This window comes from Pipistrellus kuhlii, unplaced genomic scaffold (assembly GCF_014108245.1).
Source record: "Pipistrellus kuhlii isolate mPipKuh1 unplaced genomic scaffold, mPipKuh1.p scaffold_m20_p_89, whole genome shotgun sequence".
NCBI classification, from domain to species: domain Eukaryota; kingdom Metazoa; phylum Chordata; class Mammalia; order Chiroptera; family Vespertilionidae; genus Pipistrellus; species Pipistrellus kuhlii.
This window is the reverse complement of record NW_023425594.1, coordinates 128,081-269,505: the sequence shown is the minus strand read 5'-3', so window position 1 is coordinate 269,505 and position 141,425 is coordinate 128,081. Positions and strand designations below refer to the sequence as shown.

At 48.6% G+C, this 141,425-nt stretch overlaps 7 protein-coding genes, 1 long non-coding RNA gene and 2 pseudogenes across 14 annotated transcripts in view; 2 read left to right on the top strand and 8 right to left on the bottom strand.

Moving 5' to 3' along the window:
* Positions 1–5,481, bottom strand: part of LOC123651840 (zinc finger protein 551-like) — a 7,912-nt gene extending 2,431 nt beyond the window's left edge. The window contains exons 1-4 of the mRNA XM_045577370.1: positions 5,460–5,481; positions 4,375–4,514; positions 1,706–1,829; positions 1–191 (exon numbers count right to left, since the gene is read on the bottom strand). The exon at positions 1–191 is cut by the window's left edge and continues 781 nt beyond it. Of these exons, the coding sequence (XP_045433326.1) occupies positions 1–191; positions 1,706–1,829; positions 4,375–4,514; positions 5,460–5,481 (477 nt within the window). The remainder of the gene's footprint in view (positions 192–1,705; positions 1,830–4,374; positions 4,515–5,459) is intronic.
* Positions 5,482–10,324: 4,843 nt separating this feature from the next.
* LOC123651829 (zinc finger protein 211-like) lies at positions 10,325–13,956 on the bottom strand. Its single transcript, XM_045577361.1, is given in 5 exon segments — positions 10,325–10,680; positions 11,016–12,011; positions 12,014–12,130; positions 13,619–13,758; positions 13,836–13,956. Coding segments are annotated over 5 exon segments (1,401 nt in total). The 3' UTR covers positions 10,325–10,653.
* Positions 13,957–21,307: 7,351 nt separating this feature from the next.
* On the bottom strand, positions 21,308–28,481 carry LOC123651827 (annotated as a pseudogene).
* Positions 28,482–29,445: 964 nt separating this feature from the next.
* LOC118712410 lies at positions 29,446–29,939 on the top strand (annotated as a pseudogene).
* Positions 29,940–31,735: 1,796 nt separating this feature from the next.
* LOC123651826 (zinc finger protein 551-like) lies at positions 31,736–102,178 on the bottom strand. Its single transcript, XM_045577345.1, has 8 exons — positions 102,095–102,178; positions 88,474–88,481; positions 76,646–76,909; positions 76,153–76,399; positions 74,151–74,274; positions 51,628–51,751; positions 49,417–50,098; positions 31,736–33,588 (listed from the first exon to the last, which is right to left on the bottom strand). The coding sequence occupies exons 6-8, from the start codon at positions 51,746–51,748 to the stop codon at positions 33,120–33,122; spliced, it is 1,272 nt and encodes a 423-aa protein (XP_045433301.1). The 5' UTR covers positions 51,749–51,751; positions 74,151–74,274; positions 76,153–76,399; positions 76,646–76,909; positions 88,474–88,481; positions 102,095–102,178; the 3' UTR covers positions 31,736–33,119.
* LOC123651837 lies at positions 49,362–59,764 on the top strand. The gene is made up of 2 exons (XR_006740794.1): positions 49,362–49,397; positions 59,654–59,764. It is a non-coding gene; the product is annotated as an uncharacterized LOC123651837 (long non-coding RNA).
* LOC123651831 (zinc finger protein 501-like) lies at positions 59,048–67,094 on the bottom strand. The gene is made up of 3 exons (XM_045577365.1): positions 66,960–67,094; positions 62,933–63,056; positions 59,048–60,942 (listed from the first exon to the last, which is right to left on the bottom strand). Exons 2-3 carry the CDS (start codon positions 63,051–63,053, stop codon positions 59,624–59,626), a joined length of 1,440 nt encoding a protein of 479 aa, XP_045433321.1. The 5' UTR covers positions 63,054–63,056; positions 66,960–67,094; the 3' UTR covers positions 59,048–59,623.
* Positions 71,299–117,099, bottom strand: LOC118712403 (zinc finger protein 551). 7 transcript variants are annotated; one of them, XM_045577342.1, is made up of 7 exons: positions 116,739–117,085; positions 112,992–113,115; positions 108,881–110,316; positions 104,755–104,763; positions 98,407–98,417; positions 83,889–83,893; positions 79,798–80,173 (listed from the first exon to the last, which is right to left on the bottom strand). In XM_045577342.1, coding segments are annotated over exons 1-7 (1,827 nt in total). In that variant the 5' UTR covers positions 116,979–117,085; the 3' UTR covers positions 79,798–80,171. The 7 variants fall into 7 exon arrangements, with proteins under 7 accessions (XP_045433295.1, XP_045433298.1, XP_045433296.1 ...); XM_045577340.1 differs by lacking the exons at positions 98,407–98,417; positions 104,755–104,763 and adding exons at positions 90,466–90,475; positions 100,274–100,284 and having other exon boundaries at positions 79,800–80,173; positions 116,739–117,083; XM_045577344.1 differs by lacking the exons at positions 79,798–80,173; positions 83,889–83,893; positions 98,407–98,417; ... (1 more) ...; positions 108,881–110,316; positions 112,992–113,115 and adding exons at positions 91,343–91,824; positions 97,204–97,274; positions 99,881–100,004 and having other exon boundaries at positions 116,739–117,099.
* Positions 117,100–120,280: 3,181 nt separating this feature from the next.
* Positions 120,281–129,994, bottom strand: LOC118712362 (zinc finger protein 883). Its single transcript, XM_036426014.2, has 3 exons — positions 129,742–129,994; positions 124,960–125,083; positions 120,281–123,930 (listed from the first exon to the last, which is right to left on the bottom strand). The coding sequence occupies exons 1-3, from the start codon at positions 129,898–129,900 to the stop codon at positions 122,111–122,113; spliced, it is 2,103 nt and encodes a 700-aa protein (XP_036281907.2). The 5' UTR covers positions 129,901–129,994; the 3' UTR covers positions 120,281–122,110.
* An 8,069-nt stretch (positions 129,995–138,063) lies between these two features.
* LOC123651832 (zinc finger protein 135-like) lies at positions 138,064–139,872 on the bottom strand. Its single transcript, XM_045577366.1, has 3 exons — positions 139,761–139,872; positions 138,673–139,592; positions 138,064–138,227 (listed from the first exon to the last, which is right to left on the bottom strand). The coding sequence occupies exons 1-3, from the start codon at positions 139,796–139,798 to the stop codon at positions 138,220–138,222; spliced, it is 966 nt and encodes a 321-aa protein (XP_045433322.1). The 5' UTR covers positions 139,799–139,872; the 3' UTR covers positions 138,064–138,219.
* Between the last annotated feature and the right edge of the window lie 1,553 nt (positions 139,873–141,425).

The following is a 141,425-nucleotide window of genomic DNA, read 5'->3' as shown; positions in this document are numbered from 1 at the left end:
CTGCTCAAAGTCTGCTGCTTGTGACACAGTCAGGTGTAGAATATCTTTGTATACAGAGAAACATCTCCTACAGAGATGGTTCCTCTGGGTTGCTGGAGCTGTCTTTGAAGCCCTGCTCTGTGACTCTACTTGAACAGATATGCTTTGCTCAAGACAGACCTCCTCCTCATCATCCATTTTATGCCAACAACCTGAAAAGAGAGAATTGAGGAAGAACTGAATGTTGACTGTGGTGACAGAAGTGCTATTGCTAAAGTACTTTGGACATAATACATGGGTTCAATGCAACTGTCTGAAAATAAGAGATGTGCAGGAAGGATTAACAAGAAACTGTTGTGAATGTCTGGGCTTCTGAAGGTCACAAAACAGGGAAGACCTCACCTGAAACATGACACACACATGGTAAGGACCACATGAAAGAGAAGATGTATTTCCAGATTATTCTTCTGCTAAGAGTGCTCAGCAGGGTTGGTCTGCTCATGACAGGGGCAAGCAGGGCAAGCTGTGAAGAAGGTTGGTTATGTCTTATTCCAAGTAAAATTCAGCTGAAACCAGTTTGGCTCAGTGGATAGAGCATCAGCCTGCGGACTGAAAGGTCCTGGGTTCGATTCCGGTCAAGAGCATGTACCTTGGTTATGGGCACATCCCCAGTAGGGAGTGTGCAAGAGGCAGCTGATCGATGATACTCTCTCATTGATATTTCTAATTTCTATCCCTCTCTCTTCCTCTCTGTAAAAAAATCAATAAAAAATATACTAAAAAAAAAAAAAAAAAAAAAAAAAAAAGTAAAATTCAATAATTGAGTAGCAGGCAATCAGGATGACTTAAGCATATATGTGCAACTCATAACACATGTGCAGGTCCATGTAGGAAAATACTGCAGAGGAAGCAGTATAGAGGGACAGGTGACGCAAAATGATAAAGGTGAAGGTGGCCAAATGCCAGGAAGTCACAGATGAAATGCAAATCAGCAATGTGTCAACTATGGGAAAGAAAAGGTAGAAATGGGGTGTAGCCAGTGGCACCTGCCCCTAAACAATGTTGAAAATTAGCCGGTTCCTAGTACCATCTGACCACCATCATTATGTCATACTTTCCCACAAGTTGTCACTCAGCATGGCCATACCTCCTCTGACACCATCTTCCATGTTCACCTGTGAGTAAACCAGATTCTCCCAGAATCTTCTACTCTACCAATGCATAAAGCCTAAATATTCCGAGTATGAATGAAAGACTATGGAAAAGAGCAGCCAGCTCTGGCCAAGTGCAATTTGGTCCGCAACAGTACTCAGTTAAGGTAATATTACAAACAACAATTGAAGAGAGGTCTTACAAGAATAGTCCAAGGTTCATGTCAGTGAAGAACATAAAGCACCTTTCCCTACAGGAAGAGGGAAGAAGTGAATAAACGTGGGTATTGTCACCCTCCCAGGGAGAGGTGAGTAACATGAGACCCATTAAGCTGCCTGTAAGATTCCCGATTCCCAGACACTTTCTGACTTTTTCAGGCAATGGATGCCAGGGATGTTCCTGGAGTCCACTGGTCAGGGCTCTCCACACAGCTCAGCAATGGCAGCCACAGCACATTTGACAAGACAGGCGCAGAAATGAGCAGAGCCCGGGGTATGGCTGTGGAAGAGAGAAAGCCATGTTTTGAGAATAAAGGAAGAGAGGGCATCACCTCAGGACAATGTGAAGCTCTTACCTACAGACGAGACCAGTGCAAACACTTCCAGCATCACATCACAGTACAGGAGTCTCTGAGCCTCATCAAGGAGTCCCCATTCCTCCTGAGAGAAGGCGATGGCCACGTCCTCAAAGTTCATCTCCTGTTGTAATGGGGACAAATCAGTCCATGATCAGCTTCTCTCCTAGGATTTAACTTTCATCTTATGTCCCATTCTCTATAACCATTTGCTCCTTCAAATCCCACATCACAGAAAATAGCAGACCTTGCATCCACCAGAGTCACTCTCTCTTTATATTTCTACTGATATTGAGTCTTCCCCCAGCAATAAAGAAGATGCCCAGATTGATCATTCCTGACCTCAGGCCTCACATTTAGAGTCAACACAATGGTTGTCACCAACATAGGGGACAGATAAATGTTGGCCAGAAAGAGAAATGTGAGTAATTTGCCACTGGTCTAGTGGGGCAATATCCAACACATTCTTCTTCCCAAGACCTCGAAAAACATGACAACACATTGCACCCTTTCGATTCCAATCCTAGGGTGCTGAGGCCAACACTTTGTGCTACCTGTTCCACATAATTCTTTATATCACACTTCTCTCAGCCAGCTTCATTCCCAGAGTCACAGCTTCAAAGACAAAACGTATACGCCATGGAGAGAAAGGGGATGTTTTCTAATCGCCCTCTTTTCCACATTCTAACTCACCTCCTCTGTAATGTATTTCTCTTACCCTTTACCCTTCCCCAAGCCTGTAGAGATTTTCAAGCCCAGCAGTATGCTATCCCATTCCTATTGATTACTGTATCAGTCCAACAATAACAGGAAGCTGTGCACCCATATGACACCTAAATTCTGGACCTGGCATGTAGTGCCACAACACCTGTCTGTTTAGGAATTATCCTAAAATTCCCCATGTTGTATCATCCAGTATCACCAGAAATGGACTCAACCTAATTCCCTCTATAGCAACATCAGGGAGCTGTGGCCATGAATTCACACTCCCTCTCCGAGAGCACATCACTCCTTCTCCCACACCTCTCCCACACCTGTGCTCCTGTAGCTCAGCTCCCATAGACATCTCCTTGGTCTTAGTCATTACTCAGCATGTGTGTTCACTCAGAGAATGCATGACAAATTTAAATAGTATCAAGGACTAACCTGAGTCTGATTGCCCACACACACACAATACAGAGCCTTCAGTTCTACTATGAAGGCATCCCACCCAACTTGTTTTTCCTTCAACCTCCCCTACTGAGAACCACATCAGATCTCAGTTACCCAGAGCCCACGTCTACAGCTGCTGCACTTGATGTCCCTTTTCCACTCACAGCCCTCAGGACTCAAGTCCCACCGCCTATGGCCCTCTGCCCCATCCCCAGTGAGTCTCACAGATGCCCACTCAAGCCCATAGCAACTTAACCAAACTGGATGCAACACACCACGCCACACAAAGGTCACAAGAAATCCTGGTGAGTGTTTACGAAGTAAATATGCACCAGCCACAGGCTCACCGTTTTTGAATTACTCTTCTACCTCCAATGAAATAAAATAAAAAGGTGATCTACAACTCCTCCCATTTCCATAGTCTTTACTATTTTTAAAAATATATTTTATTGATTTTTTTACAGAGAGGAAAGGAGAGGGACAGAGAACCAGAAACATCAATGAGAGAGAATCATTGACCAGCCGCTTCTTGCACACCACCCACTGGGGATGCGCCCGCAACCCAGGCACATGCCCTTGTCCGGAATCGAACCTAGGACCCCTCAGTCCCCAGGCCGACGCTCTATTCACTGAGCCAAACTGGTTTTGGCAGTCTTTACTATTTTTTTAAAAACTCTTCATCTTGACTTACTCCTCAGAGTTCCAGATAGTCATACACCGGCCTCTGAAATATCTCATACCCTAATAGGAAAGAATAAAAGATTTCATATCCCTAACGAATATTACTTTTCCCACCATGAATTTCTCCATGTCAGGTGATGGTGCTTTTATACCTTCAGGTGCTAAATCCAAACCTTTACATCATCTCTGATTCTTACCTCTCTCCCCAATCCTCAAAATTAGAAAATCCAGGTGGCCACACCTAAATCACTGATCCCTAAGGCAACTGCTTCTTCCACATCCACAACCACCACTGTGCTCCCGTCACCATCCCCCTCACCAAGGCCATCACAGCAGCTTCCATTGTAGTCTTCCTACCCGCGTCCTCACACCCATGCTGTGCCTCATGCTGCAGTCACAAGAGTCTAATGAGACCTGGGACACCTCACCTGCTCTACTGCTCCAATGACCCCAATGACCCCACCGCCAGCAGAACAGAAACCCCAGTTGTCACAAAGCTTCTCTGGACTGGATTCCTGTCCCACTGTTGACTTCCGATTTTTAAAAAAATTAACACCTGCTTATCCCTCAAACAGCTTGGTCTTCAAGCCTTCGCACATTCTGGAATCTATGCATGGAAGGGCCTATCACCCACAATTCCACTGGTGGCCCAAATCAGGTGCCACTCACACGACCCTTACCCTATAGTGAAGGTTCTTGGCTTGGTGCCCATTCAAGGTTCAAGGTCCCCCGAGGAGAGAGGCTGGACAGCCCAGGCCCCACAGCCTGAGGCCCCCGCAGTGGGAGGCCCTGACCTCAGCCCACAGCCCGCCCCTGCGGCCCCCACGGGCACTCACTGCTCCGGGCGGCGGCCTGGGCTGCGGCCTGAGCGGCGCCGCCCCGAGGCGGGAGGGCCGCCGGGGCTGCTGAGGGCGCTGTGTCCGCGGGAGGAGGCGGGGGCCCGGGGACCCAGTCCCGCCGGGTGGGGGTGCCCCGCCTCAGACACCCTGTCCGGCGGGACGACGACTCCTACTCGCCGCCTGAGCGCTGCCGCTGAGTCTGTGAACACGCGAAACACGCCAAAATGGCCGCCAGGAGGAGGACGCAGGAAGTCCCGCCCCAACCGGATGTGCAGGCGCCAAGATGCTCTTTACCTCTCACTCTGGTGCAGTGCCTTCTGGGTAATGTAGTTTTTCCTATCCGAGAGGGGGACTCATCCCAGACAAGGAACTTGGAGTAAAAGTGTGGAGGCCCCACAAGCGGTGCCGGAGGTCTGCTTACCTGGTCCACAGGGACAGATCCACCAAAGAATACATATAAGGGGGAAATGGGAGACATCGGTAATACTATCAATAATAAAACATACACCCCTGACCAGTTTGGCTCAGTGGATATAGTGTCGCCCTGCAGACTGAAAGGTCCCAGGTTCATTTACAGTCAAGGGTCTGTACCTGGATTGCAGGCACATCCCCAGTGTGGGTTGTGCAGGAAGCAGCTGATTGATGTTTCTCTCTCATAAATGTTTCAGACTCTCTATCCCTCTCTTCCTCTTTGTAAAACTACAATAAAATTTGTTTAAAAAGAAAAAAATACAAATATTAATTCTTTAAAAAATACTATAGCCCAGCTGGTGTGATTCATTGGTTGACCGTAGACCTAAGGACCTCTTGGTCCTTTATGATCAGGAAACTACATGGGTTGCAGGTTCAATTCCCAGGGAGAGGGGAGGTACAGGAAGCAGCCTACGAGTGATTATCTCTTCATCATTGATGTTTCTATCTCCTTCTCCCTTCCTCTCTGAACTCAATAAAAGATATTTTTTTATTGTTTTAAATCAATTGTACTTAAATCAAAGTTTTAAATAACGTTTAAAACTTACCCCTTTACAATTGTTTTACTATTTTATTATGAGCGTTCTTGATCATATTTGTTCCTACTTTACCGGTATGTTGGAAATAAAGCATGATGAGCTACTGAAGTATCTTACCATGCCCCTGTTCAGTGCCATAATTTTGGAAGTATGAAGCCGACAATGATGAGAGTATTCACAACAGGGAAATTGAAAAATACTACAAACCTTGACTTCACTTATTATACTATTGAATGCTTACTGGTAAACTAACACACACACACACCCTGGACTGGAACCAGAGAGGGCCTCAGAGCCACACACATGGCCCAGCACCAACTCTCCTTGGGAACTTCCTGAGTTTTTCTGCCCACACCCACCTGCCCAGATGCCACTGCTGCTCCCAGCATTGACACCTGAGAGGAACCTAAGCTCTTCAACCCCCTGAAGGTGCAGTAGCCCAGGTTCAACCCCCGCCTGGCAGGCGCAGAGACCACAAGGGGCACATCCAGGCCCAGAGCGTGTCCCGGCTGCTTTGGCATTAGTCCAGGGAGAACACAGATGTCACTGCCCCTGTGGGTGCTTGTGCAGCTCAGCCCTGGCACCGCCCATCCTGGTCCTGGGGTCATTGCCTGCTCTGCCCTCATGGGAACCCCGGCTGCTGGTCACCACGGGGCCCTGGGCGGCTCTGGTGTTCACACGTGTGTGAACTGACTGGGCGGTTAAAGCATATATATTGATTTTGAGAGATAAAAACAGGGATATTTAGAGAGAAACAAGCATTTTTTTTTGTTCCATTACTGTGATACCTTCTTTGGCTGATGCTTGGAATGGTCTTGATCTGGAATGAAACTTGCAACCTTCACATTATTGATATGATTCTCTGACCCACTGAGCTATTGGATTTTTTTTAAATTTGTTTTGTTTTTTTTAATACATTTATGTTGGTTTAAAAAATATATCTTTATTGACTTCAGAGAGGAAGGGAGGATGAAAGAGCAATAGAAATGTTGATGATGAGAGAGAATCACCAGTCAGTTGCCTCCTGCACACCCCCTACTGGGGATCGAGTTCGCAACCCAAGCATGTGCCCTTGGCCGGAATCGAACCTGCGACACTTCTGACCAAAGGCTGATGTTCTATCTACTGAGCCAAACTGGCTAGGGCCCACTGAGCTATTTGGTGACAGCCAGACGTATGTGCCTGTTTAGGTAAAATAACCCAACAATATGCCTGAGAATAGATACACATAAATACCATCATGATGACAGGTAGTGGTGGAAAGCTAGAATGGGATTCATAGGATTTCATACGTCATTTTTAGTCATTTTTACGTGGATAGATTTCATAAGCTACTTCAAAGGCAGACTATATTTTTCTGCAGTTATTTTAAATGCCAGAATTGAAGCATTGATAAGGGCAGGAGGGACTTGGTTTCAGCTATGCTGGAATACATGGAAACACCAAAAGCGTACAATATGTATTTGATCCTCACAGCTGAAAGAATGGTCGCTATGATGTGCACTGACCACCAGGGGGCAGACTTTCAGCGCAGAAGCTGCCCCCAGGTGGTCAGTGAGCTCCACTCAGACACAAGCTAGGCTCACAGCTTGGAGCACTGGCAGGTGGACATTCCTACTTGTGGGGTCCCGGGCTGCCGGAGGGATGTCTGACTGCTAGCTTAGGTTCGATTCCTCAGGGAACAGGCAAAAGCTGGCAGGTGGACATCCATCAAGGGGTCCCAGAATTGGAGAGGGTGGAGGGCAGGCTGAGAGACCCCCTCCTCCAAGTGCAAGAATTTTCATGCACTGAGCCTCTAGTGCGTGTGTGCGTGTGCATGTGTGTGTGTGTGTGTAAAATCAATTATACTTAAATCAAACTTTTAAAAAGGTTTAAAACTTGAGGCTTCCCAATTATTTTACTGTGTTATTATATAAAAGTTCTGGAGCATATTTGTTGCTACTGTATCAGTTTGTGAGAAATACAATGACATGCTTCCGGAAGATCTTATCATGTCCATGTTCAATGCCATGGTTGTGGTAGTTTAAAATTGGCCATGATGAGAGTATTTACACCAGGGAAACTGACAAATGCTACAAACCTAGACTTCACTTAATGTATTATTGAATGCTTAGACTTAAATAAGCATGGCTCTAAACTTTAACAATGCAGATTAAATTTATAAGAATATGGTATAATTTTGCCTCAGTTGTACTTATGATTGAAAATTAGAACAACAGCCGAGACCGGGTTGGCTCAGTGGATAGAGCATCGGTCTCCGGACTGGGGGGTCCCGGGTTCGATTCCGTTCAAGGGCATGTGCATTGGTTGCGGGCACATCCCCAGTGGGGGGTGTGCAGGAGGTGGCTGGTCGATGTATCTCTCTCATCGGTTTCTGGCTCTCCATCCCTCTCTTTTCCTCTCTGTGAAAAATCAATAAAATTAAAAGAAAGAAAGAAAGAAAGAAATAAAATTAGTACAACAATTTCCTTCAGGATTCCGAACCAATGGTTCCATACGGGAAAGGTGTCACCCGAGTCCCTGAGGAATGAGGGAAATTTAAGCAGATGTCTTAAATGTGGCACAGTCCTCTTTCAGTTAAAAGGATAAATTTATTTAAACAATTTGAAAAAGATTCTCAGCATACATTTTAAAAAAGGCAGACAAATACAGTGCAAAAATGTATAAAAAATGTTCACCATAAAGTATTCCTGGGTAGATGGAATTAAGTTAACATTATATGCATTTCCAGGCTTCCTATTTAAAATGGTTAACCATTGTATGCCCTTGCAGGGTAGCAGAAAAGTTGGAGTTTTTATGTGTGGTTAGTGGTAAGCCAAAGGGAATGACCATTTTGGCTCAAAGTTCTGCATATCTTAAATGTAAAACATTCACCTACACAACAGTTTGATAAGTAAAACATATGTCTATACAGAGAACTGAATGCAAATATTCCCAGAAGAGTTATGTATAATACCCTAAACCTGGAAATAACAAAATACATAGATAAATTAATAAACTGGTTTGTTATTCACAGAATCCAGTACTACTCATTAATTTAAAAAAATGAACTCTTCTCACAATCATTTGTACTAAATCTTAAAATGATTCTGTGGCATGGGGGAAACCAGTATATGTTTAAAAAAAATACACATTAAGTAGTATAAAATTATATACATTGTTAACTGTTCTATTGTAAAGAATGGAGAATCCCTGAGTGTATGGAGGGCAGAGAAAGTCAGAAAGAGGATTGTAACAGGGCGGTAGGAAAACAGAGGGTATGGTAAAAGAAGGTACAAAGTTGTTGGTATGTAAAGTGATACATTAAATAATAATAATAATAAATAGGAATAAACTATGCCCATGCCAGTGTCCTCAGTTGGTTGGGTGTCATCCCATTCACTGAAAGGTCTCTGGTTTAATTCCTGGTCAGTGAACAACCCCAAATGGATTTCCAGTTGCAGAAGGCAGCCAATCTATGATCACCTCTCTCTTCCAGTCTCTTACTCTTTCTCTTTCAAAAAGTGAATAGAATCATTTTCTAAAATATTTTTTCAAAAAGAATAATCTGTGTTTTCCAAACATACTATTGTAAGCACATTGTTTCTGCACACTGTGTATGAGCTACAGATGGGTTTATGTCACATGTGACAGTTTCACAGCTTTATCTCTAGGTCAGAGCTCACCAAATAGCACACAGGAGAAAAGTGCTCCCTGTTGCATTTCAGTTCTCATTTTCTGGGAAGACCAGCCTTGCCTCAGTGGCAGCAAATGTTGTCAAGTAGGGAAAGTTATTGCCATTGGAACCAACAGGAACGCTGAGTGGTTACAAAAGACGCGTCCTGGGAATTATTACAGCATTATCCTTCCTTTGATTTGAGATCTTGCTTGCTGAGCAACAACCTTGCGGTGAACACACTAAAGGGCCAGGGAAATGCACAAAACCATGAGATTATTTTATCTACTAGTGCTTCCAACTACAGGAAATAGTGATGGAGATGCTCAGAAAGTTCTCAAAGATCATACAAACCACAGGACATGAAATAATTTGGGTTTAAGTCCAAGAGAGACACTTTTTATCCAGTTTAACTGAAGTGTCTTCCATGAATAAGAAAAAGTAATTATGTCCCAAAATAATTCCACCTCAGAGTCTTAGAACAAATGACACCACCCTATGAAATCTCACACATCCTGACACATTGCCTCTTTGGAGCACGTGGAGAGTAGTTCCCCTAAACATTGCTGGCACTTATGTAACACATCCTGTGAACAGAGAATATGATTTATATTGTTCACAGGAGCACAATAAAGTTTGCCTGTTCAGGGTGACCATTGACCTCTACAATATAAGAGGCACCAGAAAGCACATTAGAACCACAAAGTCATGCACACTTTCTCTCAAGGCCTTCATTGGCAATACGAAATCAGCCAAGATTGAGCAAAGAGTGATTTTCTGCCATCAAGCTGTGCCTTACAAAGCACAGAAAGTTTGAGATCACACCATATTGTTCACCTCTCCAGGCTGACAGAACACAAGTTTCATTTCAATCATCCCAGGGAGAGAATAGAACCAACAGAATTAAAGTACCAAAGAAAAAACACCTTTAAATAAAGATCATAAACCAGTGTAGAGGGCAGCAAGAGGTTTGAAGGTTGATGAACTGGAACCTGAAACACTTCATCACAGCATAATGTGAGTCCCACAATGTCTCTGAAACAGATAGCACTTCTTGGTGGAAGAAGTGGGCTCTGGACAAAACCTGGTACAGGTAAATTCTCTGGTAATAAATAAAGGAATAAAGATTCATCCAGGAGCTCAGAATATTCATAATTTTCTCAAGCACAACCCCATGTGATGGATGCATACTCTTAAGGTGATCCAGGTGGTAGAGCTGAAATATCTTCCAGACAAACTCTCCAGCAACATCAGTCAGTATGTAGACCTAACTAGATTACAAAGTACGATGAAGTTCCTGAAAGTGTTATTTATACCTGAAACTTAGGAGGCATCTGGCAGAGTGTATGTTCTGATTAAGGGGTTTGCATTCAAGTAAATGGGGATAAAAGTTTCTCCTCTGGTGGTGGTGTTCTACATGAGAAAGTAAAACATACCCTGCACATTTAAAGCTTTTCTGAAGTGTGTTCTCTTAAGTGTTGGACAAGTAAACATTTGTAGTGAAAAGATTTCCCACATTCACTGCTATGATGAGACCCTTTTCCAGTGTGAACTCTGTGGTGTCGAATGAGACTATAGCTTTTGCTGAAGGACTTCCCACATTCACTACACTCATATGGCTTTTCTCCAGTGTGAACTCTTTTATGTACAGCGAGGGTAGAACTTTGATTAAAAGACTTCCCACATTCCCTGCACTCATATGGTTTTTCTCCAGTGTGGATCCTGTAGTGTTTAATGAGGTTAGATTTTTGACTGAAGCATTTTCCACAATCACTACATTGATATGGTTTTTCTCCAGTGTGAACTCTCTGGTGGAGAAGGAGGTGATAGTTCCGCCTAAAATATTTCCCACATTCACTACATTTGTAAGGTTTTCCTTCAGTGTGTACTCTGTAGTGTTTAATGAGGCTAGAGTTCTCATGGAAGCACTTCCCACAATTACTACACTCATAAGGTTTTTCACGAGAGTGAACTCTCTTGTGTATAAAGAGGTCATGATTGGACTTAAATGAATTTCCACATTCACTACATTTGTAAGGTTTTTCTCCAGTGTGAATTCTGTAGTGTTTAATGAGGCTAGAGTTCATATGGAAGCACTTCCCACAATCACTACATTGATATGGCTTTTCTCCAGTGTGAACTCTCTGATGGAAAAGGAGGTGACATTTCTGCCTAAAAGATTTCCCACATTCACTACACTCATAAGGTTTTTCTCCAGTGTGAACTCTCTTGTATCTAAAAAGGTTATAATTGCTCCTAAATGATTTTCCACATTCACTACATTTGTAAGATTTTTCTCCAGTGTGAATTTTCTTGTGTCTAAAGAGGTCACAATTGCGCTTAAATGATTTTCCACATTCGCTACATTTGTAATGTTTTTCTTCAGTGTGAACTCTGTAATGTGTAGAGAGGGAAGACCTTTGATTGAACAGCTTCCCACAGTCAGTACACTGATTGGACTTTTCTCCAGTGTGAACTCTTCTATGTCTATTGTGGTTAAATATAAATGAAAATGCTTTCCCACATGTATTACACTTATCATTGACTTCTCCAGAGCCGATGCCCTGATGTTGCATAAGGTTCTGGTTGTGGCTGGAAGGTTTTTTACAATCATCCCAATGGTGATGCCTTTTTCTATTGAGAAATTCCTCTGAAATCTCAGTATGACTGTGTGGTTGCTCAGTGTCAAGAGGGGCCTGCTTGTGGAGAAACTGTGAGATGGCTGGGAAGTCTTCCACAGCCTCCCTTCTGGTTGAAGGCAGCCCTGATAAGTATAAACTGAACCTGGTCACAAATGAGTCTCTGTCCACAGCTTTTCTCCAGGGCTTCTCTCCACTGGCTTCCCTCTGAGGCTCCTGAGGGTTTGCACTGAAACAGAAGTCTCTCACACATGTGGCCCTGAAGAAGGCTTTCTGCTCTAAGTCTGCTGCTTGTGACTCAGTCAGGTGCAGAATAGCTTTGAACACTGAGAAACACCTCCTGCAGAGATGGGTCCTCTGGGTTGCTGGAGCTGTCTGAGAAGCACTGACCTGTGACTCTGCGAGTACAGGTACACTCTCCTCCGCATCATGCGTTTTATGACAACAACCTGAAAACAGAAAAATGGTGGTGAAATGAATATCGACTGTGCTGAAAGGGAGAAGTCTCATTACAAAAGGGTGTTGCCAATAACACATTGGTTCCGTGCAATTGTCTGACCGTAAAACATCTGAAGAAAATACTGATAGAATGCTGCTGTGAAGATCTGAGCCGCTGATGATTATTATATCGGGAATATAGGAATCACTTCCACGATCTGTGTGGGAAGAGTTTCGATTCAGGGTTTGGGTCCTGGAGAAGGACAGCACACAATGAAGAGACTTGACACTTTAAGAAATTCAACTTGGTGATATGGGGGGCCAGGCAGTAGTCCAACTCTAGTGGGAGAACTACTCCTGCTCTGGCCCTGCCATCCCCTTTAATTGAGGCTTTGGGGAAAACATCTTAGGCAACATAAACAGGAATTTACATGTAGCCCTTAGGCAGGAAATAACAGAAACTTTCACAGGACCAACAAGGTGGAGGCTGCTTCAGCTAACAATGTCTCAACAAAAGGGTGAGTGGGTTAGAGCAATTAAGGTTGTTGACCAGCCTTCCTGGCTTCCTGTCAACATCACTTTTTAATGAAAGTGATTTGTTTTCCAGCAATGGAAGATCTCATGCAAAATATAAAACAAACATGGCAAGCACCACATGGAACAGAAGCTGAAACATCTGCCCATTCTTCTGCTAACAGTGTTCAACAGGGCTTGTCTGCTGGTTACATGCGCCAGTTGTGCAGAAGGTAGCTGACATCTTATTCCAGGTAAAATTGAAGAAATGAGAAGCTTGTGTAGACCTCTAGTGAAGCACATTTGTGCACCTTATAACACATGAACAGGTCAATATTTGAGAACACTGCAGATAGAACACTTAGAGAAACAGGTGATGGAAAAGTGTAAAAAGGTGAATGTAGGTAGCCAGAAACCAGAAAAGCACAGATTAAAAGATCAGACAGGGAAGTGTCAATATGGGAATGAAAAGGTAGAAATCAGGTGTTGCCAATGTCACCTCAATCTAAACTTGTTGGACATGATTACATTCCTTGTATTATCTAAACACCATCGTTAAGTCATAACTCCCCCCAGTTGTAACTCAGGAAGGCCAGGCAACCCTTTAGATCATGATTATCATGCATGTTCACCCTGTGGGGGGAAAAAGGGTTCTCCTTGAACATTCTACTGTACCAGCACATAGAACACAAATATTCTGAGTTTCATGGAAAGACAACAGAATTGAGCAGCCAGCACTGACCCAGAGCAAGACAGCATGCAGTAGTGTTCAGGGACCAGAATATTACAGACAGTGAAAGAAGGTCATTCAACAACTGCCCATGATTTATGCAAGTAAAGGCCAGGCACAGTCAGTCACAAAGAGCCATCAGCTGGAGGAATAGTACCAAAGTGGAAGCCATGGATGTGGACATAGACACCCTCCTAGAAATATAAAATGCAAGCTGGGCCCATTAAGTTGTTTTTAATAATCCTGACTCCAAGACACTTCCTGCCCTATTTGACTCAATGAGTGTGAGGGATATTCATGCAGTCCTTTGATAAGGTCTCTCCAAATTATTGAGCACTCTAATACACAGCACATTTGACAGGACAATGGAAAAAACAAGTACAGCCCTTGGTCTGGCTGTGAGAGCCCCATCAGGAGAAGAAAGGAAGGAAAGACATCACCTCAGGACACTAGGAGAGATGGGAAGGTCTTACCTACTGATGAGACCAGTGCAAAAGCTTCTACCATCATCTTGCAGTACAGGAGTCTCTGATCCTCATCAAGGAGCCCCCACTCCTCATCAGAGAAAGTGATGGCCACATCCTCAAAGTTCATCACCTGTCACAATTGGTACAGTTCAGACCATCACGAGTTCCTCTCCTGAGATTTTATCTTCATCACCCTCCCCAACATCCACATCCATGTGCTCCCTCGACTCCCCACATCAGAGAAGATACCAAGCCTTGGCCCAATCAAAGTCATTCTTTCCCTCTGTTCTAGTTGATGCTGTGTATGCCCCCAACAATAAGAGCAATTAATCTTGTAGATGATACCTCTGCTCTGGAACTCACAAGTAGACCACAACCCTTTTCAATACAGTGGATTTCATGAACATAGAGTAGGGAGAGATGGTGTCCATCAGGAGAATGTGAGTGATTTCACGGTGTGCTCGCCAAGCAATCACCGTGTTGTCCCCTGATTCAGGGAATCACAAGGTTATGGTGTCATTTTTCAACCTTTTGAACCCAATCCCAGGGTGCTGAAGCCATCACTTTGCAATACATGCTTCATATAGTTCCTAGAACCACACTTTTCTCACACAGCTGCATTCCCAGAGGCACAACTTAAAATATAACACAAATGAGCCATAATAAGCAGTTTATTTCCTAATCACCTTCTTTTCCAAATTAAAATCCACCACCTCTGTAATGTATTTCTCTCTTACCCTTCACACCTCTCCATGCCCATGGATATTTTCAAGCCCAGAAGACACTGATGTATGCTGTCTCATTCCATTTGATCACTGTAACTGCCTTCAATAACAAAAAGCAGGTGTGCACATACATTTCACTGAAGCTCTGAACCACGAACCACGAATGTACCACCAAAGACACCATCTTTTCAGAAGAGAATCTGACATTCACTATACCATATTTCCAGACTTCTCCAGAAATGGACTCAAACTTCAAGTCCCTACATTACCAACTACACTTTACAGAAGTTTTTATGGCAATGTCAGGACCCTTTAACTATGAAGGCACATGTCTATTCCAAGGGCCCATCACTCTTTCTCCCACAACTCTCTCACACTCCTACATCCACAGCCCCTAGAGCGATCTCCTTGACGTCCTACTCATTATGTAGCATGTGTAAATTAGTGTCTGCTTGGCAAAATCGAACAGGATTAAGTTCTACACCAACTCTGAGAGTCCACACTCATTGAAGCAGCCTTGAGTTCTGTTGAGGAGGCCTTCCTCCCTGATTGTGTTTTCCTTCAACCTCAATCACTGAGAACCACATCAGATCTCAGATATCCACTCACCGCCTCCACTGGAGCTGCACCTGATGTCCCTTCACCAATCATAGCCTTCAGCCCTTAAGTACCATCATCTAAGGCCCCATAGCCCATGCCCAGCGAGTCTCACAGATGCCCACTCGTGCCACCCAGCAAATCAACCAGACTGACGACAACACCCAAGACTAAGGCTCAATCAAAATCCTGGTGTGCGTTTAACAAGTGAATATGCAACAGCCGCAGTCTCATCCTGTATAACCCACTCTTTGGTCTCCGATTAAAAAGAAAGAAAATGATCTACAACTCCAATCTGGTCCTTATATTCCCACCTACATTTTAGAGAAGTTTTCATTCTGAACTGCTCCTCAGAGTTCCAGACGCTCATGAACTGCTCCCTGAAACATCAGAAAATCTAACAGGTAAAATATAGACGTTTTGGCATCCCCAGATAACATTACATTTCCTAATATGAATATCTGCATCTCAGCTGATAGCCCTTCCATACCACCAGTTGCCAAATGCAATCTTTCAAATTTTTCACTCTTACCTCTCTCTCCACCTCCAAATTAGAAAATCCTGGTGGCCACACCTAAAACACCAATCCAGAATCTAAAAGTTATTTCACCACTCCAGCCACCATCATGGGCCAGTTACCATCACATTCACCGAGGCTATCACAGGGGCTTCCATCCTAGTCTTTCACTGCCTCCATCCCATCTATATGATTCATCGTGCTGCAGCCATGGAGAGTCCAATGTGACCTCGGTCACATGACTTGCCCTTACTGCTCCAAACCTCCCATTGCTCCAATCACCTGCAGAGCACACTTCCAACATATCACAATTTCTGTCCCATTGTTACCAGTTATTAATTTTTACCCTATGCCTGCAAAACCTCCCACATCCCATTCCACTGGTTGCCAAAACCAAAAACCATTCATATGACACTAGATCTGGACTTAGACTTCTGAACTTGGTGTCTCGTCAAGGTCCCCAGGTCAAAGACATGGAAGAGTGGCTGGACATTCCCAGGACACAACTATCTCAAATGCCACAAGACTAGGAGGCCCTGAAATAAGCTCTACCACCCAGTCCCCTTATCGGTTCTGCACCTGCAGGGAACTGTAAAAAGTAACGGTCTATTGAGAGCCTAGCACCCATGGGCTCAGGCTGCTCAGGGCCCTGGCCCAGCCCAGAGCTGGGTGATGCCTGCATCCCTCAGGGCTTTCACAGGATTTCTCCTTCCCGTCCCTCACTGCTGTCCTTTATCTTTTAACATGTTATGCCAATGAGAAGTTTTGAGAAAAGTTTAGAACCCTCATTCACACTTTGTGCTGCCTTTATTCACAGCCATTAATGGCAGCAGCTTCCTGCAAATGAAAGCAAAACTCCTCACACAAAACTATGCTTCATCTTCTTTGTTGCCTTTAGGCATAAAATCGGGCAAGATTTGCCCAATCCTCCCTCCTCAGTCACACCACCATGGCCTTACATGGTGTCTTTTCAGCCTGTCACCTTCTCCCACCCAGTCACACCATATTGCACCCTCAAGCAACTCACTGTTCTGGCACTGAGACCTGGATTGCAGGACCGGAACAGGCACCCACACCCGAGGCTGGAGGGTGAATGAGGTGAGGCCGGGTTGAACTCTGGAAGCAGAAAGTAGTTTGGGAGGCACAGAGAAATCAGTCTCGGCCTGTTGTGACTCAACCAGCCTCAGAAACACAGCTGCACTGCGGGACCTAGTCCTGGGGCCTCATATTCTGTGAACACACCACCACCAAGAGAAAGACTCTGGAAGTCAAACTCAAACCAATGAGCACAGGGATAATGTGCCTCTCCTGGGCTTCATTGACTAAACCCAGCCCTCCTTAGTGCATGGCCCTTTGGGTAATGTAGCAATCCAGCCTCATATGGGGCACTAGGATCCCGTCGCTCACTGCCCATTGTGAATATTGTTCCGGGGCGTTCCAGTGACACTGGGAAGTGACTTTAGCTTTTAGGGGCTGGTCACAGGTTTCTAGGGAGTGTTATCTACATAACTGAAATCCTGTTTAGAAACATTATTTCAGATTCCCTGGCTCTTAGAATGCTCCCTCAGGTGAAAAGTATTATTTCAATTATTCCTTAAGACTACAAAAGTAATTGACTTTTACAGAGAGAAGAAGGAAAGGATGGCTGCCTCCTACATGACCCCCTAATGGGATGCAGCTCTAGATTTATCACCTGGATTTCTAATTTGGATGCAGGTGCCCTCAAATACGAACTGAACCAGCAATCTTTCTGTGCATGGGACTCCACTCTACAAACTGAACCAGTCCAGCCTGGATTTTTTTTAACGTCAAAATGTGAAATTATTAAGATAAAAAGTAGGCTATCAGAGAACATACGTAATTCTATTCTATTTGTTTAAAAAGAACATTTGAACCGGGACCGGTTTGGCTCAATGGATAGAGCATTGGCCTGTGAATTCAAGGGTCCCGGGTTGGATTCTGGGCAAGGGCATGTGCCTTGGTTGCTGGCACATCCCCAGTGGGGGTGTGCAGTGGGCAGCTGATTGATGATTCTCTCCCATCGATGTTTCTAACTCCCTATCCCTCTCTCTTCCTCTCTGTGAAAAATCAATAAAATATATATTTTTTAAATGTTTAAAAAGAACATTTGAAAGAATACATAGGCCAACACAAGGACATTTCCCACATTGTCTGTATGTCTGTGCTCAGTACACATTGTGACGGTAAGGAGCTAACACTTACTGAGTGTTCACTGCAGGTGCCAGGCCCTGGTTTCATGCTTTACTTAAATTATGTCACTTAATCCTCTCTTCAACCTGAGATGGTTCAAACATCTATTTAATGGGGAGGAAATCCAGGCTGAGAGAGTCAATATAAATTGACTGACTGTAGAGTTAATAAAGGCAGAGCTTGAGGGGCATTGTTAAAATATGTACACAGATAATAATTTAATAAAAAAATAAAAAAAGGCAGAGCTTGAAATCAAACCCATGTGTCTCTAACAACAGAACTCCGGCTTCTGATGTTAGGCTCTGCTGCCTTCTAGAGGGTAGAACAGGGGATGGGTTCCCATTCGGACAGGCTAGATGTTATTGAGGGTTGAGCAGCCCCAAAGCTTTAGTGGCTTAGAGTAAAGAAGGTATCTTTCTTGTTCATAGCACATGAACACCCTGGTTCTTCTGGAATCAGGATAAAGGAGCAGCCAACATGTAGGTTCCTGCTGGGTGTTATCAGAGATGGTTAGAGGATGGCCATCTCACTCATTCCAGACTCTTGTTAGAGGTGACAGGCTGGACTCCCACCTCATTTCCTTGGTCAAAGCTTATCACTGGAGGCAGCCAACATCAGGGTCAGTAGCAGAACTTGACCTACTTGATGGGCCCCAGTAAGACGACCCCATGGTGCCAGCCTCCCTTGGGGCTGCTCAGGGACAAAGGAGAGGCATGGAGGTCAGTAGGAAATGACAGTGGCAGTCAGTCAGGATGGTTTGCTTTCTCCTCCTCCGCCAATATTTTGTCCATGAGCTGCCCAAAACCCAATGTTCATCGGAGTTAACTTCAGAAAATGGCGTTTGGTCAGATATCATTGGCAGAAAACTCGAACCCCACTTTTGAGGGTGAATCTTGGTACTAGTAAATCCTACTGCCTTGGCTCCCATACTGTGAGGGGCGTGAAGAACACACGTTAAAGAGTTGACTGGGAAGGTTACTGGGCCACAAGCATTCCAGCATCCATGTTCCCTTATATTCACCGCAGTCACTACCCTGCCTCCAAGCCTCAGTGCTCCATCAGGTGGGGCTGATTGGGAAAACGCCGACATTAACTTCCATGGTGATCCTGTGGTTTCCCTTCATTCTGTGCAGGAACCTGTGCTAAATGTGGTCCCTTCATGTTTTTTCCATCCCCACTGCAGGCAGCACTGAGCCCATTCTGCCTCCTGGCCTCCGTGTTGCCAGATGAACATGCACACTCAGTAGGTGACCAGAGATTGGAGGTCCAGGAGTGATGCTCAGAGAAGCCCAGGCACCTCCCTCTATTAGGTAGGTGTCAGCCAGGATTTCCTATTGGTAACGGGGTGAGCTGCTCTCTAGGGATTAGGAACCCAAAGGACCCCCAGCCCTCTTCAGGGGTATCCTTCGCATCACCCCTCGGGAGACTGCCTATGCAGCTGCCTGTTGCCGGTGTGCGCAGCCACAGACTCACGGGGAAACACACAGACAACAGAAGCAGAGACACACTCAGGTACAGAGCACTCACAGCCTACAGTGGGCACTCACATGCAGAGCTTATGGCCAGGCTCACAGGGACCCACAGTGTAGACACCAGTAACACCTTGTTGGGAACATACAACACAGAGATGAGAAAACACAGGGTCACTCAGCATGCACCACAGGGCACATCCATATGCAACAGACACATGCACACATCTGGGAAGACTTATACGGACAACAGACACACACATGCACACATCTGGGAAGACTTATACAGACACAGCACACAGACACAAAGAGGACACAGACAGACACAGACACAAGTAGGAAAACTCAAAGGGAAAGCAAATTCACACATACCATGAGCACGCACTCATGCAAAGAAACCCCTCCAAATGCTGAGTCATACTAACTCACTGTTTTTGAAGGATTTAGTAAGGATTGAGGTGCTGCCCTGGCCATGTGGCTCAGTTGCTCAGAGCTTCCTTTTATACGCCCATTCAAATAAAAGTACAAGTTTGATTACTGGTGAGGGCACTTACCTACATTGCATATTCCATCCCTGGCCGGGTCACTTATGGGAGGCAACCAATCCTGGTTTCTTTTGTCCTGTTGCTCCCTTCCTCTCTCAAATCACTGAACCTATCCTCCGGTGGGAATTTAAAGAGGTGGGGGATTAAAGAGTTAAGGTTTTGAGTTTCAAGAACATAGTGTTAACTCTAAATCCGTCTCTTTAGAACAGTTATCAGAATACTCTGAACTCAGAAGTCTGTCTTCTTCCCCACAAGAGACTAAGAGAATCAGTAGAAGGGATCTCAGAAAACCTCAAACTCTCAGTGTCCTAGTCAGGATCCCACTTTGCATTTATTTAAGCACTAAAATCTGTTGATTCCTGAATAAAGTCATCTGTTTCTTTTTTGCACGTTGAGTGATCCCGTCTTTGAGTGGCAAACATAACTTTCCCATGGCGGCAGCTGTTGTTGAGGGATTCCAGTGCAGCTTGGGATACTGGAGTGGGCACAGTGGGTGAACTAGGAACTGTGCATTCCCGGGAGAAACCACGTTTCCAATGTCTAAAACCATGGCCAAGGAAGCGGGGAGCATGAGTCAGCCACCTTGCAGTCCTTCCTAAAGCAGAGATCCCCTTCGAGCCCCCGAGACTGATGTAGGATTTGTAAGGATGGTTTTTGGAGACAGATGTATTGCAAATGTCTAAGGCTCCTCATCTCAAATATTTAATCTATTGCATATTCTGCCCTGGTAATGTCATCTTTGGCAAGATTTAAAAAAAAATTTTTTTTTATTGATTTCATACAAGAAGGGAGATAGCAAAATCAATGAGAATCATTGACTGCTTCCTGTAAACCCTCGATGGAGGATTGAGCCAAAAATCCAGGTATGTGCTCTTGACTGGAATCAAACCCAGGCCCCTTCAGTCTCCAGGCTGACAGATATATCCACTGAGCCATAACAGCTAGTGCTGGTAGATTTTTGAAGTTCTGTGGAAGTTTACCATCATTAACGGCCTCTTGTAAATTTCCGTATTTCTCATTTTCCTTCTGGTGAGTATACTAAAGTACCTTACAGATACGCTTTTTATTTGCATTCAGCACTGTCACTTTCCTGCTGAACAGTGATTTTGCTGAAGGTTCCCAACATCAGCTCTTGCAAAGGCATCTGGGACTCAAGGCAAACCATGAGGCCTCCTGAGAGGAAGGCCAAGACCTTCACAGAGCCCACTGCCCAGCCATTACCCCACTTTCTGATCCTGGTTGTGCTTTCAAAGGAGTGAGTAGGACCAACAAATTAAAGGGACAAAAGCAAAATCACAATTACAGAAACATTATACCAGAGCAGTGTAAAGCAATCAGCTTAGAACAATTCATCACAGCAACAGGTGAGACCCACAATGTCCCTTAAAGAGGAAGCACTTCCTCATGATTTGGGCAAATCCTGCATCAGGTCCATTTCCTAGTCAGAGAATAAGGAATGAGATCCTGCGAAGAGCTCAGAGTATTCATAATTCATTTAAGCAGAAGGGAGAACACAGAATTCCTTTTCCCTGAGCACAGAGGGGTGGTGACTGATACACACTGTTCAGCTGAGCCAGGTGGTAGAGGTCACTTCAGCCACAAATTATCGCAGTGACACCAATGACGTGGAGTTCTCAGCAAGTCAGCAAGTGCAATGCAGCTCCTTTCAAGCCTCACTTGTACCTCGTACTTAGGAGGAATTTCGCATAGTGTATGTTCACATAAAAGGGATTTATACTCAGGTAAGTGGATTTAAGTCTCCTTCAGTGTTGTAGAAAGATAAAACATCCCCTGCACAGTTAAGGCTTTTCGCCAGTGTGAACTCTCATATGTCTGACAAGGCTAAGTTTGCAGCTAAAACATTTCCCACATTTACTACATGCATATGGCTTTTCTCCTGTATGAACTCTGAGGTGTTGAGTGAGGGTAGACTTCTGCCTAAAGAACTTCCCACAATCACTACATTCAAAAGGTTTCTCGCCAGTGTGAATTTTCTTATGTTCAGAGAGGTGACAGCTTTTCCTGAAGGACTTCCCACAATCAGTACACTCATATGGTTTTTCTCCAGTATGAACTCTCTTGTGGTCAAGGAGGTTAATATTGTAGCTAAAAGACTTCCCACCATCAATACACTCATAGGGTTTTGCTTCACTGTGAACTCTCTTGTGGATAATGTGGTGATTATTGGTCCTAAAAGTTTTCCCACATTCACTACACTCATAAGGTTTTCCACCCGTGTGAAATCTGTGGTGTAGAATAAGTGAATTCCTTTGCTGGAATGACTTTCCACAATCACTACACTCATACGGCTTTTCTCCAGTATGAACTCTGTAGTGTTTAGTGAGGTTCCCTTTTAGTCTAAACAACTTCCCACAATCACTACATTCAAAAGGTTTTTCTCCAGTGTGAACTCTCTTATGGTTAAGGAGTGAATTATTGATCCTAAAAGATTTGCCACAATTAGTACACTCATAGGGTTTTTCTCCAGTGTGAACCCTCTTATGGTTAAGGAGGTTAATGTTGCTGCTAAAACATTTTCCACAATCAGTACACTCATAGGGTTTTTCTCCAGTGTGAACACGGTGGTGTTCAGTGAGTTGGGAGCTTTGCCTGAAGGACTTTCCACAATCACAACACTGATATGGCTTTTCTCCAGTGTGAACTCTCTTGTGGTTAAGGAGGTTACTATTGTTCCTAAAAGATTTCCCACAATCAGTACACTCATAGGGTTTTTCTCCAGTGTGAACACGGCGGTGTACAGTCAGTTGCGACCTTTGCCTGAAGGACTTTCCACAATCACAACACTGATATGGCTTTTCTCCAGTGTGAACTTTCTTGTGGTTAAGGAGTACATTATTGCTCCTAAAAGATTTCCCACAATTAGTACACTCATAGGGCTTTTCTCCAGTGTGAACACGGTAGTGTTCAGTGAGGTGAGACCTTTGCTTGTAAGACTTCCCACAAACAGTACACTCATAGGGCTTTTCTCTAGAGTGAATTCTTCCAGATTGAATGAGGTTAAAGCTTCCTGTAAAATCTTGGCCACATTTGTTACTTCCATAGTTCACTTCTCCAGAGCAGGCACCCTGATGCTGAACAACTTTATGGTTGTGGCTGCCACATTTTCCACAGTTACGAGTCTGCTGAAGACTTTTTCCACCAAGATATTCCTGTGGAATCTCACTGCCACTGTGTGGCTCCTCAGTGATGAGAGGGGCCTGGTGCTGGAGAAGGTCTGAGATGGCTGGGAAGTCTTCCCCAACCTGCCCACTGGTTGAAGGCAGCCCTGCTAAGGAGAAGCTGAAGCTGGTCACAAACAAGGCCCCGTCCACATCTTCTTTCCAGGGCTTCTCTCTACTGGCTTCCCTCTGTTGCTGGGCAGGGTTTTCACTGAAAGAGAAGTCTCTCACACGTGCATCACTGCAGAAGCCTCTTTGCTCAGAGTCTGCTGCTTGTGACTCAGTCAGGTGCAGAATATACTCTAATACTGACACACACCGCTTACACAGATGGGTCCTCTGGGTTGCTGGAGCTGTCTTAGAAGCCCTGACCAGTGATTCTTCTTGAACAGATATACTCTGCTCAGGACAGACCTCCTCATCATCCATTTTATGCCAGCAACCTGAAATCAGAGAAAAAGGGGGGAACTCATTGTTGATTGTTGTGAAAGGGGAAGTCCCATTGCTACAGCATTTTGCACAAAATACATGGGTTCTATGCAACTGTCTGAAAGTAAGAGATGTGCAGAAAGGATTAATAAGAAGCTGCTGTGAAGGTCTGGGCCTCGGAAGGTTACAAACCAGGGAAGACCTCACCAGAAACATGACATACACAGCAAAGACCATGAAAGAGAAAATGCACCTCCAGCTTAGTCTTCTGCTAACAGTGCTCAGCAGGGCTGGTATGCTGTAGAGAGGGGAAAGCTGTGTAGGTTGGTTATGTCTTATTCCAAGTAAAATTCAATAAATGAGTAGCAGGGGTTCGAGGACTACTTAATTATGTATGTGCACCCCATAACACATGTGCAGGTCATGTAGGAGAATACTGCAAAGGGAGAAGTACAGAGGGGCCGTTGATGCAAAAAGGTGACAAAGGTGAAGGTAGCCTAACGCCAAAAAGTGACAGATGAAATGCAAGTCAGCAAATGTCAAGTATGGGAAAGAGAAGGCAGAAATGTCTTCGTGGGAAAAGTCTTCAACTAGAAAAAGTCACTGGCTACACCTGCCCCTAAACACTGTTGGAAATTAGCTGGTTCCTGGTACCATCTAACCATCACCATTATGTCATACCTTCTGCCAGGTGTCACTCAGCATGGCCAGACCTCCTCTGAGAACATCTTACATGTTCACCCTATGAGCAAACCAGGTTTCTCCCTGAATCTTCTACTCTACCGATGTGTAAACCCTAAATATTCCAAGTATTAATGAAAGACAATGGAGGAGAGCAGCCAGCTCTGGACCAGAGCAATTTGGCCTGCAATAGTCCTCAGCTAAGGTAATATTACAAACAATAACTGAAGAAGAGTCTTACAAGCATAGCCCACAATTTATGTAAGTGAAGAACATAACCTAGCACAGGCTGTCATAAAGCACCTTTCCCTAGAGGAAGAGGGAAGAAGGAAATAAACATGGGTATTGTCACCCTCCCAGGTGGAGGAAGAGGAAGATGGGACCCATTAAGTTGCCAGTAAAACTCCCAGTTCCCAGACACTTTCTGCACTTTTTGAGCCAATGGGTGTTATGGATCTTTCTAGAGTCCATTGGTCAGGGCTCTCCACACAGCTCAGCTCCGGCAGCCACAGCACATTTGACAAGACAGGGGCAGAAATCAGCAGAACACTCACCTCAGAACACAGGGACAATGTGAAGCTCTTACCTGCAGATGAGACCAATGCAAACACTTCCAGCATCACGTCGCAGTACAGGAGTCTCTGAGCCTCATCAAGGAGCCCCCACTCCTCCTGAGAGAAGGCGATGGCCACGTCCTCAAAGTCCATATCCTGTTGTAATGGGGACAGTTCAGTCATTGATCAGCTTCTCCCCTAGGCTTTTCTTTCATCATACTTCACACTCTCCATATCCATCTGCTCCCTCCACTCCCCACATCACAGAAAATAGCAGACCTTGCTTCCACCGGTCACTCTCTGCTTATATTCCTATTGATACTGTGTCTTCCCACAGAAATAAAGAAGATGCCCAGATTGATTATACCTGACCTCAGGGCCTCATATTTAGGCTTAACACAAAGGGTGTCACTAACATAGGATACAGATAAATGTTGGTCATAAGGAGAGATGTGAGTGATTTGACATTGGTCTTGTGGGGCAACATTCTTGTTGTCCAACACATTCTCCCTCCACGACACCAAAAATATGGCATCACTCGTCATACTTCTGATTCCAATCCTAGAGTCCTGAGGGCAACACTCTGTGCTACCTGTTCCACATAATTCTTTGTATCCCACTTCTCTCACACAGTTTCATTCCCAGAGTCACAGCTTCAAACACAACACATATACGCCATGAAGAAGTGGAGGGGATGTTTTCTAATCACCCTCTTTTCAACATTCTCACTCACCTCCTCTGTAATGTATTTCTCTCTTACCCTTCTCACTTCCCCAAGCCAGTAGAGATTTTCCTTTTTTTTTTTTTAACTGTTCAACAAGTCTTTATTAACAAAGTCAAACGAACAGAAAATGCAGTGTCTGAAAGCTGTGATACGTGTGTGTGTGTGTGTGTGTGTGTGTGCACACGCGCTCGTGCGTGTGGATGCAAAAAAGGCCTTGTCTCTAGGCCAGGGATGATCCCTTGGAACTAGGCTCACATCTTCAGATCTTATCAGGGCAGGCCCTAGGCAGAGGTCAGCCTCCCCACCACACTCCAGACGGAAGAATGGTGGTCTTTCTGGATAGAAGGGGCTGGGACCTCAGCATTCTCCATTTTTCTGACTCCCCAACTGGCTTGGTTGCTGAGAGAGTGGGGAACAGGCCATGAGGAGACTTGCATAGGAGGGGAATAAAACAGGCATAAGGTATATGGTGAGGACAGGGAGATCTAGGGAAAGCGCATCATAGCTGCATGTGAAGGGGACCTCCAAAGGCAACTCCTCTTCCTCATCCTTTCCCCAACTGCGGCTGGCTTGAGAGGTAAAATCCAGGCAGAGTATAATACCCCACCAGCCCTAACTCCAGAACTCTGACTAGGTATAGGGAAGTTCTATAAAGGCCCGAGTTAATGAGTCAAGCTTGTGTTATACTGGAACATGACTGGAACCCCTGGTATATATGGGAATTCATGATCTGAATGTGTGTCCCATATGTTCCCATAAGTCTCTGTGTTTGGTAGTATAAGCAGGTATGTCCCTACTTGTATACCAGGAAGTCAGTATCCACATATGTTGTACATCCATCTTTTCACATGAGCTCCAACAAGTGGATGTGTGCGGGCCTGTCTGCTCCTGTCCACCCACAGGTCCTCCTTCGGGCCTGGTTTCTCAGGGGTCCCGGCCAAAGAGGTAGAAAGAGAGCTCAAGTCGGAGTCTCCAGGCGTAGGCGCGAAGAGCGTAGAAGAGGGTGAGGAAGTCCTGGGTGCTGAAGATCGTGTCACCCAGCACAAAGGTCAAGGTAGATGGGATGACTTCCCAGCCATACTCCACCATCCAAGTGTTTGGCCCCCACTCCACAGCCTTTGCCTCACCAGGCCTGTGCACTACTGTCTTCCCTGGTAGAAGACCTCGCTTTTGGTAGTGCCCTCTCTGCACTGGTGGAAGGTGCCAGGGATTATGGTATTCTAGATCTCAGCCCAACAGCGTCCAGAGTGGCCGCTAGAGGCAAGGGCGGTGCCGAACAGGAGCACGCACTGGGACAGCGAGGCATGCAGAAGGCACAGGGTGCCCATTCAGCCAACAGCGTTCACAAATACCCACTGGAGCTGGGCCTGAGGCTATGCTTCCCACTGCCTCGAGCCAGCAGCCAGCCGGCCCCAGTCAAGTCTTTCACGCCCAGGACACTGACAAATGCTATCCTATTCCTATTGATCACTGTAACAGCCCAACAACAGGCAGGTGTGCACCTGTGTGACACCTAAATTCTGGACCTGGCATGGAGCGCCACAACACCGGTCTTTCAGAAATTACCCTAAAATTCTCCATGTTTTATCATCCATGTATCACAAAAAATGGACTCAACCCCAGTCCCTCTATGACATCAGGGATCTGTGGCCATGCATTCACACTCCCTCTTCAAAAGCACATCACTCCTTCTCCCACACCCTCCCACACACCTGCACTCCCATAGCCCAGCTCCCACAGACATCTCCTTGGTCTTAGTCATTACTCAGCATGTGTGTTCCAGAGGATGCATGACAAGTTCAAACAGTATGAAGTACTACCCTGACTATACTTACCTCGCCTACTGAGAACCAATCAACTCAGTTATCCAGAGCCCACGTCTACTGCTGCTGCACTTGATGTCCCTTCTCCACTCACAGCCCTCAGTACTCAAGTCCCACCGCCTATGGCCCTCTGTCCCATGCCCAGTGAGTCCCACAGATGTCCATTCAGGCCCATAAGCAAATCAATCAAACTGGATGCAACACACCAGGTCACACAAACGGTCACAAAAAATCCTGGTGAGTGATTAAGAACCAAAATGCACCAGCCACATCTCACCTTTTTTGAATTACTTTTCTACCTCCAATAAATATAAAATAAAATAAAATAAAATAAATATATAAAATAAAATAAAAAGGTGATCTACAACTCCTCCCTGCTCCATACTCTTTACTACTTTTTTAAGTAGTCTTCATCTTGAACTACTCCTCAGAGTTTAGTCATTCACTGTACTCTGAAATATCTAATAGGAAAAAACAAAAGATTTTATGTTCCTCATGGACATTACTTTTCCCACTATGAATTTCTCCATGTCAGTTGACAGTGCTTTTATACCTTCAGGTGCTAAATCAAACCTTTACATCATCTCTAATTCTTACCCCTCTCCCCAATCCTCAAAATTAGAAAATCCAGGTGGCCACACCTAAATCACTGATCCCTAAGACAACTGCTTCTTCCACATCCACAACCTCCACTGTGCTCCCGTCACCATCCCCCTCACCAAGGCCATCACAGCAGCTTCCATTGTAGTCTTCCTACCCGCGTCCTCACACCCATGCTGTGCCTCATGCTGCAGTCACAGGAGTCTAATGAGACCTGGGACACATCCCCTGCTCTTCTGCTCCAACGAGCCCAATGACCCCACCGCCAGCAGAACAGAAATTCATGTTGTCACAAAGCTTCTCTGGACTGGATTCCTGTCTCACTGTTTCCAGTTCCAATTTTTAAACAGTGGACACCTGCTGGTCCCTCAATCAGCTTAGTGTTCACTTCAAGCCTTGGCACATTCTGGAATCAATGCATGGAAGGCCCCATCACCCACAATTCCACTGGCTGACACAATCAGGTCCCAATCACATGACCCTTGACCTGGGCTTAGCATTCTGGGCTTGGTGTCCCTTCCAGGTCCCCAGGTCCAAGGTCCCCCGAGGAGAGCGGCTGGACAGCCCAGGCCCCACAGCCTGAGGCCCCCGCAGTGGGAGGCCCTGACCTCAGCCCACAGCCCGGCCCTGAGGAGGACAGGCTCCTCCCGGAAGCCCCTGTCCCTTTAGACACCCAGGCCGGCCGCCCCCCTCCGCCCCGGCCTCCCGGGCCCCGCCCGCCCCTGCGGCCCCCACGGGCACTCACTGCTCCGGGCGGCGGCCTGGGCTGCGGCCTGAGCGGCGCCGCCCCGAGGCGGGAGGGCCGCCGGGGCCGCTGAGGGCGCTCTGTCCGCGGGAGGAGGCGGGGCCCGGGGACCCAGTCCCGCCGGGTGGGGGCCCCCCGCCTCAGACACCTGCCCGGCGGGACGCCGCCCCCCACGCCTCCTCCTTCTGGCGATCGGCGCGGTGAAGCCCCTGAGCCAGTGAACAGATTGAGGAAGTCAAAATGTCCGCCAGGAAGAAGACAGCGGAAGTCCCGCCCTAACCGGATGCACTGGCTCCAAAGGCCCTGCACAGTCGCATTGCTTTCTGGGAAATGTAGTTCTCTCAGCCGCCCAGGAGCGGGCTGGCTTTCCAGCCCAGGAACTTGAGGACCAAGGAGTTGTGGGGCTGCCAGTGGGGCTGGGGAGGGAGGAGAGGGGCCCAGAGGCCTGGTGACCTGGGACAGACCGACGGACCTCCCAGGGGAGGGGAGAGGACTGGGAAAGATCCTCCAAAGAACATACACATGGGGGAAATCTGAGACATTTGTAACATTATCAACAATAAAAAATACGTATTAAAAATATATATTTTGCCGAAACCAGTTTGGCCCAGTGGATTGAGCATCAGCCTGTGGACTGAAGGGTCCCAGGTTTGATTCTCATCAAGAGCATGTACGTTGGTTGCGGGCACATCCCCAGTAGTGGGGTGTGCAGGAGGCAGCTGATCTGTTTCTCTCTCATTGATTTTTCTCTTTGATGTTTCTAGCTCTCTATCCCTCTCCCTTCTTCTCCGTAAAAAAATCAATAAAATGGGCAGCTCAGCCACCGACATGCCATCCAGACTCAGGAAGACCCGAAAACTTCGGGGCCACGTGAGCCACGGCCACGGCCGCATCGGCAAGCACAGAAAGCACCCCGGGGCCGCGGTAATGCTGGTGGCTTGCATCATCACAGGATCAACTTCGACAAATATCACCCAGGTTACTTTGGGAAAGCTGGTATGAGGCATTTCCACTTAAAGAGGAACCAGCGCTTCTGCCCAACTGTCAACCTTGATAAACTGTGGACCCTGGTCAGTGAGCAGACGCGGGTAAATGCTGCCAAAAGCAAGACTGGAGTTGCTCCCATCATTGATGTGGTGCGATCGGGCTACTACAAAGTTCTGGGGAAGGGAAAGCTCCCAAAGCAGCCTATCATTGTGAAGGCCAAGTTCTTCAGCAGAAGAGCCGAGGAGATTAAGGGTGTTGGTGGGGCCTGTGTCCTGGTAGCTTGAAGCTACGTGGAGGGAAGTTCCATTAAAATGTCCAAGTATTATACAAAAAAGAAAAAAAAATCTATAAAATGTATTTTTTTTTAAGATAACCACTGTATGTGCTGGCAAGATAGCAAAAATCTGGAATTTTTATTTACTGAGAATTAGTAGGAAGACAAAGAGAATGACCCTCTTGGGTCACAGTTCTGTATAAACATTCACATACATGGCAACAGTTTGAGAAGTAAGACATACATCTATATAGAGAACAAAAAGCAATATTACCAACACATCTATTTATAATAGCCCAAATCTGGAAATAACCAATGCCATAAATAGACCAAAATATAAAGTCAATATCCGTACAACACAGTACTACTCAGCAATAAAAAATTTAACTACCCACATAAACATTAGTATTTTATCACAAAATAACTGTGGAGCAAGGAGGAAATCAGTATTTGTTAAAGACTACACAACTTATGCTTATAAACAATATGAACTATTTTACTGTAAGGAAAATCCATGACTGCATGGAGGGCCAAGAAAGAGATTATAATAGGGCAGTAGGAAAATACAGAATGTGGTAAAAGTAGGTGGAGTTGTTGGTGTGGCAATTAATACAATAATTAATAAATACAAGAAGGAACACTTCCCTGCCAGTGTGCTTCAGTTGGTTTGGCACCATCCCTTGCCCTAAAACTCACAGGTTCCACTCCTGCCTGCATGCCCTGTAGGTGGTATATAGGAGGCAGTAGTTAGCTGCATCTTTTCCATATCCCAATTCCTTCCCTCTGTCTCTAAAAAGTCAATAAATTTAAAAAATATATACTTATTTTTATAAATGAGAATAAACTCTTTAGTTTTGCAGAGTCACATCTCTAAGCCTACTTTTGCCATAACCTGTATGTGGATGAGAGATATCTTTATTTCACAAGTGATGGATTTACAGCTTGATCCCTATGTGCAAGCTCACAAAATTGTACATATGAAAAAAGTGCATTTTGTTACATTCGGTTATAGCGGCACTGGAATAAAGCCTTAAATGTACTTTCAAATAAAGACCTAGACCCAAAACCGGTTTGACTCAGTGGATAGAGCATCAGCTTGCGACTGAAGGGTCCGGGGTACGATTGCGGTCAAGGGGATGTACCTTGGTTGTGGGCACATTCCCAGTAGGGGGTGTGCAAGAGGCAGCTGATCAATGATTCTTTCCCATTGATGCTTCTAACTCTCTATCCCTCTCGTCCTCTCTGTAAAAAATCAATAAAATATATATATATTTAAAGACCTAGATATTGCAGAAACCGGTTTGGCTCAGTGGTAGAGCGTCGGTCTGCGGACTGAAAGGTCCCGGGTTCGATTCCGGTCAAGGGTATGTACGTTGGTTGCGGGCACATCCCCAGTAGGGGGTGTGCAAGAGGCAGCTGATCGATGATTCTCTATCATTGATGTTTCTAGCTCTCTATTCCTTTCTCTTCCTCTCTGTAAAAAATCAATAAAATATATTTTAAAAATAAATAAATGAAAAATAAAGACCTAGATATTTCCTCTTAATAGGAAATTAAAATATCAACCCTATATGGCCTCTACCACCTCTTTCCTAACTTTCTAAGAGGACTAGCCTTGCCTCAGTAGCAGAAAATATTGTCAAGCAGTCAAGTCTATTACCATCAGAATCAACAGGCATGTTGACTCAGTTAAAAAAGATACATCCTGCCGAAACCAGTTTGGCTCAATGGATAGAGCGTCGGCTTGGGGACTGAAAGGTCCCGGGTTCGATTCCGGTGAAGGGCATGTACCTTGGTTGCGGACATATCCCCAGTAGGGGGTGTGCAAGAGGCAGCTGATCGATGACTCTCTCTCATCGATGTTTCTAACTCTATCTCTCTCCCTTCCTCTCTGTACAAAATCAATAAAATATATATTTTTAAAAATACATCCTGGAGTGATTAATTTTCCTTCCTCTAGCTTTCAGGTCTTGCCTGCTGAGCAAATCCTGTGGTGAACACACTAGATAGGCGAAGGAAATCCAAAAAACTGTTCCATTATTTTTTTCTGGCAATTATTTCAGCCACAAGCAGCAGTGATGGAGGTCCTGAGAACATCATTCACAAAAATCGCAAAGCCCTAGCCCCAAACCATTTCTGGATAAGGTTGAGAAGAGGCACTCTTTATCAGATTTACTCGTCTTTCCCAAGCACTATGAACAGTGTTTCTTACTAATTGTAGTTCAATATAAACCTCAGTGTCTTAAAACAAAAGGCACCAGCCTATGAAATCTTATACATTATGGCACATGCTGCTTTACACTATGTGGAACGAAGCCCCCTAAACATTGCTGAGAATTGTGAAATCCATACTGTGAACAGAGAATATAATTCGTGTTGTTCACAGAAGCACTACAAAAGCCTCCTTTTCTAGGTGACCACTGACAGCACCAATAATAGAGGCACCAGGCTCAAAATTAGAGCCATAAAGTCAGGCAGTCTTTCTCTCAATATTTTGGAATGTAGATTGATTAAAAGCCAATATTGAACAAGAAATGGTTTTCTGTCAGTATGGTGTGTCTTCAAATGCAGAGAATTTGGGACCCCACCATATCTGTTTACATCTCCATCGAGAAAGATCACAACTTTCCTTTCAAATTACCCCAGGGAGTCTACAGAAAGATCAAAATTATAGATACAAACACACATACACACAAGTATCATAAACCAGAAGAGAGGATTGCAGTAGAGTGACTTAGAGGCTGAAGCAATTCATCACAGCATAATGTGAGAACCATGTTCCTGAAAGAGATGACACTTCGTAGCTGAGAATGGGTGCTCTGGATGACCCCTGGGTCAGTTTCATTCTCTAGTCCGAGATATAGGAATGAAGATGCTGTCAAGAGCTCAGAGTAATCATACTTTTCTCAAGGACAGGAGAAACATAGAAGACATTTCCCCTGAGCACTCCCGGTGGTGATGGGTGCACACTTCTCAGGTGAACCAGGTGTCAGAGGTGAAATCTCTTCAGCCACAAACACTCACAGTGATATCAAGGGGGTAGGTCTGGGCATGTTAGCTAGTGCAATGGAGGTCCTTCAAGCCTCACTTACACATGAAACTTATGAAGAATCTACAATAGCATGGTGTTTGTTCTCTTAAAAGGGGATTATATTCATATAAATAGGTCCCAAGGAATCACCTTCGGTGATGTTATTCTAAGTGAGAAAAATAACACATTTCATGCACATTTAAGGCTTCTCTCCACTGTGAACTCTTTGGTGTTGAGTAAGGGTAGAGCTTTGACTGAATGACTTCCCACAGTTACTATACTCATATGGCTTTTCTCCAGTGTGAACTCGCTGATGTTTAATGAGGGTAGAGCTTCGACTGAATGACTTGCCACAATCTGTACAATCATATGGCTTTTCTCCAGTGTGAATTCTGTGGTGCTTATTTAAGCCAGATCTTTCACTGAAGGACTTACCACATTCACTACACTCATAAGGCTTGTCTCCACTGTGAACTCTGTGGTGGCGAATGAGGATAGATCTATCAATGAAAGCTTTCCCACAATCACCACACTCAAATGGCCTCTCTCCAGTATGAACTCTCTTGTGGATATGAAGGTAACTATTGAATCTAAAAGATTTCCCACAATCACTACACTCATATGGCTTTTCTCCAGTGTGAACTCTGTGGTGTTTTAGGAGGTTAGAGCTATGACTGAAGGACTTCCCACAATCTGTACACTCATATGGCTTTTCTCCAGTATGAACTCTCTTGTGGATATGAAGGTGAGTATTGGACCTAAAAGATTTCCCACAATCACTACACTCATATGGCTTTTCTCCAGTGTGAATTCTGTGGTGCTTATTTAAGCCAGATCTTTCACTGAAGGACTTACCACATTCACTACATTTATAAGGTTTGTCTCCACTGTGAACTCTGTGGTGGAGAATGAGGGCAGACTTATCAATGAAAGCCTTCCCACAATAATCACATTCATATGGCCTCTCACCAGTATGAACTCTCTTGTGGATATAAAGGTAACTAATGAACCTAAAAGATTTCCCACAATCACCACACTCATAGGGCTTTTCTCCAGAATGAACTCTCTGATGTTGAATGAGGCTTGAGCTACGACGGAAGGACTTCCCACAATCTGTACACTCATATGGCTTCTCTCCAGTATGAACTCTCTTGTGGTTAAGGAGGTGAGCATTTCGCGTAAAAGATTTTCCACAGTAACTACATTCATAGGGCTTTTCTCCAGTGTGAATTTTCTTATGTTGAACTAGGTTAAAGCTACACCTAAATGACTTCCCACAATCTGTACACTCATATGGCTTCTCTCCAGTATGAACTCTCTTGTGCTTATGAAGTTGACTATTGGACCTAAAAGACTTCCCACAGTCACTACACTCAGCTGGATTTTCTCCAGTATGAACTCTCTGGTGTGTAACCAAGCTAGTTTTGCAGCTAGAAGATTTCTCACATTCACTGCACTCACACGATTTTTCTTCAGTGTCAACTCTGTGGTGTTGAATGAGGATAGAGCTTTGTCTGAAGAACTTCCCATAATCAGTAAATTCATAGGGATTTTCTCCAGTGTAAATTTCCCTTTTTTGATTGAGGTTCATGATGCATCGAAAACATTTTCCACATTTGTTACCCTCAAAATTCACTTCTCCAGAGCAGACGCCCTGATGTTGAACAACTTTCTGGTTGCTACTGGCAGCTTTTTCACATACACCCCAATGATGGTGACATTTTCCACTGAGAAATTCCTGTGCAATCTCACTGCTACTCTGTAGCTCCTCAGTCTTGAGAGTTGCTGGGATCTGTGGAAGATCTGAGATGGCAGGAAAGACTTTCCCAACCTCCCTACTCATTGAAGGCACCCATGTTAAGTGCAAGCTGAACCTGTTCACAAACGAGGGCCTGTCCATAGCTCCTTTCCAAGGCTTCTCTCCACCAGAAACCCTCTGCTGCTCATGAGGGTTTGCACTGAAACAGAAGCCTCTCACACATGCATCACTGAAGAAGGCTTTCTGCTCAAAGTCTGCTGCTTGTGACTCAGTCGAGTGCAGAATGTCTTTCAACACTGAGAAACAATTCTTACAGAGATGGGTCGTCTGAGTAGCAGGAGCTGTCTCAGAAGACCTGACTTGTGACTCTTCTTGTAGAGATACACTCTGCTCAGAATGTTTCACCTTATCTTCCATTTTATGCCAACAACCTAAAAACAGAGAATGGTAAGAAAAAAAAAAAAGAAAAAAAAAGAAAGAAGGGAAGAAAGAAAGAAAGAATATTCACTGTGGTATCAGGGGAAAGTTATAATACAAAAATGTTTTCCCCATACTACACTGTTTCCTTGCAATTGTCTCAAAATAAGAGATCTGCAGGAAAGCTTAATAAGAGGTCGCTGTAAAATTATGGGCTTCTGAAGCTAACAAACTAGAAAAGACTTCACCAGAAATATGACAAAAAGATGGCAAACATCACATGGAAGAGAAGCAGAATCTCCTGCTCGTTGTTCTGCTAAGAGTGTCCACCTGTGCTTCTCTGCTGGTGCCATGGGATGGCTGTGCAGGAGGATAATTATGTCTGTTTCCAAGTTAAATTGGAAATTAGCATCTGGTGTTGGAGGACTAGTTACGCATACACACTGAATGGCCAGATTATTATGATCTCTGAATTCATAACAACTGGCCACTCAGTGTACTTCTCTTGAGTACCTCATTTATTTGATATCAAAGATACTATAAATTGTGCATCTGATCAGTTTTGCACTTTGCACTGGCTGATAGAAAGCTCAGGGCAAATAGGTGGTTCATCTCCAGCAAAAGTCTAGAATACTTTTGGTACCCATTTGAGATACAAATCCACTGAGTGGCCAGATTATGCATTCAGAGATCATAATAACCTGGCCACTCAGTGTGTTTGCCCCTCACAACATAAGTGCAGGACAGTGTTTGTGAACACTGCACAGACAGCAGTGTAGAGGAACAGGTGATGTAAAAAGGTAACAAAAGGTGAAGGTAGCCAACAGTCTGATGAAATGACAAGTCAGCAAACTGTCAAGACTGAGAAATAAAAGGAAGAAATGAGTAGTGGCCAGTGGCACCTACGCCTGCACTTAAACAGTGTTGCCAGGAGAGACTTGAGGTATGATCTGAGCACAGCACTGGTACCATACCTTCCCCCAGTTGCCACTCAGAAGTGCCCAGCCTTCTCTGAGTCCATTGTGCATATTCATCAGGAGAAAACACCATGTTCTCATAGTACCTTCTATCATACAAATACCTGGAATCTAAATATTCTGAATATTCATGAAGGACAACAGAAGTGAGCAGCAAGCCCTGGCCCAGAGCTTGGCATGCAATAGTATTTGATGAAAGAATATTACAGATAATAATTGACGGAGGGCCTTAGAAGAACTGTTCATGGTTCATGTATTATAAGAAAAGACCAAAACCTGGCTCAGGCAGTCACCAAGGACCCTAACCTTGAGGGAAGGGACAAAAGTGAAAGCCATGGATGTGGACATAGTAAACCTCCCAGGAAAAGGAAGAGCAAGGTGAACCTATTGATCTGTCTGTAGAACTCCTGATTCCCAGACACTTTCTGCACTTTGGGAGACGATGGGTTCTAGGGATGCTTGTGAAGTCCATTCCTCAGGGCTCTCCACACAGCTCAGCACTGGCAGCTGCAGCTCAGTTGACAAGAAAGTGGGGGGTAGCAGAGTCCATGGACTGGCTACGTGGGAGAGAGAGAGTGACGGGTAGAGAATACAGGAAGAGAGGATGTCACCTCAGGGCACGAGGAGAGATGTGAAGGGCTTACCGACAGATGAGACCAGTGCAAACACTTCCAGCATCACATCGCAGTACAGGAGTCTCTGAGCCTCATCCAGGAGCTCCCACTCCTCCAGAGAGAAGGCGATGGCCACGTCCGCAAAGTTCATGTTCTGGCATATTGGAGACAATTCAGTCCATGGTCAGCTTATCTCCTAGGAGTTCACAGTCATCATCCTCCCAATTTAGCGCACCCCTCTACTCCCAACATCCGAAAATATACCAGGTCTTCCAAGTCAGTCTCTCTTTGTATTCCTACAGATACTGTGCTTTCCCATGACCATAAGGTAGATAAGCTGATTGATGATACCTGTGCTCTGGGCCTCACATTGGGTCTGGTCAATAAGTGCTTGTCAGGAACATAGGGAGGGAGAGTTGTGGGCCATCAAGAGAGTGTGAGTGGTTTGACACTGGTCTTATCAGGCATCCCCCTGGCAGTGCCCTGGACTGTCCCTCTAAGACACAAAAAAACATGGCTTTACACTTTACACTTCCAATCTCAATCCAGGGTGCTGAGGCCATCACTTTTCACTACCTGCTCCATATAATTCTTTGAAGCACACTTTCTCTCACATATCGTCATTGCCAGAGGCACAACTTCAAAGATAATACAAATAGTGAAACCGGTTTGGCTCAGTGGACAGAGCGTCGGCCTGCGAACTGAAGGGTCCCAGGTTGGATTCCGGTCAAGGGCATGTACCTTGGTTTCGGGCACATCTCCAGTGGGGAGTGTACAGGAGGCAACTTTCTATCCCTCTACCTTCCTCTCTGTAAAAAATCAACAAAATATATTAAAAAAAAAAAAAATTTCAGACCCTTTCCCACAGTGTTCCCAGGCTTGTTTGGAAGATGCATTACAACACTTTTTAGAAGCATTAAAGCTTCTTGGCAAGAAGAAGAGATGCCGTAGGGGCAGTCCCCGCCGTTCCCCGCTGCCTCGGGCAGCACCAGCTCCACTTTCCCCTCTCCAGATGGCTCTGCAGGAGGCACGAAAAAGTGGTGAGGAATTGGGCCTTCATGCCTTTCCCGTTAAGGAACAGGTGAACCCTAACAAGGGACAGCGTGAGCGTACTTATGACCCCTTTCCTTTAAAACCCTGAAGGAACCGAAACCGGTGTGACTCAGTGGATAGAGCGTCGGCTTATTGAAGGGTCCTGGGTTCAATTCCAGTCAAGGGCATGGACATTGGTTGCGGGCACATCCCCAGTGGGGGGTGTGCAGGAGGTGGCTGATGAATGTTTCTCTCTCATCGTTGTTTCTAGCTCTCTGTCCCTCTCCCTCCCTCTGGAAAAAAATCAATAAAATATATTTTAAAAAAAGAAAAAAAAAAAGGAACTCTCTCAGATTATATCCGCATTTGCGCAGACACTGGCCCCTCATATATGCAAGGAGCCGCTATTGCGGCCGCATTGAAGAGAACCACCATTGAAGGAATTCTTCAGCAACAGCTTAGCAAAGGGAAAGTCAAACTCACAGGAGTTTCACTGTGGAGGGACAGGGCACGTGGCAAGGCAGTGCCCCTCTAACAAAGGGATTAATAAAGGAAATGGCAGAGGTCCCAAACAACCTGGACTATGCCCGAACTGTAAGAGAGAAAGACATGGGCAAATGAGTGTAGGTCCAAGGAAGATGTCCGGGGAAATTCCTTGCCTCAACAGCAGTTGAGAAACTCCCGAAGGAGGCCTTCCCAGCTCGGGCAAACAATCAGGGCACTATCCATTTAGCCTCCTGTCCCTGCACCATCCCAGCTGGCTGCACAGCACCCAGCCTGCCCCAGGGGGCAAAATGGATATGACAGTTATTCCGAGCAATCCCCGGAAGTGCCGGATTGGACTTTTGAGTCCACAGGGCAATATGTATTTAATCCAGAATTGGGACCACAGGCCATCCCTACAGGAGTATACGGACCTACTCCTAAAGGGATGTTTGGCCTTTAACTAGGAAGCAGCAGCTTAACTGTGAAAGGGTTACAAGTTTTTCCAGGAGTAATTGATGCAGATTATAATGGGGAAAGCAAAATTATGGCCTTTGCCCCCAGGGATATCATCACCATCACCTCTGTAACTATTTACTGAGATTTATGGTACTGAGAATCTGTCCTTCTGCTCTATCTCACCTTTATTAAGAGGAACAAAGAGTACATTCCTGTTAACTGACCTCCCATTCAGTGCTTGTGTATAAAAGACATTACGCAATTAATAAAGCTGCTGCAGTCTGTCAATGGCTTGCAGCCCTCCTGATCCGCTTTCTTGTCTTTCTTTTCTTAATTCCCACCTCCCTACCTCAGCCTGGTTCACCTGTCAGGCTAGCCATGGCATATAGACCAAAAAATTGACATTTCCTACATTGTCTGGATGTCTTATGATCAGTCCCCATTGTGAAGCTAAGGAGGTAAGAGTTACCAAATGTTTAGTACAGGTACCAGGTCGGACTCGATGCTTTACCTGCCTTATTATGTCATTTAATCCTCTCCACAACAGAGATGATTTAACCGACTATTTTATGGGTAGGAAACCCGGGCTCAGAGACTCAACGTAAATTGCCTGATTGTAGAGTTAATAAAGGCAGGGCTGGAAATCAAACCCCCCCAAGTGTCTCCAACAACAAAGCTATGACTTCTAATGTTAGACTCTGGTGCCTCCTAGAGAGTAAAATAGGGGATGAATACCCACTAAAATGGGCTAGATGTTATCGTGGGTAACGAAAAGGCCCAAACTTTAGTGGCTTATACTAAAGAAGGTATCTTTCTAGTTCATACCACATGAGCACCCTGGTTTCCCTGGGACTGGGATAAAGTAGAAGCACCATGTTGGTACCTACTACGTATTATTAGAAATGGAAATAGAGGATGGCTTGTCTTAGTGTTTCTAGACACTTCTTCTAGAGGTAACGGACTTCACTCCCACCACATTTCATTGGTCAAAATACATCACAGGGCTGCCGCAAACACCAAGGGCTCATTAGGAGAACCTGACATGCTTGATGGGCCCCATGAAGGCCACTGCATGGAACCAGCCTCTTTTGGGGCTGTGAAGGGTCCAAGAGTGATGCTCTGAGAAGACGCAGGAACCCTCCTGTACTTATTCTTGTCCTGTGTATTCATTTGCACGTCAGCCTTTCTCCAAGCCTTTGAACCCGAAAACCACGTCGGCCGTGGCTTTTCACACACATGGTCCTCTCCATCACCCCGGAAGAGCATGCCTATGCAGTTGCTTTTTTCTAGGGTGCAGAGACACACAAACGCACAGGAAACATAGACTCCACAAGCACAGAAACACACAGGTACAGAACACCCCAGCATCACATCACAGTTCAGAAGTCTGAGCCTCATCAAGCATCCCCCACCCCTCCTGAGAGAAGACAATGGCCGCAACCTCAAAGTTCATATCCTGTCATGAAGGGGAAAGCTCAGTCCATGATCAGCTTCTTTCCTAAGATCCCAAGTGTGTAATATCTCTGGCCCTCCACATCCGTCTACTGCCTCTGCTCCCGCATTGGAGAAGATAGCGGGCCGTGTTCCCATGAAAGTCACTTGCATCTTTAATTCCTACTGATATTTTGTCTCCCCACAACAATAAAGACAGTTGAGCAGAGAGATTACCTGAGCTCTGGGCCTCACATGTAGGCCACAGTGCCTCTTGTCAGTAGAGTGGGTGTCAAGAACATAGGGTAAGGAGAGATATTGGCCATAAAGGGACTGTGAGTGATTGACACTAGTTATGTCAGGCAATCCCCCAGAAGATCCCTCCAAAGACACCAAAAACATGGCATCACACTTCACTCTTACAATCCCAAACCCAGGATGCTGAGGCCATCACTCTGCACTATCTGATGCACATAGTTCTTTGAACAATACTTCTCTCATACAGCTTCATTCCCACAGGGACAACTTATACACACACACACACACACACACACACACACCTGTGTGTGTATGCGTGTATATACGTGTCACATATACATATATGTATGTGTATATGTACACATATATACATATGTATATATGCATACACATATATATGTACACACACACACACATATTTTTAAGTACTAGTGCACCTGCCAGTTGCTAAGCCAGCTCAGTCTTCACTCCCAGCCTTTGCACATCCCGGTCCCTGTGCCTGGGAGGCCCTCCCACATCTCACCCACCCGGTGCCCAAACCAGGGTCCACTCCCTCCAGCCCCAGCCGTGGCCTCAGGACCCTGGGCTGAGGGTCTGCAGGTCCCGGGGCAGGAGGAGCGGCTGGACAGCCCAGGCCCCACAGCCTGAGGCCCCCGCAGTGGGAGGCCCTGACCTCAGCCCACAGCCCGGCCCCTGAGCGGCTCTGACCGCAGGGCCTGTGGGAGCTGAAGGCGCTGAGGGCCCGGCTCCGCCGCCAGGACCCGGGGCCCAGGCTGCTCGGGGCCTGGCCCAGCCCCCGGGCCGGGGCCGCCGCCCCCTCGGGCTCCGTCCCTCTGTGCGCACAGCCAGCCCGGCCCTGAGGAGGACAGGCTCCTCCGGAAGCCCCGGTCCCTTTAGACACACAGGCCGGCCGCCCCCCTCCGCCCCGGCCTCCCGGGCCCCGCCCGCCCCTGCGGCCCCCACGGGCACTCACTGCTCCGGGCGGCGGCCTGGGCTGCGGCCTGAGCGGCGCCGCCCCGAGGCGGGAGGGCCGCCGGGGCCGCTGAGGGCGCTGTGTCCGCGGGAGGAGGCGGGGGCCCGGGGACCCAGTCCCGCCGGGTGGGGGTGCCCCCGCCTCAGACACCCTGCCCGGCGGGACGCCGCCCCCCACGGCCCCTCCTTCTGGCGACGGACGCGGTGAAGCCTGTGAGGCGAGAACAGTTCCAAAAAGTTAAAACGTCAGAAACGAGGAAGACGCCAGAAGTCCCGCCCTAACCGGAAGTGCAGGCTCCAAAGGCCCTGCGTAGCCGCGTTGCCTTCTGGGAAATGTAGTTCTCTCAGCCGCCCAGGAGAGGGCTGGCTTTCCAGCCCAGGAACCTGAGGAACAAGGTGTTGTGGGGCTGCCAGGGGGGCTGGGGAGGGAGGGAGATGGGCCCAGAGGCCTGGTGACCTGGGACAGACTGACAGACCTCCCCCCGGAGAAGGGGGAGAACTGGGAAAGTTCATCCAAAGAACATATATCGGATCTAGTAATAATTAATGTCGTTTTTTAACATTCATTTAAAATCTTGCTTGGCATTGACTTGTATTGACATAACCTTCAAACACGTGGTATCTACAGAACGTGTGAAGTGCAATTAACAAGTTTTGCTTGAAAAAGTTTGTGTTTGGCTTGGTTTTTGTTGCAAAACTAGGGCTAAGAAGATGGCGGATGAAGAGCATATTCGGCACTGCATGCTTTACGAGTTCCAATTAGGAAGAAAAGCAAGTGAGGCTGCAAAAAACATCTGTAGTGCTCTTGGTCAAGATGCAGTTAGCGCCAGAAAATGCCAGCGTTGGTCTGAGAAATTTCGCGAGGGAAATTTTTTGTTAGATGACAAGAGTGGTCGAGGACGTGTGTCCAATTTTGATCAAGAAGCTCTTCAAGCTCTTTTGGTGTAAATCCTCAAATTACCCAACAAGAGCTTGCAACAACTTTAAATTGTTCACAAAAAAAACAATTTCCAATCAATTGCGTGCACTTGGCAAAGTCCTAAAGTTTGTAAAATGGGTTCCTCATGAGTTGACCGACAACAACCGTAATCAAAGAGTCACAATTTGCAGTTCGCTCCTCTCTCGTCAAAACCATTTGCCATTTTTAGAGCAAATTGTTACCGGAGATGAGCAATGGGTGCTGTATGTTAATTTGAAAAGGCGGCCTCAATGGTTGGACAAAAATGAGGCTCCGCAGCCCACGCCAAAACCTGACTTGCATGCGAAAAAAGTGATGTTGTGAGTTTGGTGGAATTTTAAAGGAATTCTTCATTATGAACTTTTACCATCTAACCAAACCATTACAAGTGCAGTGTATAGTGCCCAATTGGAAAGGTTAGCCCAAGCTTTAAGAGAAAAAGAACCCGCGCTGATTAATCGGAAGGGTGTAATTCTTCACCACAATAATGCACGACCGCATACTGCAAGAATCACTGCTGAAAAACTGCGCCAGTTGGAATGGGAAGTTCTCCCTCAACCTGCATATTCTCCTGATATTGCCCCTTCCGATTACCATTTGTTTCGTTCTTTGCAAAACTTTCTTCTTGGAAAAAAATTTAATAATGAAGAATGCCTCAAAAATGCATTGACCGAATTTTTTGCATCAAAATCACAAGAATTTTACAACAGAGGGATTAAAATGCTTCCTGAGCGTTGGGCACAAGTAGTAGAAAACAACGGCAACTATATTGTTGATTAAATTTTGTTGTATTGTTTAAATAAATTCGATTTAAAGTATTAGAAAACAACATTAATTATTACTAGACCTAATACATGGGGAAATGGGAGACATGTATACTATTATCAACAATAAAGCCAAAGCCGGTTTGGCTCAGTGGATAGAGCCTCGGCCTGCAGACTGAAGGATCCCGGGTTTGATTCCGGTCAAGGGCATGTACCTTGGTTGCAGGCACATCCCTAGTAGGGAGTGTGCAGGAGGCAGCTGATTGATGTCTCTCTCTCATCAATGTTTCTGTCTATCCCTCTCCCTTCCTCTCTGTGAAAAATCAATAAAAATATATTTTTAAAAACAAACAAACAGATTTAGCCCTGATATGTTTGGCCCAGTGGATAGAATGTCAATCTGTGGATTGAAAGGTCCCAGGTTCAATTCCATTCAAGGGCATGTACCTTGGTTACGGGCACATCTCCAGTGGGGAGTGTGCAGGAGGCAGCTGATCGATGTTTCTCTCTCATAGATGTTTCTAGCTCTCTATCCCTTTCCCTTCCTCTCTGTAAAAAATCAATAAAATATATATTTTTAAATACACATTTAAAATATTTCTAAAGAAGATAGCCCAGCTGGTACTGCTGAGTGGCTGAGCATCAACCTATTACCCAGGAGGTTACAATTCTATTGCTGGTCATAGCGCACAAGTGCATTTGGGTTCAATTCCCAGTGTGGAGTGGATGCAAATCCACTCTTATTGATGTTTCTCTTTTTCTTTCTCGGTCTAAAATATATATACTATAGCCGAAACCAGTTTGGCTCAGTGGATAGAATGTCGGCCTGCGGACTCTGAACTATTTTATCATATTACGAACTAGAGGCCAGGTGCAGGAAATTCGTGCGCTGAGGGAAGTGTCCCTCAGCCCTTCCTGAACACTCACACAACCTGGGACCCCTTGTGGGATGTCCAGATGCCCATCGGCAGAGATCCCTCTCATAGTCCAGGACCCCTCACCACTTACCGCCTGCCAGCTTGCTGCTCCTTACCGTTTGGCTGTTGCTCCTCAGTGCTGCTTCTGGTTTGCCAGCTGAATCCTCAGGGTGGGGGGTTCAGGGCATCCAGAATGCAGCTAGCCCGTGACTCTCTCCCACCATTGATGTTTCTATCTCTCCTTTTCTCTTTTTCTCTCAAAAGCCATATATATATATATATATATATATATATATATATATATATATATATTAAATAATATCTATAATAATAAAAGCATTATGTCCTAATTAGACCAGACATCCTTCCAAAAAAAAAAAAATAGGGGCTTTGAGGGAAGCCTGGGTCCAGGGTGCCAGAGGGAAGCTGGTACTAGCAGCCAGGGGAAAGGAGGACTATTCTTTTTCTTTTTTTTCTTTTTAATATATTGTATTGATTTTTTTACAGAAAGGAAGAAAGAGGGACAGAGAGAAACATTGATGAGAGAGAATCATCCATCAGCTGCCTCCTGCACACCCCCTACTGGGGATGGGCCCGTAACCAAGGTACATGCCCTTGACCAGAATCGAACCTGGGACCCTTCAGTCCGCAAGCCTATGCTCTATCCACTGAGCCAATGTATTAGATGCTGCAATAAATTCCTATTGGTTAAAATAATAAATACATTTTAAAAATTGGATATAGATTCTGTCCAGACATTTCACCAAAGGAGATAAAGACAGTGTAAATAAACACATGAAAAAACACTTGCCATAAAATATTCTTAGGGAAATGGAATTAAAACAAAGCAAGTTAACACTATACTCATTTCTCAGCCTTCTATTTAAAAATATTACACACCACATGTGCTGGCAGGTTGTGGAAAAAGTAGAATTTTCATTACCATTAATGGATGGGATGGCAAAGGGAATGACTATTTTAGATCACAGTTCCAGATATATTTACAGGGAAAACATTCACCTACACTGCGTCAGTTTGATATATACCTCTATAGAAAGAACTGAAGGTAAACATCCCCAGCAGATTTGTTTATATTACTCCAAACCTGAAAATAACCAAAACCATAGACAGACCAAAAGATAAATTTATTACCCAACATACTACTACTCACCAATAAAATATAACTTTTCACATGAGCATCAGTGTTGAACCTCAAAATAACTGTGTAGCATGAAGGAGACCAGTCTTTGTTAAAGAGCACACATACCTTTTAGTGACAAATTATGAAAATATAAACTAATCTTGTAAAGGAAGATCAATGACAGCATGGAGGGCTGGGGAAGGCAGAGAGATTATGAAAGGGCAGGGGGATGTCAATACAGGGTCTGGCAAAAGTAGAACTGTTGGCATGAAAATTATACAATTTAAAAACCCAATCTAATAAATGAGTAATATACAAATTGACCATCAGTCCAACATACAAAATGGCCACCCCTATGTGGTGAAAGATGGCTGCCACAAGAAGGCCAGCAGGGGAGGGCAGTTGAGGGTTATCAGACCAGCAGGGGAGGGCAGTTGTGAGAAACCAGGCCTCAGGGGAGGGCAGTTAGGGGTGACCAGGGCAGCAGGGGAGGGCAGTTGGGAGGGATTAGGTCTGCAAGGGAGGACAGTTGGAAGGACCCAGGCCTGCAGGGGAAGGCATCAGGGGGGGAGAGGGGGAGAGAACCAGCCCTGTAGGGGAGGGCAGTTGTAGGTGATCAGGCCTGCAGGGGAGGGCAGTTGGGGGCGACCAGGCCAGCAGGGGAGGGCAGCTAGGGAGGACAAGGCCTGCAGGGAAGGGCAATTGGGGGGAGGGGATTGGGCCTGCAGGGGAGGGTAGTTGGGGGGAACCAGGCCTGCAGGGGAGGGCAGTTGTAGGTGATCAGGCCTGCAGGGGAGGGCAATTGGGAGAGGACTGGGCCTGAAGGGGAGGGCGGTTGGGAACAACTAGGCCTGTATGGGAGGGCGGTTGTAGGTGATCAGGCCAGCAGGGGAGACAAGGCCTACGGGGAAGCACAACTGGGGGGAGGGGACTGGGCCTGCAGGGGAGGGCAGTTGGGGGCAACCAGGCCTGCGGGGGAGGGTAGTTGGAGGCGACCAGGCTTGCTGGGAAGGCAGCTAGAGGCAACTGGGCCAGCAGGGGAGCGGTTAGGCATCAAGCGGTTGGGAGCCAGCAGTCCTGGATTGTGAGAGGGTTGTCTGACTGTCCAGTTAGGCCCAATCTCTGTGGGCAGTTGGACATCCCTCTAAGTGTCCCAGGTTGGAGAGGGTGCAGCCTGGGCTGAGGGATACCCCCTCCCCGGCCCATGCACAAATTTTGTGCACCCAGCCTCTAGTAAAAATATAAGAAACTGTTCCCTGCCAGTGTGCCTCAGTTGGTTGGGCACCATCACTGATTCCATTCCACATGCCTGCCTGGATGCACTGTTAGTGGCATGCGGGAGGCAGCTGTTTGATGGTTCTTTCTAATGTCACCATTTGCCCTGTCTCTACCTTCCTCTTTGTGAAGTCCATAAAAATGTTTTAAAATATATAAAATACTTATTTAGAAAAATAGAGTAAACGCTGTGTTTTGCATATTCACATCTACATGCCTGGTTTTGCCCTAACCTGTCTATGGGTGAGAGAGTTTATTTCACGTAACTATTTTAGAGCTTGATCCAGATGTCCCAGCTCACCAAATAGTACACAAGAGAAAAGTACATCTGGTTACAATTCAGTTATAAACATATCAAAATAAAGCCTTACAAAGTACTTCCAAATAAAGGTCTTGTTGTAAAATTAAAATGGCAACCCTATGTGGGCTCTACCATCTCTCTCTTACTTTCCCGGGAGAACTGGGCTTTGTTCAGTGGAAGCAAATCAGTGAAGACTATTGCCATCAGAATTTAAAAAAATGATGAGCTGAAACCGGTTTGGCTCAGTGGATAGAGCGTCAGCCTGCAGACTGAAAGGTACCAGGTTCTATTCTGGTCAAGGGCATGTACCTTGGTTGCGGGCATATCCCCAGTGGGGTGTGTGCAAAAGGCAGCTGATCAATGATTCTCTCTCATCCATGTTTCTAACTCTCTATCCCTCTCTCTTCCTCTCTGTAAAAAAAATCAATAAAATATATATTTTTTTAAAATGATGAATTGTTACAAAAGACACAGCCTGGGATTCATTATAGGATTAGCTTTGAGTTCTTCCCTGCTGAGCACACCTTGAGGTGAATACCCTAGAGCAGCCACAAAAGTGTTAGTTTCCTCTGCCAATGACTTCAGACACAGGGAATAGCGATGGAGGTCAGAGAATATCTGTGCACAGAGATCACAGGATCCAATGACCCTGACCATTTGTGGATAACGTTCAGAAGAGGCTCTTTTCACCGAATTTATTGCAGTCTTTCCCACTCACTATGAACACAGTGTTTCTGTCCTAACTGTGTTTCAATCTAAACCTCAGTGTCTTATAGCAAATGACACCAGCCTATGAAATTTTATTCATTATGGCACATGGCTGCTTTAAAGTGGGTAGGATCCCCTGAAACATTCCTGAGCGTTGTGTAATAAATGCTGTGAACAGAGAGAAGTTCATATTGTTCACAGAAGCACTACAATGTGACCATGAGTGTCCTCCTTTTTCTGGGTGACCATGACATCACCAATAATAGAGGTGACAGACTGAAAACTAGAACCACAAAGTCATGCAGACTTTCTCTCTCAGAGCCAATAGTGCTGATCTGAAATCATGCTGTGCTTTGCAAAGCACAAAATGTTTGGGACCCCACCATATCTGTTCACCTCTTCATTCTGACAGAGCACTACTCCTTTCAATCATCCCATGGAAATTAAAAAAAAAAAAAAGGTAGAAAAGATAAAAACCCTTCACAAAAAGATCATAAACCAGAGCAGAGGACAACAAGAGGTTTGCAGGCTGGTGAACTGGAACCTGAAACACTTCAACACAGCATGATGTGAGACCCACAGTGTCCCTGAAAGAGGCTGCACTTCTTCGCTGAGGATGGGAGCTCCGGGTGAAACCTGGGTCAGAGAATAAGGAATGAAGATCCCGCCAAGAGCTCAGCGTGTTCATAAATTTCTCAAGCACCAGGGAGAACACAGAATTCCTTTCCCCGAGCACCAGGGGTGGTGACTGATGCACACTGTTCAGCTGAGCCAGGTGGTGGAGGAGGTCACTTCAGCCACAAACACTTCACAGTGACACCAATGAGGTGGAGTCCATGGAAGATATAGCAAGTGCAATGCAGCTCCTTCAAGCCTCACTTGTACCTCACAATTATGAGAAATTCCCCACAGTGTATGTTCAGATAAGAGTCGTTTAAACTCAGGTAACTGGATTTAAGTCTCCTTCAGTGTTGTCGAGAGAGAAAGATAAACCATCCCCTGCACAGTTAAGGTTTTTCTCCAGGGTGAGCTCTCAGATGCCTAAGGCGGCTAGGTTTGCTGCTAAAACTTTGCCCACATTTAGTACATTCATAAAGCCTTTCTGCAGTGTGACTTCTGTGGTGGTCCAGGAGCAAATGTCCTTGTCAAAATGACTTTCCCGATCACTTCACTCCTACGGCTTTTCTCTGGTATGAATTCTGTGGCGTTGAATAAGATTACAGTCCCATCTAAAGAACTTCCCACAATCACGACGACTTTTCTCCAGTATGAACTGTGTCTAAAGAACGTCCCACAATCACTGCATTCAGAAGGTCTTTCACCACTGTGAATTCTCCTGTGTACAGAAAGGTGAGAGCTTTGCCTGAAGGACTTTCCACAATCACTACACTCATATTGGGTTTTCTCCAGTGTGAACTATGTGGTTTGAAATGAGGTCGGAACTAGGTTCAAAGGCCTTCCAACAACCAGTACACTCATAGGGCTTTTCTCTCGTGTGAGTTCTGTGGTGGTCCATGAGTGTAGGTCTATGTCTAAAGGACTTCCCACAATCACTACACTCATACGGCTTTTCTCCAGTATGAACTCTGAAGTGTCGAGAGAGGGTAGACTTTCGTCTGAAAAACTTCCCACAATCACTACATTCAAAAGGTTTTTCTCCAGTGTGAATTCTCTTGTGTTCAGAGAGGTCGCTGCTTCTCGTGAAAGACTTCCCACAATTAGTGCACTCATAAGGTTTCTCTCCAGTGTGAAGTCTCTTGTGGTTAAGGAGTGTATTATTGCTCCTAAAAGATTTCCCACAATCAGCACACTCAAAGGGTTTTTCTCCAGTGTGAATTCTTTTGTGGTTAAGGAGCTTATTCTTTCTCCTAAAAGATTTCCCACAATCAGCACACTCATAGGGTTTTTCTCCAGTGTGAATACGTTGATGTTCAATGAGCTGAGAGCTTTGCCTGAAGGACTTCCTGCAATAACGACACTCATAGGGCTTTTCTCCAGTGTGAACTCTGAGGTGTAAAATGAGGTCGGACCTTTGCCCAAAGGACTTCCCACAATCAGTACACTCATAGGGCTTCTCTCCAGTGTGAATTCTCCCATGTCGAATGAGATGAAAGATTCGTTTAAAAACTTTCCCACAGTTGTCACACTCATATTTCCCTTCTCCAGAGCAGGCACCCTGATGCTGAACGACTTTCCGGTTGTGGCTGCCTGAATTTTCACAGTTCCAAGTCTGGCGAAGACTTTTTCCACCAAGATATTCCTGTGGAATCTCACTGCCACTGTGCAGGTCCTCAGTGATGAGAGGGGCCTGGTGCTGGAGAAGGCCTGAGATGGCTGGGAAGTCTTCCCCAACCTGCCCACTGGTTGAAGGCAGCCCTGATAAGGAGAAGCTGAAGTTGGTCACAAACGAGGCCCCGTCCACAGCTTCTTTCCAGGGCTTCTCTCCACTGGCTTCCGTCTGCTGCTGGTGAAGGTTTGCACTGAAACAGAAGTCTCTCACACGTGCATCACGGAAGAAGCCTTTCTGCTCAAAGTCTGCCCCTGGTGACTCAGTCAGGTGCAGAATATCTTTGAACACCGAGACACACTGCTTACACAGATGGGTCCTCTGAGTTGCAGGAGTTGTCTCATAAGCCCTGAACTGTAACTCTCCTTGTATAGATATGGTCTTCTCGGGACAGACCTCCTCATCATCTGTTTTATGCCAACAACCTGAAAAGAGAGAAATGAGGAGGGAAATGAATGTTGACTGTGGTGACAGGGGAAGTCCCACTGCTAAAGTGTTTTGCACATAATACATGGGTTCTATGTAACTGTCTGAAAATAAGAAATGTGCAAAGAAGGATATAAGAAGATCCTGTGAAAGTCTAATCTCTGAAGGGCAAAAAATAGAGAACACCTCACCAGACACATGACACACACATGACAAGGACCGTGGAAAAGAAGTTACATCTCCAACTCAGTCTTCTGCTAACAGTGCTCAGCAGGGCTGGTCTGCTGATGACATAGGCAAGCTGTGAGGAAAGTTGGCTATATCTTATTCCAAGTAAAATTCAATAAACGAGTAGCAGGTGTTCCAGGACTACTTAACCATGAATGTGCACCTCAACACACATGTGCAGGTCCATGTAGGAGAATTCTGCACAGGGAGCAGTGTAGAGGGACAGGTGATGCAAAAGGGTGACAAAGTTGAAGGTAATCAAATGCCAAGAAATCAGAGATGAAATGCAAGTCAGAAAAGTGTCAAGTATGGGAAAGAGAAGGCAGAAATGGGGTGTAGCCAGTGGCACCTGCCCAGAAACACTGTCGAAAATTAGTTGGTTCCTTGTACCATCTGACCACGACCATTATGGCATACCTTCCCCCAGTTGTCACTTAGCGTGGCCAGACCTCCTTTCAGACCATCTTGCATGTTCACTCTATAAGAAAAACAGGTTTTGTGGAAACCGGTTTGGCTCAGTGGATAGAGCGTCAGCCTGCGGACTGAAGGGTCCCAGGTTCGATTCCGGTCAAGGGCATGTACATTGGTTGAGGGCACATCCCCAGTGGGGGGCGTGCAGGAGGCAGCTGATCGGTGTTTCTCTCTCATCAACATTTCTAGCTCTCTATCTCTCTCCCATCTTCTCTGTAAAAAAATCAATAAAATATATTTTTTTAAAAGAAAAAAAAAAGAAAAACAGGTTTTCCCTGAATCTTCTATTCTACCGATGCATAAACCCTAAATATTCCAATTATTAATGAAAGACAACGGAGGAGAGCAGCCAGCTGTGTCTCAGAGCAATTTAGAACACAACAGTACTAAGCAAAGGTAATATTACAAACAACTGAAGAAGGATCTTGCAAGAATAGCCCAAGATTCATGTAAGTGAAGAACATAGCCTGGCAGAGGCTGTCATAAAGCACTTTTCCCTAGAGGAAGAGGGAAGAAGGGAATAAATGTGGGTATTGTCACCCTCCCAGGGGGAGGAAGAGGAAGATGGGACCCATTAAGCTGCTGTAAGACTCCCGATTCCCGATACTTTCTGCCCTTTTTGAGGCAATGGATGCCAGGGATGTTCCTAGAGTTCATTGGTCAGGGCTCTCCACACAGCTCAGCAATGGCAGCCACAGCACATTTGACAAGACAGGGGCAGAAATCAGCAGAAGCCATGGCCTGGCTGTGGGAGAGAGAAAGCTACACTTGGAGAATAAAGGAAGAGAGGCCATCACCTCAGGACACGGGGACAATGTCAAGCTCTTACCTACAGATGAGACCAGTGCAAACACTTCCAGCATCACGTCGCAGTACAGAAGTCTCTGAGCCTCATCCAGGAGCCGCCACTCCTCCTGAGAGAAGGCGATGGCCACGTCCTCAAAGTTCATCTCCTGTCATAAGGGAGAAGTTTGGTCAATGATCAGCTTGTCTCTTAGGCTTTACTTTCATCATACTTCCCACTCTCCCTCTCCACCTGCTTCCTCCACTCACCACATCACAGAAGATAACAGACCTTGTATGAACCAAAGTCACTCTCTCCTTATATTCCTACCGATACTGTGTCTTATCACAGGAATAGAGCAGATGCCCACATTGATTATACCTGACTTCAGGGCCTCACCTTATGGTTAATGCTATGGGTGTCACCAACATAGGGTACAGATAAATGTTGGCCATGAAGACAGAAGTGAGGGATTTGACACTGGTCTTATGGTGCAATATTCTTGTTGTCCAACATATTCTCCCTCCAAGACCCAAAAAAACAGGCATCACTCTTCATCCTTTCCATTCCTATCCGAGGGTGCTCAGGCCAAAGCTTTGTGCTACCTGTTCCACTTAATTGTTTGTATCCCCTTCTCAGAAAGCTTCATTCCCAGAGTCACAGCTTCAAACACAACACATACACTCCATGTAGAGGAGGGGATGTTCCTAATCACCCTCTTTTCAACATTCTAACTCACCAACTCTGTAATGTATTTCTCTCTTACCCTTTACCCTTCCCCAAGCCCATAGAAATGTTCAAGCCCAGGTGACACTGATGTATGCTATCCCATTCCTATAGATCACTGTATCAGCCCAACAACAACAGGCAGCTGTGCATCCATCTGACACCTAAATTCTGGACCTGGCATGTAGCGCCACAACGCCCATCTTTTCAGGAATTATCCTAAAATTCTCCATGTTTTATCATCCAGTATCACCAGAAATGGACTCAATTTTCATTCCCTCTATAGCAACATCAGGGATCTGTGGCCATGAATTCACACCCCCTCTCCGAGAGCACATCACTCTTTCTCCCACACCCTCCCACACCTGTGCTCCTGTAGCCCAGCTCCCATAGACATCTCCTTGGTCTTAGTCATTACTCAGCATGTGTGTTCCAGAGAAGGCATGACAAGTTCAAACAGTATCAAGCACTAACCTGACTCTGATTGCCCACACACCCCCAAACGGAGCCTTCAGTTTTGCAATGAAGACCTCAAAAATAGTTTTTCCTTCCACCTCACCTTTTGAGAACCACATCAGATCTCAGTTATCCAGAGCCCACGTCTACTGCTGCTGCACTTGATGTCCCTTCTCACCTCACAGCCCTCAGTACTCAAGTACCACCGCCTATGGCCCTCTGCCCCATGCCCAGTGAGTCTCACAGATGCCCACTCAGGCCCATAAGCAAGTCAACCAAACTGCATGCAACACACCAGGCCACACAAAGGGTCACAAGAAATCCTGGTGAGTGATTGAGAAGTAAATATGCTCCAGCCACATCTTATCTTTTTTTTTTTTTTTTTTTTAAAAAACAAAACATCATATACAGTATATATATATATATATATATATATATATATATATATATATATATATATACTTTTTTTTACAGAGAGGATGAGGGATAGTTAGAAACATCGATGAGAGAGAAACATCAATCAGCTGTCTCCTGTACACCTACTACTGGGGATGTGCCCACAACCAATGTACATGCCCTTGACCGGAATCGAAGCCAGGACTTCTCAGTCTGCAGGCCAATGCTCTATCCACTGAGCCAAACCAGTTTCGGCTCAACTTTTTTTTTTCTTTTTAATATATTTTATTGATTTTTTTACAGAGAGGAAGGGAGAGAGATAGCTAGAAACGTTGATGAGAGAGAAACATCGACCAGCTGCCTCTTGCGCACCCCCTACCGAGGATGTGCTTGCAACCAATGTACATGCCCTTGATCGGAATCGAACCCGGGACCTTTCAGTCCGCAGACCGACGCTCTACCACTGAGCCAAACCGGCTTCGGCTCGGCTCACCTTTTTTAAATTACTCTTCTACCTTCAATAAAATAAATAAGTGATCTAAAACTCCTCCCTGGTCCATACCCTTTACTATTTTTTTAAGTAGTCTTCATTTTGAACTACTCCTCACAGGTCCAGTTATGCACTGATCTCTGAAATATCTCATACCCTAATAGAAAAAATATATGATTTTATATTCCTCATGAACTTAACTTTTCCTTCTATGAATTTCTGTCAGCTGATGGTGCTTTCATAACAGCAAGTGCTTAATCCAAACCTTTACTTCATCTCTGATTCTTTTTTTTTTTAAACAACATATTTTATTGATTTTTTACAGAGGGGAAAGGAGAGGGATAGAGAGTTAGAAACATCGATAAGAGAGAAACATCAACCAGCTGCCCCCTGCACACTCCGCACTGGGATGTGCCCGCAACCAAGGTACATGCCCTTGACTGGAATCGAACCTGGGACCATTCAGTCCGCAGGCCGACGCTCACTGAGCCAAACCGGTTTCGGCTTAGTCTTCATTTCAAGACTTTGCACATCCTGGAACCTATGCATGGAAGAACCTATCACCCACAATTCAACTGGATGCCAAAACCAGGTGCCACTCATATGAACCTTGACCTAGACCAGTGGTCGGCAAACTCTTTAGTCAACAGAGCCCAATATCAACAGCACAACGATTGAAATTTCTTTGGAGAGCCACATTTTTAAAACTTAAACTTCTTCTAACACCACTTCTTCAACACAGACTCGCCCAGGCCGTGGTATTTTGTGGAAGAGCCACATGTGGCTCGAGAGCCACAGTTTGCCAACCACGGACCTAGACTTAGGGTTCTGGGCTTGGTGTCTCTTCAAGGTCCCCAGGTCCAAGGTCCCCCGAGGAGAGCGGCTGGACAGCCCAGGCCCCACAGCCTGAGGCCCCCGCAGTGGGAGGCCCTGACCTCAGCCCACAGCCCGGCCCCTGAGCGGCTCTGACCGCAGAGCCTGTGGGAGCGGAAGGCGCTGAGGGCCCGGCTCCGCCGCCAGGACCCGGGGCCCAGGCTGCTCGGGGCCTGGCCCAGCCCCGGGGCCGGGGCCGGGGCCGCCGCCCTCTCGGGCTCCGTCCCTCTGTGCGCACAGCCAGCCCGGCCCTGAGGAGGACAGGCTCCTCCCGGAAGCCCCGGTCCCTTTAGACACACAGGCCGGCCGCCGCCCTCCGCCCCGGCCTCCCGGGCCCCGCCCGCCCCTGCGGCCCCCACGGGCACTCACTGCTCCGGGCGGCGGCCTGGGCTGCGGCCTGAGCGGCGCCGCCCCGAGGCGGGAGGGCCGCCGGGGCCGCTGAGGGCGCTCTGTCCGCGGGAGGAGGCGGGGGCCCGGGGACCCAGTCCCGCCGGGTGGGGGTGCCCCGCCTCAGACACCTGCCCGGCGGGACGCCGCCTCCCACGCCTCCTCCTACTCGCCAACAAGACCGCGGCCGCTGGTCAGTCTGTTAACAAAAGACGGAAAAATGTCCGCAGGAAGTCCCGCCCTAACAGGATGTGCAAGCACCAAAATGCTCCTAACCCTGCGTGCTCTGGCGCAGTGCTTTCTGGGTAATGTAGTTTTTGCAACGGCTCATAGGAAGGCTCATCCAGACCATAGTTCCTGGTGAGAATTTGTGTTGAGGCCCCACAAGTGGTACTGGAAATGGGACTGGAGGTTTGCTTACCTGGTCCACACGGACAGATGTCTCAGGGGAAGCGGATGGGAAGCCTGAAACCAATCCACCAAGCAATATACACGGAGTGGCCAGGTTTTTATGATATTTGAAGGCATAATAATCTGGCCATTTAGTGTTTATGTACTTATATATTAGAGGCCCGGTGCATGAATTCGTGCATGGGTGGGGTCCAGCCAGTTTGTCCTTGGGGAGGGGTCATGGGCGGTTGGCTGAACTCCTGATGAAGGGGACAATTTACATATTAGTCTTTTATTATATAGGATATACACTGAGTGGCCAGATTATTATGCCTTCAGAGATCATAATAATCTGGCCACTCAGTGTATATACAGGGGGAAATGGGAGACATCTGGAATATTACCAATGACAAAAAATACTTTTTAAAAATTTTAATACTATAACCTACAGTCAGTGGTTGAGCATCAAACTGTGAACTAAAGTCATGGTTCTATTCCTGGTCAGGGCACATACATGAGTTGCAGTCTCAATTCCCATGGAGAGAAGAGGTACAGAAAGAGGCCAATTAGTAATTCTCTCTCAACATTAAAGTTTCTCTCTTCCTCTTCCTTTATCCCTGAAATAAATTATTTTTTGAGCCAAAACCAATTTGGCTCAGTGGATCGAGTACCGGCCTGCAGACTGAAAGGTCCCAGGTTCGATTTCGGTCAAGGGCATGTACCTTGGCTGCAGGCACATCCCCAGTAGGGGGTGTGCAAGAGGCAGCTGATCAATGATTCTCTCATCAATGTTTCTCTCTCTCTTTTCCTCTCTGTAAAAATCAATAAAATATATTTTTAAAAAGATATTTTTTGAATGTATGACTTAAATCAATTGTACTTAATTCAAACGTTAAAAAGGCTTAAAATTTTACTGTTATTATGAAAGTTCTGGAGCACATTTGTTGCAACTATATAGGTATGTTGGAAATAAAATATAATCATGTGCTAAGGAAAGGCCTTTTTTAATTCTTTATTAAAGGAAATTAATGAAACTTTTTAAAATATATATATATATATATATGTATATATATATATATATATATATTTGATTTTTTACAGAGAGGGAGAGGATTGAGAGCTAGAAACATTGATGACAGAGAAACATCAACCAGCTGCCTCCTAGACACCAACCAATGTACATGCCCTTGACCACAATCGAACCTGGAACCTTTTAGTCCACAGACCAACGCTCTATCCACTGAGCCAAACCGTTTCTGGCTGAAATGTCTTATCATGTGCATATTCAATGCTATCACCTTGGCAGTTGAAAACAGACCATGATGAGAGTTTTTATGCCACGAAAATTGATAAATTGCACAAACCTAGACTTTATTTAATGGATTAATGAATGCTTAGACTTAAATAAGAGTGGCTCTGAATATTAGCAATGCAACTTAAATGTATAAATATATCAATATGTTGGCTTCATTTGTACATACTATTAAAACTGAGTAAAACATATGTAATACCTTAATCAATAAAAATTTAAAATAATTTTAAAAAATAAAGCTCTGATGGGCTTGGCTCAGTGGACAGAGTGTCTGTCTGCAAACTGAAAGGTCCCAGGTGCGATTCTGGTCAAGGGCATGTACCTTGGTTGCAGGCACATCCCCAGTAGAGGGTGTGCAGGAGGCAGCTGATGGATGTTTCTCTCTCATCAATGTTTCTAACTCTCTCCCCCTCTCCCTTCCTCTCTATAAAAAAATCAATAAGAAATATATATATATTTTTTTTAAAGAACACCTGAGTAAAACAATTTTTCTTCTAGGATTGAAACCTGTGGCTCCATATGGCAAAGGAGTCACTTGAGTCACTGAGGAATGCAGAAAATTGAAGCATATTTCTTAGATGCTGCACAGTCCTGCTTCAGTTAAAATAATAAATTTATTTAGACAATTTGAAAAATATGCTCAGCAGATATTTTTAAAATATATTTATTTTCTTGATTTTTTTTACTGAGAGAATGGGACATTCAATACACCAAGTATTGCCTGTAAGTATGAACAATATGAACTATTTTATTGTAAAAAAGGAAAGTCCATGACTGCATGGAGGGCTGAGAGAGATTATAACAAGGTATTAGGAAAATATAGCATATGGCAAAAAGCAGGCTTAGAGTTGCTGGTATGGAAGACAATAATTAATGATAATAATACACAGGAATAATCTCTTCCCAGGTCAGTTATCTCAGCTGCGTGGGTGTCATCCCATTCATTGAAAGGTCTCTGGTTTGATTCCAGGTCAGTGCACATCCCCAAATGGAACCCCAATAGTGGGCATGCAGGAGGCAGCAGATCTATGTTTCTCTCTCTTACCCTCTCTTCGTCTCTCTCCCTCCAAAAAAGAATAAAGATATTTTTAAACTATTTTAAAAAAATAATAATCTGTGTTTTGTGAACTTATCAGTGTGAGCCTATTATAGCGCCACCCTGTGTATGAATTAAAGGTGAATTTATGTCACATGTGACAGTTTCACAGCTTTATCTCTAGGTCAAGGCTCACCAAATAGCACACATGAGGAAGGTGCACTTTGTTGCATGTCAGTTCTGATTTTCAGGGAGGACCAACCTTACTTCGGTGGCAGCAAATACTGACAAACAGTAAAGACTAATTGCCATTGGAATCAATAGAAATGCTCACTGTTGGCAAAGGACACACATCCTGGGACTGATTAAGCATTATCTTTCCTCTAGCTTTGAGTTCTTGCCTGTTGAGCTACAACCTTGAGGAGAACAACCTAGAGGGGTTAGGGGAATAAACAAAATAAAATTTTTTAAAAAATCACAGGATATGATTTTGTCTGCCGTTGACTCCAGCTACAGGAAATAGTGATGGAGGTCCTCAGGATGTATTCAAAGATCATACAAGATACAGGCCCTGGAATACTGTGGACTTACGTCCAGAAGAGGCACTTTTCATCTAGATTAACTGCAGTGTCCGCCATGACTATGAAAACAGTGTTTATATCCCAAACTAATTCCACCTCAGAGTCTTACAACCAATGACACCAGCCTATGAAATCTCACACATGGTGAAACATGGCCTCTTTGGAACACGTGGACAGTAGTTCCCCTAAACATTGCTGACACTTATGTAATACTGCAAACACAGAATATAATTCATATTGCTCACAGGAGCACAATAAAGGCCACTTGTTCAGGGTGACCACTGACCTCTACAATAAAAGAGGCACCAGACAGCACTTTAGAATCACAAAGTCAAGCACACTTTCTATCAAGGCCTTGGTCGGCAATTTAGAATCAGCCAATATTGAACAAGGAGTGACTTTCTGCCATCAAGCTGTACCTTCCAAATAACCAAGTTTGAGATGAGATCCCACCACATCTGTTCACCTGTCCATGCGGACAGAACACAACTTTCCATTTAATAATCCCAAGGAGAGAATAGAACCAACAAAATTAAGAAAAAAGTCCTTTACATAAAAATCATAAACCAGAGCAGAGGACAGCAAGAGGTTTGCAGGTTGGTGAATTGGAACTTGAAACACTTCCAACACAGCATAATGTGAGACACACCATGTCCCTAAAACAGGTAGCACTTTAAAAAATATATATATATATTTTATTGATTTTTTACAGAGAGGAAGGGAGCGAGTTAGTTAGAAACATCGATGTGAGAGAGACATCGATGTGAGAGAGACATCGATCAGCTGCCTCTTGCATATCCCCCACCGGGGATGTGCCCGCAACCAAAGTACATGCTCTTGACCGGAATCAAACCTGGGACCTCTCAGTCCGCAGGCTGACGCTCTATCCACTGAGCCAAACCGGTTTTGGCGAGGTAGCACTTCTTGGTGGAGAAAGTAGGCTCTCTACAAAAGCTGCGCCAGATCAATTCTCTGGTCAGAAATAAAGGAGCTTAGAATATTCATAATTTTCTCAAGCACAACCATAAAGTATGCAGGTATTGTGACGGAGGCACACTCTTCAGGTGAGCCAGGTGGTAGGGGTGAAAGAGCTCCCACACAAATACTTGCAGTGACAACAAGGAGGTTGTAGTCCTGAGCAGATTAACAAGTGCGACGCTGTTTCTCAACGTGTCACTTATACCTGAAACTTAGGCGGCATCTAGGAGAGTGTATGTTCTGATAAAGGGGCTTGAATTCAGGTAAGTGGGGGTAAAAGCTTCGTCTTTGGTGGTGTTCTTCTGAATGAGAAAGTAACATTCCCAGCACATTTAAAGCTCTTTTCCAACGGAAACTCTCTGGTGCTCTGTGAGAGTGACGATTTGCCCAAATGAGTTCCGACAATCACTACAATCTTACGGTCTTTCACTGGTGTGAACTCTGAGGTGGTGAATGAGGTTACAGCTTTGACTGAAGCACTTCCCACAATCACTACACTCATATGGCTTTTCTCCAGTGTGAACTCTGTGGTGTGTAAGGAGGTTATAGCTCTGACTGAAGCACTTCCCACATTCCCTACACTCATAAGGCTTTTCTCCAGTGTGAACTCTGAGGTGCTGAATGAGGCCACCGCTTCGACTAAAGTACTTCCCACAATCAGTACATCGATGCGGCTTTTCTCCGGTATGAACTCTCTTGTGCATAACAAGGTGTGTAGTTTCCTTAAAATATTTACCACATTCACTACACTTGTATGGTTTTTCTCCAGTGTGAACCTTGCTGTGTTTGGTGAGGGAAGACCTACGATGGAAGGACTTCCCACATTCACTGCACTCGTAAGGCTTTTCTTCAGTGTGAATTTTGCGATGTCTGCTTAAGTTAGAGTACTGACTGAAGGACATCCCACAATCACTACATTGATATGGCTTCTCTCCAGTGTGAACTCTCTGGTGGGAAAAGAGGACAGAACTGCGGTTAAATGATTTTCCACATTCACTGCATTTGTAAGGCTTTTCTCCAGTATGGACTCTCTTGTGGATAAAGAGGTAATAATTGGAGGTAAATGATTTCCCACATTCACTGCATTTGTAAGGCTTTTCTCCGGTGTGAACTCTGCGGTGTTTGGTGAGGTGAGCTTTTTTCCTGAATGCTTTCCCACATTCACTACACTCATACGATTTTATTCCAGGGCAGTCTCCCTGACGTTGAACAAGGTTCTGGTTGTGGCTGGCAGCTTTTTCACATCCATCCCATTGGTGATGTCTTTTTCTATTGAGAAATTTCTGGTGACTCTCACTGCCACTGTGTGGCTCCTCGGTGCTGAGAGGGGCCTGGTGCTGGAGAAGGTCTGAGATGGCTGGGAAGTCTTCCCCAAGTTCCTTACTGGTTGAAGGCAGCCCTGATAAGTAGAAACTGAACCTGGTCACAAACGAGGCCCCGTCCACAGCTCCTTTCCAGGGCTTCTCTCCAATGGCTTCCCTCTGTGGCTGGTGAGGGTTTGCACTGAAACAGAAGTCCCTCACACATGCATCACTGAAGAAGGCTTTCTGCTGAAAGTCTACCGCATGTAACTCACTCAGGTGCAGAATATCTTTTAAAACCGAGAAACACCTCCGGCAGGGATGGGTCCTCTGGGTTGCTGGAGCTGTCTTAGAAGCACTGACCTGTGACTCCCCTTGTACAGAAACACTCTGCTCAGAACATGTCTCCGCATCATCTGTTTTATGACCACAACCTGAAAATAGAAAAATGGTGATGAATGTCGACTGTGGAGACAGAGAAAAATCTTATTTCCAACGTGTGTCCCACAAAGTGTGCTGGTTCCATGCAACTCTCTGAGGGTAACATCTGGAGGAAGGATTGATAAGATGCTGCTATGGCCGAAGCCAGTTTGGCTCAGTGGATAGAGTGTTGGCCTGGGGACCAAAGGGTTCCAGGTTCAATTCCGGTCAAGGGCATGTACCTTGGTTGCGGGCACATCCTCAGTGGGGGGTGTGCAGGAGGCGGCTGATTGATGTTTCTCTCTCATCCATGTTTCTGACTCTATCCCTCTCTCTTCCTCTCTGTGAAATATCAATAAAATATGTTTAAAATAAAATAAAAAAAAAAATGATGCTGCTATGAAGATAAGATCTGAGCCACTAAAGTCACCATACAGGGAAAATCTCAAAAAAATATGGCGAGCACCCATGGAACAGAAACTGAATCATCTGTTCATTCTTCTGCTAAGTGTTCAATAGGGCTTGTCTGTTGGGAACATGGACCAGTTGTGCAGAAAGTTGCTTACATCTTATTCCACATAAAATTCAAGAAATGAGAAGCTTGTGTCAAGATCTAGTGAAGTACGTCTGTGCACCTCATAACACACATGCATATGAATATCTGAGAATATTGCAGATAGAGCAGTTCAGAGGAACAGGTGATAGAAAAGGGGCAAAAAGGTGAAGGTAGCCAGAAACCAGGAAGCCACATATTAAAATATAAGTCAGGGAAATATCAAACACGGGAATGAAATGGTAGAAATGAGCTGTTGCTAGTTGCACCTTAACCTAAACTCTGTTGGACATGAGCAGGTTCCCGGTATGATCTAAACACCACCCTTATATCATAGTTCCCACAAAATGGAACTCAGGAGGGCCAGGTAACCCTTTAGATCATGTTTTATGTTCAACCTGTGAAAAGAACAGGGCTCTCCTTGTACCTTCTACTGTACAAGCACATAAAACATAAATATTCTGAGTTTTATTGACAGACAACAGAGCTGAGTAGGCAGCACTAGCCCAGAGCAAGACAGCATGCAGCAGTATTCACGGAACAGAATATTACAAACAGTGGAAGGAGGTCCTTCAAGAACCACCCATGGTGCATGCAAGTAAAGACAATAACCCGGCACAGTCAGTCCCAAAGGGCCTTTAGCTGGAGGAATGGTGCAGAAGGGAAGCCATGGATGTGAATATAGACACTCTCCTAGAAGGAGAATGTGCAACCTGGGCCCATTACGCTGTTTGCAGCAATCCTGACCTCTAGACACTTCCTCTCCTATGTGATGCTAACGGTGTGAGGGAGGGATATTCCTGGAGTCCTTTGCTCTGGGATCCCCTCATACTCATTACTCTCACCACAGCACAGTTCACAGGATAATGGAATAAAACGGACGAGCCCATGGTCTGGCTGTGGGAGAGAAAGCTATGTTTTGAGAATAAAGGAGGAGAGGACACGCCAAAACCGGTTTGGCTCAGTGCATAGAACGTCGATCTGGGACTAAAAGGTCCCAGGTTCGATTCCAGTCAAGGGCAAGTACTTTGGTTGCTGGCACATCCCCGGTGGGGTGTGCGCAGGAGGCAGCTGGTTGACGTATCTCTCTCATCGATGTTTCTAGCTCTTTATCCCTCTCCCTTCCTCTCTGTAAAAAATTAATAAAAATAAAAATATTTTAAAAAGCCAAAATCGGTTTGGCTCAGTGGATAGAGCGTCAACCTGGGGAATGAAAGGTCCCGGGTCTGATTCTGGTCAAGGGCATATACCTTGGTAGTGGACATATCCCGAGTAGGGTGTGTGCAAGAGGCAGCCGATCAATGATTCTCTCTCATTGGTGTTTCTAACTCTCTATCCCCTCTCTTCCTCTCTGCAAAAAATCAATAAAATATATGTTTTTAAATATTAAAAAAAAAAAAAAGGAATAGAGGGCATCACCTGAGGACACAGGGACAATGTGAAGCTCTTACCTACAGATGAGACCAGTGCAAACACTTCCAGCATCACGTCGCAGTACAGAAGTCTCTGAGCCTCATCCAGGAGCTGCCATTCCTTCTGAGAGAAGGCAATGGCCACATGCTCAAAGTCCATATCCTGTGATAATGGGGACAAGTCAGTCCATGATCAGCTTCTCTGCTAGGATTTTACTTTTATCATAAACCCCAATACCCACATCCACCATTTCCCTCTACACCCCGCATCACAGAAGATAGCAGACCTTGCATCCATCAGAGCCACTCTCTCCTTATATTCCTCCGATACTGTGTCTTCTCACAGCAATAGAGCAGATGCCTAGATTGATTATACCCGACTTCAGGGTCTCACATTACGGATCAACCCTATGAGTATCACCAACATAGAGTACAGATTAATGTTGGCCATGAAGACAGATGTCAGTGAGTAGACAATGGTCTTGTGGGAAAATATTCTTGTTGTCCAACACATTCTCCTTCCAAGACCCCAAAAAACAGGCATCACTCATTACACTTTCTTTCTTTTTCTTTTTTTTTTTAAAATATATTTTATTGATTTTTTTACAGAGAGGAAGGGAGAGAGTGAGCTAGAATCATTGATGAGAGAGAATCATTGATCAGCTGCCTCTTGCACACCCCCACCAGGGATGTGCCCGCAACCAATGTACATGCCCTTGACCGGAATTGAACCTGGGACCCTTCAGTCCGCAGACCGACGCTCTACCACTGAGCCAAACCGGCTTCAGCACTCATTACACTTTCGATTCCAATCTAGGATGCTGACACCAACACTTTGCACAACCTGTTCCACATAATTCTTTGTATCCCACTTCTCTCCCACAGCTCCATTCCCAGAGTCACAGCTACAAACACACACATATACACCATGAAGAGGAGGGATGTTCCTAATCACCCTCTTTTCAACATTGTAACTCACCTCCTCTGTAATGTATTTCTCTCTTACCCTTGTCCCTTCTCCAAACCAGTAGAGATTTTCAGGCCCAGGTGACACTGTTGTATCCGTTCCTATTCCTATTGATCCCTGTGCCAGCCCAACAACAGGCAGCTGTGCACCCATCTGACACCTAAATTCTGGACCTGGCATGTAGCGCCACAACGCCCATCTTTTCAGGAATTTCCCTAAAATTCCCCATGTTGTGTAATCCAGTCATCACCAGAAATGGACTCAACCTTCATTCACTCTATGACAACATCAGGGAGCTGTGGCCATGAATTCACACGCCCTCTCAAAAACCACATCACTCCTCCCACACCTGTGCTCCTGTAGCCCAGCTCCCATAGACATCTCCTTGGTCTTAGTTATTACTCAGCATGTGTGTTCCAGAGGATGAATGGCAAGTTCAAATAGTATCAAGGACTAACTTGAGTCTGATTGCCCACACACACCCAAGACACAACCTTCAGTCCTGCTATGAAGGCATCCCGACCAACTTGTTTTTTTTTCCAACCTCCTCTGAGAACATCAGATCTCAGTTACCCAGAGCCCACGTTTACTGCTGCTGCACTTGATGTCCCTTCTCCACTCACAGCCCTCAGTACTCAAGTCCCACCGCTTATGGCCCTCTGCCCCATGCCCAGTGAGTCCCACAGATGTCCATTCAGGCCCATAAGCAAATCAATCAAACTGGATGCAACACACCAGGCCACACAAAGAGTCACAAGAAATCCTATTGAGTGTTTAATAAGTATATACACACCAGCCACATCTCACCTTTTTTGAATTACTCTCCTACCTCCAATAAAATAAAATGAAAAGGTGATCTACAACTCCTCCCTGGTCCATACTCTTTACTATTTTTTAAAAAATATATATATTTTATTGATTTTGTACAGAGAGGAAGGGAGAGAGATAGAGAGTCAGAAACATCGATGAGAGAGAGTCATCGATCAGCCGCCTCTTGCACACCCCCTACTGGGGATATGCCCGCAGCCAAGGTACATGCCCTTGACCGGAATCGAACCCAGGACCTTTCAGTCCCCAAGCCGACGCTCTATCCATTGAGCCAAACCAGTCCTGGCTCTTTACTATTTTTTTAAGTAGTCTTCATCATGAACTACTCAGAGTTCCAGATGGTCATGAACTGGACTCTGAAATATCTAATAGGAAAAATAAAAGATTTTATGTTCCTCATGGACATTATTTTTCCCACTATGAATTTCTCCATGTCAGTTGATGGTGCTTTCATACCTTCAGGTGCTAAGTCCAAACATTTGCATCATCTCTGATTTCTACCTCTCTCTCCAAACTTCAAAATTAGAAAATCCAGGTGGCCACACCTAAATCTCTGATCCCTAAGGCAACTGCTTCTTCCACATCCACAACCACCACTGTGCTCCCGTCACCATCCCCCTCACCAAGGCCATCACAGCAGCTTCCATTGTAGTCTTCCTACCCCGTCCTCACACCCATGCTGTGCCTCATGCTACAGTCACAGGAGTCTAATGAGACCTGGGACACATCCCCTGCTCTTCTGCTCCAATGACCCCAATGACCCCACCACCAGCAGAACAGAAACCCGAGTTGTCACAAAGCTCCTCTGTGCTTGATTCCTGTCCCACCGTTTCTGTTGGAGACCGGGTGTAAGCTGACAGGGTCCTTGCACCCGAAGGGGCTAGTGTTCCCAGGCTTGTTTGGATGGTGATTATCAGTAGAATGATGGCAACCTTTCATGACTTGCCAAGAAGTCTGTAACTATTTACTGAGATTTGCTGTACCAAGAATTTGTCCTTCTGCTCGGTCTCTCCCTTAGAGATTAAGAGGAAGAAAGAGAACATTATTTTGACAGACTTCCTATTTAAGTGTTTGTGTATAAAAGGTATTACACAGTTAATAAAGCTGCTGCAGTCCGTCAACGGCTAACTGGAGTCCTCCCGATCCCACTTTCCTGTCTTTTCTTTTCTCAATTCCCACCTCCCCACCTCGGCGGCCCGCTTCAACTTGTCAGGCTGGCCCTGGCATGCTTTCAGTTCCTATTTTTTAAGAATGGAAACCTGCTCGGCCCTGAATCAGTTTAGTCTTTACTTCAAGCCTTGGCACATACTTTTCTTTTCTTTTTTAAATATATTTTATTGATTTTGTACAGAGAGAAAGGGAGAGAGATAGTTAGAAACATCGATGAGACACAGTCATCGATCAGCTGCCTCTTGCACACCCCCTACTGGGGATATGCCCGAAACCAAGGTATGTACATGCCCTTGACCGGAATCGAACCCGGGACCCTTCAGTCTCCAAGCCGACATTCTAACCCACATGTGTCAAACACAAGGCCCGAGGGCCAAATCCGTCCCGCCAGGCCTTGCAATGTGGCCCGCACTGCGCTGTCATCACTGCACTCCGCTGCGTTTCCATCACAATGACAGTTTATGACTGTTCAGTAAACCATTCGGCCCGCGATTTAGGCTGGGTTTTAGATTTTGGCCCCTTCTCTGATTGTGTTCGACACCCCTACTCTAACCATTGAGCCAAACCGGTCCCGGCATACTTCAAGCCTTGGCACATTCTGGAACCTATGCAAGGAAGGCCCCATTACCCACAATTCCACTGGCTGCAAAAATCAGATATCACTCATATGACCCTTCACCTAGACTTAGGATTCCAGCCTCGGTGTCCCTTCCAGGTCCCCCAGTCCCAGGGCCCCCGAGAAGAGCGGCTGGACAGCCCAGGCCCCACAGCCTGAGGCCCCCGCAGTGGGAGGCCCTGACCTCAGCCCACAGCCCCGCCCCTGAGCGGCTCTGACCGCAGGGCCTGTGGGAGCTGAAGGCGCTGAGGGCCCGGCTCCCCCGCCAGGACCCGGGGCCCAGGCTGCTCGGGGCCCGGCCCAGCCCCGGGGCCGGGGCCGCCGCCCCCTCGGGCTCCGTCCCTCTGTGCGCACAGCCAGCCCGGCCCTGAGGAGGACAGGCTCCTCCCGGAAGCCCCGGTCCCTTTAGACACACAGGCCGGCCGCCCCCCTCCGCCCCGGCCTCCCGGGCCCCGCCCGCCCCTGCGGCCCCCACGGGCACTCACTGCTCCGGGCGGCGGCCTGGGCTGCGGCCTGAGCGGCGCCGCCCCGAGGCGGGAGGGCCGCCGGGGCCGCTGAGGGCGCTGTGTCCGCGGGAGGAGGCGGGGGCCCGGGGACCCAGTCCCGCCGGGTGGGGGCCCCCCGCCTCAGACACCTGCCCGGCGGGACGACTACTCCTACTCGCCGCCTGAGCGAGGCCACTGAGTCTGTGAACACCCGGAACAGGCCGAAACGGCCGCCAGGAGGAGGGCGCAGGAAGTCCCGCCCCAACCGGATGTGCAAGCACCAAGACGCTCCTAACCCTGCGTGCTCTTGCGCAGTGCTTTCTGGGTGATGTAGTTTTTACAACAGCCCAGAGGAGGCCTCATCCCAGCCAATTTCCTTGGTGATTACAGGTGTTGAGGCCCCACAAGTGGTGCTGGAGGAGGAGATGGGGCTGAAGGTCTGCTTACCTGGTCCGCACTGACAGATCCACCAAAGAATACATAGAAGGGGGAAATGGGAGACATCTGTAATACTATCAATAAAACTTTTTAAAAAAATTTTTAAACATTTTAGCCCAGCTTTCTGTGGCTCAGTGGTTCAGACTCCACCCTTGAACTAAGAGGCCATGGTTTCATTCATAGTCAGGACACATACATAGGTTGCAGGCTCCATTCCCACGGAGAGGGAAGGTACAGGAAACATCCTATCAGTGGTTCCCTATCATCTTTGATGTTTCCGTCTCTTCCTCTCCGTCCCTCCCTAAAATTAAGTAAAAATATTTTTTCAATGTATGATTTGAATGAATTGTACTTAAATGAATCTCTGAAAAAGGGTTAAAGCCTGAGGCTTCCCAAAGGTTTTACTGTGTTATTATGAAAGTTCTGGCCAAAACCGGTTTGGCTCAGTGGATGGAGCATCAGCCTGCGGACTGAAAGGTCCCGTGTTTGATTCGGGTCAAGGGCATGTACTTTGGTTGCAGGCTCATCTCCCGTGGGAGGTGTGCAGGAGGCAGCTGATCAATGTACCTCACTCATGGATGTTTCTCTCTCACTTACTCTCTGTAAAAAAATCAATAAAATATATATATATTTAAAAAATAAAAGAAAAAGAAAGAAAACGTTCTGGAGCACATTTGTTGCCACTGGATCAGTATATTGGAAATAAAATACAATCCTATGCTATCTGGTCATGTGCATATTCAATGCTATCAGTTTGGCAGTTTAATACAGACCATGATGAGAGTTTTTATGCCAGAGGAATTGACAAATACTACAAACCTAGACTTCATTTAATGTATTAATAAATGCTTAGACTTATATTAATAGTGGCTCTGAATGTTAGCAATGCATCTTCAATGTATAAGTACATGGTATAAGTTGACTTCAGTTGTACATAATGTTCATCATATAAAAAAATAAAATAATTTAAAACATTGAGTACAACAATTTTCCTTCAGGATTCAAAACCAATGGCTCCATATGGCAAAGAAGTCACTTGAGTCACTGAGAAATGAAATTCCTGCAGATGTCTCAAATGCTGCACAGTCCTCCTACAGTTAAAATAATAAATTTATTTATTTTGAAAATTATTCTAAGCAGGCATTTAAAAAAATACATTTTACTGATTTTTTACAGAGAGGAAGAGAGAAGGATAGAGTTAGAAATATCGACGAGAGAGAGACATCGATCAGCTGCCTCTTTCACATCCATTACTGGGGATGTGCCTGCAACCAAGGTACATGCCCCTTATGGGAATCAAACCAGGGACCCTTCAGTCCACAGGCCGATGCTCTATCCATTGAGCCAAACTGGTTTCAGCTCTCAGCAGACATTTTTTTTTAAAATATATTTTATTGATTTTTTACAGAGAGGAGGAGACAGGGATAGAGAGCTAGAAACGTCGATGAGAGAGAAACATCGACCAGCTGCCTCTTGCACATCCCCTACCAGGATATGCCCGCAACCAATGTACATGCCCTTGACCGGAATCGAACCTGGGACCTTTCAGTCTGCAGACCAACTCTCTACCACTGAACCAAACCGGTTTCGGCTCAGCAGACATTTTAACAAAACTGATAAATGGTGTAAATAAACGTACGAAAAAGTGTTCACCATAAAAAATTCTTAGGTAGATGGAATTAAAAGGAAAGCGAGTCAATATTATACGCATTTCCAGTGTTACTATTTGAAAAGATTAACCATTGTAAGTCCCTGCAGGGAAGCAGGAAAATCAGAATTTTTATATACTGTGGGTTAGGGGAAAGGCAAAGGGAATGACCATATTGGCTCACAATTCCCCATATTATATACATAAAAATTTCACTGCACTCATTTTGGTAAGTGAAACATATGTCTACATAGAGAACTGAATGCAAATTCTCCCTGAAGTTATTTATAATACCCCAAACATGGAAATAACAAAAAACATTGACAGGCCCTATCCAGTCTGGCTTAGTGGATAGTGTCAGCCTGAGGACTGAAGGGCCCGGTTTCAATTCCAAAGGCAAAGGGCATGTACCTTGGTTGGGGATGTCTTTCACAAATATTCCCCATGCACACTCTGTGAACTGCAGTCTGCCATCAGTCTCCCCCAAACCCCCAGACTGACCCTTCACTTCATCCCTGAGGCCTGAGAGGGGTCCCCTGGGGGGCACAGCAGAGGCTGGGAGAGCAGCAGAAGGGGCTCACCTGAGGTTGGAGAAGCACATAGAGCCTCTCTACAATGCCTCTCTGGAGATTGCCTGGGTCAGTGGTTCTCTACCTTCCTAATGCCGCGACCCCTTAATACAGTTCCTCATGTGGTGGTGACCCCTGACCATAAAATATTTTCGTTGCTACTTCATAACTGTCATTTGGCTCCTGTTAATGAACCATAATGTAAATACCAGTTTTCCGATGGCCTTAGGAGACCCCGCTAGCGGTTCTCAACCTGTGGGTCCCGACCCCTTTCACAAGGAGTCGCCTAACAGAGATTCAAACAGAGCCTGTGGGGCCCAGGGGTGTGGGTGGGTGGGTGGGAGGTAGAACTTCTCTGTGGAGCGTGGCTACAGAGTTTGGACAGGTTCAAGCCGTGGACTGGAGAGGCCAGAGTCTTCTCATGAGCAGGTTTTGGGCTCCAGCCCAGCAGGTGTGCAGGAGGCAGCCTAACAATGATACTCTCTCATCATTGATCTTTTTACCTCTTTCTTCCTCTTTGATATCAATAAAAATACATATTGTTGCCTGGCCTCCTGGCTCAGTGGTTGGGTGTCAACCTATAAACTAGGAGCTTACAGTTCAATTCTTGGTCAGGACTCATTCCTGGGCTGAGGGCTTGATAACCCAGTGTGCAGTGTGCCAGAGGCAGATCAACGGTTCTCTCTCATCGCTGATTTTCTCTCTCTCCCTTCTCTGAAATCAATAAAAATATTTAAAAAATATATATGTAGTTGAAATGTGTGTTTTAAATCAATTACACTTATATCAAACTTTAAAAAACATTAAAAACTTGCCACTTTTTTATTTTCAATTGGCAATAATCGCACCTGGGATAAACCTCATTGGCTATAAGATACTACCACTGCACAAAGCTAATTTTACCATTTTACAAGAAATGTTCTTGAGCACACTCATTGCCACTGTATCAGCATGTTGGATAAACTACAATGATGTGTGACAAATATCTTCCCATGTCCTTGTTCAAGGACATCATTTTGGCAGTTTGAACATGGTGGCATTGGGAGTATTTACACTAGGGAAATTGACAAATATTACAAACGTGTACTTCGCTTAATGTACTACTAAATGCTTAGACTTAAAAATGAGTGGTGGAGAATGTTAACAATGCACATTGAAGTTATAAGTGTATGGTACAAATGGGCTATAAATTATAAATAGACAAAAAACTTAGAGAGAAAATAGTCTTTCTATAATTTAAAACCAATAGTTCCATACCGCAAAAGTGTCACTCGAGTCATTGAGAAATGAGTGAATTTGAAACACGCGTCTTAGCTGCTGCACTGATAAATTCACTGTAAACATAGGCAAAAGACCCTGAGCAGACATTATAACAAAGGAGGTAAAGACAGTGTAAATAAATGCGTGAAGAAGTGCTCACCATCAAAAGTTCATAGGGAAACGTTATTGAATTGAAAATGGGTTCACAGTATACACATTGCGGGACCACTAGTTAAAAAAATTAACCATCAGATGTGCTGGTAGGTTAGGGAAAAACTGGAATTTTCATTTCTGTGGGTGGCTAGGCAGCAAAGGAAATAACCACTTAGGGTCACAGTTCTGCATATCTTACACAATATAAAACATTCACCGACACTGCAACAGTTCGAGGAGTAAAACATTTACCTGTGGAAAGAACTGAATGCAAATATTCCCAGCAGATTTATTTATAAAACCTCAAATGTCAAAATAATCAAAGCCACAGACAGATCAATAGACAAAGTGGTTATCCATGGGACACAATATTAGTCAGCAATAAAGATGATTACATGATCACATCAAAGTTAGTGTTGGATCTCAAATTACCTGTGTAGTATGAAGCCAGTATTCACAATTTACAAATCTTATACTTCCTATAAAATTGTGAAAAATATGAACTAATCTATTATAAAAGAAGATATACTGATTGGCATTTCTCCAGTATGACCTCTGTGGTATCACCTGAGGGTGCACCTATGGCTGCAAGAATACCCACAATCCTGACACTCGCATGGCTTTTATAGTGTGTGAACTCTCTTGTGGTAAAGGAGGTGACTACTGTACCTAAAAGACTTCCCACATGCACCACACACGTAAGGTTTTTCTCCAGTATGAACTCTCCGGTGCCGTGTCAAGGTAGAACTCTGTCTGAAGGACTTGCCACAATCACTGCACACATATGGCTTTTCCCCCGTGTGAACTCTCTGGTGCTCTGTGAGAATCGAGATTCGCCTGAATGACTTCCCACAATCACTACACTCATGGGGCTTCTCTCCAGTGTGGACTCTGTGATGCTTATGGAGAGCGATGCTTTGAGTGAAGAACTTTCCGCAGTCGCTGCACTCGTACGGCTTTTCTCCGGTGTGAACCCTCTGGTGCTCTCGCAGATGGGAGATTTGCCTGAATGTCTTGCCACAATCGCTGCACTCATAGGGCTTTTCTCCGGTGTGAACTCTGTGGTGTGTATGGAGAGCAGAGCTCACATTGAATAACTTTCCACAATCACTACACTCGTATGGCTTTTCTCCAGTGTGAACCCTCTGGTGCACACTGAGAGCCGAGATCTGCTTGAATGACTTCCCACAATCGGCGCACTCATAGGGCTTTTCCCCGGTGTGCACTCGGTGGTGTTTAGTGAGGATGGACCTCTGTATGAAGGACTTTCCACAAAGAGTACATTCATAAGGCTTTTCTCCAGTGTGAACTCTCTGGTGTTGAATGAGAGTACTGTTTTCCCTGAAGAATTTCCCGCAATCGGTACACTCATAGGGCTTTTCTCCAGTGTGAATTCTGAGGTGTTTAATGAGGTGAGATCTTTTTCGGAAGGCCTTCCCACAAACAGTACACTCATAGGTTTTCTCTCCAGCATGAACCCTCTGATGTTCAATGACGGCAGAGGTCTGCCTCAATGACTTCCCATGTTCACTATACTCATAAGACTTTTCTCCAGGGAGAACTCTGTCATGTCTGGTGAGGTTAGATCTCCGACTGAAGGACTTCTCACAATCACTATACTCACCAGTGTGAGCTCTCTTATGTTGCATAAGGTTAAAAATTCCTCTAAAAACATTCCCACATTTGCTACACACATAATTCACTTCTTCAGAGCAGACATCTTGATGCTGAACAACTCTCTGGTTGTGGCTGGCAGCTTTTTCACCTTCATCCCAATCATAATGACTATTTCCACTGAGAAATTCCAGTGAAATCTCACTGCCACTGTGTGGCTCCTCAGTGTTGAGAGGGGCCTGGTGCCGGAGAAGCTCTGAGATGGCTGGCAAGTCTTCGCCAACCTCCCCGCTGGTTGAAAGCATCCAAGATAAATAGAAACTGCACCTGCTCACAAACGAGGCCCTGTCCACAGCTTCCCTCCAGGGCTTCTCTCCACTGGCTTCCCTATGTTGCTGATCAAGATTTGCACTGAAACAGAAGTCTCTCACACATGCGTCACTGAAGAAGCCTTTCTGCTCAAAGTCTGCTGCTTGTGACTCAGTCAGGTGCAGAATGTCTGTTAACAGAGAGAAACACCTTCTGCAGAGATGGGTCCCCTGGGTTGCTGGAGCTTTCTCAGAAGCCCTGACCTGTGACGCTCTTTCTACAGATACACTCTGCTCAGAAGAGGCCTCCGCATCATCTGTTTTATGACAACAACCTGAAAAAAGAAAAATGCCGAGGAAGTTAATGTTGAATATGGTGACAGAGGAATGTTCCATTACAGAAGAGTGTTACCCTTAACACATGGGTTCTATGAAACTGTCTGAAAATAAAAGATGTGAAACAAGGATTAACAAGAGGCTGCTGAGTCCTAGCTGGTTTGGCTCAGTAGATAGAGCGACGGCCTGAGAACTGAAGGGTCCCAGGTTCGATTCCAGTCAAGGACATGTACCTTGGTTGCGGGAACATTCCCTGGGGGAGAGCGGGGGGGGGGGGGGGGACCCACGTGGGAGGGGGAGAGGTGTAGGAGGCAGCTGATCAATGTTTCTCTCTCATTGATGTTTCTCTCTTTCCCTCCCACTTCCTCTCTGTAAAAAAAAAAAAAAAAAATCAATAAAATATATATTTTAAAAAAATAGTATTTAGGAAGGACATATTATAAACAACAACTGAAGTAGGGTCTTACAAGAGCAGTCCATGGATCGTGCTATGATCATAACCTGGCACAAGCTGTCCTAAAGAACCTCCAGCTACAGAAGGGAGCAGAAGCAGAAGCCATGGATGTGGACAGTCACCCTCCCACAGAGTTGAACAGCAACGTGGGACCCAGTAAGCTGTCTGCAGGTTTCCTGATTCTCAGACATTAACTGCACTTTTTGAGGCAACGGGTCTTGGGGATGTTGGGTGAGTCCATTGCTCAGGGCTCTCCATACAGGTCACAACTGAAGCCACAGCACAATGGACGAGAATGTGGGGCATGAGCAGAGCCCACGGTCAGGCTCTGAGAGAGAGAAAGCTACATTGGGAGAATAAAGGAAGAGCAGACATCATGTCAGGACACTAGAACATATGAGAAGGTCTTACCTACAGATGACACAAGTGCAAACACTTCCAGCATCACATCGCAAAACAGAAGTCTCTGAGCCTCATCAAGGAGCCCCCACTCCTCCTGAGAGAAGACAATGGCCACGTCCTCAAAGTTCATATCCTGTCACAATGGAGACAGTTCAGTCCATGGTCAGCTTCTCTGCTATGATTTTATGTTCATCATATACCCCACCATCTACATCCATCCACTTCCTCTACTCCCCACATCAGAGTAGGTACCAGGCCTTGGTCCCACCAAGGAAACCCTCTCCTTATGGTTCCTACTGATACTGTGTCTTCCCCCGACAATAAAGACCAATGACCAGGAGATCATACATGAAACTGGGCCTCATATTAGGCATAGGCCACAATGTCTCTTGTCAATAACAGTGGGTGTCACCAACAAGGGTAGGGAGAAATGTTGGCCAAAAGAGAGTGTGAGTGATTTGACACTGGTATTGTTAGGCAATATTTTTGCAGTCCCCAGACTGTCCCTGCAAGACACCTAAATCCATGGATTCACACTTCATTCAGCATTTCAACCCCAAAACCAAGGTTCTGGGGCCATCACTGTGCATGACCTGCTGCACATAATTCTTCTGATTTATTTATTTTTTTTTGTCGGAATGGGCAGCCTGTTTACTGAGTACAGAGGGTGCATTTACCAATTGAGTACACAAATTAAATAACTGCACGTTCTCCGCCCACCGTCCATGGCATCACGGCCCCAATGGGCCTGTCAAAGGCCCGTCTCCAAAGTCCTTCTGTCCTACCTTCAGGACCAGGCCTATCAGGGGCAAAAGAGGAAGTAATTTCCCAGGACTTCAGCCCCCAGAGGCCCTTGGGAAAGTCAGGGCAATTCTGAGGCCATGGGGCTTGGGCTCTCCACTGCCTTGAGCCAGGAGCACTGGGGGAAGAAGGAGGTGGTGTATAAGGCACAGTCGACTTGGCCCAGAGTGACCTCTTTGGCTTGGGATTCCACTGGAGGTGGCGCATGCAGGAGGAGGGCCTGGCCCATGGCTGCCGCTGGGAGGAACTGAGTGAGGGCCAAACCCTCCCTGTTGGCAGGGGCCCTGCAGTCTAGCTAAGGCTAAAGCTGGGCCCTACCCACTGAAAGCAGCTGTGCGTGGACGGGGCTTGGTCCCAGCCCAGATGGTGGTGGGAGAAGGCACAATGACTGACGCGGGATGGTCTGGCTCAGGTGTCTAGGAAAGCAACCACCTAATTCCACTCACCTCCTACAGGGGCTCCCTCCAGCCTGAGAGTCAGTGGGGCTCAGACTGGAAAGGTAATGCTGGAAAGGAAGCGGGGACGGGAGGCCAGTGCCCCGGGCGCTCAGGGCTCAGAGGCAGATCACACAGTTTGGCTAAGTTCCAGGGGAAGCTACGCAGAAGCTCAGCAAAGGGGGAGTGCAGAGCAGCCCAGAAGACCCCCCCTCAATTCAACAGCTCCTCCCTCTGGAATGCTGAAGGGTGAGCATGGTGGTCATTCCTCGGCTTGCCTATACTCCTGCCAGACACTAGATGGCGCCTTCATGCAGCCGCAGAGGAAGGAATAGCAGAGCCTAAAGGGAAAGGACCATGGGAAGTACCAAGGGTAGAACCAGGGTGGCACTGGAGCCCTGATGGGACTCTCCCTGGGAAGCCACTGACCTGTGCCTTGGCCCAGATGCCTTCATCCCCCAGACAGCAGCAGGGGGGCTCCCTCAGCGCCCCACAGTAGGGAAGAAGGCACCTGGAGAAAAGACAAGGCATCCAAGGGGGAGAGGGAAATGAAAAGCTCTGCAAAGGAGGCATCAAGATGATTGACACCAGTCCTAGCCGGTTTGGCTCAGAGGCTAGAGCGTCTGCCTGCAGACTCAAGGGTTCCAGATTCGATTCCAGTCAAGGGCACGTACCTTGGTTGCAGGCACATCCCCAGTGGGGGGTGTGCAGGAGGCAGCTGATCAATGTTTTCCTCGGATGTTTCCAACTCTCCCTCTGAACTACAATACTAAGACCATGATTCCCGGTATTAAGGTGATCCACAGCCCTGGCTGATGGGTCTCAGTAGTTGAGCATGGACCCATACGCACAGAGGTGGCAGGTTCCAGGCCTGGTCAGGTCACCTGCCTGGGTGATGGGCTGGATCCCCAGCAGGGCTTGAGCAGGGAGGAACTGATCCTTGTTTCTTGGCTCATAGAATTTTCTCTTTCTCTCTCAATTCCTTCCTAAGTCTAAAATCAATTCTATATATTAAAAGTATACCTTCTGCCAAGACCGGTTTGGCTCAATGGATAGAGCGTCGGCTTGGGGACTGAAGGGTCCCGGGTTCGATTCCGGTCAAGGGCATGTACCTTGGTTGCAGGCATATCCCCAGTAGGGGGTGTGCCAGAGGCAGCTGATCGATGACTCTCTCTTATCAATGTTTCTATCTCTCTCCCTCCCTCTCTGTACAGAATCAATAGAATGTATTTGAAAAAATAAAAATAAAAAATAAAAATAAAAGTATACCTTCTGATTCCTGAAACAGACCACTTCTCACTCCCAGCCTTTGCATATCCCGGTCCCTGTGCCTGGGAGAATCTCCCACATCTCACCCACCCGGTGCCCAAACCAGGGTCCACTCCCTCCAGCCCCAGCCGTGGCCTCAGGACCCTGGGCTGAGGGTCTGCAGGTCCCGGGGCAGGAGGAGCGGCTGGACAGCCCAGGCCCCACAGCCTGAGGCCCCCGCAGTGGGAGGCCCTGACCTCAGCCCACAGCCCGGCCCCTGAGCGGCTCTGATCGCAGGGCCTGTGGGAGCTGAAGGCGCTGAGGGCCCGGCTCCGCCGCCAGGACCCGGGGCCCAGGCTGCTCGGGGCCTGGCCCAGCCCCGGGGCCGGGGCCGCCGCCGCCTCGGGCTCCGTCCCTCTGTGCGCACAGCCAGCCCGGCCCTGAGGAGGACAGGCTCCTCCCGGAAGCCCCGGTCCCTTTAGACACACAGGCCGGCCGCCCCCCTCCGCCCGGCCTCCCGGGCCCCGCCCGCCCCTGCGGCCCCCACGGGCACTCACTGCTCCGGGCGGCGGCCTGGGCTGCGGCCTGAGCGGCGCCGCCCCGAGGCGGGAGGGCCGCCGGGGCCGCTGAGGGCGCTGTGTCCGCGGGAGGAGGCGGGGGCCCGGGGACCCAGTCCCGCCGGGTGGGGGCCCCCCGCCTCAGACACCCTGCCCGGCGGGACGCCGCCCCCTGCTGCTGGCCACCAGGTGGCCGAATCCGGACACTCACTGACCACACCTCAGGTCTAAAGGACCGCCACGAGGAGGAAGCAGGAAGTCCCGCCCTAACAGGATGAACAGCACCTGTAGGCTTGGTCTGTTGTCGGCGCAGTGCTTTCTGGGTAATGTAGTTTACTAAACCGCCCAGGCCCAGGGCTGGAGGCCAGCCAATGACGTTGGTGAATAAAGGTGTTGTGGTACCACGTGTGTCCCTGGGGAAGGACAATTTGGGCCCAGAGGCCTGCTGACCTGGGGCAGACTGACAGACCTCCCAGGGGAGCGTGGGGAGACTGGAAGAGATTCCCCCCCCCCCCAAAAGAACATATACTCGAGGGAAATGGGAGACATCTGCAATACCATCAACAATTAAAAATACATTTTAAAATACTGTAGAAAGAATATAGCCCAGGTGTGGGTGAGGGTTAAGCATCAACCTATAAACCGGGAGGTCACCGTTCTATTCCTGGTCATGGCACACAGGAATGGGAGCGTTCCTTCGGCTGCTAAATCCAAACCTTCACTTCCTGACTCCTCTCTCTCTCTCTTCTCCAAAAATATTAGAAAACCCAGGTGGCCACACCTAAAGCACTGATCCCAAATCCAACTGCTTACTCCATATGCACGGCCACCATCATGGGGCAGATACCATCACACTCACCAAGACCATCAGGACAGCGTCTGTCCTAGTCTTTCCTCCACGGTCCTCACACCCATACTGTGCCTCATGCTGCGGCCAGAGGGCGTCTGAGACCTGGGACACCTCACCTGCTCTACTGCTCCAATGACCCCAATGACCCCACCACCAGCAGAACAGAAACCCCAGCTGCCATCATGCTCTTCTAGCCCCGACTCCTGTCCCACTGTTACCAGTTCCTATTTTAAAAAATATATACATCTGCTGGCTCCTGAAAGCTGTCTTCACTCCAAGCTTTTGCACATTCTGGAACCTATTCATGGAAGGACCTATCACATCCATTTCCAAAATCAAGGACCACTCATATGACCCAAGACCTGGACTACAGATTCTGGGCTTGGTATCCCTTTAAGGTGCCCAAGTCCAGGGCTAGCAGAGTGGCTGAGCAGTCACGGACACCACTACCTCGGAGGCCACAAGAATGTGAGGTCCTGAAATATATTTTATTGAGTTTTTACAGAGGAAGAGAGGGACAGAAAGCTAGAAACATCCATCAGCTGCCTCTTGCACACTCCCCACTGGGGATGTGCCCACAACCAAGATACATGCCCTTGACCGGAATCGAACCTGGGACCTTTTACGCCGCAGGCCGACGCTTTATCCACTGAGCCAAACCGGTTTCGGCATATCTTCTCCCTTCTAATGTGTTCTTCCTGAGTATCTTTGGGAAGTTTAGAACCCTACCTCAGATGACTTAGGGTGTGAGTTTTTTTCACAGCCATCAATGGCCCCAGAGACCTGAGAATGATAGTAAAAAAATATACAAATCTCTGCCTCATCTTTTTGTTGCCTTCTGACAGAAAGGTGGCTTGGGTTTCTCCAATGCTCCCAGCTCAGTCACCCCATCACGTTCTCAAAGGGTGGAATTGCACCGTCACCCATGAGACTCACTGTTCTGATGCTGGCACCTGGGCTGCAGAACCTGACAGGTGCCCGCACCTGAGGCTGGAGGGTTAAATGGGGGTACCGCTGAGTTGAACTCTGTAAGCAGAGAGGAGTCTGGGAGGTAGGGAGGCCTCAATCCCGTCTATTGTGACTCAACAAGCCCCAGAAAGACCACTTCACAGTGGGCTGCTGCCTCTGACGCCTGGTCCCACTGGAGACCTGGCTCCCGGAAGCCAGTTTCTGTGACCACCACCACAGAAGTTAAATGACCACCAGGTTCAGACCGTGCGAATCCCACCCTAAACAATGTGCACCTGGATTATGCGCCTGTTCTGGGCTTTCACTGGCTAAACCCAGCCATGGTTAGGCCCATGGACCTTGGGTAACAGTGTATACTTTTTGAGGCCTTGTAGGTGGAATTAGGATCCTTGATCGTTGCAAATATTGGTGGTTGCGAAGGCAGCTGTCACAGGGAAATGACTACTTTTATTAGTATAGATTAACTTTTATTGGTTTTATTTTTAAAAATATATTCTTATTGATTTTTTTACAGAGAGGAAGGGAGAGGGATAGAGAGCTAGAAACATCGATGAGAGAAATATCGACCAACTGCCTCCTGCACAACCCCTACCGGGGATGTGCCCGCAACCAATATAAATGCCCTTGACCGGAATTGAACCTTTCAGTCCGATGCTCTATCCACTGAGCCAAACCGGTTTTGGCAATTTTTATTGATTTTAGAGAGGAAGGGAGAATTATTGATCAGCTGCCTTCTGCACGCCCCCTACTGGGGATCAAGAGCGGAACCCAGGCATGTGCCCTCGAATGGAATTGAACCTGGGACCTTTCAGCCCACAGGCCAACACTGAGCCAACACTTTATCCACTGAGCCAGACCAGCTAGGGCCCTACAGGCCTTAAAACAAAATTTGAAATAATACAAAGGACAAAATGTTAACAGTTCCTACATTGTATGTCTGTGGTCAGTACACACTGTGACATTAAGGAGCTAACAGTTACTGAATGTTTACTACAGGTGCCAGGCCCGGATTCAATGCTTTACCTGCATCATTATTTCATTTAATCCTCTCTGCAACCTGAGATGGTTTAACCATCCATTTTATGGAGAGAAAATTCAGGCTCAAAGATTCAACGTAAATTGCCTGTTTGTAGAGTTAATAAAGGCAGGGCTGGAAGTCAAACCCAGGTGTCTCTAACAGAACTCTGGCTCCTAATGTTAGGCTCTGCTGCCTCCTAGAGGGTGGAATCGGAGATGCATTTCCATTAGGACAGACTAGATGTTATTGTGGGTAATGAGCAACCCCAAAGCTTTAGTGGCTTAGAGTAAAGAAGGTATCTTTCTTGTTCATAGCACATGAACACCCTGGTTCTCCTGGGACCAGGATAAAAGAGAGCCCACCATATAGGTACCTCCTAGGTGTTATCAGAGAACAGAGGGCGGCCGGTCTCAGGGCTTCCAGACTCTTCTGTTAGAGGTGACGGGCTTCCCTCCCATCACATTTCATTGGTCAAATAACATCAAAGGACTGCAGCCAACTTCATGGGGTCAGCAGGAGAACCCCGTATATTTGATGGGCCTCTAGGAACCTAAGGCCACCACAAAGTGACAATATCTTCAGGGGCTGACCAGGGCAACGAGAGGAGTGGGGATTGGTAGGAAATGGCAGAGGAAGTCAGTCAGGATGGGTCCGTCTCCTCGTCCAGGTGGACTTTGTCCCCAGCTGCCCTAAATGGTAATGGCAAGATTCAAAGGGGTGAAATTCCGACAAAGGAATTTTGTCAGATGGCATTGGCAGCAAACTCCTGCTTGCCTGCCACACACCCACCAGGCTTGTGCCCTCACAATAATTGAACTGGCAACCTTTCTGTACACAGGATAATGTTCAGCCAGCTGAAGCTGAGGAGCTAGGAGTTACTGAATGCTGAGTGTGACCTGGGTAATCGCTGGCTGCCTGTTCCCCCCACTGTGGTGGAGGTGAAAACCTCCATGTTAACTGTGTTGCCGGGGAAGGTCCAGGACTACAAGCATCCAGCATCTAAGTAATTTTACATCAACATCAATCACTGCCTCCCAGTCTCTGTACCTTTTGCTTGGCTCAGGTAAGTGACCCAGCAGGTGGGGCTGATAAAAATTTTGCCATTAACATCGATGGCGACCCTGTGGTTTCCATTCATAGTGTGTATGAACCTGTGCTAAAGGCAGTCCCTCCATATATTCCATCATCACCGCGGGAGAGAACGGGGCATAATTCTGCTTCCTGGGCGAAGGCAAATATTTGCAATACTGATGGTTGCAAACCCAAGTGGCCCTGGGAAATGACCACTTTAGGTCTTGGAGGTTGGTTTCTGGGGAGTGTTGTCTGCAATGGATCTGTTATTTGAACACATTTCAGATTCCGTGAAGCTCAGAATGCTGCTTGAGGTGAAAAGTATTATTTAACTTACTAGAGGCTCAGTGCATGAAATTAATGCACGGGGGTAGGGGTGGGGTGTGTGTGTCCCCCTCAGCCCAACCTGCACCGTCTCCAATCTGGGACATCCCTCTCACAATCTGGGACCACTGGCTCCTAACTGCTTACCTGCCTGCCTGATTGCCCCTAACTGCCCCCACCCTGCTACCTGGTCACCCCCAATTGTACCCTCCTGCCAGCCTGGTTGCCCCCAACTGCCACCCCCACCAGCCTGGTTGCCCCTCACTGCTGACATAGACACCCCTCATTCCTCGCCCCTTCCCCCCCAAATCCGGCCTGGTAGCCTTCCACAGCCTGCTGCTCAGTCATTTGGTTGCCCCTAACAACCCTGCCGGCCTGGTCGCCCCATGCAGCCTCCTTGTGCAGTTGCTTGGTTGTCCCTCACTAACCCCCTGCTGGCTTGGTCGCCCCATGCAGTCTCCTTGTTCAGTTGCTTGGTTGTTCCTCACTAACCCCCTTCTGGCCTGGTCGACCCATGCAGACTGGTTGTCTGTTCGGTTGTTTTGGTTGCACCAGTCACTTAGGTTTTTATATATATAAATTCCTGCAGGCTACAATTCTAAAATTCTTTAATATGACTTAGAGAGAGAAAGGAAATGAGAGGGAGAGAGGGAAACACTGCTCAGCTGCCTCCTACTTGCCTCCCACGCAACCGCTGGGCACTCAGCCAGGAAACCAGGCTTGTGCCTTCACCAGTCATCAAGCTTACAGCCTTTCCGTGCCAGCCGAGTAGAGGACCAGAGCCCGGGGACCCTGGAGTGACGCTCTGAGCAGCCCAGGCATTTTCCTCCATTCAGTGTCAGCCTCGCTTTCCCACAGGCAGGGGTGACCCGCTCTCCAGACACCAGGGGTCCCACAGGACTGCCCAGCCCCCTCCAAGGGTATCCAGTACCTCATTCTTAAGGGAGACTTAGGGCCCGGGATTCTTCCCTCTCAGCTCTCCTCCATAAGGCACCCGTCCTCTCATCCCTTTCCGGAGATCCAGAGTCCTCCCCTGCTCCCACCTTCACTCAAACTGGGGATCTCGGAACCATTCCTTCACTTCGTGCCTGGGATGGTCCCCCATGGGGATAACCTAGGTTTGGAAGAGCAGGGACAGAAGGGGCTCAGCCTGGGGTTGGGGAAAAGCGGGCTGAAGAGACCCCTGGATGTGATGCTCTGAGCAGCCCAGGCACTTCCCTCCATTCAGTGTCAGCTGGCCAGCTCCCCTCAGGCAGACGCAGGGCCTTGCCCGTGGCTCCCATCTGTCAACTCCTGGGAAAGACAGTGTCCCCTGCTGCAACGGGAGCATCCAGGCAAAGGCAGGAAAGTGTTAGGAGGGTGGGCTGCATAGTGGAGGGTCCATCTCAGCACAGCAGGGGTGGATGGGTAGTGTGGCTGTTGTTCCTCACCCAAGGATATTTCCCCAGGATTTTGGGAGAGACTGTAATGGGGTGGGGGAATGAGAGAGAGGAGGGGCGAGAAACATGGATGAGAGAGAGAGAGACAGGTTGACTACTTGCCTCCCCCACATGAGCTGGTGGGTACCAAGTACTGAACTTGCAACCCAGGTACATGTCCTTGATCCGGAATGTAATTCACCACCCTTGAGGTGAGTGGGTTGATGCTTACCACTGAGCAATTTTCCACTTCTTCGTGTTTTGAAGTGCTGCTCAGATTGGAACAAGTGGTCATCTGAAGGAGCAAGGTCTGGTGAATATAATGGGTGGATTAATACTTCCCAGGCAAGGTCTTTTAATGTGTCTTTAATTGGTTTTGAAGTGTGTAATGGTGCGTTATCATGAAGCAAAATTACCTGCTATGTCTTCTGGAACGTTCTGGTCGTTTCATGATCAAAGCATGGTTCAAATTGACTATTTGTTGTCGGTAGTAATCAGTATTAACAGTTTCAACTGGTTTTGGAAGCTCGTAATACACCACAACTTCCTGATCCCACCAAACGCAGAATATTGTCTTATTTCTTAAGCGATTTGGCCTTGCAGTAGATGTTGATGGTTGACCCGAGTTATTCCATGATTTTGTGCATTTGGGATTCTCAAAATAAATCCACTTTTCATCGCCATTCACAATTCGATGCAAAAAAGACTTTCTTTCGTGCCATTGAAGCAACATTTTACTGATCGACTTCTCGGTTTTCCATTTGTCCTTAGTTCAGTTCATGTGGCACTCATTTTCCTTCCTTTAAAATCTTTCTCATTGCATGTTAACAATTGGAAATTGTTTGCTGAGCAACGTTTAATCTTTCTGCAAGTTATTTTTGAATTTGACACGCATCTTCATCCAATAATGCTTGTAATTGTTGGTCAACCAAAAATTTTGGTTGACCTGGATGTTCTTTGTCTTTCACATCGAAATCATCACTTATAAAGTATTTAAATCAGCATTCACCAGTATCTTGGCACGGAACTTGTTGAACATAAGCTTCCCAAAGTATACAATAACTTTTTCTTTGAAATAAAGTAATGAATTAAAACTTCCCACAAATGCTCTTTCTTTTGCCATGAAATTCAACGTTTTTTAAGCATAAAAATATCTATGATGCTAACACCTTCAGAAAATTTGACATATGAAGTTTTGAAGCTTGTTGCCATACAACAAAATAATATACATATCAAATTGCATATATAGCAATCTATGTGTAACTCCATCTAGTGAAAAAAAATCCGTGTTATTAACTGGTACAATTGGTATATTGATTTCATGCAATGGCCTGAAAATAAAAGATCTGCAACAAGGATTAATAAGAGGCTGCTGAGAAGTTCTTGGCCACTGACGATCACAAAACAGGTAAGACCTGACCAGAAATATGACTCAAATATGACAGGTACCACATGGAAGAGAAGCAGGATCTCCAGCACAATCTTCTGCTAACAGCCTTCAGCAGGGCTCATTTGCTGGTGACACGGGCAAGCTGTGTAGTAGATTGGTTACATCTTTTCCAAGTAAAATTCAATAAATCAGTAGCTGCTGTTGGACAATTACTTGAGCAAGTGTGTACACCTCATAACATATACGGAGGCACATGTTGGAGAATACTGCAGAGGGAGCAGCTCAGCGGAACAAGTGACATAAAATTGCCGCAACGGGGACAGAAGCCAGAGGCAGGAAGTCACAGATGAAATGACAAGTCAGCAAAGTGTCAATCAAATATGGGCAAGCAAAGGCAGAAATCTGGCGTGGCGTGTGGCACCTGCACCTACACACCTGGACAGGAGCAGGTTCCTGGTGTGACCTGGAAAAAGCCCTTATGTCACACCTAGCTCCTAGTTGTCACTCAGCAGGGCTAGGCTTCCTCCAAGACCATCCTGCATATTCACCCTGTGAACAAACCTGGGTTCTCCGTGCACCTTCTACTGTGAAGATACTTACAACCTAAATATCCGAGTACTGATGAAAGACAACGGAGGTGAGCAGCCAGCACGGGCCCGGAGCAATTCAGCGTGCAACAGTATTTAGGAAAGACTGCAAACAACTGAATTAGGGTCTTACAAGAGCAGTCCATGGATCGTGCTATGATCATAACCTGGCACAAGCTGTCCTAAAGAACCTCCAGCTACAGAAGGGAGCAGAAGCAGAAGCCATGGATGTGGACAGTCACCCTCCCACAGAGTTGAACAGCAACATGGGACCCAGTAAGCTGTCTGCAGGTTTCCTGATTCTCAGACATTAACTGCACTTTTTGAGGCAACGGGTCTTGGGGATGTTGGGTGAGTCCATTGCTCAGGGCTCTCCATACAGGTCACAACTGGCAGCCACAGCACAATGGACGAGAATGTGGGGCATGAGCAGAGCCCACGGTCAGGCTCTGAGAGAGAGAAAGCTACATTGGGAGAATAAAGGAAGAGCAGACATCACGTCAGGACACTAGAACATATGAGGTGGTCTTACCTACAGATGAGACCAGTGCAAAGATTTCCAGCATCACATCGCAAAACAGAAGTCTCTGAGCCTCATCAAGGAGCCCCCACTCCTCCTGAGAGATGACAATGGCCACGTCCTCAAAGTTCATCTCCTGTCACAATGGAGACAGTTCAGTCCATGGTCAGCTTCTCTCCTAGGATTTTATGTACATCATATACCCCACCATCCACATCCATCCACTTCCTCTACTCCCCACATCAGAGTAGGTACCAGGCCTTGGTCCCACCGAGAAAACCCTCTCCTTATGGTTCCTACTGATACTGTGTCTTCCCCCGACAATAAAGACCAATGACCAGGAGATCATACATGAAACTGGGCCTCACATTAGGCCATAGGCCAAAATGTCTCTTATACATTACTGTGGGTATGACCAACAAGAGTAGGAACAAATATTGGCCATAAAGAGAGTGTGAGTGATTAGCCAATATCCTTGTAGTCCCCAGATTATTACACCAAAAACCAGATTCACAATTCATTCACCCTTTCAACCCCAAAGTGCTGAGGCCATCACTATGCACTACCTGCTGCACATAATTCTTGAACCGCACTTCTCTCATACAGCTCCTTCCCAGAGGCACACCGTCACACATAACACAAATATGCCATCAACAGGATGGTGGTTTCCTAATTTTTTACAATTATAGTTCACCTCCTCTGTAACCTATTTCTCTTTTACCCTCTATCTTGTCCCTCTAGTGGAGATTTTCAACCAGAGTGACCCAATATATGCTACCTCATTGCTACTGATCAATGTAACAGCCCTCAACAACAGTAGGCAGGTGGGCACATATATGACACCGAAACTCTGGACCAGGAATGTAGCATCACAACACACCCTCTTTTCTGGAATTACCCTAAAATTCACCATATCACATTATCCAGACACCACCCGAAATGGACTCAACCTTCCTTCCCTCTTATGTCAGTGTCAGGGCCCTGAAGCCACGAATTCTCATGCCCTCTCCAAGGGCACATCACTCTTCCTCCCACACCCACAGCCCCCATAGCCGTCTCCCTGCCTTTTACTTACTCTCTGCATGTGTGGTCCACAGAATGTCTGGCCATTTCAAGATGGATGAAGTACCACCCCCACTCTTAGTCCACACTCAGAGGCAGCCTGGAATCCTGCCTGAAGGCCTCCCTCCCTGCAAGTTTTTCCTTCAACGTTCACCTGAGAACCACACCAGATCTCTCTACAGGAGCTGCATTCACCAGTCACAGCCTTCCTCACTCAAGTCCCATCGCCTACGGCCCTCTACCGCATGCTCAGTGAGTCTCTCCCATGACCATTCATGCACATAAGCAAGTCCACCAGGCTGACTACAACACCCCAGGCCACACCAAGGCTCACAACAAAATCCCGTTGAGTGTTTAAAAAACAAGTATCTATCAGTCCCAGTCTAAGCTTTACACTCCTCTAAATTAAAAAAAGGTTGAATTCCTCCCTGATCCATACAAGCTTCACATTTTTTTAAAGTATCGATAGTCTTCATCTTGAATTACTCCTCCGAATCCCAGATGCTCTGGAACCACTCTAAGAAATACATCATATCCTAAGAGGCCAAAAATAAAAGATCTTATATTCCTAATGAACATTAACTTTCCTAATATGGATTTGTCCATCTCAGTAGATGGTGCTTCCATTCCTTCAGCTGCTAAATCCAAACCTTCAGGTCATCTGACTGTTACCTCTCCTCCTCGCCAAATTAGAATGTCCAGGTGGCCACACCTAAAACACTGATCCCAAATCCAACTGCCTCTTCCACATCCACAACCTCCCTCATGGGCCAGGTACCATCACACTCACCAAGACCCATCACAACAGTTTCCGCCCTAGTCTTCCCACCACCGTCCTCTCACCCACAGTGTTCATCATGCTGCAGCCAGAGGGCGCCTGAGACCTGGGTTGGATCACCTGCCTCCACTGCTCGGATTACCCCAATGATTCCCTCACCTGCAGAACAAACACCCAGGTTGTCATAATGCTCTTCTAGCCCCGACTCCTGTCCCATTGTTACCAGTTCCTATTTTTTAAAAACGGACATCTGCTGCTCCCTGAATCAGCTGTCTTCACTCCAAACCTTTGCACTTTCTGGGACCTATGTTCCCATCTAATTCCACTGGATGCCAAAATCAGAGACCACTCACATGACCCTAGACCTGGACTCAGGATAGTGGGCTTGGTGTCTCTCAAGTTCCTCAGGTCCAAGGATGAGAAGCGCAGGTGGACAACCCCAGAACCCCACTATCTCATGGGCCACAACAGTATGATGCCTAGCTGAAACTGGTTTAGCTCAGTGGATAGAGCGTCAGTCTGCAGACTGAAAGGTCCTAGGTTCAATTCTGGTCAAGGGCATGTACCTTGGTTGCGGGCACATCCCCGTTAGAGGGTATGCTGGAGGCAGCTGGTCGATGTTTCTCTCTCATCGATGTTTCTAGCTCTCTCTCCTTCTACCTTTCTGTTAAAAAATCAATAAAATATATATTTTTTAAATAAATTAAAAATAATTAAAAAAAAAAAAAAAAAGTGTGTGAAGTCCTGAAATAAGCTCCACAAACCAATCCCCCTAAGTGGTTCTGCATCTTCAGGAATCTGCGGACAGAGAGAGGTCTGCTGAAAGCCTGGCATCCAATGCCAGGACCCATGGGCTCAGGCTGCTGAGTACTGTCGCCCAGCCTCCAGGCCAGGTAACCTGGAGTTAGCTGATTCCCCAACACCTCAGACCTCAGTGCAAATTCTTGCCAGGTTCATTACCTTTACAAGACTTCTCCTTCCTGTTCCTAACTGCTGCCCTCTCTCTCCTAGTCTGTTCTTCCTCCAAGCAGCTTTGGGAAATGTTTAGAACCCTACATCAATTAATTTTTTTTTTTTTTTTCACAGCCAGCGTCCTGAGAATGAGAGGGAAAAATCTCAGGCAAAACTTTCCCTCATCTTCTTCTTCTTTTTAAAAAAATATTTTTTATTGATTTTTTACAGAGAGGAAGTGAGAGAGAGAGCCAGAAACATCGATTAGAGTGAAAAATCAACCAGCCACCTCCCCCACACCCCCCACTTGGATGTGCCCCCAACCAAGGTACTTGCCCTTGACTGGAATCGAACCTGGGACCCTTCAGTCTGCAGGCCGACGCTCTATCCACTGAGCCAAACTGGTTTCGGCTCCCTTGTCTTCTTTGTTGCCTTTAGACACAAACACGACCAGGTTTCTCGAGTCTTCTCTGCTCAGTCCCACCACCAAGTCCTTACACAATGACACTGCAGCCTGTCACACTCTTTCCCCATCACAACTCTGTCACCAGCAGCGACTCACTGTTCCCAGACACAGAGACCTGTGCTGTTGGACCAGGGGCCCGCACCTGAGGCGGGAGGGTTAAATGGGGTACCGCCGAGTAGAACTCTAAACAGAGGAGTCTGGGAGGCAGGGAGGCCCCGCCTATTGTGACTCAACAAGCCCCAGACAGACCACTTCACAGCGGGATGCTGCCTCTGACGCCTGGTCCCACTGGAGACCTGCTCCCGGAAGCCCCTGTCTCTGTGAACAAAGCGGTTAGAATGACCACCAGGGAGACGCTGAAAGCCCCGCCCTAAGCCGTGTACCCGTAGATAATGCGCCTCCTGTTCTGGGCTGTCATTGGCTATCCTTAGGTGCATGGCCCTTTGGGTAATACACTGCAGGTGGAATAAGGATCCCAGTCCCTCCTGAATTTTGCAAATACTGGTGGTTATGAACCCAAATGGCCCTGGGAAATGACCAATTTAGGTTTGGGTGACTGGTTTCTGGGAAGTGTTGTCTGCAACGGATCTGTTATTTGCACACATTCCAGTTCAGATTCTGTGAAGCTCAGAATGCTCCTTAGGTGAAAAGCATTATTTAACTAATTCCTGATGACAATTTTAAACTTCTTTTAATGTGACTTTAGAGAGAGAGGAAAAGACAAGGAGAGAGACACACGGATTGGCTGCCTCCTACTTGCCTCCCATCCACCCCTGGACATTCAGCCAGGAAACCAGGCTTATGCAACCCCTGCGCATGGGGTGATACTCAACCAACTTTGTCACTCCAGCTGTCAGAGTTTTTATTTTTAACACACACATATCACGTTATTAAGAGAAAAAGCAGGCCATGACAGAATATACACAATCCTATCCCACTGGCTTTACTTATTTTTTTAAAAATTGCCAGAACCGGTTTGAATCAGTGGATAGAGCGTCAGCCTGCAGACTGAAAGATCCCAGGTTCAATTCCGGTAAAGGGTATGTATGTACCTTGTTTGGGGGCACATCCCCAGTAGGAGGTGTGCAGGAGGCAGCTCATTGATGTTCCTATCTCTCTCTCTCTCCTTTCCTCTCTGTGTAAACAAAAATCAATACAACATATTTTAAAAATAAAGACAGGGAGATACCAGCTAATTCCTGAATGAGCTCAGTCTTCACGCCTTTGCACATCCCGGTCCCTGTGCCTGGGAGGCCCTCCCACATCTCACCCACCCGGTGCCCAAACCAGGGTCCACTCCCTCCAGCCCCAGCCGTGGCCTCAGGACCCTGGGCTGAGGGTCTGCAGGTCCCGGGGCAGGAGGAGCGGCTGGACAGCCCCGCAGTGGGAGGCCCTGACCTCAGCCCACAGCCCGGCCCCTGAGCGGCTTTGACCGCAGGGCCTGTGGAGCTGAAGGCGCTGAGGGCCCGGCTCCGCCGCCAGGACCCGGGGCTCAGGCTGCTCGGGGCCTGGCCCAGCCCCGGGGCCGGGGCCGCCGCCCCCTCGGGCTCCGTCCCTCTGTGCGCACAGCCAGCCCGGCCCTGAGGAGGACAGGCTCCTCCCGGAAGCCCCGGTCCCTTTAGACACACAGGCCGGCCGCCCCCCTCCGCCCGGCCTCCCGGGCCCCGCCCGCCCCTGCGGCCCCCACGGGCACTCACTGCTCCGGGCGGCGGCCTGGGCTGCGGCCTGAGCGGCGCCGCCCCGAGGCGGGAGGGCCGCCGGGGCCGCTGAGGGCGCTGTGTCCGCGGGAGGAGGCGGGGGCCCGGGGACCCAGTCCCGCCGGGTGGGGGCCCCCCGCCTCAGACACCCTGCCCGGCGGAACGCCGCCTCCCACTCAACACCAGGGAGCTGAAGCCCACCAGCCGTGAAAGGAAAGCAAAATGTCCGCCAGCAGGAGGACGCAGGAAGTCCCGCCCTAACCGGATGCGCAGGAATCAAATTGTCCTTTACCGCAGCAGAAGCGGGCGCGTTGCCTTCTGGGTAATGTAGTTTTCTCAACTGTCCAGAGGAGGGCTAGCATTCCAGCCCCTAACCTTGGGGAAGGAAGATGTTGTGACACCACAAGTGGAGCTGGGGAAGGAGGAGATGGGAACAGATGATCCAGTTAAATAAGACAGACTGACAGATCCTCCAGGGAAGGCGGTGGGGAGGCTGGGAATAGATCCCCCCCAAAAAAGAATATCTATCTATGATATACAGGGGGAAACGGGAGACATCTATGATACCATCAATGAAAAATATATATTTTAAAAAATTGTTTTGCTGAAACCGATTTGGCTCAGAGGATAGAGCGTCGGTCTTCGGATTGAAGGGTCCCAGGTTCAATTTCATTCAAGGGCATGTACCTTGGTTGCAGGCACATCCCCAGTGGGGGGGGTGCAGAAGGCAGCTGATCTGTTTCTCATCGATGTTTCTCTCTCTCCCTCCCCTTTCCTCTCAGTAAAAAATCAATAAAATATAATTTTTAAAAAAGATTACAAACTGTCCATAACAATAATTCACACAAAGCTCTTTGTAAAATCTGCAAAGAGCCCGAAAGGTATATAAATACACAAATTCCTGTGTCTTCCCACCTAGCTGCATCTTTTCTATATCGCCATTTCTCATTGTTACCCTCCCTCTTTTTTAAAAAGTCAACATATTAAAGACACATAAAATACTGACTTAAAGAGAATAGACTCAGTTTTGCACACAGCTCTAAGCCTACTTTAGCCATAAACTGTATGTGGGTGAGAGACACGTTTATTTCACAAGTGATGGGTTTATAGCTTGATCCGTGTCCAAGCTCACCAATTAGTACACGAGTTAGTCCTCAGTGCAACCAACTCCCAACTGGCGAGCAGGACGACGCCAGAAGTCCCGCCCTGATGGAGGTGCAGGCAGCCGAATGCCCTTTACCTTTGCTGGCTTGAGCGCGATGCCTTCTGGGTAATGTAGTTTTTCCACCGCCCAGGGCCTTGTGTGCGCCCAGGGAATCTTCTGCTCATCCTGGGTTCCTTCCACCATTGGGTAGGTTGTGCAAGTCTTCCCAAGCATCTCAGAGCTTCTCTGGCACCAGGCCCCCCGCAGCACCGAGGAGCCACACAGGGGCAGGGAGATGTCTCAGGAAGTTCTCCGTAGAGAAAGTCACCACCTTTGGGGTGAATGTGAAAAAGCTGCCCATCAAGACCAAAAAGTTGTTCAACGTCAGGGTGGCTGTTCTGGAGAAGTGAAATATGAGTGTATCAAATGTGGGAAATTTTCATATACACATATATATTTTAAATACTTTTTAATATATATATTTCATTTATTTTTTTTACAGAGGGAGAGGGAGTTAGAAACATCTATGAGAGAGAATTGTTATCAGCTGCCTCCTGCACAACCCCTATTGGGGATGTGCCTGCAATCAAGGTACATGCTCTTGACTGGAATTGAACCTGGGATCCTTGAGTCCACAGTCCAACGCTCCATCCACTGAGCCAAACCAGTCAGGGCTATATATATATTTTTTTTGATTTTACAGAGGAAGGGAGGAGAGAAAGTAAGATCAATGACGAGAATCATTGATTGGTGGCCTCCATCCCCCCTACTGGGGATTGAGCCTGCAACCCAGGCATGAGCCCTTGATTAGAATCAAACCTGGGACTCTTCAGTCAGCAGGCACTCTATCCACTGAGCCAAACAGGCTAGGACTGTGGGAGTTTTTATTTTAAAATATATTTTATTGATGTTTTTACAAAGAAGAAGAGAGGGGGATAGAGAGTTAAAAAAATCGATGAGAGAGAAACATCAATCAGCCGCCTCCTACACACCTCCCACAGGGGATGTGCCCGCAACCAAGGCACATGCCCCTGACCAGAATCGGTGCTGGAAGTCAAGGGAAGGAAGGCCTATTGCACAAATCTCTTGGTGGAATGGGCCTCTAGTTTTTATATAGTATCAGTGGGTGGGAAGCAAAAGCAATGACCATTTTGGGTCGCATTTCCACATATCTTAAAATGTAACACATTCACCTACACAACATGTATCTATATATAGAACTGAACACAAATGTTCCCAGATTTATTGATAATGCCCCAAACCTGGAAGTAACAGAAATCATAGACAGATCAATAGATACAGTGGTTATCCATCGAACATACTACTATTCAGCAATAAAAAAATTAAAAACTATTCACATAAGCATTTGCATTGAATCTCAAAATAACTGTGTAGCAGGAAGGAAACCAATATTTGTTAAGAGTACACACCTAAGCACTGGCCAGTTTTGCTCAGTGGTTAGTGTTGGCCCATGGACAGACAGATCATGGGTTCAATTTCAGGTACGGGCATGTACCTCCATTGCAGATTCGATCCCTAGCCCTAGTTGAGGTGCATGCAGGAGGCAACCATTCGATGTGTTTCTCTCACACTGGTGTTTCTCTCCATCTCTCACTGTCCCTCGGACTATCTCTAAAAACCAATGGAGAAATATCTTCGGGTAAGGATTAAACAAAAATTGCACTTTGTTGCATGTCAGTTCTCATTTGCTGGGAGGACCAGCCTTGCCTCGGTGGCAGCAAATGTTGTCAAGTAGGGAAGACTATTGGCATTGAAATCAACAGGAATGCTGACTGGTTACAAAAGACACATCCAGGGAGTGACTGCAGGGTTATCCTTCCTCTAGCTCTGAGGTCCTGCCTGTTGAGCTACAACCTTGAGGTGAACACCCTGGTCAGGGGAATCCAAAAGGCCGTTAGATCCTTTCCTCTGCCAATTACCTCAGCCACAGGAAACAGAGATGGAGGACCTGAGAACGCCCGTACACGAAGATCGCACAGGACCTTTGATCGTTTGTGGGTAACATTCAGAGGAGGCACTTTCTTTTTCTTTTAAATATATTTTTATTGATTTCAGCGAGGAAAGGAGAGGGAGAGATTGAAACATCAATGAAGAGAGAGAATCGTTGATTGGCTGCCTCCTACATGCCTCATCACTGATGTTGTTTCTATCTCACCCTCTCCCTTCCTCTTTGAAATTAATCCTATACAATAAAAGGGTAATATGCAAATCGATCGAAAGGCGGAAATGACAGGTCACTATGACATGCACTAACCACCAGGGGGCAGATGTTCAATGCAGGAGCTGCCCCCTAGTGGTCAGTGTGCTCCCACAGGGGGAGTCCAGTTCAGGCACAAGCCAGGCTGATGACTTTCGAGCCAGGGGCCTGCCTCCGGGCAGTGCTAAGGATGTCCGACTGCAGCTTAGGCCAGCTCCCTGCAGCTGGCAGTGGGATATCCCTTAAAGGTTCCAGGAAAAGGGTGCAGGCCAGGCTGAGGGACACCCCCTCCTACCTCTCTCCAGCAGTGCACGAATGTTGTGCACCAGGTCTCTAGTAAAAATATATTTTAGAAAATAAAAAGTGATTCCCACTAAAAACCTAGATATTCTTCTTTTCTTAGAAAATGAGGTTGGGAAGCCTATTTGGACTCTGCCCATCTCTCTCCTCAAGACCTGGAAGGGGCAACCCTGCCTCAGGGGCAGCAAATACTGGCACGCAGTGAAGACGACTGCCATCAAAATCAAAAGGAATGGTGACTGTCTACAGCAGTGGTTCTCAACCATCCTAACACCATGACCCTTTAATACAGGTGGTGACCCCCAACCATAAAACTATTTTCGTTGCTACTTCATAACTGAAATCTTGCTACTGTTATAAATCATAATATAAAGATCTGTTTTCCGATGATCTAAGGTGACCCCTGTGAAAGTGGTCACAATCCACAGGAGAACCGCTAGCAGGGTCACTTAAGGCCATCGGAAAACACAAATAGTTACATTAGAATTCATAACAGTAGCAAAATGACAGATATGAAGTAGCAGGTATTGGATAGATGGAAGTTGCTACTTCTGAATGTTCATCCACACATTCTCCTGAAACCTGTGCATATGGACATTCTCGGACCTCCACACAGAAAGTTTGGCATCTCCACAAAATCTGTCCACTTCTGTCAAAACCGGTTTGGTTCAGTGGATAGAGCGTCAGCCTGCAGACTGAAAGGTCCCGGGTTTGATTCGGGTCAAGGGCATGTACCTTGGTTGCGGGCACATCCCTAGTAGGGAGTGTGCAAGAGGCAGCTGATTGATGATCCTCTCTCATCAATGTTTCTAACTCTCTATCCCTCTCTCTTCCTCTCTGTAAAAAATCAATAAAATATATTAAAAGTCCACTTCTATATGCTGGCAGGTCACAATTCTTATTTCAAATCATTTCACACAGTGACTACAAGCCTGAAAAGTAGAAGTACAGCCCTAAACAGTTTGGCTCAGTGGATAGAGCATCAGCCTATGGACTCAAGGGTCCCAGGTTCGATTCCTGTCAAGGGCATGTACCTTGGTTACGGGCACATACCCAGTAGGGAGTGTGCAGGAGGCAGCAGATCAATGTTTCTAACTCTCTATCCCTCTCCCTTCCTCTCTGTAAAAAATCAATACATTAAAAAAAAAAAGTACGAAAGTGTCCTAGTTTGGCTCAGTGGATGGAGCATCAGCCTGCAGACTGAAGGGTTCCAGGTTCACTTCTGCTCATGGGTACATACCTCAATTGAAGGCTCAATCCATGGCCTGGGTCCCTGGCCGGGGTTGGGGCACATTCAGAGGCAATCAATCAATGAATGTTACATCAATGATTGTCTCTCCCTCTCCCTTCCACTCTCTCTAATCCTCAAGTGAGAATTAACAAAAGTACAAAAGCAAAATTCACAAAATGATCATAAATCAGAGCTGTTTCCAGGTTTGTGAACGATAACCTGGAAAAAGTCACCACAACATAATGAGAGAACAAATGTTCACGAAAAACATGCCCTTTGCTGAGGCTAGGGCCTCGGATCCATTCCCTAGCACAGTGGTCGGCAAACATATTAGTCAACAGAACCAAATATCAACAATACAACAATTGAAATTTATTTTGAGTGCCAACTTTTTTAAACTTAAACTTATTCTAACTTATTCTAATGCCACTTCTTCAAAATAGACTTGCCCAGGCTGTGGTATTTTGTGGAAGAGCCACACTCAAGGGGCCAAAGAGCCACATGTGGCTTGCAAGCCGCAGTTTGCCAACCACAGCCCTATTCAGAGAGAAAGAATTGAGGAAGTCGTCCAGAGTATTCGTAATTTTCCCAGGCAAAAGTGGACACGGAAGTCATCTTCCCTGAGCACGCAGGTGTGACCGATGCACACTGTCCAGAGGAGCCAGGTGGGAGAGGTGAAATGGTTTCAGCCACAAAAACCAGCAGTGACATCGATCAATCTGGTAATAGCCCAGGCAGGTTAGAGTGCAATGCAGCCCTTGAAAGCCTCTCTTGAACTTAAAGCATCAGGAATCTAGCAGAGTGTATGTCCCACAAACAGAAAGGTAAATAACTCTGAGTCTCCTCCAGGGTTGTGATGCTGAGTGAAGACATACAGCCTTCCCAGCACAGTTAAAGCTTTCCTTCAGTGTGAAGTCTCTGGTGCCTGAGGAGGTTAGATGTGCGGGTAAAAGACTTGCCACACTCTTTACACTTATAAGGTTTTTCTCCAGTGTGAACCCTTTTGTGCTTAATGAGGGTGGAGCTTTCTCTGAAGGACTTCCCACAATCGCTGCACGCATAGGGCTTTTCTCCAGTGTGAATCCTCTGGTGGGTGAGAAGGTTGTAGGTGCGGGTGAAAGATTTCTCACATTCGTTACACTCGTAAGGTCTTTCTCCAGTGTGCACCCTTTTGTGCAGAATGAAGTTAGTCCTTTGTCGGAAGGACTTCCCGCAATAACCGCACTCGTATGGCTTTTCCCCGGTGTGAATTCTTTTGTGCTGAATGAGGGCACAGCTTTGTCTGAAGGACTTCCCACAATCGCTGCATTGATAGGGCTTTTCACCAGTATGAATTCTCTGGTGTCTGATGAGATCAATTTTATAGCCGAGGCACTTCCCACAATCACTGCACTCATAACGCTTTTCTACAGTAGGAACGCTCCGAGGTGCGAGGAGGAAGTCTCCGCCATGAAAGCACGTCCCACCAACACAGTACACATCCGGTTTTTCTCCCGTGGGAACCCTTCCGTGTTGAGTGACCTTCCCGCACTCACTACACGCGTGATGCCCTTCTCCAGAACAGATCCTCTGCCGCTGAACAAGGTTCTGATTGTGGAGAGCAGCCTTCTCACATTCGCCCAACGCTTGTTGACTTTTTCCACTGGGAGTGGCCTGCCCGCTCTCCCTACCACCGAGTGGCCCCTCAGTGGTAAGAGCGGACTGGAGCTGGAGAAGGTCTGAGGTGGCTGGACATTCCGCCCCAACATCCTGACCTGTGAAAGGCGTTCCCGACACACAGCAGCTGTCCCTGGTCACTGGCAAATCCCTGTCCACACTTCCTCTCCAGGGCTTCTCTCCGCTGGCATTCCTCTGTAAAAAGTCTGCACGGAAGCTGGGGCCTCTCACAGGGACATCTCTGAAGAACGTTTTATTTTCAAGGTTTACTGCTTGGCACTCAGTCAGGTGCAAAATATCTTTTAACACCGAGACACACTGGTCGCAGGGGTCAGTCCTCTGGGCTGCTGGAGCTATCTCGGAAGCTCTTACCTGTGACTTGCCTTCTACAGACACACACTGCTCTGAAGGGGCCTCTTCAGCTTCCAATTTATGCCAACAACCTGAAAGCAGAGAAATGCTGAGCACACAGATGTTCACTTTATCGGGAGGGCGGAGTCCCATGACAAAGGATTGTGAGACATAATACAATGGTTTTTATGGGACTGTCTAAAATAAGAGACCTGGCCCTGGTGATTTGGCTCAGTGGATAGAGCATCGGTCTGCAGACTGAAGGGTCCCGGGTTCCATTCCGGTCAAGGACACATGCCCAGGTAGCAAACCTGATCCCCAGTAGGGGGTGTGCAACAGGCAGCTGATCCATGATTCTCTCTCATCATTGATGTTTCTATCTCTCTCCCTTTCCCTTCCTCTCTGAAATCAATTTTATATATATATATATATATATTTTTTTTATTTTATTTTAATTTTTTAAAAATACATTTTATTAATTTTCTTACAGAGAGGAAGGTAGAGAGATGGAGAGTTAGAAATATATATATTTATATATATTTTTTTTAAGTAAGTAAAATAAGAGCCCTGAGGCAGGTTGAACAATGAACTGTGTGCAGTGCTGGCCTCTGAAGGTCACAGAGCAGAGGAGACCTCCCCAGGAAGAGGACACAGAGGTGGCGTGCAGCACACAGAAGAGGAGCAGGAAGTCCCAGTCATTCGTCTGCTAGCAGCGTTTAGCGGGCTTGTGTGTCGGTGACATGGACCAGCTGTGCAGAGAGTTGGTTATGTTTTTCTCAAAGTAAAATTCAAAAAATGAGGAGCCCGTGTCCAAGCACTGCTGAAGGATGCATGTGCACCTCATAACACACGTGCAGGTCAATGCCGGAATGTTCTGTAGAGCAGCGGTCGCCAACTGGAGGTGTGGTCCGAAAGGTTGGCAACCGCTGCTGCAGAGAGAGCAGTGCAGAGGAACAGGGGATGTAAGAAGGCCACACAGGGGAAGGCAGTTAGGGGCCAGGAAATCACAGATAAAACAAGAAATCAGCAAAGGGTCACGTATGGGAAAGAGAAGGTAGAAATGGGTGTGGTTAGTGACAAATTCAAGAAACGCGATTGGACACACGACCTGTTCCTGATAGAATCTGAACACAGTCTCTATGTCCTGGCATCTCCCAGCTGCCATTCGCAGGGCGAGGTCTCCTCTGAGACCATCTTACCATGACTACCGTGTGGGGGAAAAACAAGGGTTCTTTCTGAACTTGGTATTGTACATGGAAGACCACAGTGGTGAGCAGCACAAAACAGTATTCAGGGAACAAAATATTACAAGCAACAACTGAAGGAGGGCATTAAAAGAAAGGCCCAGCCCTAGCTGGTTGGCCTCTATCTATGGGTAGAGCATTGGCTTCCAGACTGAAGGGTCCCAGGTTCGTTTCCCGCTCAGGGCACATGCCTGGGTTGTGAGCTCAAACCCTAGTAGGGGACATAGAGGAGACAACCGTGATTTTTTTTTTAATTATATATTTTATTGATTTTTTTACAGAGAGGAAGGGAGAGGGATAGAGAGTTAGAAACATCGATGAGAGCCGAAACCGGTTTGGCTCAGCGGTAGAGCGTCGGTCTGCGGACTGAAAGGTCCCAGGTTCGATTCCGGTCAAGGGCATGTGCGTTGGTTGTGGGCACATCCCCAGTGGGGGGGTGTGCAGGAGGCAGCTGGTCGATGTTTCTCTCTCATCGACGTTTCTAGCTCTCTATCTCTCTCCCTTCCTCTCTGTGAAAAATCAATAAAATATATTTTTAAAAAAAGAAAAAAAAATCGATGAGAGAGAAATATTGATCAGCTGCCTCCTGTACACCCCCAACGGGAAATGTGCCCGCCACCAAGGTACATGCCCTTGACCAGAATCGAACCTGGGACCCAAACCAGTTAGGGCAGCAACCATGATTTTTTCTCATCAGTAATGTTTTCTCTCTGAAATCAATAAAAAATGTTTTTTTTAAAAAAGAACAGCCCTGCCCAGCCGGCAGTGCTCAGTGGTTGAGCATCTATCTATCTATGAACCAGGAGGTCACGGTTCGATATCCAGTCAGGGCACATGCCAGGTTACAGTAGGGGGTGCAGGATGCAGCCAATCAATGATTCTCTCATCATGGATGTTTCTCTCTCTCTCTCTCTCTCTCTCTCTCCCTCTCCCTCTCCCTCTCCCTCTCCCTCTCCCTTCCTCTCTAAAATGTGTGTGTGTGTGTGTGTGTGTTTATACACACTAAACAAAATAGAGAATATATATATATATTTAAGAAAACAAAACAAAACAGAACAGCCCATGGTTTATGGAATAAAAAACCATGAGCTGGCACAGGCGCTCACAAAGAACAATCAGCCAGAGGAAAGGGGCAGAGTTAGAGGACATGAATCAGACAGAGTCACCCTGCAAAGGTGAGGGCAAACAAGTGGGACCCACTAAGCTGTCTGCAAGACCCTGAGTCCCAGCATTTCCTGTCCTTTCTAAGGCGACTGTTGTGAGGGATGCCCCAGTGCGCCTTGCTCAGGGCTTTCCATACAGCTCCGCACTGGCACCCGCCGCCTGTAGGACAAAAATGTGGGGGAAAGTAACACACCGTCTGGCTGTAAGAAGGACAGCGATACCTGGTGTGTGTGTGTGTGGGGGGGCAGGACATATCACTTCAGGACACTGGGAGAAGGTGAAGGTCTTACCAAGAGATGCTACAAGTGCAAAGATTTCCAGCATCACCTCGCAGTACAGGAGTCTCTGAGCCTCATCGAGGAGCCCCCACTCCTCCTGGGAGAAGGCGATGGCCACGTCCTCAAAGTCCATCTCCTGTGGCAACAGAGACAGTTTGCTCCACAGTCAGCTTGTCCCCTAGGATCCCAAGTTTGTCATACCCCCAACCCCCACCTCCACATGCACCTGCTCCCTCTACTGCCCACATCAGAAAATATACCTGACCTTAGTGCTACACTCCTATTGATTTTATTTTTTTTAAATATATTTTATTGAGCCCTAACCGGTTTGGCTCAGTGGATAGAGCGTCGGCCTGCGGACTGAAGGGTCCCGGGTTCGATTCCGGTCAAGGGCATGTACCTTGGTTGTGGGCCATCCCCAGTCGGGGGTGTGCAGGAGGCAGCTGATCAATGACTCTCTCTCATCGATGTTTCTAACTCTCTATCTCTCTCCCTTCCTCTCTGTAAAAAAATCAATCAAGTATATATTTTTTTAAAAAAGAAAAAAAAAAGAAAAAAATATATATTTTATTGATTTTTTCACAGAGAGGAAAGGAGAGCTAGAAACATCGATGAGAGAGAAACATCGATCAGCTGCCTCCTGCACACCCCCCACCAGGGATGTGCCCACAACCAATGTACATGCCCCTGACCAGAATCAAACCTGGGACCTTTCAGTCCGCAGATCAATGCTCTATCCACTGAGGCAAACCAGTTTCAGCATAAAACCTAATTTTCAAGGCATCCTTGATTCCTACCTCTCTCTGTCAAAGTTGAAAGAAGAAAATGTAACCCTGACCAGTGTGGCTCAGTGGATAGAGCATCGGCCTGCGGACTGAAGGGTCCCAAGTGCCTTGGTTACGGGCACATCGCCAGTAGGGAGTGTGCAAGAAGCAATTGAATCGATGTTTCTAACTCTCTTATCCCTCTCCTTTCCTCTCTGTAAAAAATCAATAAAATATATATATTTTTTTAAAAGAAAGAAGAAAATGTAGCCCTAGCTGGTTTGGCTCAGTGGATAGAGCATCAACTTGTAGACTGAAGGGTCCCGGGTTCGATTCCGATCAAGGGCACATGCCTGGGTTGCAGGCTCGACCCCTGGTAGGGGGTGTGCAGGTGTCAGCCAATCAATGATTCTCATCACTGATGTTTCTATTTCTCTCTCCCTCTTCCTTCCTCTCTGAAATCAATAAAAATATATTTTTTTAAAAATATATACTATATAGGGGGGGAGGAGTCCCTGGCCAGGCAGCTCCGTTGGTTAGAGCATCATCCTGATATGCCAAGGTTTTAGTCCAATCCCAGGTCAGGGCACATACAAGAATCATCCAATGAATGGTAAATAAGTGGAACAGATTAATATTTCTCTCTCTCTCTCTCTCTAAATCAATCAATAAAAATTAAATTAAAAAAAAAAAAAAAGGCCGAAACCAGTTTGGCTCAGTGGAAAGAGCGTCAGCCTGAGGACTGAAGGGTCCCGGGTTCAATTCCGGTCAGGGGCATGTACCTAGGTTGTTGGCACATCCCCAGTGGGGGGTGTGCAAGAGGCAGCTAATCAATGTTTCTCTCTCATCAATATTTCTAACTCTCTATCCCTCTCTCTTCCTCTCTGTAAAAAAATCAATAAAATATATTTAAAAAAAGAAAGAAAAAGAAAATGCAGGTGGCCACACCTAAAACACAGATCCAGAATCCAACTCTTTCCCACCTCCACGGCTGCCAGTCTCCCATGGCCCGTCACCTGCAGACAGACACCCGACTGTCACAGAGCTGCTCAGGACCTGACTCCGGTCCCCTGTCCCGGTTCCCATGGGAAGGAAAGGACACCGGCGGGTGCCTGGACCAGCTCGGCCTCCCCTCCAGGCCGCTGCATTCTGGGACGCCTCCCTCCAGGCCACTCTGGCGCCGTGGCAGGAAAGAATGCCTCCCCTCCAGGCCACTCTGGGCGCTGTGCCTGAGGACGGACGGCCCAGCTCTCACCCTCACGTTGCCACAAACTGGAACCACTGCGTGCCACCTTAGGCCTGGCCTTCAGATCCTTTGCTTGGTGCCTGTCCAAGGTCCCCGGGGCCTAGGGCAGGAGGAGGGGCTGGACAGCCCCAGGGCACCCCTATCTCCAACAAACCCAAAAAGTCTGAGGCCCCACAGACATCAGCACCACAGCCCGGCCCCCTGAGAGGCTCTGACCGCAGGGCCTGTGGGAGCTGAAGGCGCTGAGGGCCCGGCTCCCCCGACAGGACCCGGGGCTCAGGCTGCTCGGGGCCTGGCCCAGCCTCCAGGCCGGGGGACCTACCTACCAGTTACCTTATCGCCTACAGCCCTGGTCGGCAAACTGGGGCTTGTGAGCCACAAGCGGCTCTCTGGCCCCTTGAGTGCGGCTCTTCCACAAAACACCACGGCCTGGGCGAGTCTATGCTGAAGAAGTGGCGTTAGAAGAAGTTTAAGTTAAAAAGTTTGGCTCTCCGAAGACATCTCAACCGTTGTGCTGTTGATATTTGGCTCTGTGGACTAAGGAGTCTGCCGACCCTACAGGACTCCTCCTTCCGGCCCCTCAGTGCTGTCCTTTCTTGTAGCCCCTTCTCCCTCTGGGCAGGTTTGGGACATCTTTAGGGCCCTGCCTCACACGATGTCCCTCTTCTGCTCACATCCCTCCAACATTCCCACGGCCCCAGCGTCCTCAGAATAAAAGTAAAACACCACAAAGAACTTCCCCTCACCTAGCCTGATGCTTAAAAACAAAACAAAACAAAAAAACCCTCAGCGGAGGATATCTTCTCCATTGATATTTGCAGGGAGTGAGAGTGAATGGGGAGGGGAGGGGAGGTACAGAGAGAGAAAAACATCCAGGGACAGAGAGAGACACGTCGGTTGGTGGCCTCCCACAGGCGGCCCCCACCTGGGACTGGGGAACCTGTGGCCTTCGGGTCTGGAGGCCCTGACGCTCTAACTACTGAGCCACACCGGCCAGGGCTTCTTGGATGCTTTTTGAGAAGGGAACAGGGAGAGGGAGGAGAGAGGTATGGATTCGTGGCCACCCACGGATGTACTCGCTGGCGGCTTTCTGTGTGGCCGCACATCCGTGCTATCCCCGTGGCCTCTGTCCCCGAGCTCCGCCGCCTCCGATTCCAGAACCCTCCCCCCCACCCCCACCCCACCCCACCCCACCCCCACCCCCACCCCCCCCACCCCCACCCCCCCCACCCCCCCCACCCCACCCCCACCCCACCCCCGGCTCCGCGGACCCCCCGCCAGCCGCCCTCTGCCGCCCCGTCCCGGCGGGCGGCCCTGGGGGGTGGGGGGGGTTCTGGCGGGCGGCCCGGGGGGATCCCGGGGGGGGGGGGGTCGCGGCGGGCGGCCCGGTGGGGTCCCGGGGGGGGGGGGTCCCGGCGGGCGGCCCGGGGGGATCCCGGGGGGGTGGGTCCCGGCAGGCGGCCCGGGGGGTTCCGGGGGGGGGGTGTCCCGGCGGGCGGCCCGGGGGGGTCCCGGGGGGGGGTCCCGGCGGGCGGCCCGGGGGGGGTCCCCCAGGAGTGCCTCAGCGCCCCGCACCCGGGGCCCGGGCCGCGGGAGGGGACGGCGCGCCCCGCGGGCGGCACTCACCTCAGCCGGCCGCCTCAGCGAAGAGCCGCCGTCGGACTCCGCGGGCGAGCGGACTCCGCGGAGCCCCGAGGCTCCGCCCGGGACAGCGACGCCCCTCCCGCCCCCGTCACCTCCCGCCTCGGACCCGCCCCGCACAGCGGGGACCCCCCTCCCTCCGCGCCCCACGGACACTGACCCACGGACAGACCGGAGAGATCAAAACAACCGCCCGGAGGAGGCCGCCGGAAGTCCCGCCCTCGCCCCGTGTGCATGCCCGAAGACGCCCCTGTTCAAGCCGCTCATCGGCTCAGCGCTGCTTCCGCTGGGCGCGTTGCATTCTGGGCATTGTAGTTCCCTCAGCCGCCTAGGAGGCGGTAGAGCCACAGTCCTGGACTATTAAGAAGGTGTTTCCTCAATGGATAGAGCGTCAGCCTGCGGACCCAACTCAAGAGTCCGGGTTCGATTTCGGTCAAGGGCATGTATCTGGGTTGCGGGCACATCCCCAGTAGTGGGTGTGCAAGAGGCAGCTGATCGATGTTTCTAACTTTCTATCCCTCTTCCTTCCTCTCTGTAAAAAGTCAATAAAATATAAAAATTTAAAAAAATAAAAAAATAAAAAAGGATGAACTATGTTTTTTGTTTGTTTGTTTTAAAAAAAGGTGTTTGGTCCTAACCCACTGCTTTGGACTGAAGGGTCCCGGGTTTGATTCCGGTCAAGGGCATGTTCCTTGGTTGAGGGCACATCCCCAGTGGGGGGTGTGCAGGAGACAGCTGATGGATGTCCCTCTCCCTTCCTCTCTGTAAAAAAATCCATAAAATATGTGGGTTCTTTTCAAAGGTGTTTGGGCTCAGGGAGACTTCAGTTTCCGGTGGCGGTTCCCCCATTTCTGGAGAGTTTCGTCTGCAACAGGCCACGAGTTAGTTTGGAGACATTATTCCAGACTCCGTGAAGCTCAGACCGGTCCTGAGGCGAACACTAGGACTTATTCTCTACGGTCTCAGACCCAAATGGCCGCAGATTCTGACCCGGCCACAGCATGCACCCACTCCTCCTGGGATGTGTTATCTTCGGCCCATACAGGTGCTAGGGGTCAGCAGCTTACGTGGGTTGTGTATGGTCAATCAGGAGCGGAAATAAAATGTGGGGGCCCAGCTAATAGGATAAGCAATGTGAATTATACTCCGTTAGCCGTGATTGTGCTGTCCTGATCAAAAGGCACATTCTCACCTGGCTGCGAGGTGCAGGCGGACCTGGGAGCTCACCTGGAAACGTGGCCCGTCCTCTCCATCCGGGAGCTGCCTGTTGTGATGGGAAGTTTGACAACCTCACTGCAGATATCAGAGGCACCAGCCCTTTGCAAACCCCCAGCAGGTGTTGTAAACTGTAACCATCATACCCCGTGGTGGTCGGCAAACTGCGGCTCTGGGGCCACATGCGGCTCTTTGGTCCCTTGAGTGTGTCTCTTCCACAAAATATCACGGCCTGGGCGAGTGTATTCTGAAGAAGTGGTGTTAGAAGTCTAAAAAAATTGGCTCTCCAAGGAAATTTCAATCGTTGTGCTGTTGATACCTGGCTCTATTGACTAATGAGTTTGCCGACCACGGGGCTAGGATTATGCTGTGCTCTTGCCTGGTCGGGGCGTGTGCAGGAGGCAACAAATCTGTGTGTTTCTCTCACATGGATACTTTTCTGTCTTTCCCTCTCTCTTCCTCTCTCTCTAAAAGTCAGCGGGAAAATATCCTCAGGTGAGGATTTAAAATATCTATTTTTAAAATAAAATAAAGGTAGGTAGTGTGCCAAAAGCAACCAATCGATGTGTCTCACACACAAAGGTGTTTCTCTCTTCCTCCCTTCCGCTCTCTCTAGAATAGGGGTGTCGAACTCAATCAGAGAAGGGGCCAAAATCTAAAATCCAGCCTAAATCGCGGGCCGAATGGTTTACTGAACAGTCATAAACTGTCATTGTGATGGAAACGCAGCGGAGTGCAGTGATGACAGCGCGGTGCGGGCCACATTGCAAGGCCTGGCGGGACCGATTTGGCCCGCGGGCCTTGTGTTTGACACATGTGCTCTAGAATGTCGCTGAAAAAACAGGGGGAAGGCTGTGTATGTGAGGATGAATAAAACACATACATGACTGCTGATGGCCTACTATTCCACAAGAGGAACTCTTGACAACTAACATCTCACTTCTCCAAACACAAAGTGTATTCTCTTCAAGGAAAAGTATATTATTTTTATTTTTTGTGATAAATAAAAAAAAAAAAATTTCCTCCGTTGCCTTTCTCAATGCTTTGTGAGATTATGACTTTGTGTGGTATAATTTTAATCTTTTTTTCACCTTTATTGAGATATAATTGACAAACCTGTAAGGTATTTATAATATACTAGAAGCACAATGCATAAAATTTGTGCGGGGAGGAGGTGGGGCTGGTCCCTCAGCCCAGCCTGCACTCTCTCCAATCTGGGTCCCCTCGGGGGATGTCCAACTGCCAGTCCTATGATCAGGCCTAAATCGGCAGTTGGACATCCTTCTTGCAATCTGGGCCCGTTGGCTCCTGCTAGTCTTGCCTGATTGCCCTTAACTGCTAACCTGTCTGCCGGCCTGGTGCCCCTAACTACTCCCCTGCCCGCCTAATTGCCCCCTAACTGCTCCGCTGCCAGCCTGATCACCCCTAATTGCCCTCCCCTGCCGGCCTGATTGCCCCTAACTGCCTCTGCCTTGGCCCCCCGCCACTGTGGCTTTATCTTGAAGGATGTCTGGTGCAATTAGCCTATTACCCTTTTATTAGTATAGATATACTGTGTTTTGATACACATTATAAAAGGAAGATTAAAACTTTTGATTTGGGGGTTTTGGCTTCTTGGTAGGTTAATAATTTTATTAAAAAGACTAAAAAAAGAGGAATTCATGAACTACTAAAGTTGCAACTATGAAAGGCCAATGTTCTGTTTATCTGACAAACGTAGAAGGGTCTCATTAGAAGTCAAAGGAGCCGAGACCGGTTTGGCTCAATGGATAGAGCGTCGGCTTGGGGACTGAAGGGTCCCGGGTTCAATTCCGGTCAAGGGCATGTACCTTGGTTGTGGGCATATCCCCAGTAGGGGGTGTGCCAGAGGCAGCTCATCGATGACTCTCTCTCATCGATGTTTCTAACTATCTCTCTCCCTCCCTCTCTGTACAAAATCAATAAAATATATTAAAAAAAAGAAGTCAAAGGAGCGGGAAGCATAGTGTTTACACATGTCTGTCTTATAGTCATTTAGATTATTCAGGGACTTTATAACTCGAGATTTTAAATTACACAAGAAATATTGAAACAGCTATATGAATCATTAACACTTTAATTCGCCATCTTTCAGTGAGCACAGAGGTGAGTGGTACACCTAGGTCAATAGACTTATACAAGCACCATCTAATACAAGCCAAACAAGTAACGCTTGTCAGCTGGTTTGAGTTCATTCTCTACCAGGCGTCCTCAAACTTTTTAAAGTGGGGCCAGATCACGGTCCCTCAGAGAGCTGGAGGGCCGGACTATATGAACTACTAATTCCTACTGTAACACCTCGGCTGCACTCACTGCCCAAAAACCCTGGCGGGCCGGATCAGACTCCTCTGCGGGCTGCATGTGGCCCGCGGGCCGTAGTTTGAAGACGCCTGCGTCAGAGTGGAAGGAATGAGGATGCTGTCAAGCAGAAGTAACAGAGGGCCCTGGCCGGGGTTGCTCAGTGGACAGAGTGCCGGCCTGTGGACTGAAGGGTCCCAGGTTCAATCCCGATAAGGGCACATGCCCCAGTTACAGGCTTGATCCCCTACTGGGTGTGTGCAAGAGGCATCCGATCCAAGGCTCTCTCATCACGGATGTTTCTATCTCCTTCCCCTTTCCTCTTTGAAATCGTTAGCCACAAAAATTGACATCAATCCGGCATTAGCCCTGGGCAGCTTAGAAAGTGCAATGCAGCTCATGAAAGGCCAACTACTGCCCGGCCAGGGTCTCAGTTGGTTAAGCATTGCCCTGTGCACCAGGAGGTCAGAGCAAATGCCCAGGTGGCTGACTGGATCCCCAGAAAGGGGGAGGGGGGAGGTTGTGTGTGCAGGAGGGAGCTGATCAATGTTGATGTTTCTCTCATCAATGTTCCTCTCTCTAAAATCAATAAAAACATTTTTTTTAAAAAAGATCCACTTGTATCTGAAACTTTTAAAAAATTCAGGACAGCCCTAACCAGTTTGGCTCAGTGGATAGAGCCTGTGGACTGAAGGGTCCCAGGTTTGATTCCGGTCAAGGGCATGTACCTTGGTTGCAGGCACATCCCCAGTGGGGGGGGTGTGCAAGAGGCAGCTGATCGATGTTTCTCTTTCATCAATGCTTCTAACTATATCACTCTATCTTCCTCTCTGTAAAAAAAAAAAATCAATAAAACATATTAAAAAAGGAAAGAAAAAGAAATCCAGCACAGTGTATGTTCCACTAAAAAATGTTTAAATTCAGATGAAGAGTTCTCAGTTTCCTCCAGCATTGCTCCACTGAGTGAGGAAATAAAACATCCTCAGCACATTCAAGGATTTTCTCCCCTCTGAACCGTCTAGTGTGTTTAAAGAGGTGGGATTTGCAGCAAAAATATCTCCCACATATACTGCACTCATAAGGTCTTTTCTCCAGGGTGAACTCCTTGGTACCTCTAGTTAAAACATTTTCTGCATTTGCCACACTCACAGCATTTTCTGCCAAATGTGCTCAGTGGTGTCAAACAAGGCAGGGGTGTTCTCTATAAAGAACTTCCCACATTTTACCACTTTCATATGGCTTTTCCCCTGGTACGAATGCTCTGGTGAAGAGCGAGGTCAGATTTCTACCTAAAACCTTTCCCACAAACACCGTTCTGCAGTGTGTATGCTCTGGTGCTTCGGATGAAGGACTTCTCAGTATTGACACTCAAGGCTGCTTTTACCTAGTGTGAACTCTCAGATGTCTAATGAGGTGACATTTGTAGCTAAAAGATTTCCCACATTCACTACACTGATAAGGCCTTTCTGTAGCGTGCACACGCAGGTGTTGAAGGAAGCTGGAGGTACTGCTAAAAGGTTTGCCACACTTGCCACACTCACAAGCCTTCCCTTCAGAATGGACGCGGAGGTGCTGAATAAGGTGGGAGTGCTGTCTAAACGATTTTCTACACGCACTACACTCGTACGGCTTTTCTCCAGTGTGAATTCTCTGGTGGTTAATGAGGATACATTTGTTGCTAAAGCATCTCCCACAATCACTGCACTCATACGGCTTTTCTCCAGTGTGCACTCTCTGGTGTTGAGTGAGGGCAGAGCGCTGGGGGAAGGACTTCCCACAGTCAGGACACTCGTAAGGTTTTTCTCCGGTGTGAACTCTCTGGTGTTTGACGAGGTTAGAGCTTTGGCTGAAAGAGTTCCCACAGTGACTACACTCATATGGCTTTTCCCCGGTATGAACTCTCTGGTGTTTAATAAGGGCAGAGCTTTCTCTAAAGGACTTCCCACAATCACTACACTCATATGGCTTTTCTCCGGTGTGAACTCTCTGGTGTCTAAGAAGATCAGATTTGCAGCTAAAATATTTCCCACATTCACTACACCCATAAGGTATTTTTCTACTGTGTTGAAGGAAGCTGGAGGCATTGCTAAAGGATTTCCCAGGTTCACCCCATCCATACGGCTTTGCTTCGGAATGGACGCGGAGGTGCTGAATAAGGTGGGAGCGCCGTCTGAACGATTTTCTACACGTACTGCACTCATATGGCTTTTCTCCAGTGTGAATTTTCTGGTGGTTAACGAGGATACATTTGTAGGTAAAGCATCTCCCACAATCACTACACTCGTATGGCTTTTCACCAGTGTGAATTTTCTGGTGCTTGAAGAGGGCAGAGCTTTGGCCAAAGGACTTCCCACAATCACTACACTCGTAAGGCTTTTCTCCGGTGTGAATTCTCTGGTGTATGAGGAGGTAACATTTGAAGCGGAAAGATTTCCTACACTCACCACACTCAAAGGCGTTTTTTCCAGAGTGAAGTCTTTGGTGGTGAGTAAGGTTCGTGCGCTGTCTAAAGCGTTTCCCACAAGTACTGCACGCATATGGTTCTTCTTCGGTGTGATCTGCCCGGTGTGCAGGGAGGTCAGGGTTGTGGCCGAAGGACTTCTCATAACCCCTACACTCCTGAGACTTTTCTTCGGTGTGAACGCTTCTGTGCTGAAGAAGGTTCGAGATGTGTCTGAAGGCTTTCTGACACGCGCTGCCCTCGAAAAGCCCTTTTCTAGAAGACTCGCCTTGACGCTGACCAAGGTTCCGGTGTGGGCTGGCAGCGTTTGCACATCCACCTGAACGGAGACGACTTTCTCCACTGGGAAAGGCCAGGCCGCTCTCGCTACCAACGTGTGAATCCTCAGTATCACAAGGGGCCTGGTGCTGATGAAGGCCTGCGGTGCCTGGGAGGCCCTCCCCAACCTTCCCACAGGCGGAAGGCGCCCCGGATACGCAGAAGCTGCACCGGGTCACGCGCGAGGCCCCGTCCGCGGCCTCTTCCCGGGGCTCCGCGGCACCGGCTGTCCGCTGCTGCCGGTGAGGGTTTGCAGGGAAACAGAGGCCTCTCACACGTGCTTCACTGCAGAAGGCTCTCTGCTCAAGGTTTGCTGCTTGGCACTCGGTCAGGTGCAGAATAGCTTTCAAGGCCGGGACACAGCGCTCACAGGGGTCCGTCCTCTGGGCTGCTGGAGCCGTCTCAGACTCCCTCACCTGAGACTCTCCTTCTACAGAAACATCCTGCTCAGAAGGGGTCTCGTCATCTTCCGTCTTATGCCAACAACCTGAAAGCAGACAATTGCTGAGGAAATGGTTGTGGACTTTGGTCTGAGGGGCAAGTCCCACTGCATTATGTTAGGCATAATGGGATTGTCCCTTGGCTGCATGGGATTGTCTAAAAGTAAGGGCCTTCTTTACAGTACCTACTGAAGTGTCAAACACCAAATAGATATTCCCCCCAAAAAAAAGAAAGTTTTTGTATTATTTAAACCCTTCTTAGGAAGTGGGCATTGTGAGAGGAGGGCAGGGGGAAAAGCTATAAACCTTTTCTTTAAAAAAATAAATAAATAAATTGAAAGTGCTTAAAAAAAATTAAAAAAAATAAAAGTAAGGGGCTTGCCCGATCTGCATGGCTCAGTGGTTGAGGATCGACCTATAAACCAGGAACCGTTCAATTCCTGGTCAGGGAACATGCCTGGGTTGTGGGCTCAGTCCCCAGAGTGGGGAGTGCAGGAGGCAGCCCATCAGTGATTCTCTCATTGGCGTCTCTCTCTTTCTACCTCTCCCTTCCTCTCTGAAATCAATACAAAAATATTTTAAAAAATAAACAAGGGATAGCCGAAACCGGTTTGGCTCAGTGGATAGGGTGTCAGCCTGCGGACTAAAGAGCCCCAGGTTCGATTCTGGTCAAGGGCATGTGCCTTGGTTGCCAGCACATCCCCAGTAGGGGGTGTGCAAGAGGCAGCTGGTCGATGTTTCTCTCACCAATGTTTCTAACTCTCTATTCCTCTCTGTAAAAAAAAAAAATCAATAAAATATATTTAAAATAAAAAAATAAAATAAACAAGGGGCATAAAAACAGGTGGAAAAAGAGGCTACTGTGCAGCACTGTCCTTTGAAGATCACAAAACTGGACAGCCCTCACCCGAAAAGGAATACAAAGATGGCCTGCGCCACGTGGAACAAGAGCAGGCTCTCGGCTCGTTCTCCTAACAGCCTTCAGCAGAGTTTGTCTGCTGGTGACCTGGGCAGGCTGTGTGCACAGTTGATTATGTCTCTTTCCCAATAAAACTCAGTAAGTAAGGAGCTGGTATTTGAAGACCTCTTAAGGAGGAATGCAAACCTCCTAACACATGCTGAGGCCGAGGGTGGAGAACACTGCCAGAGGGAGCAGTGCGGGAGACCAGGTGGCGCCAGGAGGCCGCAGACGTGAAGGAAGCCTGAAGCCAGGAAGTCACAGATGAAAGGACCATTCAGAGAGAGAGAGAGAGAGAGAGACTCGTCAAGCATAGGCAAGGAAAGGCAGAAATGAGGTGTGGCCAATGGAACTTGCACCAAAACACTATTGGACACAGGAGGGAGAGGGAGGGTGCTGTTTTAAGTATGCTCAGCCAGGCCTCCGAGACGCGATTACATGTCTACCCGGTGAGAAAACCAGGGAGCTCCCTGCATCGCTACTGTATGACTACTCCAATATGAATGATCCAAAGCGTAATGAAAGAAGACAGAAATTGCCGAAACCAGTTTGGCTCAGTGGATAGAGCGTCAGCCTGTGGACTGAAGGGTCCCGGGTTCGATTCCGGTCAAGGGCATGTACCTGGGTTGCGGGCACATCCCCAGTAGGGAGTATGCAAGAGGCAGCTGATCGATGATTCTCTCTCATTGATGTTTCTAACTCTCTATCCCTCTCCTTTCCTCTCCTCTCTGTAAAAAATCAATAAAATATATTTAAAAAAAAAAAAGAGGTTGTAGTGAGCGGTTATAGGGTGAAGCCTCGGACTGGCCTGCTGGCAAAGTCGCAAACAAGTCTCAGCTTGGAGGGCAGAGCCCTCTTAGCATAATTAAGCTTGACGTTATGACGCTCCTTAGATCCTTCCTGGGTAGCTAGTGGGCTGTGGGAGGGGCAAGAACACTGTAACCATGGCGACCCCTACCTTGTTTACCTCTGGCTATAAAATAAAGGTCAGCTTGCCATCTGGATCTGTTCTGTGGCCTCAGCCAGGCACACAAGATCCACCTAGACCTAGCTAATTCTCTTTTTTTTTCTTTAAAAAAGAATTTTTTTGCTGGGACCGGTTTAGCTCAATGGATAGAGCGTCGCTTGGGGACTGAGGGACCCGTTTCGATTCCGGACATCACGGCTGTACCTTGGTTGCGCATATACCCAGAGGAGGTGTGCAGCGGCAACTGATCCAGGACTCTATCTCGCATCCGATGCTCTATCCTAGCTCTCCCTCCTCTCGAACCAAAATCAATAAAATATATTTAAAAAAAAATTTTTTTGTATTGTTACAGAGCAAGGGAGTAGTGAACATCGTGATCATCGAGCAGCTGCTCTTGCGGGCCCGACACCAAGGTCGCTCCCCTGACGGAATGACCCGGGGCCTTCGTTCCGACACCGGCTCTATCCACTGGGCCAAACCGGTTTCGGCAACTTATTCTCTTTGTCTGTCTTTTCTTCATCCTTCACCAGCCCCCCTCAGGCTCCCCAAACCCTTGGCTGTGCTGGTGCGGCACCAGAAGTGAGCAGGAGCACAGGCCCAGAGCGGCTGGCACACACGAGCAGTCAGGGAATTCCTCGTTCAGGGCACGCCACCACGCTCAGCACTGGCAGTCCCAGCACGTATGACAAGAAAGTGGGTTTAAGAGCGCAGAGCCCATGATCTAGCTGTGATACCTCTGGAATGGAAAAGAGAAGGCAGAACATCACCCCAGGACACGGAAAATCTGAAGGTCTTACCTACGGACGCCACAAGGGCAAAGATTTCCAGCATCACCTCGCAGTACAGAAGTCTCTGAGCCTCGTCGAGGAGCCCCCACTCCTCCTGGGAGAAGGCGATGGCCACGTCCTCAAAGTCCATGTCCTGTCGTAACGAAGAACAGTTTACTCCACAGTCGGTTTGTCTCCTAGGATTCCCCACACTCCACATCCATCTGCTCCCTCCACTCCCCACGTCACATGAGTCCAGGCCTTGGTGCCATCGGAGTTGCTCTCTCCCCACGGTCACTGATTCTGTGTCTTCCCTCAACAACGATGGGTGGATGATGATACCTGGGCTCTGGGCTGGGCATGTCGGCCAAAATGCCTCTTATCATGGGAATACAGGGGATGTCACAAACATTGCTTAGAGAAGGAAGCTGGCCGTAGGGACGGCGTGAGTGATTTGATTTTGTGTTGGAAGCCACCCATTGCCTTCACTAGCAGAGAGGTGTGGACAAGGAACACCTTGTTTCCTGGTCACCTCCCAGGATTCTAATTTTACTACCACCCTTACTTATTCCTGCTTAGCACTCTCCCTCCCCCAGGCCAGCGGTGATGTTCAAGCCCAGGGGGCACTGGCATCTGCTGTCCCATCGAGGTCCTGTTGACCCGTGTATCCGCCCTCAGCAATGGGCAGGTGGGCAGATAAGTGGCACGTCAGCTCTTAAGCCTGGCATGTAGGACAACAGCCACACCCCCTTTTTTTTTTATTGTATTATTATGAGGCTTTTGTAACATGTCTAATGCAGCCTTGATAACCTTTTATTTTTGCACAGAAATATGACTGCTTTGGATTCATTGCATGTTTAGTAATTTTATTCTGAGATGACTCACCAATAAAAGTTTTTGTTTTTTGTTTTGTTTTGTTTATTTATTTTTAATCTTTATTGTTCATATTATTACAGATATTCCTCTCCCCCACCCCATTGCTCCCCTCCACCAGGTTCCCACCCCACCCTCTGCTCTTTCCCTCCCCCCCATCATTGTCCTCATCCATAGGTGCACAGTTTATGTTCAGTCTCTTCCCACATCCCCAACTCCCCTTTTCCCTGAGAATCGTCAGTTCACTCCCCTTCCACACCTCTGATTCTATTATATTCACCAGTTAATATTGTTCATCAGATTTTTTTTTGGGGGGGTTTGTAGATTTACTTGTTGATAAAAGTTTTTGTTAATACTTTAGAAACAGTTTTTATCCAGTACAATTAAGTTTTTACTTTTGAATATTCATTTATTTCAATTAGTCAATTTATGTTACTCTGAAATAAGTTTATTTTTTATTTATTTATTTTTTTAAATATACTTTATTGATTTTCCACAGAGAGGAAGGGAGAGGGATAGAGAGCTAGAAATGTCGATGAGAGAGAAACATCGACCAGCTGCCTCCTGCACACCCCCCACCGGGGATGTGTCCGCAACCAATGTACATGCCCCTGACCGGAATCGAACCTGGGACCCCTCAGTCCGCAGACCGACGCTCTATCCACTGAGCCAAACCGGTTTCGGCACTCTGAAATAAGTTTAATTTATTAACTTTAACTTTATTTGTCTTAGGTTACAAACAGTAAATGACATTAAGTTTCTGCAATTAATCTTTAAATTTACATAAAATTTATCAGAGATGCCTTGGCTGGCTTGGCTCAGTGGATAGTGTCAGCCTGCGGACTGAAGGGTCCCAGGTTCAATGCCCAGTAGGGGGCATGCAGGAAGCAGCCTATCAATGATTCTCTCTCATCATTGATGTTTCTATCTCTCTCCTTCTCTCTTCCTCTCTGAAATCAATAAAGAAACATATTTTTTTTAAAAGAAAGAAAGCTGTGCCTACCAACTACCAGACCACCTACCTCTGAGGCTGCCGAATAGTAGGGATAGTAAAGGACCATTTAGTAATCAGGGGTCCTCAAACTTTTTAAAGTGGGGGCCAGATCACGGTCCCTCAGAGAGCTGGAGAGCCGGACTATATGAACTACTAATTCCTACTGTAACACCTTGGCTGCGCTCACTGCCCAAAAAACCTGGCGGGCCGGATCAGACTCCTCTGCGGGCCGCATGTGGCCCGAGGGCCGTAGTTTGAAGACGCCCGATTTAGTTGAATGAAGAATAAATGTCCCAGAATTATTTTTAAAAAATTTATCAGGGAGGCAAAAACACAAATTATTTACTTTAGTTTAAGAGGCCAAATATATAGACTTTTAATTATAGTTCTTCAGATGTTTGAAGGAAACTTCTCTTTATTTCCTTCCAAAATAATTTTCAGGCTACAGAGAGTTTCATTTAAAAATCTTTGTCTTTCTTTTTTTTAAAAAAAAATATATATATTTTATTGATTTTTTACAGAGAGGAAGGGAGAGGGATAGAGAGCTAGAAACAATGATGAGAAACAGATCAGCTGCCTCCTGCACACCCCCCAATGGGGATGTGCCCACAACCAAGATACATGCCCTTGACTGGAGTCGAACCTGGGACCTTTCAGTCCGCAGGCCAACGCTTTATCCACTAAGCCACATCGGTTTTGGCTCTTTGTCTTTCTTTACACCAATAATCAACAGCCCCCTCTTCAGTAACTCTCAGCCTGTCTCTATTGTTTCCTCCAGACCCCGCCAGACATGGCCCCCTTTTTTGTTCTCTCTGATGTCCATGCCAGGGCCCGGGGGCCAAGACATCACACTCCTTCTCCAAGTGCCCATTGCTCTTCCCACCACTCCTCTCCTGCCTGCACGCCAGGCCCTGCCCCCTCTTGCCCCCCACCACGGACACCTCCTTGGCCCCTCTCCGTGTTCCCCAGCATGTGTGGTCCAGGGTCTGCCTGGCAGATTCAGACAGGATCGGGGGGACGCTGACTCTGAGGGCCCACACGGACACAAGAACCTGGAGCGGCACTTGGTGTCCACTCACCTCTCTGCACCTCCCCGAGCCCAGTGAGTTACCCTGGTGACCACCTATGCCCCAAAGCGAATCCCCCACCCCAGACTGCAACACCCCGGGGACCAAAGCTGGCCTCGGCCAGAGAGGAGGCAGCAACTGGTCCCCAATTGTCCCTGGGGCCCGGATAGGTTCACAAGGGAACTCCAATACTTGTGAAAACAAGTAGTCCTGGCTATTCTGACCTCTTCCAACTAAAACACCACTGGTTTAGGAGAGCAAAAGCAGCAGAGAAGCCCTGGCCGGTGTGGCTCAGTGGATAGAGTGTCCGCCTGCGGGCTGAAGGGTCCCGGGTTCGATTCTGGTCAAGGGCATGGACCTTGGTTGCCCGCACATCCCCCGTGGGGGTGTGTGCAGGAGGCAGCTGATCGATGTCTCTCTCTCATCGATGTTTCTAACTCTCCCTCCCTCTTCCTTCCTCTCTGTGTTAAACCAATAAAATATATTTTTTAAAAATTCTCTACAGGATTCAGTGGTTTTTACGTTTTTACGTTAACAATGGAGACCTCCCCACACGCAACCTCGCCTCACCCTCTCTGCTGCTTCTAGACACTGAACTGGGCCTCAGTTTCCCCATCCTCCCCGCTCGGCCGCCCCTGCGTGGTTCACCCGGCGGCCCCTCAGCCCCTCCCCCTGCCTGTGACCCCTCCTCACGTCCGGGTCACGCCGGGGGTCACGCCGGGGTCACCCCCGAGCGCCCAGCGGCCCTGAGGCGGGGCCTGGGGCACCGGGGAGACGGCAGCGGGGCCGGGGCCGGGGCCGGGGCCGGGGCGGGGAGGCGGGAGGCCCGGGGGACGCGCTCACCTCAGCCCGGCGCCTCGGCGCGGCCGCCGCCGCGGACTCTGCGGGCGGAGGGGGCCCGCGAGGCCCCGAACCGGACCGCGGCGGCTGCAGGAGCCCCGGACCCGCCGCGCACGGCGGGAGGACCCGCGGCGCTCCCTCCGTCGGGACTTGGCGCGCTAATTCCTTGAATCCGCCAAACAGGCCCACCTGACAGCCCAGAGGGGGACGCCGGAAGTCCCGCCCTAACGACATGGGCATCATGGAAACGGCCCGCTTCCTGGGTTCTCATTGGCTCAAGCCGCCATTGTTGGGCGCATTGCCTTCTGGGTAATGTAGTTTCTGTAGCCGAAGCGGTCAGTTACTATGGTCTTAGGAACCTCAGAGGAGGCTTGCTATAGCTCACAGGTAGGTTTTTGTGGCTGGTAAGCATGAGGCCACTGGTTTGATTCCTGGACAGAGTACATATCAGTGTTGTGGTTTCCTTGCCGGCAGCTTCACAATGCCTTTTTTTTTGGGGGGGGGGGGGTGTCCACGATGTTTCTATCTTTCTATCCCCATCCCTTCTTCTCTCAAAAAAAATCAATGAAATATAATAAAAGTAATAATTAAGGTGTGGCTTAGACTCTGACTGAGTAGGTCAATCTGTTAGAGGGCCTTCTCAAGCCAGAGCCAGGGTTTTGGTCCCTGGTCATGGCTGCAATGTCACCTGTAAGTTTTGGGGAGATTGGTAGGTTTGTGGGTAGGGTCGTACAACTGATAATCCTCCAGAGAGTTCCTTAATGTTAGCACATTAAAAAAAAATTTAATATATTTTTATTGATTTCAGAGAGGAAGGGAGACAGAGAAACATCAATGATGATAATCATTGACCAGCAGCCTTCTGCACACCCTCCATTAGGCACTAAGCCCGCCACCCAGGCCTGTGCCCTTGGCCGGAATCGAACCAGGACCACCGAGTCAAGCCGACCAGGGTGGTAGTACACGTATTGATCCTTTTCCAAAGTGGGCTGAGATGATGGTTTTGTGTGAATGTGTCACCTGGCTTTTTGGCCAGCTTTATTTAGGTGTAATTGATTAACCTGTGAGATCCATACAAAGAACATGCTGTGACTTGATACACAGATACATTGTGAAAAGCTGATTAAGGCTTTTTTTTTTTCTTTAATCCTCACCCGAGGATACTTTTCTATTGATTTTTAAGGAGAGGGAAAGACAGAAATATTGATGTGAGATAAACACATTGATTGGTTGCCTCCTACATGAGCTCCAACCAGGGCCGAGCCTGGGGAGGAGCCTGCAACCCAGGTACATGCCCTTGGCCTGAATCGAAACTGGGACCAATCAGCCTGAACCAGCTCAGGTTGATTAAGGCTTTAGATAGGTTTCTGACTTCTTTTTGAAGAAGGTTTACAATTTAAAAAATATATATATATATTTTATTGAGAGCATTGGCCTTCCAGTTAAGGGCATGTGCCTTGGTTGCAGGCACATCCCCAGTAGGGAGCGTGCAGGAGGCAGCTGATGGATGTTTCTCATTGATGTTTCTAACTCTCTATCCCTCTCTCTTCCTCTCTGAAAAAGAATCAATAAAATATATTTTAAAAGATCAATAAAAACATATTTAAAACAAAACAAAGCCAAGGGTATAATCAAGATCATTGCTGTAGGGGGCAGAGAGACTGCTCCACAGAAAAACAGGCACTCCTGCTGGCTCCCTGGCTAACTGGGTTCAATGAAGGGCCTTCCCTGCGTGGCTGGGGTGGGAGGTGGGGGACATGCTGTGCCTGTGTATTCGGCCTCAGGACTCCGCCAATGGTAAGATCTCATCCTGGGCCCCATGGCTCCGTGGCTAGAGCACCAGCCTGCACATGGAAGGAGTGAGGGCTGGGTTCCCAGTCAAGGGCACGTACCTGGGTTTTGGCCTCGCTCCCCTCTCCATCAGAGTAGATGTGGGAGGCAACCAATGGATGTTTATCTCTCTCCTTTCCCTCCCTCCCTCCCTCCCTCCCTCCCTGTCCCTCGGAAAAGCAATGCAAAGGCAGGGGCCTTTCTGGGCATCTCCCTTCAGTCTCCGGTGGGGAGGTTCCCGGGGACGTACCATGGCCCCGCTGGGGGCCCCTGGTTCTCTGCCGGCTCTCCCGGAGGGCGAAGGGAACTGGTTAACAGACCGGGCCCAGGCCCAGGCGCTGGGAATGGTTTCTCTAAAGCAGGTGTTTGGGGCCTGGTGGGCGGTCAGCTGGTAGGAGTGGCCCAGCACACAGAGGTCACGGGCTGGAGTCCCAGCCGGGGCACACACCCCATTGGCAGGTTCCGTCCCCGGGTCTGGGTCCCTGAGGGAGGCAACCAAAGTTCCTCTTATCCCGATGATCCTCTCTCTTTCCTCCTTTCTCTAAAATCAACAAAGATATACCCTCAGGTAGAGGAAGATTAAATAATCAACTTCCTCTTTCATTAAAAAAAAAACAAAACAAGTTTGGGGTGAGATGACCCTGTAACGGCCGTCCCAGTAGGCCATCCCGTCTCCTCCCGACTCCGCGTCCTGCCCACAGGGATGAGCGCAGATCGGGGGCCAAGGGGACCGAGTGGCTGTGCGGGCCGCATGCCTCCTGAGGCCCCAGGGCACAGGGACCGCTGGCACGTGGCTTCAGAGGACTCTGCTGCTGCCGCGTCCGCTGTGAAAACCATGTGAAACACACACTTCGGCCAGGCTGGCGGGCCTAGTGCTTGAGCATCCATCTATGAAGCAGGTCACGGTCCGATTTCAGGTCAGGGCAAGCACACAGGAGGTGGGCTTGACCCCTCCCCCGTGGGGCGTGGGGGAGGCAGCCAATCAATGATTCTCTCATCATTGATGTGTCCTTTTTCTCTCTTCCCTTCCTCTCTGAAATCAATAAAACTATAATTAAAAATACACGAAAACTGTTCCATCGGGCAAAGGTGTCACTCAGGTGGTTGAGGAATGAGTGACATTCCAACACGTGTTTGGATGCTACTCTGCCTTCCCACTCAATAAAACAAGGAATTCACACAAAGGGAACGGCGGCGGGGATTCTGGCAGACATTTTGCCTGAGGAGACAGAGGCCGTGTGTTCATAAATAAATGCACGGCGAGTTGTCAGGGAGCTGGACCTGCAACAAACAAGCTACCGCTACCCTGCTAAAATTAATATATTTTATTGATTTTTTACAGAGAGGAAGGGAGAGGGATACAGTTAGAAACATCAATGCAAGAGAAACATCAATAGGCTGCCTCCTGCACACCTTCTACTGGGGATGTGCCCGCAACCAAGGTACATGCCCTTGACCGGAATCGAACTTTCAGTCCCCAGGCTGACGCTCCATCCACTGAGCCACGCCGGCTAGGGCTATCTGGGGATATTTAAAACAGGAGCTACGGGAAGGGCTGGCAAACGGTGCAGGAGGACCCGCGTCCTCACACACCGCGGTGGCGGGAGGGCAAAGGGCCAGCGCAGACCACGGTTCCGCGTTTTGTAAAGACTTAACGTTTACCCACATCGTCGCCTTGGGGGAGACACGGGGCGATGGGACAGAAAGAACGGAAAGCACACATTCGTAGCAGCTTTATTCGTAATACCGCAAACCCGGAAGTAACCTAACCGTGGGCAGACAAATGGATAAACCGGGGGTTATTTACAGGACAGACTGCGCCGAAGCAGCGAAGGGAATCAGCATTCGCATCAGCATCGCTGCCGGAATCGGACACCATTGGCTGCTGGGGGAATCCGTTATCTTCTCGAGGGCATACACCTATGACATCACAGGGATACGAGCTAACCTATCTATGGTGGATAAAGGCGGGTCGATGGCTGTGACAGGCGGGGAGGTTACGGAAGGGCAGGTGGGAACTCAGGGTGGAGCCGGAGTAGATGGGCAGCATGGGAATCATCATGGGAATCAATAAATAATACAGAATAGACGCTATGTCTCACGTGCTCGCTACTTGACACCTACACTTGCCCCACCCTGCGTGTGAGTGCCAGGCCAGTCCGTTTGCTGTGATGGTTTCATAGCTTTATCCGTCCGTCAAAGCTCACCAGACAGTACACGTCAGGTAAGTGCACTTGGTTGCGTGTGGAGAATGCATATATAGTACATGAATAAAGCTTTAACACGGCTCCGAGGAGGCCGAACAGCCCTCTTTCCTAAGGGGGTCCGGCTGGCAAACCCATGTGGACCCTACCCCCCCCCTCTGGTCCCAGGAGGCGCAGCCCTGCCGGAGGGCGGCGAATACTCTGTCCCCCCTCTACCCCCGCCCCCCGAGCCACAGGAGTGCCAGCGGGGCCGCAGACGTGCTGGCAATGGCCGGGAGGTGCACACCCAGAGAGGCGAGGGGTCCACACAGCTGGTGGAAGCAGTGACAGAGGTCACAGGGTGTACGGCCACAGACCACGGAAGCCAGGGCCCTGGGACGTCTGCGGCTGAGCTCCCGGGAGAGACACCCTCGTCCTAACCTGCTCGTCTCCCCCTCACGGTGAACACAGCGCTCCTGTCCCCACTGTGGGCCCACCTCCCCCTGAGACAAGTCACTCCCCCTCGGGCAGCTCCCCCTCCACTGCCCGGGGCTCCCTTGCCGACCTCAGCACAGGCGGAAGTGCGTAGTGTACACAGTAAAAGGAATAAAATTCATATTGTCCACAGAAGCACAAGAAAATACCCCCTCTTCAGAGTGACCTCTGACCCCCCCCCCCCATCGTGGCGCCAGATTTTACATCGGGACCAGAGTCATGCAGGCCATGGGCCAACATGGGACACAGAGCGACTTCCCACTATCCCCGTCCCCCCAGACACACAAGACAGTCAGGGATCCCCACAAACACGTGCCCCTCCATGCGCTGGCCGACCACAGTTCTCATTCCACATCATCTCACACAGCGACTGTACAACCACCGAGGTGAAAGGTGCCGAGACCTGCCCGAACATACCAGGACCCGGGGACGCTCACAGCGAAGGGCCAGGCTGGCGAGGGAGAATCGTCACAGCGTCCGTGCGGGAGCACCGTCCGCAGGGAAGGAGCTCCTCTCAGCCGAGGCCGGGTCCTCTGTCCGCCCCTGGGGGGAGAGAAAGGAAGGAGGGGGCCCCGGAGGCCTGCGGATTCCTCATTTCCTCCCGCAGGAGAGCACGCAGGGGCGTGGCCGGCACACCTGTGCAGGTGAGCCCGGTGGAGGAGGCCTCAGCAGTGACATCCACCTAGGACAGCCCTGGGCAGGAGGGAAAGTGCAATGGACCTCCTCGAAGCCTCACTCGGACCTAGCGCACGAGGACCTAGCGCACTGCGTGTCCCGCTGAAACAGGCTTTAACCCAGCTGAACTGGCCTCTAAGGGTCTCCCCCGGTGCCGTCAGCCTGAGCGGAAACACAGCCTCCCCTGGGCCGTCAATGCTTTTCCCCAGTGTGCAGTCTCCGGTGCCTGAGGAGGTTGGACGTGCGGGTGAAAGACTTCCCGCACTCGTTACACTCGTAAGGCCTTTCTCCAGTGTGCACCCTTTTGTGCTGAATGAGGGCGGAGCTGTGGCTGAAGGACTTGTCGCAGTAAGCACACTCATAGGGCCTCTCTCCAGTGTGAACTCTCCAGTGCCTGAGGAGGTTGGACGTGCGGGTGAACGTTTTCCCGCACTCATTGCACTCGTAAGGCCTTTCTCCAGTGTGCACCCTTTTGTGCTGAATGAGGGCGGAGCTGTGGCTGAAGGACTTGCCGCAATCGCTACACTCATAGGGCCGCTCCCCTGTGTGAACTCTCCAGTGCCTGAGGAGGTTCGATGCCCGGGTGAAAGACTTCCCGCACTCATTGCACTCGTAAGGCCTCTCCTCGCTGTGGACACTCTTGTGCTGGATGAGGGAGGAGCTGCGTCTGAAGGCCTTCCCGCAATCGCTGCACACGTACGGCTTCTCGCCGGTGTGGATTCTTTGGTGTTTGATGAGGTTGAAGTTGTAGATGAAGCGTTTCCCGCAAACCCCGCACTCGTACCGCCTGTCTCCAGTGTGAACCTTCCGGTGCTGGATGAGGATGTAGTTGTACCGGAAGCACTTGCCGCAGTCCCCGCACTCGTACGGCTTCTCCCCGGCGTGCACCTTCTGGTGGTAGATGAGGGCGGAGCTCTGCCGGAAGCACTTGCCGCATTCGGTGCACTGATAGGGCTTCTCCCCGGTGTGGACCCTCTGGTGCTGGATGAGGGCGGAGCTGTTGGTGAAGGTCTTCCCGCAGTCGCTGCACTCGTAGGGCCTCTCCCCGGTGTGGACCCTCTTGTGCCGGATGAGGGCGGAGCTGTGGCTGAAGGACTTGCCGCAGTCGCTGCACCCGTACGGGTTCTCCCCGGTGTGGATCTTCTCGTGCCTCATGAGGTTGAACTTGTAGCTGAAGCACTTCTTGCAGAAGCTGCACTCGTAGGGCTTCTCCTCGGAGTGGATCCTCTGGTGCTGGAGCAGGGTGTACTTGCAGCTGAAGCACTTGCGGCACACGCTGCACTCGTAGGGCTTGCCGTCGGCGTGCACGCTGTGGTGCCGCAGCAGGAAGAACTCGCAGCTGAAGCACTTGCCGCACACGCCGCACTCGTAGGGCAGCTTCTCGGCCGGGAGCACGCTCCGCTGCAGCATGAGGTTGAAGACCTGGATGGAGGCCTTGCCGCACTGGCTGCACTCGAACAGCCCCTCCCCCGTGTAGGCGCTCTGCGGCTGGCCCGGGTCCGAGCCGTGGAAGGCGGCCTGCTCGCACTCGCCCCACTGGCGCGGGCCCGGCCCGCCGTGCACGGCCTGCCAGCTCTCGATGACGCTGTGGGGCTCCTCGGAGCTCAGCGCCGGCTGGTGCTGCAGCAGGCCGGGGGCGGCGGCGGCCAGGCCCCCCTCGGCCCCCGCCCCGGACACGTAGAAGCTGTTGCTGGTCATGAGGGCGGCGCCGTCCGCGTCCGCCCGCCAGGCCTCCTCGGGGCCGGCCGCCCGCGGCTGCTGGTGGATGTTGGCGCGGAAGCAGAAGCCCCGCGCGCAGGCGTCGCTGAAGAAGGCCCTCTGCTCCGGGTTCCCCGCCTGCAGCTCCGTCAGGTGGAAGATGGCTTTCAGGACCAGGACGCACTGCTCGCAGGAGTGCGTCTTCGCCGCCGCCGGCTCGGCCTCGGGCGCCCCGACCTGCGGCTCTGCCTCTGCCTCTGCCGGCGCCGCCTGCTCAGCGGGGGCCTCCGCGGCCTCCGGCCTCTGCCAATAGCCTGGAAGCAGAGAAACGAGGAGAGGGTGAGGCAGGCCCAGCCCGTCACCAGGGCCTGTCGGGCTCCGGGGGCTTCCTGGGACCGTGTGACAAGAGCCCCGGACGGAGGCAGGCTGAAGCGTGCTGCTGCCTCTGAGGATCACAAACAGGGAGACCTCACCACAAACCCCACAGACGGCCTGACCACTCGGGAGAGCAGGGTCTGCAGATCCTTCTCCCGGTGACGGCTTCCAGCAAGGCTTGCTCGCTGATGACAGAGCCAATATACAATCCAGTAAATGGCAGCTTGGCGTCCACACACCCCTCACAGCACGTCAGCGCCGGAGAGGGAGCGGTGATGCGCAGAAGCCGGAGGGGAGGGGCTGGGAGTCACAGTTAACAGGACAGGACGGCCAGGCGGCCAGCGGCCGGGCACCAGCACACGACTGGGAACAGGGCAGAATCCTGGCGTGATCTGAACCAGCTCCCAGGGCACCCTCCTCTTCCCCAGTGGCCACCCCCCTGGGAAAGCCCCTCTGAGGCCGCCTGGACACGGCACCCTGTGAAAAACCAGGGCGCCCTGCACCCCCCGCTGCCCATCGGCTCCGGGACCGGGTCCTAATGAAGGACAGAGGGGAGCAGCCAGCCCGGGGAAGAGCCGCTCGCAGACACCGGCATCGGAGACCTGACGGGAACAGCCATGGTCCCCGGACGGGATGACCATGGCGGGTCCAGCAAGTCACACAGCACGCTCAGCCAGAGGAGGGGCAGCAATGGAGGCCCCGGATCTGGACAGGGTCACCCTCGGGGAGAGGCTGAGGAGGCGGGGCGTCAGGCTGTCTGCGAGGCCCCTGACTCCTGCTCTCTCCCGCTCTGTTGAGGCCACTCGGGTTGTCCAGGGGGCAGGGCACCCACCGCTCACAGGAGTGACAGGAAGCGGGGGCAGGGGGGGGGGGCATGAGCAGAGCCCTCGGCCGGGCTGTGGACCCGCAGCTCTTTCCGGAGAAAGGGGAGGCGGGTCAGCTCAGGGCACAGGAAGCACCAGGCTCACCCACGGCCGCCACGAGCGTGCAGATCTCCAGCATCACGTCGCAGTACAGCAGTCTCTCGGCCGCGTCCAGGAGCCCCCACTCCTCCTGGGAGAAGGCGACCGTCACGTCCTCAAAGCTCATGTCCTGTCAGCGAGCACAGGGCACGCCCGTCAGCTTCTCTCCGGGAGTTCACGCTCTGCAGACCTGACACCTTCCTTCCTCTGCCCCGCCCACCGCAGCAGACACCGGCTCGGTCCCACCAAGTCCCTCTCGGGTACTCACTCCCGACCCCAGGGAGAGGGCAGAGGTGCCCTGTGCCCGGGCACACAGTGGGGCCGCAGGCAGGGGGAGGGGAGCTGGCCTCGGAGCAGGAGGGAGTGGTCAGACACTCGTCCATCAGGCAGCGCCCTGTGACCCTGACATGGCCCCTCAGGAAACGGAAGCAGGGCCTCAGGCTCCACGCTCAGCACCGTCCCCGGCGCCGAGGCAGCCCCGCGCTCCACACGGAACCTGGCACCACCCCCGTGCACACTCCACTCCCAGAAGTGCGACTGCGAAGGCACAGCCCGGGGGACAGCGCAGCCGGGGGGACAGCACAGCCCGGGGGACAGCACAGCCAGGGGACAGCACAGCCCGGGGGACAGCACAGCCGGGGGACAGCACAGCCCGGGGGACAGGACAGCCCGGGGGACAGCGCAGCCGGGGGGGACAGCACAGCCTGGGGGACAGCGCAGCCGGGGGACAGGACAGCCCGGGGGACAGCGCAGCCGGGGGACAGGACAGCCCGGGGGACAGCACAGCCGGGGGGACAGCACAGCCGGGGGGACAGCACAGCCGGGGGGACAGCACAGCCTGGGGGACAGCGCAGCCGGGGGACAGGACAGCATGGTCCCATCAGCCTGGTGGTCACAATAGGAGGGAACCGCCTCCCTGAGCCGCCCCTGCTCACTGGAGTCCAGTGAGACTCCAGCCTGGGCGCCCTGACACCCACTGTGTCCCTGAAGCCCAGCCTCACTGTGTCCGCCCTCAGCTACAGGCGGGCGGGCAGAGAATGGCTCTCAGCTGTGGACCCGCATGCGGACCCCCACCCCCTCCTCCCAGGCACTCCCCCGGGGGCGCGTCACCTTCCACCAGATGCAGCAGACAGGGATCCCCGGGACATCAGCACCAGGCCCTGGCCGTGAGCTCACACCCCTCCCCACCTGCCCATCCCTCTTCCCACCACACCCTCCGCCAGCACGCCCCCAGCCCCGCCCCCTCCTGTCCCACACCCTGTCTTCTGGCCCCTCCTCATTACTCAGCGAGTGGGGTCCAGAGAAGGCTCGGACGATTCTAGAAGACCAAGCCTCCCGGACGCTGATGGCCCACCCCCACAGGGGCGGCCGGAGTCCCGCCCGAAGGCCGCCTTCCCCAGGGTCCCTGTCCCCACATCACCTGCCGGGGCCCTCAGCCTCCCCTGGGGCCGCACCTCATGTTCCTGCAGTCACAGCCTCCGTCCTCGCCCCACACAGCCCCCCCCCCCAGGCCACGGGACCTCCCCGTGACCACAGAGCACTGGGCTAGCCTGCCAGCCACGCCCAGGCCACAGCACCATCTCGGGGAGGCTCTGGAGCCGGGCCTGCGAACCCCCACGCCCCCCCCATCCTGTGTGAGTTACTCCCCAGCCTTGGAGGCCGTGACCGCTCCCCAACCAGAGTCTCCCACCCTCCACGCGACCGCCGCCTCCGTCACCTGTGTGACCCCCACAATCCTCACCCCCCTTACACACACACACCCTTCTCCAGGATTCCTCATTCGTCAGGCAATCCCACAGCTCCTCCCAGTCCGGACACCCCACTCCCTTCTGGGGAGTCTCCACCCTGAACCCCTCCTGGACCGGCTCCCGGACTTCTCGTCGCCCACAGGCCAGAAACAAACCTGATACTCTGCACGCACCCGCCCTCACTGCTCCGGACTGCCCTCTCTGTGTGCAGCGACCCCATTCCGCCAGGAGCAACCCCGTTTCCATGCCACCCTGCCTCCCCTTTCTTTCTCCCTCCCCCCCCCCCCCCCCCCCCCCCCCCCCCCCTCTCTTCCTCTCTCCCTCTCTTCTCTCTCTCTCTCTCTCTGGCAGTGCCCTTGGCAGGTTGCTGAGTTGGAGGAGAGCTGTCCCGATAGGACAAGGTTGAGGGTTCAGGGCACATACCAGAATCAGCCAGTGAATGCATGAAGTTCAACAACAAACCAAAGTCTCTCTCTCTCTCTCACTCCTCCTGTCTCCCTAAAACCAATACATAACATTAAAAATCCAGGGATCACACCTAAAACACCAAAACCCAACTGCGTTTCCCATTTCCACCTCCACCATCACGGCCCCGCGAGCATCACACCCTCCCAGGCGCTCCCAGCAGCCTCCTCCCTGTCTTCCAGCCTCGGCAACCACCCCACCCCCACCCCCACCCCGCCCTCACCCCCACCCCGCCCTCACCCTCCACGCTGCATCCACCAGGAGCCTCACCGCCCTGGGTCAGAGCCTGCCAATCCCCACGGGCCCACCACCTGCACACAGACACCCGACTGTCACAAAGCTGCTCCAGATCAGACTCCTGCACTGGCAGTGTGGCTCAGTGGATAGAGCCTCAGTCTGCAGACCCAAGGGTCTTGGGTTCCATTCGGGTCAGGGGCACATGCCTGGGTTGCTGGCTCAATCCCCAGTGTGTGTGTGTGTGTGGGGGGGGATGAGAGGGGGGTTGCAGGAGGCAGCCAATCAATGATTCTCATCATTGATGTTTCTCACTCTCTCTCCCTTCCTCTCTGAAATCAATAAAGATATATATATACTTAAAAATCAAGCCCTAACCGGTTTGGCTCAGTGGATAGAGCAGCAGCCTGCGGACTGGGGGGTCCCAAGTTCGATTCCAGTCAAGGGCATGTACCTTGGTTGCAGGCACATTCCCAGTAGGGGGTGTGCAGGAGGCAGCTGATCGATGTCTCTCTCTCATCCATGTTTCTAACTTTCTATCCCTCTCCCTTCCTCTCTGTAAAAATCAATAATATATATATATTTTTAAAAATCTGGCCCTAACTGGTTTGGCTCAGTTGGCCTGAGGCCTGAAGGGTCCCAGGTTCGATTGTGGCTGGGAGCATATGCCTAGGTTATGGGCTTGATTCCCAGTAGGGGGTGTGCAGGAGGCAGCTGTTCAATAATTCTATCTCATCACTGATGTTTCTATCTCTCCCTCTCCTTTTCCCTTCCTCTCTGAAATTAATAAAAAATATATGTATATTTTTTAAATCAGACTCCTGTCCCAATTGTTCCCAGTTCCCATAAGAAAGCAAAAGCAAGGACAGCCCTAACCAGTTTAGCTCAGAGGATACATCATTGGCCTGTGGACAGAAGGGCTCCAGGTTCAATTCCGGTCAAGGGCATGTACCTTGGCTGCTGACGCATTCCCAGTAGGAGGTGTGCAGGAGGCAGCTGATCGATGTTTCTAACTCTCTATGCCTCTCCCTTCCTCTCTGTAAAAAAAATCAATAAAGTATATTTTTAAAAAACAAAGCAAGGTCACCTGCACCTGCAGGTGCCTGAACCAGCTCGGCCGCCCACAGAAGCCACTGCACATCCTGGCACCTGTGCCCGGGAGGACCCCCACATCCCACATCTCACTCCACTGGGGGCCAAACACTGAATCCGCTTCTTCTTTTTCTTTTAAAATACATTTTATTGATTTTTTACAGAGAAGAAGGGAGAGGGTTAGAGAATGAGAAACATAAACCAGCTGCCTCCTGCACACCCCCACTGGGGATGTGCCTGCAACCAATGTACGTGCCCTTGACCAGAATCGAACCTGGGACCCTTCATCTGCAGGCCCAAGCTCTATGCACTGAGCCACACCGGTCAGGGCTGACACCACTTCTTTATCACCTCGGACCTGGCCTCAGGACCCTGGGCTGAGGGTCTGCAGGTCCCGGGGCAGGAGGAGCGGCTGGACAGCCCAGGCCCCACAGCCTGAGGCCCCCGCAGTGGGAGGCCCTGACCTCAGCCCACAGCCCGGCCCCTGCGCGGCTCTGACCGCAGGGCCTGTGGGAGCTGAAGGCGCTGAGGGCCCGGCTCCGCCGCCAGGACCCGGGGCTCAGGCTGCTCGGGGCCTGGCCCAGCCCCGGGGCCGGGGCCGCCGCCCCCCTCCGCTCAGGGCTCTCGGGCCGCAGTGCAGACGCTTGCCAATTCCGTCCTTTCTTGCTTCCTTTCTTTCTCTTTTTAAATATGTTTTTATCGATTTCACAGAGGAAGGCGGAGGCAGAGACAGACAGGAAATCGATGAAGACAGAGAATCACGGGCCGACCGCCTCCTGGGCGCCCCGCCCCCCTAGTGGGGATCCAGCCTGCACCCCCGGGGGGAGGGGTAGAGTGCCAACCCGGGAATCGACCCTTGACCTCCGACCCTTGACGTCCGGGTCCCCAGGTGCAGGCTGGAGTCCTGGGCGCCGCGGGCGGCGGGGCTGCCAGTAGGTCCGGGGTCCGGGGTCCCGGGGCGCCGCCCCCCGCCCCGCCCTGCGCACCGGCCTCGCTCACCCGGGCAGTTCGGGGGGAAGGAACCCCGAGAACCGCATCGGAGACAACGTCCCTCTTTTGTTCCATCGCCGCTCCGGCCCCGCGCGCCGCGCCCTCCGCCGCCGGCGGACACGGCGCGGGGCCGGGCAGCGCGTCCCCGGCTCCGACGCCCCCGGACCCCGCCGTGGCCCCGGCCGGTCCCCCTTCTCATCCCCGGCGCCCGGCGTCCCCCTCCGCCCGCGGCCGCCCGGCCGCCCGGGGCCGCGCTCACCTCCGCCGGGAACCGCAGCGCGGCCGCCGCCATTGGACTTTGTGGGCGGAGCGGGGGGTGCGGGCCCGGCAGGCCCGGGTCCCCCGCGACCGCGACGACCCGCCAGCCCGCCGCGTCGCCGCCGCGCAGCGGGGACCGCCCCTCCGGCGCCTCCTCCATCGCGGCCCGGGCGGGGGGCTCCGAGGAGCGCGCGGAGGCGAGCCGCCGCCGGAGGGAGCCGGGAGGCCAAAATGACCGCCACGAGGAGGACCCGGAAGTCCCGCCCTGACCCCTCGGCGCAGCCCAGAGCCGCCCCGCTCCCGAGCGTTCATTGGCTGCGCCCGCCGTCCGTCGGCGCGTGGGACTCTGGGTAATGTAGTTTTCTCGGCGCGGGGGGGTGGACGCCAGTGTCCCAGGCGCTGACCTTGGCCAGCACAGGGTTTGCCGCTGCCCCGGCCAAGTGAGCGTGTTTGTAAGAGCGCCTTTTTTTTTTAAAAAAAATATATTATTTATTTATTTATTTTAACAGAGAGGAAGAGACAGGGATAGAGAGTGAGAAACATCGATGAGAGAGAGAGACATCGATCAGCTGCCTCCTGCACAGCCCTCACTGGGGATGTGCCTGCAACCAAGGGACCCCCGGAGTCGAACCAGGGACCCCCCCAGTCCGCAGGCCAACGCTCCATCCACTGAACCAAACCGGTTTCAGCAAGAGCGCCTTCTCCTTTCGCCTCTGTCCCGCGTTTGATCCCAGGTCGTGGTTCAAATGACAGTTTTAGGGTTTTTTGCGGGGGGGATTAGGGGGGTGAGGTCTGCATGTTTGTGGTGCGTGTTGTTTGCAACTGATTACTTGTCTACAAGGGATTACTTTGTGTGTGTGTGTGTGTGTGTGTGTGTTTAAATATACTTTATTGATTTTTTTACAGAGAGGAAGGGAGAGGCATACAGAGTTAGAAACATCGATCAGCTGCCTCCTGCACACCTCCTACTGGGGATGTGCCTGCAACCAAAGTACATGCCCTTGACGGGAATCAAACTCTGCAGTCTGCAGGCTGATGGTCTATCCCCTGAGCAAAACTGGTTACGGCAATTACTGAGGTTTTTGAAAACATTTTTTTTTTCTTTTGGTTTTTGAAAACATTTTTATCTGGCTTTGTGAAGCTCAGATTGTTTGAGGCGTGTTATGTTTTTTTTTTTAATCTTTTGAAAAATAGATTTTTATTGATTTCAGAGAGGAAGGGAGAGGGAAGAAATAGAGGCATCCATGATGAAAGAGATTCCCAGATCTGCTGCCTCCTACACGGCCCCCACTGGGGATCGAGCCCACAACCCAGGCATGTGCCTTTGATCAGAGTCAAACCCCAGGACCCTTCAGTCTGCAGGCCAATGCTCTGTCCACTGAGCCAAACCGGCTAGGGCTATTATTATTTATTCTAAATGTGTAGCTTCCGGACATTTTATTATAAAAGCTGGTTCTCATACACATGATTAATGAGAACTGAAAATTCATCATACATTAGCTTCACTTTTTAGCTTGCCCTTCCAGTAAAGCTTTCGCTTCATTGATCTTTGGCTGCTATATACGGAGATCTGCCTTGTATGGGTGACTTAAAAGCATAATTGGTTGATGCACATCTCTTATTTTTTCCTTTGTCAGCAGCAGGGCACTGTAATAGCCACTGTGGAATGCAGATTTTGGAAGATTAAAAAAACAAACAAAAAACAACTTATTATATTTGGCTCTGGCTGGTTTGGCTCAGTGGAGAGAGCATCGGCCTGCGGACTGAGGGGTCCCGGGTTCAATTCCAGTCAAGGGCACAGGCCCGGGTTGTGGGCTCAATCCCCAGTGTGGGGTGTGCAGGAGGCAGCCGATCCATGATTCTCTCTCATCATTGATGTTTCTATCTCTCCCTTTTCCTTCTTCTCTGAAATCAATAAAAATATATGAAAAATAATGTTTCACCTGATGCTCCATATGCTTCATGGCTTGCAAAACATAACCTCTCCCATCATGATGTTTCTCTCTCTCTCTCTCCTCCCTTCCTCTCTGAAAGCAATGAAAATCTATGTAAAAAGAAAAGAAGTGGGTGAAAAGGAGGCCTTGGGGACAGGGTCAGGGGGCTGTGCCCTGGTTGCAAGGCTCCTGGGGTCCCTTCGGGTTTAGGAGGTGAGAGCCTGTGGAGGAAGGAGGGGCGAGGGAGGCTCAGGGGTGCTCCGGGTAGGAGCCAGCACACTGGGTTCTTTGTCTTGCTTGTGGCTTTTCTCTCTCTCTTTTGCAGGCATGATTTTAAAAATATATTTTTTAATTGATTTTTTACTGAAAGGAAGGAAGAGGGATAGAGAGTTAGAAACATCAATCAACTGCCTCCTGCGTGCGCACCCCCCACTGGGGATGTGCCTGCAACCAAGGTACATGCCCCTGACAGGAATCGAACCTGGGACCCTTCAGTCCACAGGCCAACGCTCTATCCACTGAGCCACGCCAGCCAAGGCCAGGCAGGAATCTTAGGAGAGGTCTCAGCAAAATATTCGCCAGTTTTCTGGGTGGCTTTCCTGGGGGGAGGGGAGGACCCTCCACTGATGGGCCACTCAGTGGGCCCTGGCCACGTCGCCCACGTGGTTCTGCTGCTTTTCTGGGCCCGGAGCTGAAGTACCGCTGAGGCCCGGGTGTGGCCTCCACGGGGGGGGGGGGGGGAACTTCTGCACCTGCTGGAAGTCGCTCTGCGGGTTTGCTCAGCTCTCTGCCTCAGTTTCCCTATTCCACTAGCCCCCGCATACTGGCCGGTCTCTCTCCTAGCTGGAACGTGCTAACCATCTGCTGCCAATTCAAATGCGTGGAGTAAGAAGAAACTGTTCTGGATGCTGAAACCCTGTGTTCAGTGTGGGCCAGGACGTGGGGAGATAAGGTGGCTCAGTGGTTGAGTGTCACCCTATGAGCCAGAAGTTATGGCTTAGTTCCCCTTCAGGGCACCTGCCTGGATTGTGGGCTTGATCCCCAGTGTGGGGAGTGCAGGAGGCAGCCGATCTATGATTCTCTCTCATCACCGATGTTTCTCTCTCTCTCTCTCTCCCTGAAATAAATAAAGATATATTTGTTTAAAAAGATAAGTAGCCGAAACCGGTTTGGCTCAGTGGTAGAGCGTTGGCCTGCGGACTGAAAGGTCCCAGGTTCGATTCTGGTCAAGGGCATGTACCTTGGTTGCGGGCATATCCCCAGTAGGAGGTGTGCAGGAGGCAGCTGGTCGATGTTTCTCTCTCATCGACGTTTCTAGCTCTCTATCTCTCTCCCTTCCTCTCTGTAAAAAATCAATAAAATATATTTAAAATGATAAAATTATTTTTAAAAAAGTAAAGAACGATGAGGTGGAATTCAGGCCACCCTCATGCAGAAGCACAAAGCGTTATCTCTGCTTCTGCTTCCCACAGGTAGCCTCTCTCCTACCTGTAGCCTCATTGACCCTGCCCAGTCCATAGAACAACACTGCTTACCCAGTTAGTATTTCCTGCTCAGTGTCCTAATATACAGCCCTGGCCAGTGTTGCTCAGTGGATAGAGCAGGGGCCTGTGGACTGGGGTGGTCGCGGGTTCGATTCCGGTCAAGGGCATGTACCTTGGTTGTGGGCACATCCCCAGTGGTAGGTGTGCAGGAGGCAGCCCATCCATGATTCTCTCTTATCATGGATGTTTCTCTTTCTCTCACCTCCTCCCTTCCGTTGCTGCTGCCCACACCTGCCCCCTTGGCCGAGGGGGACGAGGCATGTGGGCCTGGCCGTGGTCCGTCCCTCCAGTGGGGCCATGGGCAGCCCTCCCCTCCCCATGGGGGAGCGGGTACGACCCTTAAAGCTGCAGGTGCAGCTGAAACCAGTGCTGCTCAGTGGATAGAGTGTTGGCCTGTGGACTGAAGGGTCCCAGGTTCGATTCCGGTCAAGGGCATGTACCTTGGCTGCTGGCACATCCCCAGTAGGGGGTGTGCAGGAGGCAGCTGATGGATGTTTCTCTCTCATCGATGTTTCTGACTCTATCCCTCTCCCTCCCTCTGTGTGAAAAATCAGTAAGATCTATTTAAAAAAATGATGATAATAAAGGCGGTGTGTTGCCGCTCGGTGGGCTACTGAGAACCACTGCTTTGGCTGATGGCTCCTTGTTGGCAGTGGCTGCTCGGTCTGCAGTCGTGTCTCCTAGCCGCCTGTGGCTGCTCATGGCTGCATCGCCTCCCGGGGCCACGGGGGGAGGTCGGTTCCTGGACGGGGCGTGTGGGCCCCTCAGGGTGGCTCGGGGGCGAAGCTGAAGGCTCCACATGGCCGTTTCCGGGATGCAGAGCAGCTGCGGTGGCTCCTCTGGGCCTCCTGGGGCGGGAGCTGCTCCGGGCACACAGCTGGCTCCTCACCCCCAGGCCCAGGGAGGGGCCGAGGGTGGAGAGCACCTAGCTAATTCCTTTTTAAATCTTATTTATTTTTATTTTATTATTACTTTTAAAAATATATTTTATTGATTTTTTACAGAGAGGAAGGGAGAAGGATAGAGAGTTAGAAACATCGATGAGAGAGAATCATCCATCAGCTGCCTCCCGCACCCCCCCCCCACATGCCCTCAAGGCACATGTCCTCGACCAGAATCGAACCCGGGACCCTTCAGTCCACAGGCCAACACTCTATCCACTGAGCCACACCGATTTCGGCTATTATTATTTTTTTAAATATATTTTATTGCTTTTTACAGAGAGGAAGGGAGGATAGAGAGTTAGAAACATCGATGAGAGAGAATCATCCATCAGCTGCCTCCTGCACACCTCCTGCTGGGGATGTGCCCCCAACCAAGGTACATGCCCTTGACCAGAATTGAACCTGGGACCCTTCAGTCTGCAGGCCGATGCTCTATTCACTGAGTAACACTGTTTAGGACTGATGGATGTTTCTAACTCTCTATCCCTCTCTCTTCCTTTCTGTAAAAATCAATAAAATATATTTAATAAGCCCTAACCGGTTTGGCTCAGTGGATAGAGCGTCAACCTACAGACTCCAGGGTCCCAGGTTCAATTCCAGTCAAGGGCATGTATCTTGGTTGCGGGCACATCCCCCCTGGGGGGTGTACAAGAGGCAGCTGATCAATGTTTCTCTCTCACCGATGTTTCTGACTCTATCCCTTTCCCTTCCTCTCTGTAAAAAAATCAATAAGCCGAAACCAGTTTGGCTCAATGGATAGCGTATTGGTCTGCAGACTGAAGGGCCCTGGGTTTGATTCTGCTCAGGGGCATGTGGCCAAGTTGTGAGCTCCATCCCCAGTGTGGGGCATGCAGGAGGCAGCCAATGATTCTCTCTCACCATTGATGTTTCTATCTCTCTCTCCCCCCCTCTCCCTTCTTTCTGAAATCAATAAAATTAAAAAGTTCTGTCTGGTTTGTCTCAGAGCATCGGCCTGCGGACCAAAGGGTCCCGGGTTCAATTCCAGTCAAGAGCATGTACCTGGTCAGGGCCCATGCAGGAGGCAACCAACTGATGTGTTTCTTTCACATGGATGTTTCCATCTGTCTTTCCCTCTCCCCCCCACTCTCCCTAAAAATTAATGGAAAAATGTCCTCGGGTAAGGATTAACAACAAAATCTATAACAATAAAAGTTTAATATGCTAATTAGACTGGACAGCTGAATGACCTCCTGGACGAAGCCTGGGCTGCAAGAGCTCAGGAAAGCCTCCGCGGCTTTGAGGGCCCAGCTCCTTGGACAAATTCGGTGCACCGGTCTCCGAGGCCCAGTGCACAAATTTGGTCCCTAGGCCTGGCCAGCAATCAGGGCTGATCAGAGCCATCTAGCTCAGTTCCAAAGTGGCCAATCAGGGTGGTCTGCCAGGGGGAGGGACCACAAGAGGTTGGCTGTGGGGGCACACTGACCACCAGGAGGCTGCTCCTGCGTTGAATGTCTGCCCCCTGGTGGTCAGTGCATGTCATAGTGACTGGTCTTTAGGTTGACCAGACGGCCAACTGGTTGTAATGGTTACTCAGGCATGTATGTGTGTGTATATGTGTATATGTGTGTGTGTGTGTGTGTGTGTGTGTGTGTGTATATATATATATATATATATTTTTTTTTTTTTTTTTTTTTTCTCTCTCTCTCTGCCCAGTGCTGAAATTCGTGCATGGGGGTGTGTGTCCCTCAGCCCAGCCTGCACCCTCTCAAATCTGGGACATCACTCTCACAATCCAGGACTGCTGGCTCTTAACTGCTCACTTGCCTGCCTTCCTGATTGCCCCTAACTGCTTCTGCCTACCAGCGTGATCACCCCTTAACCACTCCCCTTCCAGCCTGATTAATGCCTAACTGCTCCCTTGTCAGCCTGATTGCCCCCAACTGTCCTCCCCTGTAGGGTTGGTCACTCCCAACTGCCCTCCCCTGCAGGCCTGGGCTTCCCCCAACTGCCCTTCCATCAGGCCTGGTCACCAACAACTTCCCTCCTCTGCCAGCCTGGTCACCCCTCACTGCCTTTCCCTGTAGGCTTGATCACCCCAACTGTGTGCATAGGCTTTTGCACATAAATGGCCTGGCTCTTTGTAATCTAAAATTACCTAACAAACTGCAGCTGGATCAGTGCCCCAGAACATCCAAAAGAAGGCCTGAGGCCCCACAGCAGCTTGCATTGCTTCACAGCTGGGCCTCATCTGGGCACCTCCAAACCCCAAAGAAGTGGAATCCGCAGATCTCTCCATGGCTCTGCTGGGCGGCCTCAGGCAGAGGCTAAATTTGTACCTCCTTGGAGATCCAAGAGCCAGTGTACCCAGTGGTCAGAGTGGGACCATCCAGATTACAACTCCTCAGATCCATAAGGGACACACTCAGTGAGCACCAAAGCCCCACTGAAGCAAGTCTTGCCCCATAAGGGTGTCTCCAGCACAGAAGTTCCCCCAACATAGACACAATTGATCCTCACAGACAATTGGCCTGGAGGTCAATTCCTCCCAGTGATACCAACAACCATCAAGGCAGTGCACACAGCCCACAAAGGGGTACACCAAGAATGTCCACCTCAGCTAACTGTGGAGGCCGAGCCACTGGGTCCTATAGGACAGTGTTTCCCAACCTTCTCTCATGATGAGAATCACCTGGTGGAGTTGTTAAAACACAGATTCCCGCATCCCAACTAAGAAGTGCTAAACTAGAATTTTTGGGAACATATAGGTAAAATTGCATACCTAACTTAGTGCTCTGTATATAAAATCTGTCTTAGAGCACTAGTTAAGTATACAATTTTACCTATATGTTCCCAAAAATTCTAGTTTAGCACTTCTTAGTTGGGATCCGGGAATCTGTGTTTTAACAACTCCACCAGGTGATTCTCATCATGAGAGAAGGTTGGGAAACACTGCTATAGGACATCTAGCACACCAAGCCACTCTATCAATACGGGAAGCAGCCAAAATGCAGAGACAAAGAAACAGGTCACAATAAACTGAATATAACAGAACCAGGGGCATAGAAAGAAAGTGGACTGAAAATTCTCAGGGGGAAAGAAGAGACTGGACAAAAATCGTACACCTATGGATGAGGGGGTAAGGGCAGAGAGTGGAGTAGGAACCAGGTGGAGGGGAGCAATGGGGGGAGGGGGGGAAGAGGAACAACTGTAATAATCTGAACAATAAAGGTTTATTAAAAAAAACAAAAACGAACAAATAAAAGTATTTCCCACAATCACTGTTATTTTGAACACATTTCTCTGGAGTGAACTGTGTGGTGTGGGGAAAAAGATAGAGCTCTCTGTAAATAACTTTCCACAATTGCCCTGGCAGGTGTGGCTCAGTGGATGGAATCGACCTGCAGACTGAAAGGTCCCAGGTGCGATTCTGATCATGGGTGTGTGTCTGGGCTGCTGGCTGGATCCCCAGCAGGGAGGGTGCAGAAAGCAGCCACTCCATGGTTCTCTCTCATCATTGATGTTTCTGTCTCCCTCTCTGTTCCTCCCTAAAATCAATAAAATTATATATTTAAAAATTCACTACACCCACATGGCTTTTGTCCAGTTTAACATTGCTGGTGTCCAACGAAGACAGTTTGTGATAAAGGACTTCCCACAAACACTACACTCATAAGGCCTTTCACCTGTGCGATCCTTCGATGTTGAAAGAACCAAGAGCTTTTTGTGAAGGACTTTTGACAAGAACTATACTCATGCCAAAGCCGGTTTGGCTCAGTGGTAGAGTGTCGGTGTGCGGACTGAAAGGTCCTGGGTTCGATTCCAGTCAAGGGCATGTACATTGGTTGCGTTTCTCTCTCATCGACGTTTCTAGCTCTCTCTCTCTCTCCCTTCCTCTCTGCAAAAAAATCAATAAAATATATTAAAAAAAAAAACTATACTCACATGACTTTTCTTCAGAGTCCTTTGATATTGAATGAGTCTGTTTATAATCGAAGCATTTTCCACAATCACTACATTCATGATTTCTCTCCAGTGTGAACTCTCTGGTGATGAATGATGCCAGAAGTATTGCTATAGGAATTCCCACATTCACCACTCATAAGGTTTTTTTTGTTTTTTTTTTAAATATATTTTTATTGATTTTTTACAGAGAGGGAAAGTTAGAAATATTGATGAGAGAGAGTCATCAATCAGCTGCCTCTTGCACACCCTCCAATGTGGATATGCCTGCAACCAAGGCACATGCCCCCGACAGGAATCGAACCCAGGACCCTTCAGTCCACAGGCCGACATTCTATCCACTGAGCCAAACTGGTTTCGGCTCATAAGGCTTTTTAAAAAAAAAAAATATATATATATATATTATTGATTTTCTTACAGAGAAGGATAAAGAGTTAGAAACATCGATCAGCTGCCTCCTGCACATCCCCCACTGGTGATATGCCTGCGACCAAGGTACATGCCCTCGACTGGAATTGAACCTGGGACCCCACAGTCCGAAGGCTGACACTCTATCCACTGAGCCAAACCGGTCAGGGCTCTCATAAGGCTTTTTTTCCAGAATGAACGTGACGGTGGTAACTAAGACTGCTGCGTAGTCTAAAGACTTTCCCACAAACACTGCACTCAAAAGGCTTTTCTCCCGTGTGACATCGCCGGTGCTCACTGAGGGTAGAACTACGGCTGAAGGACTTCCCACAGTCAGTACACACATATGGCTTTTCTCCAGTGTGAACTTTCATATGTTCGAAGAGGTTACAGCTTTGTCCAAAGGTTTTCCCACATTCGCTGCACTTATAAGGCTTTTCTCCAGTGTGAACTCTCTGGTGAATACGGAGGTTAGCTTTGCGTGTAAAACACTTCCCACATTCACTACACTCATAAGGCCTTTCCCCAGTGTGAACCCTGTGGTGTGAAATGAGCTTAGACCTACGGCTGAAAGACATCCCACAATCACTACACTTATATGGCTTTTCTCCAGTATGAATTTTCTGATGTTGAAGGAGTCCACTGTTATAGGTAAAGCATTTCCCACAATCGTTACATTCATACAGCTTTTCTCCGGTGTGAATTATCTGATGTCGGCTGAGAGCAGACCTTCTGCTGAAGGACTTCCCACAAACACGACACTCATAAGGCTTTTCCCCAGTGTGACCTCGCTGGTGCTCAACGAGTGTTGAGCTCTGGCTGAAGGTCTTTCCACAGTAACTACACTCATATGGCTTTTCCCCAGTGTGAACTCTCTGGTGTTGAACGAGTCCCTTTTGATAGCTAAAGCATCTCCCACAATCACCACATTCAAACGGCTTTTCTCCCGTGTGGACTCTCTCATGGTTAAGGAGGTAATCTTTGCGTCTAAATAACTTCCCACATACACGACACTCATAAGGCTTTTCACCAGTGTGACCTTTGTGGTGTTCAATGAGCTTAGACCTATGGCTGAAGGACATCCCACAATCTCCACACTCAAATGGCTTTTCTCCAGCGTGAATTCTTTGATGCTGACTGGGGGCAGGGTTTCCGCTGAAGGACTTCCCATAGTCACGACAGTCATCTGGTGTTTCTCCACCGTGAATTCTCTGATGTCGAATGAAGACAGCTTTGTAACTAAAGCATTTGCCGCAGACACTGCACTCGTATGGCTTTTCTCCAGTGTGAATTCTCTTGTGTTGCATGAAGCTAGAGCTTTGGCTAAAGGATTTTGAACCGTCACCACACTCATAAGGCCTGTGTCCAGCGTGAAGTCTCCCATGACGAAGGAGGTTAAACTTTTGCCGAAAGGCCTTCCCACATTTGTGACCCTCCGAAAGCCCTTTTCCAGGGTAGACGCTCTGCTGCTGAACAAGGTTCTGGCTGTGGAAGGCGGCCGTTTTACACTCACCCCGCTCATGATGATGTTTTCCACTAAGATCGGACTGCCTACTCTCACTGTGGGGCTCCTCAGTGCTGAGTGTGGCCTGGTGCTGGAGAAGGCCTGAGGTGGCTGGGAAATCCTTCTCAACCTCCGTATACATGAATGGCTCCTGTGTCACAAACGAGGCCCTGTCCACAGCTCCTTTCCAGGGCTTCTCTCCACTGGCTTCCCTCTGCTGCTGGTGAGGGTTTGCACTGAAACAGAAGTCCCTCGCACATGCGTCACTGAAGGCGGCTTTCTGCTCAAGGTCTGCTGCTTGTGACTCAGTCAGGTGCAGAATAGCTTTTAAGACTGAGAGACATCGGTCACAAAGATGGGTCTTCTTGGTTGGCAGAGCTGTCTCAGAAGCCTTGACCTGTGGTTCTGCTGCTATAGATACACTCTGCTCGGAAGAGGTCTCCTCATCTTCAGTTTTATGCCAACAACCTGAAAGCAGAGAAATGTTGAGGAAACGGTGTTGGCATTGATAGGAGCAGGACCCATTACAAAGGCTCTATATGTTGGTTTCATGGGATCATCTGAAAATAAGAGCCCGGGGACAGGTTGAATACTGTGCTTCTGTGCAGTACTGGGCCTCTGAAGATCACAAAATAGGGGAGACCTCCCCAGAAAAAGGACACAGAGATGGCATGGCACCACACGGAATAGAAACAGCATCTCCAACTAATTCTTCTGCTAAAAGCATTCAGAAGGGCTGGCTTGTCTACGGGTGGAATGGGCAAGTTGTAGAGAAGGCTGGTTATGTTTTTCCCCCTAGTAAAAATCAATAAATGAGGAGCTGGTGTCTACTCACTAGGTTAAGGATATAGGCACACCCCATAACATCTGCACAGGTCAATGCTGGAACATGCACGCCAGAGGAACCAGTGCAGAGTGCAGCTGATGCCGGGAGACCACACAGGGGAAGGTGGCCAGGAGCCGAGAAGCCACTGGTGAAATGACAGGTTAGCGAAGGACCCAATATGGGAAAGAAAGGAGGAATGTGCTGCGGGCAGGGGAACTTGCACCACAACATGATTAGACACGAGGCAGAATCCTGGCCTTACGTCATGCTCTTCCCCAGGTGTCACGCCCGGGGCCAGCCCTCTTCTGAGTTCATCTTCCTATGTACACCCTTAACAGAAACAGGGTTCTCCCTGCACCTTCAATGGAACAGCTATTCAGAACCTGCATGATCCACGTCTTACTGACAGACAACAGAGGCGAGCAGCCACTGCTGGCCCAGAGCCAACTCGGCATACAACAGTGTTCAGGGAAGACAATATTACGGACAACTGAGGTAGATCTTACAAGCACAGTCCATGGTTCCTATAAAGAATGACCACGACCTGGCACAGGAAGTGACAAAGGATCGTTAGCTAACGGAAGGGGCCAGAACTGGAAGCCAC

What these genes read in the sequence shown, in the direction of transcription:
- LOC123651832 (XM_045577366.1), bottom strand. Translation starts at nt 139,798, where the DNA reads ATGCAACACAAGAGAATTCACACTGGAGAAAAGCCATA. An exon ending in CACACTGGAGAAAAGCCATA is followed by an intron (nt 139,593 to 139,760) that starts CGAGTGCAGTGT and finishes AGAAAAGCCATT; the next exon opens with TGAGTGTGGAGATTGTGGGA.
- LOC118712403 (XM_045577338.1), bottom strand. Translation starts at nt 116,978, where the DNA reads ATGATGCCCATGTCGTTAGGGCGGGACTTCCGGCGTCCCCCTCTGGGC. An exon ending in CGCCGAGGCGCCGGGCTGAG is followed by an intron (nt 113,116 to 116,738) that starts GTGAGCGCGTCC and finishes TCGTTACGACAG; the next exon opens with GACATGGACTTTGAGGACGT. An exon ending in TGCCCTTGTGGCGTCCGTAG is followed by an intron (nt 110,317 to 112,991) that starts GTAAGACCTTCA and finishes GTCTGCTTTCAG; the next exon opens with GTTGTTGGCATAAGACGGAA.
- LOC123651826 (XM_045577345.1), bottom strand. Translation starts at nt 51,748, where the DNA reads ATGAACTTTGAGGACGTGGCCATCGCCTTCTCTCAGGAGGAGTGGCGG. An exon ending in TGCACTGGTCTCATCTGTAG is followed by an intron (nt 50,099 to 51,627) that starts GTAAGAGCTTGA and finishes CTCTCTTTTCAG; the next exon opens with GTTGTTGGCATAAAACAGAT. An exon ending in GGGAAGTCCTTTGGGCAAAG is followed by an intron (nt 33,589 to 49,416) that starts GTCCGACCTCAT and finishes CTTCAGTCATAG; the next exon opens with CTCTAACCTCCTAAAACACC.
- LOC118712362 (XM_036426014.2), bottom strand. Translation starts at nt 129,900, where the DNA reads ATGGAGGAGGCGCCGGAGGGGCGGTCCCCGCTGCGCGGCGGCGACGCG. An exon ending in CGCTGCGGTTCCCGGCGGAG is followed by an intron (nt 125,084 to 129,741) that starts GTGAGCGCGGCC and finishes GCTCGCTGACAG; the next exon opens with GACATGAGCTTTGAGGACGT. An exon ending in CACGCTCGTGGCGGCCGTGG is followed by an intron (nt 123,931 to 124,959) that starts GTGAGCCTGGTG and finishes CTCTGCTTCCAG; the next exon opens with GCTATTGGCAGAGGCCGGAG.
- LOC123651831 (XM_045577365.1), bottom strand. Translation starts at nt 63,053, where the DNA reads ATGGACTTTGAGCATGTGGCCATTGCCTTCTCTCAGAAGGAATGGCAG. An exon ending in TGCACTGGTCTCATCTGTAG is followed by an intron (nt 60,943 to 62,932) that starts GTAAGAGCTTCA and finishes TTCTATTTTCAG; the next exon opens with GTTGTGGTCATAAAACAGAT.